Below are 121,896 nucleotides of genomic sequence, written 5' to 3'. Positions count from 1 at the left end.
TGTTTCTTCTTACATTCGAATAAGTACTTACTTATAGTGAGAATCAAAGCCACCAAAGTTAGTTAAAATCTTTATTGCGAAATTTGTAATTAATAAATAAATTAAAGTAATTTTTCTTTTATTTTTCATTTATGAGCCGGTTGGCGTGGTTGGTAAATACTTGCCTTTCACGCCGAAGGTTGTGGGTTCGGTTCCCACCCAGGACAGACATTTGTGTGCATGAACATGTCTGTTTGTCTTGAGTCTGGGTGTAATTATCTATATAAGAATTTATTTACAAAAGAAAAGTAGTATATAGTATATCAGTTGTCTGGTTGCCATAGTACAAGCTCTGTACAAACTTAATTTGGGATCAGATGGCCGTGTGTGAAAAATTTCCCAGGATATTATAATTTTTCTTTTAAGAAGATATCTATAGAATTAATTAATTAAGAATGTTACAAGACACAAATAATAGCTTTATATGGTTCGCGCTTACTTTTTATACACGAATTAAACTATATATATATATATATATATATATATATATATATATATATATATATATATATATAAAGATTATAAACAGATATTCTCATTTTCTTTTTAATATAGAATAGAATATAATATAGAATATGCTTTATTGTACACCAAAAGAGTTACAGAATCATACAGTTATAAACTCAAACATGAAAAAGAAAACTATTAATGTACAAAAGGCGGTCTTATCGCTAAAAGAGCAATCTCTTCCAGACAATTTAGTATATATATTTAGATGTATATATTTATATAGTATATTTTGTTATTAGTTATTAAATTAAATGATATTTGATTGTTATGTTTATAATGAACAAATAATAAATAAATGTGCTGTCGAATTGGAGGGCGATAGTAGCTACGACACAGTTTTATACTAATGTAGTTCCTATCGTATTTATTGTTTAAGATATGTATAATTTGTTCAAAAAAATAAATAAATAAATAAAAAAAAAAACTTTGGGTGAAGGAGATGCGATATACAATATTATTCAAATATAAACCACCGCTTAAATGGACTACCATGGATGAATGAATGAATTCCATGGATGAATAGGAAGATTTAATTAAGTTATTCCTATATGTATGTGTCAGTTTTTGCCTAACTAGAATAAATCAGTTATTTAAAAAAAACCTAAATTACATATGAATCACACTTGAAAAAAACATCAATAAACACTTAATTAAAACAAGAAAATGATACCTACTATTTAGATAGGGGACACTTATCTAGTTAGGGGACGGAAGATAACGAGTTACCCCAGTATATACGGTGTGCAAGGAAAGACATAATAAAAAATAAATGGAAATCTACCAAGCTACTATCTCTTATTGACATATCAGATTTCTAGGTTTTTATATAGTTTCATACAATTGCTTATCTTCCACTATTAGTGCACAATCTGGGGGCCACAGAATATAGACAGGTCAGAATATAGAAAAAGCAAAATTACCAGCTTCATGAGAAGCCCCGGTCACAGCTGGGTGATGAGCCGTGGCTTCTATTTTACCAATGTTCTATATCTTAGATGCGTTAAATTTATATTTTAAAAAAGATACGTATTATGCATGTTACACAGACAGCTTCCTATAAAGACTTATTTCAATATAAAGCAATCCAAAATAAATGTTAACACACTTAAAAATGTTTGTTTGTTGATGCTATTTTCACTTTTAAGCTCTAGTATATAGCTACTAGAATAGGCTGCAATTCTGACTCGCTTTATGAAAAGATACAATTTTTTTCTAAATCTAAAGCTGTACCTAACCTTCGGACTTTATATTTCCCGCTCTGACTTTTTTTAATACTTTCTCATTCTAGAGGGGAAGAAATGACATTTTTATTTTTTTATAAAATGTATATACATAATTATTAATAAAAATATGTAACTCTGTGAAGCTCTCGAAGAAGAACATGTTTCAAGTTCTGAGAAAAACGGAAATTTTGTTCTATCTATTAAATTTTTTGACTTACAGATCAAAACTGTTACACAATTTCAATTTTGAAAATTGAATAAAATAGAGAGAGAATTTTAAATTAGTTTATTATACTAACAAAAACTACAAATAAGACAGTAAAACTATACCTACGTTACGTGCCTAAAAAGAAGTGCTTATGTCCTATCCACTCATCAGATATTCTACCGCTAAATAGTAAAATTTGTATTGTTGTGCTTCGGTTTAAAGGGTGAGCCAGTCTAACTAAATGTACAAGGAACATAACGAAATAGTTCCCAAGGTTGAGGGCGCATTGGCGATGCAAGGAACGGTTAATATTTCTTACAGCGCCAATGTCTATGGGCGGTGGTGACCACTTATCATCAGGTATATAATAAAAAAACTATCACAGCCTACATGGCTCTGTCATGACGTTCACTATGGCGACATGATAGGGCGATAAATAAAAAGTAGATAAAAAAAACGTAAATAAAATTTTAGTTCCCAGTCAAAGTCCATTAGCTACTTACCTCTTAAACAACCTCTAGCTCGCTTACGAATTGTCGGAATATAAAAATACTTGTATATGTATATAAATGAGCGCTTGCAGTTCAATATCTACACGAGACATTGTCTCGATACGAATTTTCTTCCCTTTTATCAAAAAAATACATTTTGAAACGCTAAACTCAAATTCAAGATTGGAATATTACTGTTACCTTTCCCAAAGAAATATTAGTGAGAATTTACCTTTCAGTTATTGTATGTGTGTGCGCGCTCTCTCAAAGTTATATGAGTGTGTGTATCGTATAATAAATATATAAATAATAAATATGTGATTTTTTTGTTTAAGCTATGAATGTATTCTATATAATTCAGCTAAATACGATATGTCAATGTTTCTTTAAGATAATTGAAGAGATTTATACTATCAGAAATAGGTATATTTAATAGTATTTTATCCGGTATAAGGGGCTTGACTAGGCCTGTCATCGCCAATTATTATTATTATTACGTCATCAACAATTTGTTTTTTTTTACACATATGCAAATGTTATAAGTGGTTTACGTATAATTTTATAGAGCCTTTGTTTATGGATGACTTTTTTTCCATATTCTTTTTATTTTAATAATTAAAAAAATATACTTACACTATACATTTGGTACGTAAGATTATTATGTAAAACATACTACAGTAATTCAAAAATAATAATTTGAATATGATTCCATAAAAAAAAACTATAGCATCTTACGTTATTCTTCTACTTCCATTCTTATTCTTAGTTTAAATTTTATATAAAAAGCTGTTCTTACTTGAAATGAAATTTTAAGCTGCTTGATGGAATAGAACATTGTTCTACCGAGAAGAATTGGCAATAAATAGTATAGTTATACTATTTTTTTACAAATAAGTCCATATTAACAATAGGTAAGTCCAGGACGACAATAGGTAGACAGGTAAGTACTAAAATATTTCCTAAATATAGATGTTTCTACCAAGATGATGGTTTTGGATTTGTAAAAAATTTTCCTAGCCATCTCGATCGAAGCTTTTTTTTACCTAATTTTTTTTATTTTTTATATCTATTTAAATTTCTAAGCACATTATATGCTTATGTTTATCTATCTACCGATAAATATGGACTGTATAAAAATGTATGTAAAAATATTTTTTTAAAGCATTTCGGACCTTATTTTTCGCTCTACCCTTGCCGGCGCTGACACCTAGGTATAGCAAAAGCAAGAAACGGGCTTACCTATAAAACCTAAAAAACTACTTTTTATAGGTAAGCCCGTTTCTTACTTTTGCTATAATATAAATTATGTAAAAATAAAATCTTTATAATAAATAGATATCTAGGTATTTTTTTTTTTTTGTGATTACGATAGACACATGAAATGGGAATAGGTAAAGCAATCGCTACAAAAACATATATCCTTTTTATTTTATTTTAAATTTTTATAAAATCTTGGTAATCACTTTGACAAAAATGTGTATATTTACTAATATTATCTCTTGTAAATTCTAGTTTCACAAACAAAAGAAAAACGCAGTTGTTTCAGTTCAACATAGAGTTTAGACAACACCCAACACCATTATTTGCAGCGGGGGCAAAGTGAAATCGTCAAAATAAAGAATAAAACACAGAGCCCGAGAAGGCGGGCGTGAGGCATGTCTACGCAAACATGCATCACGCCCCCAGTCAAAACATCGAAACCAGAAATCATAAAAGAAGACGGACCTAGACGAGCAACCGAAAAATTCAGACTATAATTATACAGCTACCCGATCTACAGGCAATTTAAATTTACTGCGGACGCCGCACGTGTCCCACAAAATGAAATCCCACTACCGCACGGTACACGCACGGAAAAAAAAGACTAGAAAAATATATAGGCGCCACCCCCTCGGTGCGAGTGGCCGCTCACTTGAACCACGCCCGCTTCGAACGCTACTCTACCCTTCCCTCTCTCACCTATTATTTGTTTATGTACCGTCCTTGTCGGTTGCGTGCCCTGGTGGAAAAGCTATGGGTTTGCGATCAGTACGCGTCAAGATATCGCGCGTGTTGGAGTGTCGTTGCTCCGCGCTTTGGCCGCGGTGTGTCTGTGCAGTGTCGTGTCAGGGTGTCGAAGTGGCGGGATTCCTTGCCGCAGGACGGGGGGCACATGCCCCCTTCCACCAGCACCACATTGGTAAAAGTCAGTGTCTCGTGTCGATAGGATTTTGAAAAATAGATTTTTTACGTGTTCTTCCCACTGAACTTTGAATGTGATTAGCAGCTATGCCGACGTACGGAGGTTGTTTTGTTTGATTTTTTTAAAACTATTTTACAATTTATTTATTTATAGAGATCTCTGATAGATAGGATCAGTTTTTTTTTTAATTTTTCATTATTTATTTATACATTTTCTTTAACTGAATTAAAATTCAGTTTATGAATAGATTTATTTTCTTTGAATATTTATTATTTATTAAATGCTTAAAAATCACCCACTTAGACAAGCATGCTAATAAATTTTTTCTTGTAGTTAAGTATGCCTATATACAAACAATGTATAGAGCTACCTACCTTGTTATGTAATTTTATTGATTTTGAACGAAGACTATTGATATTCTGTAGTAAATTAATTTTATTATGTACATAAAATTATAAATAATATATTATTTATTGAAGAGAGATAGCAATAGGTAGGTATTTTAGGCCTATGTTGACGGCGCTAGGTCTCTACGTGTAGGTGAAATTTGCAAAAATTTTCGCGGAAATATTTAAAGCTGTTTCTAAAGGTATTGAATAAAACTGATTTAGTACTGATCTAAAATTATAAAAGAAAATATAATTGTTACTTTCAATCAAATATCGATTTTTGTGTAACGATACTAATATCCTTCTGTAAAACAACGTTCGTAATTTGTCTTGTTTATTTTAATTTGTAATTTCCATGTTTAATTTATGTTGTCACATGTAAATATTATCGTACATATATGTTTGTTTTGTTAAAATATATGATTGATTCACTATGGTAATTTTTTTTTTTAATTAATAGGGCAATGAAAATGACTATATAAGCATAATCGCTTGTTAGTAATTATGCGTTTGTCAAAAAGTAAATAGTCCCATTCCATATGCAAATAATGAATAATATAAAATAAAACGAATTTGTATTTCTTTTTTAAATTCTTACTTTAATGATGTTCATGATCATTATTATCATATTATATTGGTAGGCCTCACTAGTAAGTGGTAAATTTATTTTAAATAATTTCACGAATGTTTGAGCATATATAATTAATATAAGTAAATAGCTAGTTATATGCAACAACTTGCAACAATGTTAAAATATGAAAAGGTAGGTAATGAGTAACAAAATAAGTAAATAAACTAGCTACATACATAACTATTAATAAATGGATTATTATATATTTAATCTTACTTTTACTTTACTTACTTAATAATGAAGACATTAGAAATACATACAAGACAAGTTATATATACTATTTGTTTATTAAACTTACAATTTCTTTATATCTTATATTTGTCTTTTCAAAACAGATCGCTACACAACATATACATATTATTTATTCAAGTGAGCTCAATATAATTATCAAGTATTGCATTAAATATAAAGCTACCGCCGGTTCTGATGTTGATTCTCCTAGAAGAACCCACAATAAACTCAGTAGTTACTCTATTCCATCAATTTACATTAATAATAATAATATCCTGAGACACGATTCACACACGGCCATCTGATCCCAAACTAAGCAGAGCTTGTACTATGGAAACCAGACAACTGATATACTACATATACTACTTTTCTTTTGTAAATACATAATTATATAGATAATTTCACCCAGACTCAGGACAAACAGACATGTTCATGCACACAAGTGGGTGGCAATCGAACCCGTAACCTTCGACGTGAAAAGCAAGTATCTACCAACCACGCCAACCGGCTCGTCAACATTGCTATAGTAATTAACTTTATTATTTATCCTGCATGAAAATCAATAATTTTTATCATATTTAGGTACTCAATACCTACTAAGTAAAGTGTTAACATACATACAAAGACAAGCAATAGAAATACAGATAATTAATTCTGGAGATATCAATCTATTCACATTACATGGTAGGTTTAAGTATACCTATAGCTGAATACATTGCAAGCTTAAAAGTTAAGAAATACAAACAATAATTCCGTAGATTTTCTTCCCGAATTTCTTGCTTTAAATGACAAAATTTTTATTTTATTAAGAATTATTTATTTATTTTTCAAGTAAGATACATCATTTTATCTCAATATAGGTATAGTAGTGTTTACTAAACATACAAGGGACAATAGGCACAAGCTAAGCTATAATAGTTAAAGTGAGTCCATTCGTGTCGAGTTTTAGTATCTTTGGTATTTTTTTTATCGTCGATTTGAAATACCTCATTAGTATAATCTGTAATATATTTTGTTTTTAGTAATTATTGAAACCGCTTAATATTTAATTTTATTTCAAGAGGTATTGAATACAAAGTTTGTGTGACTCGTTTTTAAATTTTATTATTCGTATTCTAAAGGGACAAAACACCAAAAAATTAAAAAACATAATCCTTACAAGTCTTAAATATTAAAATAAACTTTAAGATGCCAAACCTTGTTCTTTATAAAAAAATTTGAAAAGAATACACAGATTATGCGTATAGAATTCACTTCACGTAATCCTCTTTCGTTTTTATCCGTACCTACGAGTATCTACCTACTTAACTCCACGGTAGGTACCTTTTTAAAGTTAAAGCCGTTATTTTAAACTATAATTATCATGCTAAGTTTTTCTAAAAATCAATTTAGTAATTTACTGAAATTGTTTTTGGTACATTTGTACAAACTATTTTTGGTTTCTAAAGAGTTCTTAGTCAATACATTTTTTATAAATAAAAAAAAGGTGGACACCAACGCCCATAGACATTGGCAAGTATATTAACCATTCCTTACATCGTTCGATATCAATCTAGAACAAAGATATTATATCCTTTGTACCTGTAGTTACACTAGCTTACTCATCCTTCAAACCGAAACAACAATACTGACAGTTGTTGTTTGGCCTTAAAATAATAATAAGTGGATGGAACTTACCCAGACGGACTTGCACTAAGCCCTACCAAGTATTCAAATAAAAATATGCATAATATTATACTTACAATCTAACACTCAAAACCAAATAAATTACTTTATTTTTTATATAATGGTTAACGTAGAAAACTATATTCCGATATAACTATTTTACCGATAACTTTAAATTTTGTAGACATTATATATAATTTTATAAACAAGGTTAAAATAGAAAATTGAACTAAATAGTTTACCATTTTCATGAAAACCTGTTACACATAAACACTCGTAAATAATCATAATGGACTATATACAAGTTGAAATTCCGTAGATATTGATCTTGTTTCTATTTAAACATTTTGTTACGACAAAAACTGCTAATCGGTTTAGTTTGCCGTGATTCTAGATTATATTAATGGGGTTTTTACTTTATTAATCGCACAAAAAATATCTAAAATAGCTACGTACTATTTTCAGTAATGTATTTTTACATTTTACAATTTTAGAACATTAATATTTTTTCCTTAACATGAAGATGAATAATTATTTGAAAAACTTGTTTAAATTTTAAAACATTGTACAATAAAATAATTATATTATAGGTTTTAAAGTTATAAAAATGTCTTAAGTAATTGATATTATTTTTTTTCCTGTAAGCTACTTTATTTAATAACTAATACTGACAACATTGTATTCAACCACCTGTTGTGGTGGGATAATAAGTGTTTCTTACGCAGCTTATTAGTGAGCCCGGATCCTTTGCAAATTGGTTCAGCGGTTTTTCCGTAATTGGAAGACAAACATTCAATATTACATTAAATACGATTCACACGCTGTTTATATGGAAAAGCTGTAATGTCTTACAAGTTTTTTTATTTGTCTTCTATTGTATGAATTTTATAACCACTTTAAAATATATTCCTTTTATAAATTACATTTATTTTAACCCGAATGCGTCATAGCTAAAGTAGTAAATATTTTAACCTATTTATATTGGCGTTTATTTCCTCAAAATTTTCAACTATTTTTGCTAAATACTGAATTTATTGCAGTGTAATAATATAGCTTATATTATGGTGTCGTCGGAATATCTATATCGCGAATAGTGTTTTAGTATTTACAAAACGTAGAGCGTAATTTTATTTGCTATTTCAAATTATTTTCAATTATTTTTTTTTTATTTTTATTTAGGTATCTAATGACATCATTATATTATATATTACATTCAATATAATGTTTAAAACATAATTTAAATCAGATTTTAAGGGAAAAATCGTATCTTACTTAAAAAAACATGTTACAGAAGATGATATTGAGTATCTCTATTTTATTTCCAAGAATGTTTTAAGAAATACTATAATAATAATATATTATTTTGATCACATAGCTTCAAGTATTTTGAAATAATTCTTTGTCATTCTCATTAATGTATAAGCTGATCGGGATTGCATTTAATTTAGATCGCACTCTAGGCCTCTTACTTTAGTATATTTTTTTTCAAATCTGTAGTCTGATCTTTACATATTATATATTATAAGCTGATCGGGATTGCATTTAATTTAGATCGCACTCTAGGCCTCTTACTTTAGTATATTTTTTTTCAAATCTGTAGTCTGATCTTTCAGATTTTTTATATTAATATAATTATAATATTTAAAAAGATTTTAACATTATAATAACATTAAACATATTCTCAATTAGCCGCTATCAAAATTATATTATTAAATATTAATTTTAATTTTGGTACTCTAGGCTTTTACGGGTTAAAATCTCCTGAAATTGCCGTCGATAGAGTTCATGTTGTAAGAACACAAATGTACCAAAATAGTTTTTTTTTTACCGTAACAGCCTGTGAATGTCCCACTGCTGGGCTAAAGGCCTCCTCTCCTCTTTTTGAGGAGAAGGTTTGGAGCTTATTCCACCACGCTGCTCCAATGCGGGTTGGTAGAATTCACATGTGGCAGAATTTCAGTGAAATTAGACACATTCAGGTTTCCTCACGATGTTTTCCTTCACCGTAAAGCACGAGATGAATTATAATCACAAATTAAGCACATGAAAATTCAGTGGTGCTTGCCCGGGTTTGAACCCACGATCATCGGTTAAGATTCACGCGTTCTTACCACTGGGCCATCTCGGCTTTTTTTTTAATTACATTTAATGTATCTGTATGTTTTTGTGATAATTTTATATTTAACGAATCATATTTTTTAATAAATAATCCTAATTTTAACATTATTTAATGTTATTTAATTTGATTGTACCGTTGAACTTAAATATTCATATATTTTATACATACCTGCGTATAATCATAAGTACCTATTTCATATAAAGTACGTCGTGTATACATTAAAGCAACATATATAATATTTTGAAGCGTTATATTATCATTATCTCATATTACCTATACACAATAATAGTTAATAACTTTGTTTACGCATTCGTAGAACTGCTTAATCCCGGGACTCATCGCATTCTCGAAATACAACAATTCTAAAAGATTACTCGCTTAATTTTAAGCGCTTAACTGCTTCTTTAATCTATTTACATATTTTTAAACTAAAAAATAATCTTTCTGCATAATACATTATTAAGAAGGATTTAACATCTTAAATAGATTCTTGTTAAATTATAATTTTAACACTGTTTAAGAAGCGTGACAACATAAAAATTAAACGTTAAAAAAAATCACATGTAACCGCAGTGAATCGCCGTCACAGATTTCTGAACGCATCGTATGAAATGGTGCGCGACCAATCGGACATTCAGATTTGAATATGGAATATTAAACCAACGCGACCTTCATAAATTTAACCAATAAATGTCATTTTTTGAATGAAAAAGAATGCTTTGCAAGCGTTTGAAGTTTTTTGTTTTCTCTTGTTTTCGGCTTTTCAAGTGTTGACGATGTCAAAATGAAGTTAAAGTGTAATTGAAAAAAATATAAATTAAAATAATGAAGAAAAAAGGTCTCATACATAGATAGTTTCAATATATATTTTTATAGTACATATATACATTCGCAGTACATGGTTCCATTTAACAAGGTAAACATACAGCCAAATTGAAATTAAATATGTAACAGAAAGGTGTGCAGTTTGCATCATGTAGTTACATTATAATATTTACAAAAGCCTATATACGCGGTCGGTAATAACGTATGCTAATAAAAGTTTATTCAGCTAAGCTTTATCGATCGTAAAACACAATCCTATTATGGTTCAAGACTTTATAGCTGAGTTTTCGATAAAGTAAAATATTAAAGAGTTTCTATATAATTTTAAATTTATTTAAACGTTGTAATTTCTTAGTATAAAATATCCATTATTATTCTTTTACTACGAAGTACTACCTACATAATATTTACTTGCTATTTATTAAATTAATCGTTAAGTAAGATTAAGAATAATAAATAAGTATGAATAAAATATATTTTTTAACTGTTACTCCTGCGATGCCGTTGATAGTAGGAACCGAATAAATTGTTCCAAGAACATTATATTAAATTAAATTACAAGATTGATCAATGAATAACCTCAATCAATAATACTAAGTGGATAAGTATGGTTGCGGAAAATCAACCTACTTGTATCCGAGCTTTCCCAAGCTGGCATGATAAACCCTGCCAATTCCTTTCCAAGCAGTGTTATAACACACATTGACCCCGAATAGGCGAAGATCGTATAAATGCTATAGTAAATTTGTGCAAAATACTTGACGGTACTTGATTGGTACATTTAAAAAACATATTTTGGCGTTAAAAATATGTAAATACGATATATACGTACTCTGTAGGATGATGAACTTAGAAATAAAATTTGAAATAACACCTATTGATGAACTTTCATAAATAATATGGAACGACATTTATTGAGAACTTTATGTTCATAACATATTTACCTACGTACTCGCTATTCTATATATTATTTACTATGTCTCGTAAATTTCTTCTATATTCTGATTAGCTGAAATAATTCCCAAGTTTTATTAGCAATTATAATGTTATGTCTCAATATGAATATATTCTAAATTACTTTTATATATATGTGTTGTATAATATTTGATATAGTTTTATTCTTTATTTTTTAATTTAGTAATGTTCTTTGTAATAATTAATAACAAAAGCAATGTTTGTTGTTAGGACGTGGCGAGGCAGGCGGCGCGATGGCTTGCGCCGGCTGCGAAAAGCCTATCCTGGACAAGTTCCTCTTGCACGTGCTTGAGCGAGCATGGCATGCGGCGTGCGTGCGCTGCGCGGACTGCCGTGCTCCGCTTGCTGACAAATGCTACTCAAGGGACAACAAGCTGTTCTGTAGGAATGATTTCTTTAGGTAAGTCAACATAAAATTGAAACATTGATATGATTTGTGTAAAGATTCTTTCAATATGAAATGTTTGCGTAGTGTTGATATTTTTTTACGTAGGTAATACTAAAATTTATAGTTTGAGATCTAACTCCTTTAGGTAAATTATAAGTAGTATATTATGGTATTTAAAGTCTCTGTGAGAGTTAGAGGTAAAGAGGTTAATAATAATCTGTCTTATTTTTTTAGTCCTTGTGCCAATGTTGTATAAGAAGTAAAATAAAGTTCGAGAATTAAAAACGCGTGTTCGATTTTTTTTTCCTATCTCTGTGCACATTTTTAAAACAATGTCTTTCGAATCTTTGCTCCTTTTATCATAAATAATTAAAAAAATACGACAATTTTAGTTACCTTAAACGCTTAGTAAAAATTCTATTCCATATAAAGTCGACGAAAGGATAAGAAAAAAACCTCTATTGTGGTACATATTCGTCGTTATAAAAGAAGCTATTAGCAAATTGATTTATTTTTTACGTTTATTTAAAAAGATTTTCTACCTAGTCACGTCGAAGTTAATGCTTTAGTTCGTCTAGATTATTTTTGTATCACGAAGTGATTTAGTGATAGAACGTCGACTAAACAAAATAAAAGTACATTTTTATGTATCTTAATTTATACCTGGCAACTTTAGAATCACACACAGATTGAAAATTCACAGTCATTGGAATTTTATATCAATTCTTTTAGAAAAAGAAAAACTGAAAATTATATTTTACAATAATGGTAAAAAAGAAATGTTTATACATATACAAAACAAATATAATATTCCCTAAAGTGTAACAGAATATTTTTTAAGAAATGTGAACATTCGTTTGTAAAAGAACGTTTTTATATTTCGAATTATAAGTTTTTTTTTAATTGTAAATTTGATGATTTGCACACGGGTGAGATACATTCTCATCTTACTATAATTAATAATAATAATCATTCCTAATCTTGGTTTTCCTGATGAACATGTCTGACATTTTAATTATCTCTGGTATTATATATGATATCTAGAATAAAATTCTATAAATCCAGGAACCTGTTTTGTCTTATGTAAGCCATTTCAGTCAAAATCAATCAAAATCGAAATATAAGTAGCTACTTTATTCAAATAGGCATTTGCAATCACTTTATATCAATAAATACATTATAATATCACATTAGGATAGTAACGGACAAAAATATAAAAAATCACTTTCGCGTTTCTAATATTAATTAGTATATAAAGCTACCGCCGGTTGGGGATGTAGATTCTACTAAAAAGAACCGGTAAGAATGTTATGTCTATACATAGATATGATTTCGTATATAAAACTTGCGGTTAAAATAGATGCCACAGATTACAGCTTTCATTTTGCTTTACCTAAACATATTATACTTTTTTTTTTAATAACAAATAATTTGTTTTAGAAATTCCTTGTACTTCCTTTAAGAGTCAATTTGCAAATTATCCTCGTAAAGCAAGCGACACATGAACAAATCGAAGCAATCGCAACGAAAACATTCACGTACCTCTATCTATCTACATATATAATTAATTATTATTTTGCAAGGAAGTAAGCAATTTGTTATAACAACCAGCGTCAAGTGAATCGCAAGTTCTTGATAAATGACGACTTTGTTTAATGTTTGTTCTCACATTATGGACGACAAACATTTAACAATTTTACTGTGAAAAAGATTTAAAAAGATATACATTTACATTGTGAAATGAAACAGATAAAAAAATCTGCTGACGTTTCTTGCTATAGTTTTAAAATTATCTTTTATAAAATTATCATTGTTTTTAAATATATATATATATATATATATATAATTATGCATTGATATTATTAAAAAAACAAATGTATTGTCATTGTTATAAAATGTTTTGATTTGAAAATATTAAAAGAAAACAATTTCTTGGAGTCCAAAGTATAGGTATTGTTTCATTCATAAATTTATTAAAATGTTAAAAGACAATATTATTTATTAAACTGTTGTTCAGATATTAATTATAACGACGTATGTCAATCAAAGAATTTAACAAGATTGAATGATAATTATTCAGTCACTCTTTAGTTCGTACCTCATTCATTTTAAATAAACATTTATTAAGAGCCGTTTAGCAACTATCATTAAATTAAATTTTAATTGATTAATCCAAAGTATTTTGACAAATAATGTATGTTAATTACTTTATTCTTATAATCGTGTCTTTTCGCTCTTATGAGAGAGATATTTATTAATGAAACAAAACTAAGCACTAAAAAATAAATTTTTGTTTATATTTGTAGTAGTATAGTAACAGCCTGTTAATGCAGTTAATGCAGTGGGAACTGCTGGGCTAAGGCCTCCTCTCCCTTTTGAGGAGAAGGTTTGAAATTTATTCCACCACGCTGCTCCAATGCGGGTTGGTAGAATGCACATGTGGCAGAATTTCAATGAAATTAGACACATGCAGGTTTCCTCACGATGTTTTCCTTCAGCGTCAAGCACGAGATGAATTATAAACACAAAAACACAAATTAAGCACACGAAAATTCAGTGGTGCTTGTCCAGGTTTGAACCTACGATTATCGGTTAAGATTCACGTATTCTAACCAGTAGGCCAACTCGGCTTTTATATTTGTAATGACCTAACAAGTGTTGTTTTGGTATGAAATATAACCAAAGCGTTTTAATTACGGTTAAATCTTGTAAGAATTATAAGTAGTAGATAAAATTTACATTCAAATCTGAAGAGTAACAACCGGTAACTCAACAAAAAATCAACACAATTTTACAAAGTCAACTTTTTATGTTGAAACCGCAGCCACACAATACATTAATAGCTATTATAAGCAATAACGCTTCTCCACATATTATTACTAACTAAAAAACTTATAACATTAGATTGTTAAATGATATGGCGCCAAAATGTAAAAAAAAATGTAATTTTGTTGCGGGTCAGCGGAAAGCGGTTCACTCATTGCTTCCGCTCTTTAATACTTTAATTTCAAAAAGAAATGTGTTATAGTTTTTTTTTTTTAACAACATCTTTATCTCATGTTTTCTATGATTATTAAGAGCCTGTTGAGCTTTGACTTTGTTCGTTTTGGAGATTGCTATCAATTTAACAGTTTCTTATAAATAAATTCCCATAGTAATAATTTCGTATCTCGTTTTAAGGACATGGTTTGAAGGGTTGAAGTTAACCACGTTGCTCCAGTAAAGTAGCAGTTACAAATATATTTCAAATAAAGACATGTGTTCTACTTGGTGGTAGGGCTTTGCCCACTCATCAGATATTTTACCGCCGAATACTTAGTATTGTTGTGTTCCGGTTATAAGGACGAGTGAGCTAGTATAACTAGGCACAACGGACATAACATCAAAGTTCCAAAAGTTGGCGGCGCATTGGCGATGTGTTGGTTAATATTTCCTACAGCGCCGACGTCTTTGGGTGGTGGTGACCCGTGAAATTTGCCCATCCTCCCACACTTTTTGTTTACTGCTAACCACGCGATTTTCACACTATCATTACAATTTTAAGTATGTGAAAAATTAATTTATGATGAACGCTCAAGCTCATGAATATTAATTGCAGGTAATTCTCTCTAGCTAAGTATAGCAGCGTCATTCAGATTTATGGAGCCCTTATTTTATACATCGGTAGTCTTTTTCGGGTGGAAACCCATCCAAAATAATTTTCCTAACTTCCTAACTAGAGTGCAGCGGACTCTAGTCATAAAGTTTAATAAAAAAAAATGTAGTTGCCACGTTATCGTCCACAGACAAACAAGATTGTACAAATTATTTTTCATCCATATAACCAAGAAGGTTGCTTATATTTTTAATTAATATTTACTTTAACATTTTACGTAACACGGTCCAGTTACTACATGTTGTACATTGTTATTATAGGTTTAGATAAATAGGATCAAGATAAGTCGCAGTTGTGATTTAGTCAGTGTTTTATTTTTTAATAGAATAATTTGTTTGATAATCATCTTGATATTATACCTATATGCATATAATGTTTTAAAGGCAGTTTTTTATACAAATGTTAATATTAAAATTTAAATTTAAAGTTTAAATTTTTCAATTTAGAGTTTCATTATGTTAACCATGAAATGTTCCTTAAAACATATTTCTTCAAATAATTTTTTTGTTATATATTTAACTTTACTTAAAATTAACATGCTTAACTTTACTTCAAATTTAGTTATAAGCTTAATTGCTGTTGTTATATATAATTATTTGGCCTTAATAATTACTGGTTTATCTACATATCTGTTACGTTTTTCGCAGCGAAACCGCAAAAGCGATTTTTATTGACGCAGCATAGGATCATCAGACGTCGTCCCTCCGGACGATAAATGCACAAATAAAGTTGCACTCTCTATAGCATTATTGATATATTTTTTTTATCGAATATATAGGCGGACGAGTATATGGGCCACCAGATGGTAAGTGGTCACCCATAGACATTGGCATTGTAAGAAATGTTAACCATCGCTTACATCACCAATGCGCTACCAACCTTGGGAACTAAGATGTTATGTCCCTTGTGCCTGTAATTACACTGGCTCAGTCACCCTTCAAACCGGAACACAACAATACCAAGTACTGCTGTTTTGCGGTAGAATATCTGATGAGTGGGTGGTACTTACCCAGACGAGCCTCCACAAAGCTCTACCACCATTGACCATACTCTATTCACTTGTATTTGTGCATATACGTGCCTTATAATATATATATATATATATATATATATATATATATATATATAGTATAGTATATATAGTATAGTAAATTAGTCTCCGTTGCCCACTGTGCCGAAAATCAGTCAGGAAGATGTCATCCGCCTTAATTAATGGCTTACATGTTAGCAAGCCCTTAACTTTATTTTTAAAGTAAAATGAATGAATGAAATATGTTATGCGAACAAATTCAAGAGTCATAATGGGTATACGGATAAAATGAATATTGGCATCAACAAAAAAAATATGCTTAATGCTTCTTTTTATTTGAAATTATTGCAAATTTTTGAATTATTATAATAATTACATACAATAAATATATTCTTATGTAAATTTTTGAAAATTGTTTTCTATCATCAGTTTTATATCGTCTCTCATTATTTGTAGTACCATGACAGGTTGGAGTAGTAAAAAAATTACCTACCGGATAGTTTATTTGTGGTATATTTAGATTTGTTTTAATATTAAAATAATTTATAATTTTAAATAATCCCTTTCTTTAGTACGAGTATGGTATTATTCTCATAATTTCTATAATTTTAGTGTAGTATTTTACTTTAAACCGTAAATGTATAGAAAAAAAGGATATTTATACTAATCGTCAATACTAAAATAAAAGTTATTTTTTATAAAAAAGTAAATATAATTAAAGGTTAGGAACATGCGTTTTAAGTAAGTATAGGTAGTTTGACTTGATGACTTCATTCGGTGACATTTCGGCTTCCTATACTTAAGTGACGTAATTTCCGTTGTCTGACAACAATGTCACGAACATTAAATTTAAATTATTTTAGGGTAACGATTTTGTTTTAGTTTAGTTTACAAAGAGAGTTTATAATTTGTATATTTATTTATTCATATTTATTTCACTTGGTCACTTCATAATACCTAGATCTACTCGAAGCTACATTCAAAACTAGTCGAACATTCCAATTTTAAACTATTTTAAAATTGGCGGCAATATTCAAACTAACATGGCGGATTGCCAGATTCGCGCCAAGCCGAAATGTTTTATTCATGCGTCCTCCATCGTTTATGCAAATGACTCTGGTAATAATTCATCGTGATCATAAAATAATAAAAAAAAAAAACGTTGCCGCCAATGTTTCATATGGGAAACCGCAATACATGTTCCATACTTGTTCATACACCACTTATTACTATATTAAATGATGAATAAAGAAATATTTGCTTAAAGCCGTAAATTATCTGTATATTTTTGACATAACGTCATATAATTAAATGCTTGTTCGTTTTAAGCTTTGACCGCTCTGTGATTTTAATTTTATCTACAGTAACTGTATTAGAAGGATTTTGTATAAGTAGTTTTATTGTTATTTTTTGTAAACTTAACTATTTTTACATCTAAGAGGAATTAGTATGGCCAAATGTTTTATTTATAAAGTTAATTGTTAAATTATGTAAACAATAATTTATTTACAGGCTTTTATCTGTTTTACTAATTCCGTCAAAATTATTGACATTTAAATTACAGAATTAGATTCCCATATTTTTATCCGTAACAGCCTGTGAATGTCCCACTGTTGGGCTAAAGGCCTCCTCTCCTTTTTTTTGAGGAGAATTTTTGGAGCTTATTCCACCATGCTGCTCCAGTGCGGGTTGGTGGAATACACATGTGGCAGAATTTTAGTTGAAATTAGACACATGTAGGTTTTCTCGCGATTTTTTCCTTCACTGTAAAGCACGAGATTAATTGTAATCACAAATTAAGCACATGAAAATTCAATGGTGCTTGCCCGGGTTTGAACGCACGATCATCGGTTAAGATTTACGCTTTCTTACCACTGGGCCATCTATTTAGTATATTTTTAGTATTGTTTTAATTATTATATCGGTAAGGCGTTAAAATTTCTGAACGCTCACATATTAAATAAAGTTAAATATAGATAAAAGCTAAGAACTATCCGTCCGATTTTCGTCATATTATCCAATGTTAAAAACGTATATATAAACTAATATAATAATATTTATTTTGGTGTGGTAAAAATAACTGGTACTTTGGTGGATTGGATATAGATGAATTGAGAGCCACAGCCTCCTTTTAAATCGTAATTTCCAAATTTAAAGTAGCTACGTGTTATAGTTTAGATTGTATGTTAATAATAAGCGAGTTACATTGCTTTTTATATAATTATTATAGACTAAACCTAAAACGGAACCTTAATACCAAATTTTCAATTTTTTTATAAGCGTAATTAATAAAAATACGAAGCAAAATAGAATTCGAGGGATTAGTTAAGGCAAGAATCGAAATTCGATTAAAACTAGGCTTAAGGAAAACAGGTGCTCGACTCCATTATTGACCGGTTGCGTGTTAACACGATAAACGTCTGTCATCACGATCGAACCAGCCGCGGTAGAACATTTCGCTTTGAATTTGACCCAAAAATCAACCGATCATTACTCACCAATCAAATCAACACCGTTATCACATAATTTTCGAATTTTATAGCTGTCATAACTGCTTAGCGGTATGGAATTATTTTATATCGACATGAGCGGCTGTCTGCAGTTTCGTCTGCGTATCTCCATTCTTGTAAACATTAATAAGTAATTTCATATTTCATCTTATTTTTCAAATCGTCCCTTTTTGGTTTTCTACATCAAGTAGTTAATATTTTCTAGTTAGTTATTTGACCTATTTATTTATAAGACATTCTATCTGGGATAGCTTTTTATTTAATAATTTTATATTTAATATTATAAGTATTTAAATAAGTAAATGGCAAGAAAATATCGTAATCATCATACAATCTATGTGATAATAATTTTTTTGTTTTGTTTATAATATTTCAGTACATAGTATTCTTATGTGTTAAAAGAAAATTATAATATGAATTCATTCTTTATTTTAATTTTAAAATTATATAAAAACAAAATATGTTTCTGAAAAATAAATCGGAATAAGTTATGTTTTTATAAATAAATAATTAATTACCCTTGCGGAAATATTATACGCTTATAAACAAGCTGATGGCCATTTAAAAAAAAAACAGAAATATTTTTGTATATTTTAAGTTAGGAATACATTCGAAACGACAGGAAATTTTATGAACATTAGGTAAGTAGTGATGTAAACATTTTTATTTGAAATAACGTAAAATTGGATTCTTCGCTAGTTTAAGTGTCTATCTTGTCGGAGTACGCTACCGATACCGCTTCCGGGCGCTGTGCCCAACCTTTTAAAAAATAATCTCTTACATTTGCATTTTATTTTTTCCTCATCGACTTAACGAATGCGAATATGTAAAATCGATAATCTGTCGATATTACGATTTATTCGTGTAGCGTCTTGATTTATGTTTTATCATAGATTGATGTAATATATAGACGTTTGTTTCATTTTAGCTGGTCAGCTATCGCATAACAAGGAACGGGAACGGGAGGGCCGTTAACACATTTAAAGTGTTGTTGCCGAAAATTCCCAATTAAATGGGAATTTTCGGAAAAATACGACCAATTTGCGTAATTAATATTATCTATATTTTCAAATTTGGAATAAAAAAATATAATATTAAAAATCTCAAGCGGAGTTATAAATTATAATAAGCCGATTAAAATATTAAGTGATTTTAAAATCGTTTTCTCGAAAAATATCTGAAATAACGACGCCATTTTGGAATATAAAAGTGTTAGTTTTATATAATATCAAAATATTTTAGTCTGTATTATTTGCTTTTTAACTATGATTTAATAACTTGTCCTTTTTAGGTTAGTGACTCAAACGTCAGTAAGATATTCTTCTAGATGAATGATTTTCAATTGAATTAACAGTCACGCGATGTGCTAATTTGTTTAAATAATACAAACAATTACTAATAAATATGTTAAATGCTATAATGACTGTTGTATAATTGTTTTAATACTTTTTTTTAATTTAACACATTTTTGTGAATAATGTTGTTATATTTACCTTGGTGAATTCATGTCTGTACTTTATAAAATACTTTATACCTACCTACAACTTTACAAGAAATAAATATAATATGTAGGTATTATTCAAATAATCCTATCTATTTGGTTTTTTTAATTATTAAGAACCCACTCAACGTGTTCTGGTCTGTTCCATTTTACAGCGATTAAAGTGCAATATCTTCTTGATCGATACCACCCACGCATCACATATTGTATCGCGAAACGGCAACACTTTGTATTGCTGTGTTTTGTTTTGAACTGTAAGTGAGCCAGTGTAACTACAGACACGAGGGAAATGTCCGTTTAGTTGCTATCATAAGTTGCGAATTGACTAAGGAATATTTTTTTTATAGTAACAATTTTTGTTGTTTATCATTAATTTACAAGGTGCTATTTATCCACTCGCATACCACTTCTTGTTAAAAAAAGAGTGTAGAGTATTTATTAAGTCTTACTTAAATTTAATATAAATGGTTTAAATTATTCATTGTCCTCAGACGTTACGGAACAAAGTGCAGTGGCTGTGGGCACGGCATCTCGCCTTCCGACTTGGTAAGAAAAGCCCGAGAGAAGGTGTTCCACCTCAACTGTTTCACCTGCCTCGTCTGCAGGAAGCAGCTGTCTACCGGCGAAGAACTATACGTCTTAGACGACAACAAGTTTATATGCAAAGAGGATTACTTAGCTGGGAAGGCGCCAACGCATTGTAAGTACCAACTTTAAATACGAAAATTTATTGTATGTTGGTAGTTCTGTTCCGTTTAGGAATTTAAATCTTTGACACCTAAAATTTTATGAACGCTATAAAAAAGTCACGTGTGTAATTAAAAAAAAAAATCGTAGCAACCGATGTGCCCCATAAAATTATGTAAATGATTCAGAGGCCGCAGTTAGAACAATTTTACATAATTGATGATGAAATAGATGCAATAAACGAATTATTAAAGAAAATGTAATAATAGAAAGTAAGTTGACCTTACAAACCGCACAAAACGTTCATTGTCGCAAAAATAGAATATGTCAACACTTAGATTGCTTTGAAATTGCTTCTACGCCTGCTAACTGAGCTTTATTTACGTAACTTTAATCAAACATCGACACACGGTATCACGTTTGCAATAGAAGCCATTGTGGTTGTATGAAAAAATAAATTAGGTCTTTTATTGTCCTCGCCTCAAGTCAGACCCAATCGATGTAGAATAATTACTTTTCTAAAACACGACCACGTCCCCCTTCAATTTCTGAACGTGACATGTGAGAATTGCATTCTCGGTTTAAAATGCGTTTTTATTGTTTAAGAACGTATCGTGGCAACAATAAAACTCACGGAGCACCCATTTCGAAATCGGATTTTTCGATCAATACGAACCGTAACCGAATCCAAGAGTAAAAAGAAACAAAAAGATGAAGTCGCTGGACAAAAACCCAACCGCATTACACATTAGCTACGTCTCCACGCGGTAGTGCTATAGACATCTTTTTTATTTTTTATTTACCGCTTTGTCGAAGGCAACGCCTTGATTCGATATTAGAAAAAGTGACGGATTGTAGACAACGTATGAGAATTGTTAGTAAAAAGAAATATAAATAGCTGTTATACAAATATTTTGATTAGGGGCTCGATAGCAGCCCCTATTAAGAAATTCAAAAATATTTGATGAGAAGATAGGAGTTTATACGTTTTGATATTTATAATTAAAGCTGTAGTACGAATTAAGCGGCTACAATCGTAGTCCATCAATAAGACTTTAATCCGGATGGACTGGTTTTTAGAAGGTTGATTAATATGTACTCCTCTTTAATGTATTCCCTTTGCGCTACTGTATCGTGTTCGGTTTTGCATATAAAATAAAGTTTAGTATAGATCAAATTATTTTAGTTAATATATATAGGTACATATATATATATAGTACTAGTTATCACCCGTGGCTTCTGTCTCGTAAAAAGCCTAACCTATCTTTCTTCTTGGGATTCAAGCTTGCTTCATACCAAATTTCATCAAAATCTGTTTAATGGTTTAGTCGTAAAAGCGTAACATACGGGCAGTCACGTTCGCATTTATAATATAAGTATGGATAATTTTTTTTAAAAGACCAGAAGCATAATATATGTTGCGTAATAAACATAAAATAGAATATATCTAAAGGGTAACTCATGTTTACTCGCGTATACCCACAACATGTGCACGCCCGCGGCGCCGGCTGTTTGCAGAGGGTAATTGTGTTTAGACATTGTTACTGGAATAATACGAGTAAATAAACAGCAGACGATATTTAGATTTTATAATAAAATGAAGTATTCAATGAAAATGAAGAAGAAAAAATAAATACGCAAAAGTAAAAATATTATGATTTTGTTATATGAATATAAAACTTCGTTATAAGATTTAAAAAAAGATTTGCTATCGATATATTCTTTATCTGCGCTCCTGGTGACGCTCCTTCGTTATTCCATTACAGTCGTCAATGGTATGAATTAAGGGAGGGATAAGAACAGATAACATCTCCGTCTCCCTCTCGAGTGCAGCGAGCTGATACAGATAATATATGATACAGCAAACAAGGAATCGCTTCCACTGGTTGCACTAAGCCATGGAGGAGATTAGACCCCTCACTCGAGGGTTAAGGAGCTTACGCGGTTATTGATACACGTTATAGTTTTGTTTATAACGTATTTTTAATCTGCATAAATGCTATATTCGAAAATTATTATTTAGATGTTTAAATTTCGTCTGTGTTGCGATTATACTTGATCAGTTGATTTATGAATACTAAAACTCCTTTGAGTTGAAAATCGAGTTTTAGAAATAGACAAAAATGTTTTCAATTATCCATTATTAAATAGTCTCGTAACTTCTAATTCAAACTACACACACTACTAGGGCGACAACATGCAGTAAGATTTCGAAAATAATTAAAAATACATTCATATTAGCTTACTGCGATTTCCGCAGAAATATTAGTCAACTTTTTTATGGATTTTTTCAGATAGTCGCCAACAATTGTATATCGTTATGTCAAATGTATTGACACCACAAAAGTCGCCATTTTTTCGTCTGTGAAGGCTATGTTTAAAGAATTAAATGCAATTTATGAAAGTACCAGGCGAACATAAACAAAAAGCGTCAGAGCGTACCTACGCTAAACAAAAACATATCCTCTCCCTATATCGGTTGCAAGACAAACAGCCGGGAGCGTGGACTAGGTATTTGCAGGACGTTAACCCATGTTATAGGTTATACTATTAATGTTGCGTTAAAACTGATTTAGTTTTTATATCCCATGAAAGAGTGAAATAATTATAATATGAGAATAAGTATCTTGCATACGACGTAATTTTAACGTTTGTGAAGAAGTATTATGCTTCGTACAATTAATCTCGGCGTGTGTCTTTGATTGATAGGCGTTATCGAAGTTTACCAGGACAGGGTGCATTCAGTCTTATTACAGATTCATATAGGAAATTATTCATGTAATAAAAGCAATATTATATACATTATACATATAAGTTATTTATAATTAAAATGGTTTGCCTAATAACGTAATTAACTCTGTTTCTGATTCATTGATTGATATTCATGTAATAATTGCCAATTATATTTGGTGCAATTAGATTTTTGATTTAATCGATTTACAATATTTCAATATATATATATATATATATATATATTATATAAATAACTTGATATAAACTAAGTTCAGGTTGTGTTCACGTTCATTAAATTCCACGATCAAAGAAAACTACTATTTCAGTAAAAGTATTCACGAACTCAGTCTAACACGAATGTCAACTCGAGAAAAAAGTATAAAACACGAAATTACAGACGTAAACAAAACCATTGAACCGCAAAGTTTGTAACTCCGATGTAAAATAAACGTTATAACGTTTGCAATAAGAGCGAAGGAGCATATAGTTCTGAGTAGGTATGCGAAGTCACGTCGAGTCCCGAACGGCGTGGAATGGAGGAGACTGATAGAATCCTATTTCGACCCACCCCCGGTAGCAGGGGGGTTAGGTGGTCCTGCATCCGATGGATCGAGTTAATAACACTGGCACGAGCTCCGATTTAAAACTCGGTATTACTCGTTTGCACGGTAGAATTGCAAGATATGTGATAATGCTAATGAATATTTCATATCTATTATGATGCATAACTCAAAATTCAATTCAAATGTGCATTAAATTATTTTGCCCACTGTATTTGCTATAATATAAAAAAAAGTTTCATTATTGGTTACGTCTTAATACTTAAATGAATACAAAAAAGGATTTTATACAATACTTAAAATCAAATAAAATGATCCAAAGATAAAACGCGAGTATTTTTTATTGCACAGAAAATATAAAGTAAAAACTTATTTTATGGCTCGCTTTTCGAATAGCATTTTTCATTATGTTAGGCTAGAGTTGGGTTCTCACCTAACGTGGCCACTGCGATCCCGTCCTGTCCACCATTAATTTTTATTTATCGTTAAAACGATCGATAGGTAGCGTGCTCGTAAAATCGCCGTAGTAAACGTTTATGTTTGAGTTTTATGATGTTTTAATGCAGCGTTTTTGAAAGCGCGCGAGTCCCGAGTTTCTATTTTATATGGACTCGTGGAATAGAATTATAGGCAGTAAAACATGTTCGATGCTCGATGATGCGCTTACGGTATTTTGTTCGGTATTATATATCGAATCGATGGAGATGCAACATTCGCTAAAATAGAACGAGGATATCACGTACATTTACGACATTTAGCGGAAACTGTAGTCGAGTCTATTAAACCTCAGCGATCAAGTAACAATCAAATCAGTAAAAAACTAATCGATCAACGATTTACAGCGTCGGGAGCGTACCCCGAAGGCAAATTATCGATAATCGACGGACTAACCAAATAGCCGGTGTCGATACAAGTTATCGACAATAATCGTTATAATCGCTAGTGCCGCGCGATTGTTGCCGGTCGCTATTATGGGACGTGCGCAGTGTTTTAAAAAAGTACCATTATCTTTGATCCCTCGTAGTTTGACTTTAAAAGCAGATTTCATCGAAACGAACGCAACAGACGAGCTCATACTAAAATGGTGCTGCGGAGAAGTTTTTTGTATACGCTTATTATTGAAATTATTACTTATTAAATGTAATTGTCGGCGACGTTTCGAGGGCTAAAGTCCGGCGTTTAGCGTAATTTGGTCGATTTGAACTTTGGGGGCTTATAAGTAATTAGTTGTCAAACTGTAGGGTCGGGTAAAATAATCATAGTTATGGAAGCTATTAGAAAAATATTTATGACCACGAATTTGATTTTGCGAATAAAAAATTGAAATAAAAACTTTTATATGTAATTTCTTGAGATTATAAATTTGTAATCACATCTCTCGTATATTTCTCTCGCTTTCTGTGGCGTTGCGAATAATTTATTTTTTCAATTTTTTTTTCTTTTTGCGGCGGTATTGTGCTTGGGTAAATGGCGTGAAATTGACGGTTGGTCAGTGTTTGCCTGCATATGATCTGTCCACTTAAATATGAGCCATTGAGATTTATTTAACTCCCATAAATATGTTTGTGGGTAGATTTTTAAATCTTTAGAAAATAAAACATTTCACAAATTGCAATACTTTTATAATTATTAGCATCTCATTCATTCATTACTAGTGTCTTAATAATCTTTTTAAATTAAGATCTCGTATAATAATGACTTTTCCTTTGTTTTCTATTTATTTATAAATCAATTTTTAGTTTTTTTTTAAATTCACATTTCACATTCACATAAGACCCTTAGAATGATCTAGTTATCAATTAATTAAAAAAAGGCATGTTATAGAATATAATTTAATGAACAAAAACAAAGCGATTATAATTAAAAGGGCTATTGCCTACCAATACATTGATACAGTGATGTACCTATATACTCCGTAGATAGTATGTACATTATCAGAGTACCTAACAGACGAGTAAAGGAAATATTATTTCCTTATCTCCCCTAACCCCCTGAGGGTTAAAAGGTCGTTTCCGAACGCCTTCGCGTCGCTCGCTGTTCGAACTCTCTCGAGTATTTCGAAATACCAACATTGACATAGGTTGCGTTTCATTTTTACATTTCTATCGTATCTTAGTGCGTAATACTTTTATATTAATATTGACTCTTTATTTGTAGAAGCTGGTTTCATTTAAAAGTGCAAAAGTACAGTTTGTCATTTGTTTAAATATAGCTTGGATGATTTTGATTTAGTGGATTTTATTATTAGTCAATCATCTTAAAATAACCTTTACGCCAGATATAAATAATTGACAATTATTACAATACTTACATTTATACAATATTTACATTGTAAATTTAGATAAAGAGAATTTTTATTTAGTGATTCATAACACATATTGGGTAGTAAGTAAGTGCTCTGGTTGTGTTATTATTATTTTTTAATCTTTTCCATTTAGTAAAACTTATTAAATCCTGTTTTTTGTTTGAATATCTACAATCCGAGAGTACAAATATAGCAATTGATAGATATTCAAATTGACGGGATCTGCGTCCCAGTAACGAAATTGATCTGTGTGACCATTACTAAACTACATATATCTGTAAATTATAAAAAAAAATTCAATTTCATTTTCATTTAAGTCTAAAATAAAGTTATTATTGTCATATAGAGATTTCATTACAAAGAAAAATTATTAAAATGATAATTTATAAAACGAAGATGCAAGAAATAGTTTTTTTCTTTGTCAAAATCGAAGGAAAGGTTATTGACATATAAACTGAAGTTTTCATATAAAAACCAACCCCTTATCTATGATCCGACATTGAAGGGTATCTTGTTAAATAAGATTGTTATATCAATCCGTCGATTGATTTTATTAGCACACTACTATAAATGTTATACTACATAAGTGAAATAAATAGTAATTTCGGCCGTGAATATAAATAATAATCATACATAGCAAATAAGTACACATACATAGCAAAATTTTTAAAGTACACGCAGAATTATTTCACCGCAAAACAGCAGTACCTACTTGGTATTGTTGTGTTCCGGTTTGAAGGGTGAGTGAGCCAGTGTAATAACAGGCACAAGGGATATAACATTTTATTTCTCTGGGTTGGTGGCACATTGGCGATGTAAGCGATGGTTAACATTTCTTACAATGCCAATGTCTTTGGGCGTTGGTGACCACTTCGGTTCGCTCATCCGCCTACCTATATCTACTATGAAAATACATCTCATATTTAAAAATTTAACTTGAAAGTTTTGTTAAGTGGTATTCAATCAAATAAAAAATCACACGTTAAAAGTTATCATAGGTCGGTAGACGAAGGCCTATCAATTTAATTGGACCACCTTGTACCCATAAAAGGGTTACATAAAGTTTATTGAGCTAACAATTATTACAAGGCCATAAGAAATAATGATAGCATTTCTATAAACGTGTTGTGTTTATTAATGAGATAAGTTAGTAATAGACACGTGTAGGCGACCCTTTATAATTGCGACTTAATAATAATAATAATTCGGATCAGATTCAGACTTCATGAATATGACGTTGTCCACGAAACTTTTGTATTGTTACTTAAATATAACAAGAGGGTCTAATTTGTGACCTTAGAACCTTGTTAATCTAATAAACCGTGACGTCACTAGTTATTCATTTGATGGCTCAGTGTGCAGTTCAGTTAAACCTTACAAGAAGGACCTTGCAGATATTTAAAGCTGTCTGACACCGTTCCTAGTTGGCAATGCTTTCTCTGATGGGTGTGCTACTACCATGAATGTATAACCTGTATAAAAGCGTTATCATTACTATGAAATTAATATAATATAAAAAAATATTCTTAAGAATGAAGATAATCTTAATTTTATTAAATCACAGATATTATATTTAATACCAAGACCTTAAAAGTCTTTGTCAGCCATCTTTACATTTTACCTTTGGTGTTTGTGCGAGTGTTATCATAAGTTTTAGGTAGATATTGTTCAAACAGTCGATAGTTAAATCGATTAATCGATAATAAAAAAAATTCGGGTCATTGACCCTATTCCTTTACAATAAACAAACATTCTCAGAATCGCATAACTCATCTATACAACATAATGACATCCGACACTCAATTCAACGCTTGTTCAGTCAAAACGGGCCCATTCATACAAAACATATGCTAACAAACCGACCGTGGCATTATTCAAGTTAACCTTAACACTTTAATAGCCTGAATCGGGAATCGAACCCGCAACGCCTCATTTAATTTCGCTTCCTTACTAATTGTCATGAAAAATTGCACTTTATACGTTTGTATTAAAGTAGAAATTTCCTCTTTAGTTTTGTTTGAAGTTAATTGACTTTCATATGACATAAGAATCGTATGTTATAAAAGTAAACAAACAATTTTCAACCTAATCACCATAAAATAGAGTTAGAATTACATCGATAGAACGAAAGAAATGCAAAATTATTAGTTCTGCAGTAGTTTTACGCCATTCGGTAATCTTAGTCAAGAGTTACGGCAAGCAATTTCTGATAAAGCAATCATTCAAATACTCGATATTATGATCAAGTGGAAGTGACGAATGCCTTTATAAATCATAAATTAATCAATGGTTAAATATTATTAATAGTATGTATAATAGCCGAGGTGACCCAGTGGTTAGATCATATACTTCATTTCCATGTATTTATTTAATTTGTTTGTAATTTGTCTCTTGCTCGGCGGTGAAGGATATCACAGTGAGGAAACCTGCATGTGTAGGATAAAAATCTATTAAATAGCATTCGAGCAGCATGGTGGAATAATCTCCAAAATTTTCTCAAAAAGAGAGATCGCAATCAGCAGTGGGAATTTTACAGACTATTACTGTTGTAAATAGTTAAAAAATTAATATCACGGTTGAAATACTTGCAATCGAAGACCAAAAGTTCGTCAAACGACGCCTGGCTACCGACTCAGGACCTCCTCCATTTTTATTGTTTTCAAAATTTTACGGCAAGCACTAAATCATTATATTCTGCGAAAGACTTCGGCCTCGTGATTTGCGACCATGAATTCCTAAATATCTTTTGATGAGTTCAATTTTATTTCAACTTCTATTCTGAGAATGTAAATTAACCGGCACTAAACTGCTTTATCACAGTTCCCACAACGAATCCTTTGAGAGGAGAGGTCCGTGTATACGGGTATGTAAATAACAGAAAACAAAACACGACCGCCGCTCCGATATTAATAATGCGAAAAAAAGAAAACTTATTCAAAAATCGAACGGCGGGAATCATCGATAGACAATAATGGAGAGAAACAAAGAGGTAAAAAAGCGGGAAGAAACCTGTCGACGCCATGTTGTGTGGCACTCGGCCTTCACGCCTCGGCCGCCGAAGATAATCTTAGGAAAAAAGAACCGAACAGGAGGCGCTGGGCCGAGAACACAAAAGACTTATACGCGTGCTGATTTCACGGAGTTAGCGGTTCTTGTAGCTACTGAATAAGGATTACAATTGCTTACAGAACTACATATATATAGTATTGTTTGTTTCGAGACTGGCGGGTGAAAGAAAGAGCATCGTCACCGAGAGCCTGCTCCGTCACTGATGACCTGTCAATTCCGTCTTGTACGCCGTACGCCGAGTTGAAGAAAAAAGTGACATTAGAGTTGGCCATCTATTATTTTGACTTTAAGTGGGGAGATGGAGATGAGATTGATCGTGTTTGGCTCGGCCCTTTTAATTATAGCGCGTTCAGGTTTTGTATTATGAGTTTCTACTGTTTGGTGGATGCTACCTAATTCATTATATAGTCGCACTGCTATAGTAACATAAGACATTAATATTGTTTGCATTGTTTAATTAAATTTATATTTAATAACAAAGAGTGTACATTAGAATCCTAACTTTGGTTTCTGTATTTTATTTTCGAATTTTAAATTTGACGTTGGATATTACGAACAGAAATAAAAAATAATACGCATTCTTGTACGTGCTGTGTCCTACCACCGTGCATTGTCGATTTGCAACGCTGCGTGCGTGGATGCGCGTGCGTCGTTTCGCCTCATCTCATTGTATGATTTCGTATGCTCACTCGTCATTAGTGTCAAGCATGTCATTACTTGACAACTTGTTCCCCGCTGTTTTATTTATTTTGCGATTATGCTCATTTGCATTTTTTGCACTCATCTGCCTGAATTATCTTGGCACAGATTATAACATGATTTCTTAATAATACCCGTAATTATAGATTATGTAACTAGTTGTAAAGGGCCTTTTTCTGCGAATCACTATTATTGATCACAGTGTAGTAATCAAGGAGTAATTTTAATACAACCGTCCTTGTAACTACGAGTATGTAGGTAAATATCACATCTTAAGTGCGGTTACTACTTAGTATAAAAAACGTTTGTTTTTAATAATAGTAATATTTGTTTAGTTGAAGTTTAATATTTTTATTGAAACATTATCGGCCTTTTTTATTAACGTTGCTTAGCGACTGTTTAGTTAAACATATATTTATATCTTTCTGTCATTATTGATTTGGCATTCGAAAGAACACATATCATTGTTTAACTAATCACCCGCTAGACGTTTATAAGTAAGTCAGTATACCAATCTGTCATCTTCATACCCTGTTAGATTCTGAAATACGCCTCGTAGAAAATTATTCTATTAGTAAGCTAAGCGACTAGTATCATAAGTCGGTTAAATAACCTTTTTGATATCCTTTCCGACTGCAACTAAAAGTAACCGTAACAGCCTGTGAATGTCCCACTGCTGGGCTAAAGGCCTCCTCTCCTCTTTTTGAGGAGAAGGTTTAGAGCTTATTCCACCACGCTGCTCCAATGCTGGTTGGTAGAATTCACATGTGGCAGAACTTCAGTGAAATTAGACACATGCAGGTTTCCTCACGATGTTTTCCTTCACCGTAAAGCACGAGATGAATTATAATCACAAATTAAGCACATGAAAATTCAGTGGTGCTTGCCCGGATTTGAACCCACAATCATCGGTTAAGATTCACGCGTTCTTACCACTGGGCCATCTCGGCTTTTTTAACTCTTGGGGGTCCTGGTATCCTCGGTAAGTCGTATATCTGTGTTAAAACGTAGATACGACATGAGATGATTTCACTTTGACCAACTAAAAGTAACTAATCTATATTTCTATAATATTTTAAATGAGAAAGTACAAAGCTCTGTATATCCGTTCATCGTCATTACGGCTAAACCACTGATGGTAATAAAATTTAACAATAAGCTAGTTTGAGCACTTGGTTTCACGGGTAACGTTTAACATCGTTCAAATAAGTTATATAATAAAAAAAACAGTTACAAACTTCTCTACCAAAAAATAAACATTTTTTAACGAAACATAAAAGTACATAGATTTGTGTAGCTTACATAATCCTTGTTTGAACTGAATCAAGCAAGACTAGAATTGTAGAGAACAAATAGAGCCACCGCACACGCACGCGGCCAATCTCGACGGGTCACGACTTGTGGTCACGGAAATACGCCGCCCTGTAATACCTACACGTATACCTTTCTACAATTTCATATACATAGCTAGAGTTTCACAATTTACATTTGTTTACTTTCAACATAAAACAAACATAATTATTCCAAATTGAATTAATTAATTTGTATTTGAAAATTTTATGTATATCTACTTGATTTATATTTCTTTATTTATTTTTTATTTCGCTGAACAAAATTTTCTCGCAAAAAGAGAGTTATATTTTATATATTGTTAAAAGAATACAACAATACTCGCAATACAAAAACTTTATTACAATAATAAAAAAGATATTCCATAATAAAAAAAGTTTGAATTGATAATAGTAATGAGCTGCTTTTCATGGCTTTCAGTTATTGTACGAAACTTTTTTAGATTATATATAGCCATAGTTAAGTAAAACGAACAAAAATGAGAAGTTATACAGTCATAATGAAATGCATTGAATGGCCCAAAATACATTTATGACTTATACAATTAAACACACATAAGGGAATCTTTGTTCGTATAAGAATAACTGTGATAATAGGCTTCGCTTTTCAAAGAATAAATCTTGATCGCGTCGAGTAATTATAAGCATGCTATCTAGCAATCGTCGTCAATTATGTGATGTATTTTTTTACAAATTAAATCGAGTTTCAATTGCGAACGGCACATTTATTAAAAATATATATTATAAAATGATACTTTATGCAAACATAGAAATAATTGCATATGTATTTACTCATCAGATTTCATCAAATATATAAACAATATTACAACACAAATATGAATATTCATTTAGAACAACTGTTACGATTCTGTAGCAATCTGACAAGCGATATAATAATTTATACTACACAGTTAGTTAATTTGAAATCCGTAATTTAAACTAGTACTAAATTTTTAAAGCCCTCACAGACCGAAAACATTGATTGGATGCCACTCACTGCAAGCTATTTACTAAAACCATTTATCAATACGGTCCGAGAGTTTAGCATAAAGTTTCGTTTAGTACGATCTCTAATGAGACCCGAAGCAGAAGACGCGTCACGGAACACCATGATGGATGACTGACAACGAATTGTAATGAACGTTAATATTTTTTAGTTATTTCATGAAAAAATATAAAATTACACACACACACACACACACCAAACATACATGCAAAATAAAGAAAAACAGTACGGAAAGGCATAATATTTTCAAAGCTTGACCCCCCTCCCCCATTACATATATATATTTAAATATATTTAAAAACCGGTCTTATCACTAAGTAGTGATTGATACAGTTTCTGTCAAGTCCTGTCTAGTCTAGTCCTTTTTTTTTTTCGTTTCGCTGAAAAATTTACGCGTTTACAGCGTTTACGTTTACGCGTTTCCCCCACTTGAAGTGGGGGGGGGGGTATGTGGGACTCGTCGGCGCCGAGCATGCACCGGAATACCCACTAAAAAACCAACGGTACCAACACCGCCTTTTCGAGGGGCGTCACGGGATCGCTTGCGCATACTACCGTGACGCCCCGACGGTTGGCCTGCCTCTGCAGGCCTCAAATCCTAGGGGGTTCTCAGGGTACAAACACCCCCTAACCCCGGCAACACTTACGGCGGGAGGAGAAGATGCGCATAGCGCCGACGCCTTATTCGGCGAAGCGAGTCAGCGGAGGCGCTCTCCTCACGCTCCCGCTCCGCTGCCTCCTTCTGCGACATGACATTTTCGCAGAAGGAGACCGTCTCCAACCTCTTGCTACCAAGCATGGCGTTTATCACACTCGGCAGCGAGAGGTCTTCACCGACTAGTCTAGTCTAGTCCTGAGTTCACGTTTTCCGGCTTTTTTTTATGATGGACTGGTAGTTCCTGATATTACCAGTATGAACTGTTAAATTGGAAGGATTTAACAGCTTTGTGACATAAAAATGTTAATTAACGGCTCCTTGCGATTTTATCCGAATTCGTCATATGTCACATTCTTTTTATGTAAAACTAAAATTGTTTCTATTCAAAGTATCTTATAACGCATAATATACTTACGAGTATATATGGTTATTACTTTTCCTTTAATCACAAAATAAATAATTAAAATAAACTAAAAAAAAATGTTTTGTTTTGTTTACTTTAATCTAGATTTGAGAGTAACTTGTTATCAATCAAAGTAACTATCACTTTAATGAAATGTTCCATCTTATCAGTACAGTACAGTAACAGCCTGTGAATGTTCCACTGCTGAGCTAAGGCATCCTCTCCATTTTTGAGGAGAAGGTCCATCTTATATTTTAATGTAATTACATAATATTAACATATATAACTATTATTAAAGCATTCGGTAGTAGTCATAAAATAATCGGACTGAGCTGCCATATTGGCTTCCGAACACCAGACATCCCTGAATTATGCTGCATTCAATATTATAAAGTTGTAGTTGAATAGAATGATTTATTTATAAATATTTTAATATTAAATATGTTTTTATATAAAGTAGGAAATTTTAATTGACATTAATACTCAAAATAAATTGGTATTTTGGGTAGAAATACAGCAAGATAGAATAGGTATAGCAAGTTTTAATTGCAATGACAATTGCATCCGAGTATATAAATATATGTACGAATTTTATATATTTATATATATAGAATATTTAGGCGGACGAGCAAATAGGCTCACTTAATGGTAAGGTGTCACCAACGCACCTAACATTAGCATTGCAAAAAATGTTGACAATCGCTTACATCGCCAATGCGCCACCAACCTTGGGAACTAAGATGTTATGTCACTTATGCCTGTAAACACTGGCTCACTCACCCTTTAAACCGGACACAGCAATACTAAGTACTGCTGTTTTGCGGTAGAATATCTGATGCGTGGGTGGTACCTACCCAGACGAGCTTGCACAAAGTCCTTCTACCAATGTATCTACGAACGTATATATTATGATGATGGCCAAAACGAAATCGCCCACGGCGGCTAATATGAAGGGAGACTAGCCAACTGCGCAGGACATATAGTGCACAAGTGAGTGCGCAAACACAGGTGTTGTCTATATTCTCACACTCTCTACCAGGGATCTGAACTCAGGTCCTCGAAATTTGAGACCTTTTATGAACTAAACCAACGAGGCACTCAATATATACATATTCTAAATACTAGACGAACTATTGAAGTTATTGTCATAATGTTTATTTGATTGCATCAACTTCTTAGTAATGGAAGCAATTTAAAAGTTTGAATAGACAATATATTTATTATTTGACCTTTTATATTATCATTAATGGAAACGTAATAGTACCTATTGTTGTTGATTTTATTATAACTACATTTAGATATAGCTAGAGGTCCGTTGGACCTCCACTTATATCAATATTAAAAATTTAACAATAACTATTTATACGAAACTCGGTCATTACGGTGTTATAGAATTTGAAAAATAATTTAACAACAATTTTTCACGGCTGATTGATAGACTACTAATTTGTCTTACTTCGCCCCGGCTGCGTTTGCGCATGGCATTGTATTAGATTAAACATGGCGTCTCTAATGGCGGTCGGGGACGCTGACATATCGCTCTTTCGAACACTCTTACCGTTATTTATGACGTCTTTGTTTATTATGCCTTGGGAATTAGGGAGTTTTATGATAGTCAGGTTGCCTGGCTTGACCTCTTGATATATATCATTTTGAAGTTATTGAATATTGTTAACGAGGCGTTTCGTACGTGCCTTCGGATACTAAATTTTCTTTATGTTTGTGATTTAAATTAATTCACCGATTATTATTAATTATTCTAATATTTTATAAGAACATATGGATTATTTAAAAAGTAATGAATACGACATACAAAATGTAAGACAAAGTATTTGGAGGCTGGTGATTAAGAATATGTGATTAACAATTTTCACATAAAATATGTTTATACATTATATAGATTTGAATACATTGACATAATAATTATTAGATAATTTATAACTTTTAATTGATATAATAAAGACGTAAAGGTCACAAACACCCTTGAACCTTTACAATTGCGTCGTGAGATAGCAGCACTGAGCGCTTTCTATCGACTGTATCACGGCGAGTGCTCTGAGGAATTATTCTCTCTAATTCCTGCTTCCTCCTTCCTTCTTAAGTCCACGCGAGCTGGTTCTCGATGTCACCGCCTAACTGTGACATCAATTCCATCGCGCACAAAGAAATTTGGCAACTCCTTTCTGTGTCGCACTATCAAAAAATGGAATTCCTTACCAGCTCACGTGTTCCCCTGCTCTTACAACTCGGTTTCCTTCAAACGAGGCGTGAAGAGGCATCTTGCGGGCCGGCAAGGCGGGGACGGCTAGTACCGAACATTCTTCCCTACTGTACTGGCCGTCGTCGCGTTTGGACTCTACTACCACTTACCATCAGGTGGAGTAGAGTCATTTGCCATCCCGGCGCATATAAAAAAATAAATAAAAATAAAATCGAATTCTAGGGCTTTATTATGTTTATTTTATTAAATACTAATATAATTAGTATGTTTTAATTGTAATTATATGTTAGCGACATTAAATTATGTCATTACAATTAATTACAGACTTATTTTCTACTATTCAAATACTTTGATTACCGAATAAGAAGCGTTATGTATTAATATTGCGATAGTAAAACTCGCAGTGCAGTTTTATGAAAATTGAACTTTTTCATAAATCTTTGAATTTGAATAGTTTTTTTTATGTGAGACCATTGATCAAAGAAAGAATAAAAAACACAAACAGACGCATGTTTTGACCTCTATAATATGTATAATGATGTTCTCACGCTAATCATATGAATAAATTAACAGACAGACATTTTTCCGTTCCGTTGTTTGATTAAGTTTCAGTTTTCTATATTTAGAAAAGAAAATCACATATACACATACTGCCTTAACATAATTCATATAATATAATGAAAGAATATATAATATAAACATGAATATGTTTATATTATAATATATTACAATTAATATTTATATTGTACCGTATGAATTCCTATATCAAACATGTAAAAGTCTATTTGGGTATAAATATTTCTATTATAAAAATGTCGCCTTTTTAACAGACAGGAATAAGACAGGGTTTTATTGTTTTTTTTTTTATTGTTGTACAATATTTATAGTCATTGAGTTTTTAAGCGGATAATTTATATTATGATGTATTTAATAATAAAAAACACAAAGCATAGAAATTTCCAATAAAAAATATATTCATTTAAACAAGGATATTTTAATTCATCATCAAAAATCGATAGTCGATACTACATACTATTTAAAGTGTTAATAATCGAATCGATAATCAAAATGTTACAACGCCGCATGAACTAGTCATGTGTCAAAAAGTGAATAAGCAAATGGACAATTTATAAATAAAAAAATAATAAAGTAGGTCCCTAAGTCCATTTCCAGGATGTACTCAGTTCAGTTATTTTGCATGATTGAAAAACTACATTTAAGTAGGTATTAGCTTGTAAATGCCATTGCTGATTTTTCATGTGCTTAATTTGTGTTTGTAATTCATCTCGTGCTCGGCGGTGAATTAAAACGTCTTGAGGAAATCTGCATGTGTCGAAAATCTGCCACATGTGTATCCATTGCATTAGAGCCGTAGTGGAAACAGTTCCAAACCTTATTCTCACAGCCTTTGTCCAGCAGAGGGACATTTTCAGGTTATTTCTTTAGTTTTACTTTTATAAGCATTGGACTAGTAAGAACGCGTGAATCTTAACCGATGATCGTGGGTTCAAGCCCGGGCAAGCACCACTGAATTTTCATGTGCTTAATTTGTGATTATAATTCATCTCGTGCTTTACGGCAAAGGAAAACATCGTGATGAAACCTGCATGTGTCTAATTTTACTGAAATTCATCCATGTGTATTCCACCAACCCGCATTGGGAAGCGTGGTAAGCTCCAAAACCTTCTCCTCAAAAAGAGGAGAGGAAGCCTTTAGCCCAGCAGTGGGACATTCACATGCTTTTACGGTAAGCATAGGACTGCTGAGCTGGACTACTCCGATGTCCATTGAAGTATACAAGATGCAGTTCTGTGCCCCCGAGCACGAGATGTATTATAATTACAAATTAAGCACTTACATAAAAATTTAGTAATACTTGCTCGGGTTTGAACCTATCGTCGGCTTATGTTCACATGTTCCAACTACTGCGACATCTCCAAAATTAATAACATTAAATAATGTGCGCTTCTCCACAATTTCCATGCATTTCAATTAGGTGCATATGCACGAAATTATTCCCATTAAATGATACTCAGGAAGACCTACGATAATAAAATATGTTTTCATAGTTATGAAAACTAAAACTACTATTGTTCACTTACGTTTATTATATTATTAATAAAACCGGCCCGTTGTGTAACTCTCTCGATAATAAAGTTTCGTAGTCAGTAAAAAATATATATAAAGCAGAATTCATTAGTCATCACATCCACGTTCGCCGCTGAGGCGCCGCGAATCAAAAGTAAGTAAAAACTCGACTCATGCTGCCGTAAGCTCTTTCATTGTGTCTATTCTTACCCTCCCATAGCTACCTGGGGAAGTCACGCTCACGACTACCTTTGTAATGAACCATCACTTCATGACCTCTGACAACCCCTCAGCTTCATAAAGACATGCGTCAACTCAGAGTGGCTTACGTACGTATGGCTACTAATTTGTTGTGTGTATGCTGTGTCAGTTCGTTAAAGCATCTGCTATTGACAAGGTTATCAGGGATGTTAATGAGATTTACCGCTATGTACCTACCTATCTATCAATAGCTGAACTGTTTCGATGGTTCCGAAATTGCAAAATAATTGCATTTTCCCGAAAAGCTCAAAATAAATAAAAGTCTATTAAAACAATTTCCGACATACTGTTTTCGTTCGTTTTTATTTTTTAATTGAATGCCCGGTGATCATACAGAAAACAATTGAATATATAAAAACGTGAACATCTAAGTGTACAATCAGGACGAACAAAAAAGATCATTCGAAAAATCTGAGCGGAGATTTTCCGCAGACGGCGGACAGGATGCCCAATGGAAATGTCATTTTTAAAACGACCTAACCTATAGCCTATTTTACATATACGGATGTTTCGCACGCACGTTCCCGGCGCAACGTCGATAAAAGTGGGCGTGGTCGTCGCCATCATATCCACCAATCACAAACCGACGTTGAACGTTTGCGTACAGCGCCCTTTCATGTGTGCCGCATCAGTGGATGAGTGTGCGTGCCCCGCCGTATTGTATATGGGCGTACATAACTATACGCCGGCTACCGGCTTCACAAAGAGTTCCCATATCTTTTATGTTCTTAGATTCTTATCTCGCGGTTTCTTATTTTACATTTAAGATGGTGGTCTCGAATTAACGGTCGGCCCCATAAACACGCCATAACAAACTTTAATATACCTGTAATACGAAATAATCCGTGATTTTTATAGCTTTCCCTACACTAATAGGTTGTAATATCTAGATGTAGATGTAATTTTTTTGGAAATAATTATTCATGAGCCATGTTGATTGAATTGTTAATCGGTACTAATTGTTGACCAACGTTCTCGATTACCTGCTTCATGCTTGGATAATAACACTATTACGTTCTGTGCTATAACCCTTCATACATAACTTATAAAGATTGATCTTGTTCAATCAGTGTTACTATTGGTTAAAAATCGAAAATTTTAGTTTCTACTTAAATACTTTTTTGCTAATATATTATTAATTCTTCATAATCTTGACCAAATTATTTAAAAAAGAAACTCAGTGTTATCTAAATAGATACATAAATATGTAATTTTATAATAACCGTCCGTTCTAAAATCAAATCTTTTATACAGTAATGATATAAACATAAAACAATAGCATGAAAGTTAATCGTGCAAGTTGTACTTTCCGCTTCTGATCGTAAAGTCCTGGGTTCGTTCTCAGTAAGAGCTCGAAGCTTGGATGTTGTTCATTTTACCTGTGCCTTTATCTTTAAGGTATTAAATAAAAAAGAAAAGTAAAACTTAAATATATCACTTAACAATAATTAAACTTAAGAATTATCCAACTTGCAAGATATTTGCAGTTAAGATTTCTGAATTCCAAATTTTAGCAAATGACGTCTTAATGTCTCCAGTTTATATTATGATTATTTATTGTTAAAGGAATATTCGTATACGTATAGTATTTGATAAATAAAACAAATATAAATAGACTTTATTCAAATAAGTTCTGACAGGCATGTTTTAATCGTCATTTTATAATACCTAAGTATATTAAATATAAAACTATCAACGGTTTCGAATGTATGTTAAACTTATTTTTTATAGTATAGGTAGGCGGACGAGCATATGGGCCACCTGATGGTAAGTGGTCACCAACGTCCATAGACATCAGCATTGTAAGAAATTTTAACTATCGCTTACATCGCCAACCTTGGGTACTAAGACGTTGTCCCTCGTGCCTGTAATTACACTGGCTCACTCACACACAAACCGGAACACAACAATACTAAGTACTGCTGTTTTGCGGTAGAATATCAGATGAGTGGGTGGTAACTACCCAGACGAGCTCGCACAAATCCCTACCTCCAGTACATATACCGGGAAGAACCAGCAAGAAAATGAGTAGTACCTCTTTTCTATTAATTAAATAACAATACGTAAATAAGTAAATACGTTTCAATCACATAGGTATGTTCATTCAATGTGAACTTGAATAAATATCTATTGGATATTTTTGTTAACTTTGATAATACAGTTTTTATTCTTCTCAAATTGCTATGAAATATGAGTAGAACCATATACAATCAGATAATTTTTTAACATATGTTATATGACGTGTATCCGTTGTATGTTATATATTCAAATAATACAATTTCTTCCTTGTCAATTTAAGTTTAATTTATTGTTATTAACTGTTAAATTACAAGTAGAGACAAACCGTAAAAGCCGAGCGACGTCAGAAGTGTGATGGCATCGAATTTATATAAAAAGAAAACGGAATTTTTACAGATAAATAAAATTTAAATGATCCTCTGGTTGCGTTCGAATATATAAACCTAACCAAAAGCTACTGCTATATCTATTCACTGGGAAATATTGTTAATTGACTATCAAAGACAGCCTTAAACTATAATACTTGACACTTAGAAACCTGCGTTGCTGTGCAATAAGATATTTAATCATCAACTTCGTCCAATAAACCAGTACAGTACGGTTTTTTCAGTGCACCATTAAAAACTAATACATAGAACCCATGTACATTTTGAGATTGCATAAGCATGTCGTGAACGAAATATACGACGTGTATCTACTGCTAGTTAGATATGACATATCTATGGTATTTACTCGTATTATATTATAAAGTTAAGGAGTTTGTTTGTTAAACAAAAAATACTTTGACTTGATAGATTTTTAATTGAGTATATGGTCTCGCCACGACTCATAGTTAGTCGAATATAAATAGCATGGATGTCAATGAAATAATATTAGGTATACTACGTAACTAAATAACTATGTTTAGAAGCCAATAAACATTTAAAATATTAAAGGGAAGCGATCGAAATTTCAAGAACAATAAAAAGCAGTTTTGCCGCTAAAATTCGATTAAGGGCGAGGAGGGGACAAAAGAAGTCGTTTATTTTGGGCGGTTTAAAATTGATTTCAGAGCTAGGGTGAGCTTGACGCTTGCTAAAATTGGAGGCAGTACATTTTTATGTTTTCTCATTTTCTTGGCGTTATCGTTGTATACCTACAGCTGTAATAAGTCGCCCGCGGTTCAAATGTTTGGATGTTAATTAAAAGATTCGAGTTCATATTCGTGCTTGGATATATTTAAGTGATAGATAGTTATTTATTAACTTGAAGATATGTTTTTTTTTTAAATTTTTGCTTGAATATACTTATTTTTATTAAATTTCTTTAATTACATTTTCGCATTAGATATAAATAAATTAAAATGTGTGGGCTACAGACACGTAAAAACATAAATGTAGTAAAATATATATAAATAATGTATTTTAACTAATAATAATATAGATTTCATTTAAAATTTTAAAATTGAATTTGAAAATAATAATTTTGAGTGCATTGAAGAAATTTAAATTTTTAGTTTCTTAAGTGTTTGTAGTAGGTTCACATCACGATGAACTATTTTTTTTTCTAATTACGATACGTCACTAGATTTATTCTAGGGTCGACATACAATTTGTCAATCCTTTTCCGATCCCTCACCATGTTTTCCTTGAGCAAGATAAGTTATAAGAACAAATTGAACTCGTAACCAATTGTTCTTGCTTGATTTTGCATCCGCATTTTTCTTTTAACTTCCACGTGTTCTAGCGCCTGGCCCATGGCAGTTACATAGGTATCTAATGTATATCTTGTCATGAAATAAATAACTATAATATATCATCGAATTCATAAAAACGAAACTCACATGGATTTTCGTTTTGAGAAATAAAAAAATAATAATATACTTGAAAAACTAAAAACATATTTACCTATAAATTCTCAGGCAAACATGAAACTATGTGGCCATACATTAGAACAATCAAACTTCATAGGTTACTTTCGCTTTCATTGATATAATTCTAAAACAAACCTCTTCAATTTTTCCTACAGGTCCTCCAACGTTGAGTGTTTGTTTTGAGGAGGGTGCGCGAGAGTCCTCTATGCCCGGACATTTTACTTTCAAGTGTTTGCTTACATTAAGTGCGATCTGATCTTAAAACGATTGTACCTTCACACGGGCTTATTAATTTTTTTAATAGCTTGTTGGTTTTGTAGGTTTGCTTATCATGCTCCAAGATACTAGGTTCAAAACCCAATATATAAAAAGGATGTGTTCGTTAAGATATCTGGAAGGAAGTTAATATTGTTTACACTCCCGTGCCTCGGTGAGCACGTAAAGCTGTTGCTCCTGCGATTGATTTATCCTGTCTGATTGCCATTTCATCGGATTATGAGTGACCTGTGTTTGAGCAAAAGAATTTACCTCGTAAGATGATAGGGCTGACATCCCCATACACCTATAATGCAAATGCAAATGCCCTAACAAAATATAAGACAAAATAAAAAATTAAATATTATTATTCGACGCATTTCCTTTCAATTTGTCACATAAGCTTAAATAAAATATGAATATTGTAAGTAGAGGTAGTATTAAAATATTTCCTACAAATTTTACCCTACACGTCTATACGGGCCACAACAATGATTTGCACTATTTCAAAGAAGGGCCGCCGGTCAGAACCGGAAAAAGTTATAAGATTAATAGAAGTCATGTTTTCTGGAGCATGACTTAGTCGTGTATACTATGTAATAAATAGTTTGTATTTTCTATGAAAAGCAACTTCAAACCCGTTAGTAACTCTAATTGTAATAATATATTTTTTCATACATTTTTTTTATTTTGTACACCAACATAGTCTTGTTCTACAATTCTCCCGTAAACCGCATAGCTTTATTATGTACTCGTATTATAAGTAAGATATAGATAATAATAACCAGTCGTTAAATATTATTAAAATATAGCCAAACTTTATCTACATACGATAGTTCATCTGACGACAGATGTTCTACAGCGCCTCGAGCGCTCGTTAATCGATCGCTCTGCCGCGAGAGGTTACGCTACCAAAGTTTTTCTAATGGTACCTTTAAACTAAATAAACGTATCATTTACAATAAATACCTAACTATAAGTTGTATTATAGTTAAATAAAGGTTTATATGCGTATTATAAATTGTATGTATGTAATTACAAACGATGTTGATAACGATGTAAATATAAAAAATAAATTAAGAGAAATATATTAAATAATTTTAATTGTATTGAATGCTTATTTTATTTATACTCGGGCACATTTTGTTTGATAAAGGTCTAAATATTAATTTCGCGACTGTATAATCGTACATTATATCCTCAACTTTAATAATTTAGAAGCAATATCGCTTCTTTAATATCTTCCAAATGCAAGTATATGTGCTTTTAATTAGTCTAAGACATATGTAGTCGTGTTGGTACCGATTCGATGAAATCGATTCCACAATTACATAAATTCGATTTTACTTATATTTTTAAGTAAAATAAATATTTCTGTCATTATTTTCTGTAATCGCATATATTCTATTTTTATCCATTCCTACCCTGAGTAATTGTTTTTGCGGTTAATTCTCCTCCCAGTAGGGGAGACGGGGATCGAAATTACATTTTTATTTAGTTAAACTGGCGAAGGGTCGAGCGATTGCTTTTTGATAAGTCAATTTTCGATCGAATAAGCTATAAAGTGTTGTGATGGTTCATTGTATGTAAATATTGTCATGATAAAAATAAAAAATAAAAAACAAGTACTAAAAGGTTCAAAATATTCAGCCAAATATTGTTTTATATTTTTAACAAGCTTTTAACTGTAAATCTCTTGGCAGTAGAACACATTACATTATATTTATGAACTTAAGAGCCAAGACAGCACAGTGAAGAGATGTGGAATGTAGGTTAGATGAGGTTTTTGACTGTAAGACATTTATATCATATTTAACTTTTTTATTTTTGAAACCGTTTTAGATTGTTGCATTGTGTCACTATGTTTTTTTTTATTGATTATGTACTGTGAGATAAAATTATATTATCAATAACCTGACCGGAACATATAAAAACTCATTTGTGAAAGAATAAGGGTGAAAGTTAAATTTGATGACGAGCCATTAACCAACGACTTATTCTTCAACAGCTGATTCACTACTCGGTTCTGGTTCAGACGAAGAAGAAGAGGAAGAGTCGAGAGCAGCGAACAACTCAAGTAGTCCCGCGCATGCGCCTCATCCAGCGCTACACTCGGACCTATCACATAATGGCGATACGAAACCGCACGAGGATTCAGAGGACCAGGTTTGTGTGGCTTCGATTACTTCTGAATATACAAGCAAACCTTTCCAAATACAATTTTATTTCATATTTTCTTGTAGCTGTATAAAATGGCTTTATGTTGTAAGCTATATAGAAAAATACAAAGCCTATACAAAGGAGATACTATAAGAAATTTAATAGAAATAATTGAACATTGCACTAAGCAAATCTTCGCAAGTGCCGGGAAGTTTATACTTTCTTGATTGGTGCTTATAATTCACTAAATTCTATGTGTCAATTGAAAGCATTGTGAGGAAACCTGCATGTATTAGATGATTTTCTGCCACGTGTATATCCATCGTGCCATATTGTATTAGCGAGATGGAATACACTACGCCTTCTCGTTACGAGAAGACGAGACATTTTTTCCAGAAATGGGATATTTTCAGACTGCTACTTTAGTTTACTCCATTGTTAATTAAATCGTTCAGGAGACATCATTATAACAATGTCAGTCCATTTGAAGTTCTTTTGAAATTGTTTTACCTGTTAGCATGACAACCCCATATAACATGGATGGGACTGGACCACATAGTCGCATTCAGTTGTTCCTCTTCCATTCTCAGGGATCCTTGGATGGAGATCCTGAAACTCGGGACTCCCAGGCCGAGAACAAATCTCCAGATGACGGCAACGGTGGCTCCAAAAGAAGGGGACCCAGAACTACGATAAAGGCGAAGCAGTTGGAAATACTGAAGTCTGCTTTCTCACAAACACCGAAACCAACACGACATATACGGGAACAGCTGGCGAAAGAAACGGGACTACCTATGAGGGTTATACAAGTAAGTTTAATAAATTAATAAATTATACTTGCCATATATTTATACAGTGTGACATATTGTCTGACGTTTATTTCTATATGGCTCATAACATTAGTAAACGAGTCATCTACATATTAATGATAATTAAAATCGTACTGGAGATTAATTTCGAGTTAAAACTTATACACGTTTAACTTTAATATGGACAATACAGATATATATATATTGTTCCAACCTTAACGAACGACATTGAATTTTTTGGCTTATAGTTTCATGATAATGATTGTTAGATATAATATTTTATAATATATCTTCTGGCATACGCTAGCGAAAACTTCAAAATCATTACTTTGTATGGGTAATTCCGGGAAATATGCATTGCGTTCCGGTTTAAAGGGCGAATGAGCCAGTGTAATTACAAGTGCAAGGGATGTTATGTTAGTTCATATGTTACCTTCGTTCAAAAGGTTGGTGGCGCATTGGTGATGAACGGATTGGTTAATATTTCTCATATCGCCAATGTCTATGAGCGGGGGTGACCAACATCAGGTAGCTCATTTGCCCGTCTGTCAACCTATAGCATAAAAAAGCTTTCTATATATAGTATTAAAAAAAATGAATAGTCATTTAATTATCAATTTAACCAGTATTACTTTTCATCCCAGTTTAAATCGTAAACATTAATATTTCTTTAATGAAGCATCTTAGAACCACATTTATATTGTGTGAATATGAGGACGATAAAGATATTTCTCTTTTAAGAACTACAATATATTAGAATTCAACAGTTTCAATATCTGGTAATGGAAAACAGTTTTCCGAGGTTAAAATAGACGTCAGTTGAATTATCACTTTCGATGTTCATCTCAAACAAATTGAAATAGCAGATTCGATTTGATGAAGTAACTTTTTTCTAGCTCGCTAACTTTTGAAACAACCTTGATGAAACTGTACCTACTTAGGAAATAATAGTTTGGGACTTACGAATAGTTGACTTGCGTAAATTATTAGCAATTTTTGAATGTACATCACAATAACTTATTAGTTATAAAATAAAATATTAAACATATATAATTATGGGGTTTATTATTATTATTTTGCATAAAAATATATTTATCAAATTATTTCAGCCAGTGGCAAATATTTCGTCAGTAAGATTTCAAACAGCCGATACTCCATCAAAGTGTCTGAAACGTGCTTAAATTGAATATCGCGCACAAAATCGTTCAGGAACCGTAATTTTAACTTGACAAATAACCTTATTACAGTTCAGAAATGCATACTATATTATATATTTAATTTAAATGATATGTCTTATTTTCGTACCTTTAAAATAGTGATTTGTTTCCTGAAGTTATAATCTAACACATTGAGCTCAGCGATTTTCCACGCCATAGCAACAGATGTCTGTTGAAAGATCGACCGCTCGGTCACGCTTTTTGCCCTTCTTCCTCTTTGTTTGTGTTTTTGTGGCACTCGATTTCTGAACTAAAAACTAATGTTTACGTCCCTCTTGCAATGTTTGACGACTATTCATTACAAATAAATGTTGCAAGAAACAACATTGAACAATGCGTGATTATATCCTTATTTATTGTTAATAATCATTGTATCAATTTTTATATATTTTTTTAAAAATACAAATAACAGATCGCTATGTACGATAAGGTCGCCATAATTTTACTTTTATTTAGGCTGTATTCATGTTTTGTATTTTTCTCATTGTGGTATACAATAAAGTATAAAGTAAAGTAAAATGAACATATACTTAATATAGAGTAAAAGCAACTACCCGTGAACTGTTCACACTTTCGAAAGGACAAATATTTGTATACACGTATGTTATGTATCAATATTAGTTTAGTAACAATGTCGAGTATGTTAAGTGGGTTCGTAAACAACATTTTTTGCTACCATTCGTCAAGTCGCGCCAGATCGCGCGTGTCAAATGCTCATACCGTACCACATGTGGTTTCTAACTGTAGTAACTTTTTGTCCAAATAGTCCGGATTTAACTAGTTAGCACCGGTTCGTGTGAACGGGTATTTGAAGAAGCCGATTATCGGCTACTTTGAAGTTACATATAGAAATTTATGATCACAATTTAAAGATTTTTGGAATTATTAAAAGTAGAAGTTTAAATAACAGTGTCTCTTTATTATTAAAATATATAATACGTTAATTTAAGGTAAGATTTATAAGCCCCTCTTTAGTTTATTACATATTTACATATGACCTATTATAAATTGTATATAGTTTTGATAGTATAATGGATTTTGAAATACTAAAACTGTAACAAAATTACAGAAGAACTTTAAAATAAAAATAAACCACGACACCTCAACTTAACGCGTTGTCATCCGACCGCGAAACGAGAAAAAAAAACGTAGATATTTTAATAAGTTCATATATCGTAATTTCTTCAGCGTGACGGCCCTGTCGTCGAGCGACGCGCCCTTATTGGCTCATATTTTATTTTGACAGCTCGTGTAGTTAACGTCAAGCCAGGGCTGTCGATGAGTTTATACATGCTGAATGAATATTTATTTTGTAAATATTGAGTCGTATCATGACGTATTACAATTGTCTTTGATTTTAATAGTGCCTATAAAATACTATGGCGAATATTTTCATTAAATTAACTTTTAGTAAGGTAGTAGTAACTATAGACGTAAGGGTGGTATTAACCTAAGAATAATAATTTAGAAGCTTGACAATAACTTATATTACCAAAGGAACGACAATAACTAATGATATTTTTTCTGCAATCTGTTATATTTTAATGTTTATTTTCATATATGTGATGTATGTGTAGCAATTGAAAACTTAATTGTTTTTTTAAACATTATTTATTAACCTTGCACTTTCGAATGGTCATATTACAAGAAAAATTTAATGCACAGCGTCAGAATCGGAATTTAGAATATATATCTTATAGGTAAGTAGATGAACTTTATTAAGCAATAATCATATATAATCTAATTGCCCGTCTCATTCCGCGCGGGTACAATAATTCTTAACTCATGTCATTTGTAAATCTTACTAATATAGATAAATAATATATATGTATAATAATTGATGAGTGACAAAAAATTGCTTGTATTTTTATATATATTTTTTAGAACATTAATACTTTCATGTTATGTATGTATGTGACTGCCCTATTTAGTCACATCCAAACATATATAAAGAATATAGATTATATGTGCTGCTGCAGACTTTCAATAGACATTTTATAGATCTATATATATTACATACAAAATTATCTTATATCTTATTATAGTTTCGCATTCGCATAGAAATACAACACCGAAAATGTTCTCTTCAACAATGTTGAGTAAAACTGCGTCTTAAAAATCCATATAGCCCTATGAAATCCTGTCCATATAGCCCTATGAAAGTCCTGTAATTATAATCTAGTTTTTGCTGTAATTTTCGAAAAAAAACATAAACAATTTATCAACATTAGTATCTATGATTAATTCTATAGCATTGCAAATAAAAGTAAGAGTAATTAATTAAATCTAATTGGCATAAAAAGTTATGACTTAGCAAAAAAAAAATACTTTGTCGATGGTTCCACCCATAAAGACGTGACGGATAAATGCATATAACCCCTTATAAATTAATTCACACCTATTCATTTAGTTACGATGTGAAATGTCATCGGTGTGTAGTTACGTATTACAAATTACCTTATTACTCAAAAGAATATTCACCGCGAGTCCGCTAGAATTACAATTTACAATTTAAAACATGACCATTAATCATTATTAATTAGTCGCTAAACAATTCCTTACTTGCACAGAAAAATAATGAAGATTATTCATAATTATCTGTCATTTATTATACGTGCAAGAAAATGAATTAAAAAAATTAAAACCTGCAATTAAAACTATCTCCAATTAGATACGTTAACTGGCCGCTTGTTAGCACATAAACACGTTCGTTTTAAAACATGACCTTAAAATTTATTTTTTTAACCTGTGAGTATTATTTGTGAAGTAATATCTATACGGAAGCTTGTGTCATCTTTTGATTGATAACTTTTCTATAAAAAACTGTTGACGATGTCGCTCGGAAGGTGTTATTATGTCATTTCTTCTAGCTAGTGATGTGACGCCATCTGATAAATGTATCAAGTCTAATGCACTTTTGTCTTATATTATCTGTGGTCAGTTACCTCAGGTGGTAGCGTGATTAAAATTTATTAATTAAAGGTGTAAATAAATGTTTGTGTTCGAGTTAACAAACAAAAAATACTTCCTGTCATAAAATACGAAAATTGTTATCGCTGTTTGTATTGATAAATTTATAATAATTATCGAGAGTTAATAAGAAAATAATTTATAAAATTGTTCGTTTATGGCGCGAATTTTTATTTTTGTTGATTGAATTTGCGTCTCGAAACATCAATGAAGTTTTAATAATTATTGCCTAACGGTTATTTTACTCACAGCGTTGTACATTTTTACAAAATCGGAATTTGTTGTTTATTACAAACTTTCTCACAACATGGGCACCAAAAGAAGTCGGACAACAAGAAACACGCCGACGCTTATTATTATTGGTTAAAATACAAATTAACTTCAGCAACCGGTCAATCAAGCTCCAATCTATGGAAACGTCGGGATCCGAGTTGAATGAGCCGTACGTTTGGTCGCACGACCATATCTCTTCTTTTAATATCCGTCGGCGGCTTTGAACTGCCCTAAATACTATAACTTTCACGAGTTACGAGGTAAACGGGTAAGACTATGTGACCGCGGGTTTACGGCCAGCGTCGATCTCGAACGAAGGTTTACGACAAATTGTTCCATCTTTTAATTCGTTGTCTGCTTAATAGTTCATTTTCTCTCTCCCTCTTCGTCAAATAAGTTGTATTCTATTTTATTTTTCAACATTTTTGTGCTGGATTTCTCGTTTTTATTTTCTTAACTAAATGCTTTCTTAAATTTGTCACAGACCGATTGACCCGTTTTGTTGTCATTTCGGTCTTTAGTTAAGACACTTATAATCGTCGAAAATACGTAAATAATATTATCACAAGAACCGTAAAACGAGTGTAGTAACGGGGTAACAGTCTCAGAATTCTTATTTTTTCTTTCCTTTTAAACTTTCATAAAGATAAAAAATATAAGTTTACAACCGCAAAATATTAAAGTATGTTGTTAAAATAATATCAAAATATAAAATGTATTTTTTTTTATCAAAGCGCGATCAACGCGACGATGTCATCGTACGTGAAATGTTTTCGATAACGATTATCGTCGGCAGTTTAACAAATCCCTGCTGTCGAATACGCACTTCTAAAAACATCGATATTATCACAATAAATTTGTAATTTTAATCGTTATTATTAAAACAACGGGGAATTTGCATGAGTTAACAATAAAATAGGATTTTTACACCGCGTTCAAGGCAGGACTCGTAAAGAGCTCGATGTATGTTCGATGCGGGATTTGCATCAACAGTTGACGTTAAATGCGAACGTTATGTTTATAATCTATATGAAAATAAACGTCTCTATAGACCTACGTTTCGACAGTTTTTTTTTAAATTCTGATAGACATTGTATTTAATACTGAGGTGGATTTTAAAATTTTAAATTAAATTAATTTTTCTGATAAATCGTATTCATTTGATTTGGACCTATTTTTGATTACTTTTTGTACGTGTATTTATTATTTGATGTTAGGCGTCAAACGATTATATATGACTACATGGTTTCTCGCGCAAAATAACAAAGTTTTATGATTTATCACCTACAAGACAGAAGCACCTTGCGATAGTCCGCAGGTGCGGCGTTACAAAAGCGCTTGGCGAAAGCAATAAATTATTAATTATGATAAAAAGCCTCGTCATACGAATAGAATATTTCTTTGCGAAATATAAAGAAAAACTGGAGAGCGGCGCCTAAAATCCTTTGTCTATGGACGTCCTGCGGATCGGGTTCACTCGTCCAAAGTTAGTGATGTGCCGACGCGGCCCGAGGACAAAAGATCACCCCGTGCGGACAAAAAATGACATCATTTATTTTATTGCCGTGGGTGAGAATGCGCTACATTAATATTGCGTAGGGCCTTAATGTCCGATCGCCCTAGGCCTGCCATCCGTCAGCTTCGTTGTTCTTTTATGTTCAGTGTTTTCGATCTTTAATTATAAATTGATCGTACATACTAAATATTCGTTTCTATCTCAAATATTTATTTATAAGTGTATTAAGTATGAATGTTGAAAGAGCTTGTATAGAAGTTACGGTTATTTCGACTATCTACAACATACAATCGAAATCCTTACTGTTACATAGCTCATGTTCGGATGAACATAGGCCATCGTTTTAAGTCTAATTTTTCTGGACACGGTCGGTATATTCAAACTAAAGAACTCATTAATATAAAAACGTCAGCTACCAGTAATGACTCGTATCATTATTAAGTAAAAAATCTATTGCTACAAGGTTTAAAATCTAGAAATAGATTAATGACGGTAGCACCATGCCTTATAAATACGATGTGCGCGTACGCAACCATCCATCAGAGGGTCCAAGTTGATTTATTACAGCGCCGGTCTAGATGGCCCTAGTCAATATTATAGTCAATTGATTGCCTAGCTGTGACCCGACTAGCGTAATTTTAATGCACAGACATGATGTTAAGAAAATGGCAAGATTCATCAGATATGTATAGATATATATTACATAAGTACGGTAGGTATTAATATATGTTTATATGATTACATAACTATATGTCAAATAGTAAAAGTGACATTAATTTGGGATGCAGAGATCGTAATAAGAGAAGCGTTCCTTACAGAAAACGGTTAATATGTACTCTTAATTAAAATGAGAGGCAAATTTATGCAAGGAAAAACTTTAATTATTGACCGTAATTGCTGTTGAACAAAGACGATAATCGTTTAAATGAATATCACAACTATTTATCGTAGAGTTATATATTTGTCACGATTCGGATAACGAGTGAGGCTGTTAATTAATTCAATAAAAAATATATATGTTAAAAAAAGTTCGTTGACCGATTTCAAGAGTTTTTGGCGTTTCGCAGAGATGAGCACGTAACTGTCACGCTTCACGCCGCTAGTGACGTGATAATATCGATGTCAACGGAGCGTTTTATTGTCGATGATTGATTCCTGTGGTTTTTCAACATCGGTTAATAGTGGACGTTGATTTATACGTTTGGTACGTGATTCGATCTGACCGTTTTCTTTTTTCTCATTTTCCAATATCTCGCATTTTACTTTCCCTAATATTATTTAATAATTTATAAAATAACTATTTATTATTCTGTGGCTAAATTGTTTAATATTTACCTAATTTTATTTTATTGTTAAATAACTATAATCCTTAGGTTACCAAAAGTTAATTGAACTATATATATATATATTTATTGTATCTGATGATATTTCTATAAGAAAAAATAATTATGTTATATAAAAACAAAAGTGCCAGTTGAGATTAAGCTAAAGTAAGAGGTAAGAAAAATGTAAATTGAGTTTTTGTATCGACGTAAAAAAACTATTAAATGGAATAAATTTATTTATAAATTATGCGAATATTTGCAATAAATTAGCGTGTATTTACTATTTAGCTACATCACTATTAACGCACAGCGACGACACGCTTGATCGCTTGGTCGTATTCCGCATCATGACGTCTGCTTCCACGCTTCCTACATTTTTTTATTTTTTTTTTTAAAACAAAACACAATACTACGAATAGCATTCACGGAGGAAATAACAGGAGCCAGCAAAAACATGGAACTATTATACAAATTCGCGAAAAACGAATGTTGCCAGTTTATTTTGGAAGATGTTTAAAATTTTAATAAACAAGACATAAAGAAAAATATTAATACATCATAATGTACAGTGCTGATCTGTAATTTCTCTTTGTCGTTACTCTATATGTTTTTCTTGAATAAAGCGAAAGAGAAAATAGTTACAAATTCTTTTTTCAAACGATCAAATTATTATTTCTTCTCTGGATACGAAGTCAATTACAAATAACCACAGACTATTGCATTATCATTTTAATGTTTTTTTTTTTTTAGTTTTATGTGAATATGTTCTTCCGTTTCATATTAGATTAATAATAATCGTTTGAAAGCTAAGTTGAATTGGATATGAGAACACAAAAACAAAAAAGCATACATTCTGTTTACGATTGACCGAAACGTGGTATCATAAAGTTAAGAGAAATATAATTAGTAGCTTAGCTCAGCAACGACCAACTTTTTCATTTAATTATGGTTTATTAATAATATATATATTTTATAAATAAGAAAAATTAAATGATGTATAAATACATTAGGTATAGAAATATTTATATATAGCAAAAATCTATATTCGGTAAAATATAAATATTTTTGGAAAATTAAAGCTTTTAACTAGTTGGTACTCGCCAGTTTATATTACTTTTTAAATACATTAGGTATAGAAATATTTATATATAGCAAAAATCTATAATCGGTAAAATATAAATTTTTTTGGAAAATTAAAGCTTTTAACGAGTTGGTACTCGCCAGTTTATATTACTTTTTAAGCATTATATTTATAAAACATAAAACAAAGGTGACTCGACTATAGTGTCTTTGAAAGAAAATTAAAAGTACAACATTGTTTAAACATTTAAAACTACACAGTAGCGCATTTCATTTCCACGATAACTTATCTCGGTCGTTAAACTACGCAAAGCCACGCTTAAAATGGATTCAGATAAAGACCGCCATATTGAAAACCGTGACCAATAGTTGTGTTGTATGTTATCAAGAAATGATAACAATTCCATTTACGAATACTGTACAGCGATTGGCTGAAATGTTATTACACTTTAAGTGACATTTAAAACTAAGAATTATTTTTCACCTATTATGTAAGCTGAAACTTAAAAATTATATTTAGTTTCAATTTAAGAAATGGGTTTGATACGTTTCAATATATATTTTTACTGTTAGTAGAGCTTTGTGAAAGCTCGTCTTGGTAGACCCACACATCAGATATTCTACCGCAAAACAGCAGTACTTGGTATTGTTGTGTTCCGGTTTGAAGGGTGAATGAGCCAGTGTAATTACAGGCACAAGGGACATAACATCTAAGTTCCCAAGGTTGGTGTCGCATTGGTGATGTAAGCGATGGTTAACATTTCATACAATGCCAATGTCTATGGGCGTTGGTTACCATTTACCATCAGGAGGACGAGCATATGGGCCATATGCTCGTCCGCCTTCCTATTCTATATATTTAAAAAAAAGTAGTACTTAATTTTAGGTAGTAAGCAGTAAGGTTATATTATAAAATGTTATAATATAACGCCGATATTTAAAATGTTTTGTATTACTAGTAGTTGATCTATCGCTTGTTGAGTTTTATTTCAATTAACCAATGGTTATTAACTTATCATATCGCATTCCAAGACAGGAATATATTCAAATTTTAAAGTCTCACAATAGAAACGTTCAAAAATCCAATACTAAATATACCTATTCAATTACTTTCAGTGAAATTTCACACTAGCGATAAAAAAATAGTTCATTATAGTCGATCAGAATTAACAAGAAATAATCTTATTTTATGAATCGATATTGCATTTATTACTTTATTTTTTATCCAGTTTAAAATGTTAATTATAATGAAATTGATGTTATCATAATTTGTACAACAAGAAACGACGTGTTCAACGTAGAAAAAACAACAAATATATTAATTAAAATTATAAAACAAATAATACAAGATATGAGAAAGTTACATTTAAATAGAAAGCGTATAAGAATAACGAAACACACGACGGTTTCTAATTAACTAAAATAAGACTAATCTTGGCTCGTACACGACTAAAACGCATGGTAAATTTAGCGGAGAGCATCCGAATATTTTTAACATCTTTTTAATTATGACGCATATTACGTATTAAAATTGTAACATGATTTGCCTTAAAACCTCATTGGATAAATTAACAAAAATGTTGCTAATGACATTGACAGTTTTGTAGTTTTTTTTTAATCTGTTTAGGTTATATTTTTTTTTATATGAATTACATATCATGTAGGTATTCCACAGTATAATAGAATAATGGAGTTATAAATATTCAATCGGTATTACCTATTTAATTTATTAGTGATGGTATTTAAATCTTTAACTGTCTGTCAGCGGCGTACACTCGTAAAAATATTGGACGATCTTGATCACGATTTCGTAATAATGGAATACGAATGTGATTTTGCGCTTTTATTGACCGTGAAAACGACTGAAGTGATTTTTTTATACCTTGCGAAGTAAAACTGCGTTGTCGTAGGACTTTACATTTTATATGTAAATTTAAATTATAATTTTCAATATTACTTTCATTATGACAAAAGACAAACTTCCATATCATTAAAGGCTCCAAATATAATTTACAATATTAAAAAGGTAAGGTCTTAGTTCTATTTCTCGTCTGCTGTTAATTATAAATGAACATGCAAGTAAGATGTATAGAGGTGCGCGGAAATAATTTACTTTTTACCTTTTGCTACGCCAATTGACTGTAGATGGCGCATGCAGGGCTTGCAGTGTGGTCGCGTCTTCAGTGACGCCATAGTCCTTTGTGTTCTTTTTTTAAATGTACATGTGTGCGTATTTGTTCCCGGTGGATTTAAATTTAGAATTTTATAATTACTTTGTTAATTGGTAAATATTTTTAAATTTATCAAAATATAATCAAAGGTTTTACTCGTAAGTCCAGTATGCATTTGTACATGCTTATAAGATGAATGTTTTAAATAAAATTGTAAATATGTTTGAATATGATTTATTATGTAAATGAAAGCTTTGTCGACTGAATCAATGGCCCAATAATTATAAAAATTTTTATTATGGCCGTTACAATCTAGTACACCTTAAAACACTAGGGCGTCCAAATTTGCGATCGACGTTCCCATATGGCGCATGACGTTGTTTATGGAAAGAAAAATGAAAACGAAATGCACGCCTCGAACAACTGTTCGGTGTTTAAGTATTATAGTTACGTTAGTTATTGTGTCGCTCGCGGTAGGGAGTCGACCGCCCGCTGGGTCGCTCTCAAATCTCTAAGCCCAAATTACTAGTTCACCTCAGTCACCTTATCCGCCAGATTACACGTAGACTTAACTCTTAATACTGGGAAGAGCTGTACGAATAGTCGCCGTTCCTAATACTACATAGTTATTTTATATAATTAAAAATTGCGTGTACTTATGTACGCACGTTTGATATAATAAACTGATATTTAATTTATATATATATATATATAAACATATGTGTATAAATGTACATTAAGCTCGATTCGTAGTGTAAATTTTTGACGTCATTGCCTTTCCACCGTAAAATTATACTCTCAACGCGTATAAATATGTACAATTTCAAAAAGTATTATGTATAAAGTATTTATCGTGTATCGTCGATTTGTCTGTATCATAATACCCGCGGTTAATGTATGAAACCTCATAAAATTCGCCAAATTATGTCGATGGTACATTTTATAGACAGCATTCGCTCGTAGTTTATTCGTACGGTAATGTCGACTCATTAGCGCTGGGGGGCGCCTGTGCGCAGGTAGGGGCTTTGTCGTTATTTATATTGAGGCCAAAGAGAACAATGTCCGTGCCGATCTCTTATTAATCGAATCTACATCGCACCGGGTCATTCTCCATCTCACAATATGGCGCAACATATATCATATCATGGAATAAATTCCTTCAACCGTGAGCACATTTTTGAGACGTAAATATAATGCAAATATATTTAAATCGAAAAGCCGTTCTATAAACATGAACAACATAATAACAAATTAATTCTAGCAATTCATAGTAGTATATAGGATAATGCAATAATTTGAAACGTTTCGATTGAACGTTTAGTGTTACATTAAAATCATGAAGTTATACGAAACATAAGCGTTCTAAGCTTGTATTGCGTTATAAAAGTGCTTAATACTAAGATTTTACGAGGTTTATAAGGCGTCAGAGTTGTGGTAAAAGAATGGACCCTCTCAGCGGTGGATGTATGAAATATAGTGTTTAACACCACGCGGCTTGTTCGGACGGGTGTCCCGCGGCGCCGCACTGTCCGGAATCTCTAAAAGGTATCGTCACTCAGCCCAACCTCTGAGCTAGCGAAGCCTATATTCATAATTCAATCCAATTTTAGTTTTATCTAGTATTTAGTTTAAGCGTGCAGCACGTTGCACTTATAAATCTGCTTGAGGCATAAGCATTTCATCGAAACGCTATACTCAAATTCGACTTTCTTTCATAGTTCCGGAAGAGTTTAATCTTTAATTTTATAATTAATGACAAATTTAATAAATATAGTACTAGAATCATGATATTTTTTATTCAAGAAGGTTCAGGTAAAACTAACATCGGTCAGAAATGTATTCTACAGAGAAGAACCGGCAAGAAACCTAGTAGTTATTCGTATTCACCAATTTTCATAGGTAGGTTTATTAAATTAATTAATGAAAGTACCAATTGTTTTGTAAAAAATGTAAATTTAATTTAGAAATGTATGCCTTGTAATTATGCTCTAGAATAGAAACCTTAATGCCTTCCAAACATTCGCGGCGCGAAAGCCCGCGAAAGTCTTGAAGTGCTTCGCAGCGTTCCCCATTCGGTTTCAAAGGAAGTGAAACAGCGTTCAAAAAGCGGCTGAAGTACGCGGCCACGATTCACGCGCGAGTGTAGAGCCGACTTTATAAATATACATTTGATTAAATGCATTATCGTTAAATATAATCGGTAATAATTTACTGTTTACATGCTCACGTTGGTAATATTTCGGAATTAATCCACGAGACCGGCGATTAAGTAATTACTGTAATAAGTCCGAACATAATACGTGTATAACGGAAGATGACGATTTCAACCGGTATTATTTTTATCAGAATAGGCGTATAGAAAATCAGATCGTTCAAGGCCCCACAGCTACTGTCGGCCGTTTTCTAACATGTTACAAATTTTATTACCTATTAAAATTCAATGATATTTTATTAAACGCACGATGTTATGAAATAGGTATAGACTATGTTACATTTAAACGTGGCCATGAAACTTAACCGCAATTATATTATTTGCAACACTTCAAATATAAAAGCTTAATTGAATATTTATTTATCATCATCATTCGTTTTTCTGTTTTAATTATCCCATTTTTTTAGGATAATCGCGGTTATTTCTTCTCCTTTCATCTCTATCTCTGGTATACTCTGTTCCTGTCAAACTGCTTTCCAGTTTGACAGAATTATTAGTGTTGCACGATATATAATATAAAAACCCGCAGGCATATGTCATCTCTCACACAGCCCAACCTATCTACATTTATAAAATCAAAATTTTCTTTTTCAAGTAGGCCCTTATAAGTACAAATGAATGGACATGCTTTTGAGATACATTTTATTTAAAGTTACGATCAGTATAGACTGTGAATGTAGACTCTACCGAGAACCGGACACAAACTTGTACCTGAAAACATAAAACTCTTGTAATGTGACATTTATCCCATTTCTATAAGTGTAAAATCTAAACAATTAATCATTGAGATTTCAAAACACATAACTACTTACACATCAAGATATTAATATTATCAATATAGTTGCAAACAACTTCCGGCAAATAATTAAACGTCTTAAAAACTTCACAAGAGTATAAATTTTATTTGTTATTACTCAAATCGAATTTAATATCTCATTGGATGTTTTAATCAATATGCAGCGAGAAATAGAGTAGGTCGTGAGTAACAGGTTGTAAATGTGTTCTCTGTGCAAATGGCTGCGTAGGCGCAGCCGAGGCGGCGAGATCAAACGCTCAGCAGGATCGACAATGACGCTTTGTTTCCTGTATGTTTTATATCTATTATATTTCATTGTTGCTGTTTCGCCTTGACCTAACATGATCAATATATTTTTAAATATTTCAGTTCAGTATTGTACATGTCGTGACAGTATAAATTAAATTGTAAAACTGCTTCGTTATAAGTTGAAACGTTCGAAATATTTCAGTTGTAATGTTTGTAAAATAACTTCTTGAAAATTCTTATTCTTTTGTCGTCGAGCAATCGAAATATTAGAAAAAGAATATCTGGTTGGGGCGTTTTTACCTTTAAATAGAAATTTCTTACAAAATCAAGTAAAATATACAAACAGTAAGAGATGAGGCATATTTGGATATTTACGGGATTTAATTAATCACTGTGGAGGTCGATTCATAAATGTATTTTTTTCCTGGAGAAGGTTTTTTAATATATTCGGCTTCAAAACTTTCATTTCTATATGTCTTTATAGACATACATACAGGCATGAAAATGTCTGCTAGGTTTTGATAGTATTACGATTACATACCTAACTGCTTTCATGTCACTTTAAACCCAATAAATAACAAAATTAAAATGGCTTACTAAGATCTTGACTGATGACAGACTTGCAGACATAGAAACTGAAAAATACCTACCTAAATGAGTCTCATTTCACATTAAGATACGGAACCTCAAAGAATACCTATTTATAATAACAAAGCCGCTTAGAAACTTTAACTATTAAATGTTTTTATTTATCAATACCATCTAATTTAAATTGTATAGTAAAACAAATTGTCTTTTAATGTGTGTGAAATGGCATACTGATTAATTATTTGCAGCTGATTTGTTTTGTTATTTCACACTTGTTAATTGATCTAGTTATAGAATTTAATGAGGATGCGCCAGTGTCCTTGATATATATTTTGTCTGCCTTATTAGTTTAGTGGTTAGCTCATTACGCTGCCGATGATGAAGTACTAGATTGAAAACCCCGCTACTTAAAAGGTATTTTTGTTAAGAAGTGTTCAATAGTAGTCCGAATTTTGACAGTCGGCTATTCTTCTTTGAAAATTCTTCATTGAGAATGGCTGCTATGACTTTAATCGACAAGGGGTCTTCATCATCATATTTTATTTAAATTCTAGTTTACTTGTGTAAGTAATAACGATAATAATATGTATAATCAAAGTTTCATATAAGTCAACGGTCTATATAATGGATCGAAATCTTTAATACATAATTGTAAAATAATACATACAAAGTATACTTGCGATCAGAACTGAAGAAATTTTAATTCGATACCCACCTACAGTGTGGTGGATGAAACTGCGTACTATTTAATTTTAATAAGAATCGTTTGCTTTTTGTTAGTTGTAGGAAATTTACTGTCCACCTTACTTTAATACATAAACATATAATTTAATTTTCATTGATGTCTCAAGGATATGTTATTTTAGCAATTTAGCTTATTTTCATATTTAAATTTTCATGCCTATACTACGTTTTCTGAAAAATATCAATGCCATTGTCATGTTCTTAAACTATGTCATTCTAGAGCGTTACTAATGTAATGGCGGTCTCACACGTGAGGCGATATCGCGCGCGTTATAGATTAGACGCGCGCCGGCACGCGGCAAATATACCATGACTTCTGAACGACCGTCTGAGCATGATTTTATCATTCTGTTGTAAATTATTCGGAAAATATTCGTCTGTGTTTTAACTAACCACGGCTTGGTTCAGTCGGATAATTACTGATGAGTATACCTCAAAAGGTTGCTCGGAGTTTTTCTAAAGTTCGATTTTAAAAAACGACCCACGACGACGACATTTTAATAACTAGTAGAAGAATTGACAATTAGTGTCAATAACAAAAGTCAACTTTCAAAAGTATTTAACATATTATCATAGCTTAAAATTATATTATATACGTGACATTGGCAGAATATTTTGCGCTCAAATAGCGTAGATACACGCCAGAAAAGGGAAAAAAATAGTTTAAAATAAAATAAAAACGTTTCTTTTTTAAATTTAAAGATAATAATTATCTCACAAGGAGGACGCTTATCATAAGTGAAGCTATTGAAACGATCCGATATATTTTAGTATGCACTGATGTAGACAATCACAAAACGATGGCTTTCTAGACATTATTTGAAGCAAGGTCGTAAGTCAAGACATACCAAACAACCTAAAATTATTATTTGCGTGTGTAATCGATATTATATTTAGTCGAGTTTGTCTTGTTCGTTTCAGTATATGTAGGGCTATTCTGTTATAACAAACTCGAAACTCACCGCAGAAAGAGATCGTGAAATGTCAGAAAGTGTTATGCGACATTGAGAATAATAATTATAACATATCAAGAACAAACGCATCAAAATAGTTTGTACACCATAAGTCGGTTGTCAACATTTCACGAGTGAGTAATGGAAATGAGCTCTTACAGAATCGCACTACTCAAGAGCTATTCCGTTAGAGCAAATTCTAAGCCGCAGAAACATCCGAAAACAATAAACGTCATTCACTATATTAATTAAAACATTTAAAATATAAAGGCATCAATATATCGTATCACCGTAAGACGGTTTTCAATATTTCATCAATGAGATTCAAAGTGAGTTTTTACAAAAGAGCAATATACATACATATACAGCAAACAGGGTTGAACCAGAATAAAAATACATTTATGCAATACAATACACGCATACTACATGTATGCATGTATTATTATAAGAAAATCATCACTGAGTATATAGTTCTTTTGTATTATAATTCTTGTTGCTCCATCGGCTAGAACCTTAACCATAAAACCCAAGATCCCGGTTTCAAATCAATCAATAAAAAGATATTAAAAACTCTTAGTAGCTTAAAATTGTCATTTCAAACATGAATTTATTCTTTATTGCCTAAGCTTTCTAAACGAAGATAATTTGATGCTACTCGTCAGTTATCATTATGTATTCGTATGTCGTAAATATAAAATATATTCATTATTATATTAATACAATAGCATGTTTCGTTTGCTTATGAATAGTCAATTTAAAAATTTAAACTGTCCTTCAATTTAAAACTAAGCAGGCAATTTCTGCCACAGGTCTGGTTCCAGAACAAGCGGTCAAAAGAACGCCGTCTGAAACAGCTCACATCAATGGGCAGAGGGCCATTCTTCGGATCATCCCGCAAGATGCGAGGGTTCCCAATGAACCTGTCGCCTGGAGGCCTGGAGGAGGGGCCGCCGGGGTTCCCATACTTCGCGACAGCCGATGGAAAGTTCGAGTTTGGCTATGGCCCGCCGTTTCACCATGATGCGCCTTTCTTCCATCCACCGCCGTCGATGCCGTTCAATCAGCCAGGTTGGTTCCAGTGGCAGAGACCACTTAATACAAAGCATTTTTAAAATTTAACTTCACTACTTTAAAAATATTATAAATTCGAAAGTGAGTTTATTTGTTACGCTTTCACCCTACCAACTACTACAGTAGTAACTATTTAACCGATTATCATAAAATTTTGCATAAACATTCTCAAGGGAACAGAAAAGGACATAAGGCGCCTATAATAGGTGCGTCCCGCTCATCAGATTTAAATATATATAACCAATATGTGCCAGAGTTTAACGAGAGCAGGTCGTTTCGCAGGTGGCATGGAGACGCTGCAGGGCGGCGAGTTCCCCGAGCAATTCCCTCCACCGGATCACCTCGTTCTCCCGCGGCCTTCATCCCCTGAGTTCACCTTTGGAGACGCCCCGCCACCCCTTCATCCCGAGGGTCTGGTGTGGTAGCTGAAGCCGGAGCCGCGAGACTACCACGACTGATGCGGCTCGACGGGTTTTTAAGTGGACAGAGTGATTTTATAACGAAGTGACGTTTAAATGGCAAAAACGTATGCGACATACGGCCAAAAGTGTTTTATAATAAATTTATTTAATTATTTTTTTTCATAATCAAGAATGGAACAATTTTATAAGAAATGCTAAGGCTTACAAATCATACAGCCAACATTATTTAATTATTCTTTTATTCGTGTATAATACGTTACACAGATAATGAATTAAGAAAACCGGGCATAACAATGTGTCCGTTGTCCGGTTTTTTTTTTATAAATCGCTTGATTATGCTTTGTAACTTAGCTTGAAATATTTTTTTAATTTTTCAAATATTATGTATTTTGAAGTTATTTACGTTCAGTAGCCGATCCTTAGCCACTAATTATATTCCGATATTTAAACCATTTTATATGAAATTAACTTGTTATTGTATACTATACATAAATGTGAATATTGTACAGAAAAGATTTTATAATATGAATATTACCTATATTAAGTTAAATAAAAAAATTAATTTATTTACAATTAGCGTTCGAGTATTAGACATACTTTTTGGTTCCTATTTTAAGAGTAGATACACGTTTTAATTTTTTTTTTTTTTTGTATTTATTAATTAATTTCTAAAAAAATCGTTTTTATAGCTATGTACATGAATAGATAAATAAATATTAAATGGGTATGTATAGACGGATACAGTGGTTAAATTGTCTATGTAAATATAATATTTGTATATAATAATATATAGCTGGGATTTCGTGTATTATAATTTACATTACATACTTATAGACTAATATGTGTAATAAATAGTAATATGCACTAATTACATTGATTGTTTTACATGATAAATTAATAATCATAAATAAAAATATCCTATTAATTTTATTTTTTATCGCATCGGTTGCAACGTTTTTTTTTTTTAATAATTTAATTAGTTTGCAAATCTACAAATGCTTAATGTAAAATTTGTAATATACCTATCATTGTCTATTATCGTAAAATATTTTTCGAATGCATTTCTGTAATTAAGGGAACATTGTGTGTAAATGACGAACGACTCCATATTGTTTTTTGGTTCACGACTTTTTTATCTGTAATTGAAATGTAGATAACGAAATGTACTTAAATAAAAAGTCTAATGAAAATATGACATTTTCAATTGTCATAAAATTGGATACAAATAGAAGAATAGATTTAGAAAAATGTTAACACTACATTGTTAACAGTAAACAATTTTGAAATGTAAGACATAAAATCATGACCTATTATTATTGTTTAGGTGTTAGTATTATTAGTTAACGATATTGCGTCTTTATCTTTCGAATGTCAAATCAATGATGAGTGAAAGAGATTGATTAGGTGTTGAACTAAACTGTCGCTAAACAATATCTATGACGCCGTAAGTGTTATGTAATGATTTAACAATAAAGACATTTAGTTTGGTACTAATTTCATAACTAATGTCGTTAAGGTTGAGAATCGAATCTGTATATCCTTATTCGATTCTCTTACAACTTGTAGCAAATGAACTGTCAAAAACACTATTTAAATAGTTACGTACTTTAGTGTTTTTCTTAAAACCAATTACGAACCACTAAATAAATAGCGACGCGATCTCCGACGCTCTAATACCCGTGCCATCAAGGCTACGATTGAGCAAAATCGGGGATCGAAAGTGTTCGCTCGCAAGTTTGGGAGGACGCGTCTGACAAAACTTAAAACTGAAAATGGTGGGGTCGTTACCTCTAGGCCTGAGATTGTCGGAGAAGTAGAGAGGTTTTATGGGCAGTTGTTCTCTTCAAGATCGGATAAACCCGTGGGAATCAGTATTGATGACCAGCGCGCCCCTCTTATGCGCCATTACTCCGAGGAGCTCCCGGTCGTTGACCAAGGCGAGATTAGGGCGGCTCTAGAACAGCTTAAAAACAACAAAGCTCCGGGAGATGACGGAATCACAACAGAGTTGCTTAAGGCAGGCGGGACTCCGGTCCTGAAAGAGCTAGCAAGCCTCTTTAATTCCGTCATCCAACATGGCAAGACCCCGGAAACGTGGAGCGGGAGTGAGGTGGTACTGTTTTTCAAGAAAGGTGATAAAACCCTCTTGAAAAACAACAGACCAATCTCCCTCCTGAGTCACGTGTATAAGCTGTTCTCAAGAGTCGTCACGAACCATCTCTCCAGACGACTTGACGAGTTCCAGCCCCCAGAGCAAGCCTGCTTTCGATCAGGCTACAGCACCGTGGACCACATCCATACTGTTCGGCAGATTGTGCAGAAGACCGAAGAGTACAATCAGCCGCTGTGTATGGCATTTGTGGACTACGAGAAAGCCTTCGACTCCATCGAAACCTGGGCAGTGCTCGACTCATTGCAGAGATGTCATATCGATTGGAGATATATCGAGGTACTGAGATGTCTGTACAACGCCGCTACAATGACTGTCCACATCCAGGACTGTAAGACGAAGGCGATCCAACTGCGCAGAGGGGTGAGACAGGGGGATGTAATATCCCCGAAACTGTTCACCAACGCGTTGGAAGACGTTTTCAAAACGCTGGATTGGACTAGGTATGGAGTCAATGTAAACGGCGAGTACATCTCACACCTTCGATTTGCCGACGATATCGTCATCATAGCAGAGTCGCTGGAACAACTCACCGAAATGCTGCGTAGCCTAGGCGAGTCTTCCCGGTGTGTCGGTGTCGGTATGAACTTGGACAAGACCAAGGTCATGTTCAATAGGCATGTCGTGCCGGGACCGATATACGTCGAGGGGAAACCTCTCGAAGTTGTTAGTGAATATACCTACCTAGGACAGATAATACAAGTCGGTAGGAACAACTTCGAGAAGGAAGCCGATCGAAGAATTCGCTTGGGATGGGCAGCATTTGGCAACCTTCGTCAAGTCCTCAAGTCGTCTATACCGCAATGTTTGAAGACGAAAGTCTTCAACCAATGCGTCTTACCTGCCATGACATACGGTGCCGAAACGTGGACACTAACTGCGGGACTAGTCCAAAAATTCAAAGTCGCTCAGCGTGCTATGGAGCGAGCTATGCTCGGAGTATCTTTGAAGGATAAGATCAGAAATGAGATTATCCGGAAAAGAACCGGAGTCACCGACATAGCTTGCAAAATTAGCAGGCTGAAGTGGCAGTGGGCTGGTCACGTATGTCGTAGGACCGATGGCCGTTGGAGCAGACGAGTCCTAGAGTGGAGAACGCGAATCGGCAAGCGCAGCGTAGGGCGCCCTCCAGCCAGGTGGACCGACGACCTTAAGAAGGTGGCGGGCATCAACTGGATGCGGAAGGCGGAGGACAGGGAGCTTTGGCGCACCTTGGGAGAGGCCTATGTTCAGCAGTGGACAACGATTGGCTGTTGATTGATTGATTGATTTGATTGAAATAAATACTAAATAGATTTGCTCAAATAGAGCGATTAATTCCTGGATTTTAACACTATTCATAAATTACTTAGAAATACTATTCATTGACTTAGAAGTATTTATAAAGTGAGCCGATCTGATATCAAGTGGCTAGACATATAAATTTAAACCGAAAACTGACATAATTGAATGGATACGGTAGTGCTGAAAAATATCGTGAGGAAACCTCCATATTTCCACGCAGCAGCGTGGTGGAATTATCTCCAAACATGATCCTCAAGAGCAGAAGCTTTTGCCCGGCAATGGGACATTTTTTATTAATAAAAAGTATTTTTATCATAGTATTCAGGATTCGCGTATACGCGAAAATAAAATCACCTTAATAAATCCATTGATATTATATAAAACGGTGACTCAAATTGTGAATGTTATGCAATATATCGGCATATATTTATTTGTAATGAAATTAATATGTATAAAATTGTGTTCAAAATTTATATAGTATACCAAGGCAACAGTGTAACTGGTGACAATTGTTTATTTAATAATTATAAGAACAATTTATACAGTAAAAAATATTGAATTGTGAACCAAAAATCAATACAAAAGCATGTAAAACAGGATCATTAAATGTGTATGTACTTTAATATAAGTGTTAATATTCAGTACATACTACTATCTATATGTGCTTAGTGAATAAATAAAAATATAATGGAATTGTCTGTAAGAATAAATCTATTCGATAAAAAATAGTTTTTTTTTATTGTCTTCTATCAACCACGTAGAACCTATTAATTTTACTTACAAAGTTCCGATAACAATTTAACCAACATTCAAAATGATATTTTACTACGAATTCTGATGATAAAAAACTTAGTATTGCTATTCTTTGAGTCGTAAGTATGTTATATAAATCAATTTCTATAGGATTGTGTAGTATATAATATATTTTTTATATGCGAAAGTATATTTTAATAATCAAACAACCAAACCTTATATTACTGTATTGGCTTATTCTAACGTAAATTATTGTACCTTTATTAATAAACTACGTTGAATTCGTGACGTTAAATTCATTTGTTTAGCAAAATAGCGAAACAGTGCATTATTAGAAAGTTTTTTTTTTCGAAGTTAGAATAGTTTCTTATGGAGGTTTTAATCTAGAATTTGATTTTTATTTAAATAATTAAAACATATTGGTAGTTGTTATTTAGTATATCAACAATAAATAAACATATTCGAATAAAGTTCTAAGCCAAAAGTGGATATATTACTAAGGGAAAGTAAGTAAATTTTTTCACGCAAACATATAAAAAAAGTTACCAAACTGAATTTCTTGAAATGTGCCAGTGATTGACACAAAAGCTTAACAAAAAATTTACAATTGTAAAAACCTTGCCCAACATTTAACTATATCAACTACAAAATCAGATTCCTATAAATTTTGGAATACTATTCGAAATGTTTCCTCAAACAATAGATCTCCGACTGGGATCTGCCTGAGTAAAAAGGAGGTCTTTTTGTCCAATAATTAAGGTAGGCCTTTCTGCCAACCATCTTGTTCTTTTTGTCAACAGTAACAGCCTGTGAATGTCCAACTACTGGGCTAAGGCATCCTCTCCTTCTTTGAGGAGAAGGTTTGGAGCTTATTCCACAACGCCGCTCCAATGCGGGTTGGTGGAATACACATGTGGCAGAATTTCAGTGAAATTAGACACATGCAGGTTTCCTTACGATATTTTCCTTCATCGACAAGCTCGAGATGAATTATAAACACAAATTAAGCACATGAAAATTCAGTGGTGCCTGCCCGGGTTTAAGCCCACAATCATCCTATATTTTCCATGAGTTATATAAAGTGTTTATCAGTTAAATAGTTCACGACATCATGTTGCCTTTGTTAATAGACACCAATTAACACGAAACATTCACAAAAGTAAATTATTTTTTTAAGTATCGAAATACCAAGTAATTTTCAGCAAAAACTCATCATCATTAAACAAATAGACGCACCTTATCTCCCTTGCGATAGCAATAATATTCTTCGTTCTGTAACCACGAGGTAACTACCCTCGGTCGGGACATAAAGGGAAATTGGAATTCGGTGGGGCACGACTCCATGTGACGGTTCGCACGCTCGAATTAACTGCGGTGTGCGATCGCTGCCTTGTAATTGGAATTGGTGTTTGCTTATGATGAGAGACATGTATTACTATTAAATCGGTTACAATATTATTTCTCGCAAATGTTCTCAAATATTAATTTTACGACGCCATATTTAATTTAAATAATTTTTCCAAAGTATACTCCTATTGTTAAATTCTTTTTGCTTTTAAGTTTTTACAACGTTGTTATATGTAATGTTTATATTTGAATTTTTAACGTTTAATACTAGACATAATTGGGTCAAAAAATTCAATAAATATACAATAATCAAAACTATAAAATGCATACGTTAGACAATTTGTTTAAAATAAAGTAATTTCATTTATAAATTGTGATTATATTCAATTGTTAAAATATCGAAGCGAAACGAGGCGAATATTCGTCACTAAGTTTTAAATATATATATTTGTGCCTTTTGTATTTCAAACGTGGACCTTGTAATGCAATCTTACTACCACACGGCCAAATTTTGTACAGTAGCTATATTTTATTTTAATAGATAACACCTCAATGGAAAAATATCTTCTCTAAATAAAGGCAATTTTTAAAAATCTAAAAAAAGCTAAGCCTTACATCGCCTTCAATAAAGAAAATTAATATTAAGTGAGACTAATAGGTTAAATAAATACAAATTCAAGCTAATTAACGTTTATATTGAACTTGACTGTCTCGTTGGTGTAGTGGCTAGATATAAAGCCTCAGATTCTGAGGATCAAACCCCGGGTTGGGCCAATAAAAAAAGTTATTGGGATTTGCCGTCGAGGATTCTTACTAGTAGCCTGGAGTCTGGAAGTTGCAAGTTTGTACACTCAGGCCCCGGAAAGCACGTTCTGTCACTTGTCCTACACTATAATCTGTCCTGCGCTGTTGGCTAATCTCTTTTGAGATTGATCGCCGTGACCGAAATCGGCCATTAGGAACTGCGGCCTTACAAGGCCTTAGATACATCTAGCCACTAGACCAACGTCTAGACCAACCTAGACCAACGTCTAGGCAGTATAAATCTATGTAATCTATATAATCGGTATTATAAAGATTGAATTGTTTTTATACACATTTTATTACTTCAATTAACCTTTGGAATATTTTGATTACTAGGTGTTAATAAAAAACTACCCAAATTATTCAAGATCTATATAATGATTAGGTTTTAAGCCATAGTATATTTTAAGATATATGTAATATGGTATGGCTCAGTGGTTAGAGCACGTTCTTGACCGAAGAGTGCGGGCTCCAACCCGCTAAAGTACGAAGCATGAATATGCACGTGTTTTTAATTTAGTTTTAAAATTCATTTCGTACTCGGCGTTCCATGTGTCACGTGAAAATCTACCACGTGCATATCTATCAGCACGAATTGAAGCAGCGTTATGGAATAAACTTTAAAATTACTTTGTTAATTTTATGTAAAAAAATACAACTCATATTTAAAATACTCGATCGGCAATCATTTAAATGTATCAGGATGTTGTTCGTGTACTAAATTCTGTAGTACGGCAGCCCGCTGACCGTGACGAATGCTGATTGATTGGATATCGCTCCCACACTATATAACGCTAAACTTATTTGTAACTCCTATACCTATACTTAAGTGCCTCAGTGCTCAGTCGTGACGATTTTAGACTTTAAATGGTCTTATTTTATACATAACAGGAAGACTCGCAGACAGACACCACAATTATAGGTAGGTGACCTCTGATTGGTAATTTTAAGGCGCGATAGGTGTTGCAAAAAGGCGCGGACGGTATTAAGAATATGAAAAAAATCTATTCTAATGACAGTTCAGTGGATAGTGTGGCTGCAGCATGAAACCTAAGCTTAATAAATTGTCTCGTATATTAAACATCGTGAGGTAACCTGAGTGTGAATAAAATTATTCTGAATTATTTATACGGATTGTTTATATATATATCACAATTCTTTTATTTGTACAGACGTACAGACAGACGGTTTACATCTCATACAACCGTATTAAGTCATAATATCGTAACTTATCTGTGATTAATATACAACTCGATCAACGGAATTATACTTTATTCAAGCACTATTGTTTTTACATACATAGTATTATATTTAAATATATAGGCGATCCGAAATGTAGATTATATCTAACACAGCCGCCACAGCAAGAAACTTATTTTAAGTTTGCTTTGTAAAATAAAAAATATACTTTATTCAAGTTGACTTTTAAAAGCACTTTTGAATAATTTTACAGGATTATATTAAGTTTAAATCATTCGACATTCGAAATTTAGATTCTAGAAGAACCGACAAGAAACTCTTACTCTATTCCACAATTTCCACAATTTCAATTGTTCTGTCAATTAAATATAATTTTTATATCTATTATCTTACCTGAATGTCAAACAATACAATTCCACGCTTTTTAATTATAATGTAGGTTGAATAAAACTAATACAAAAGTATAAGTTAATAATTCTTAATTATGAGTTATGTTATGTTTTGTGTAACAACTAAAAAATACTTGTATGACTTTTCTTGTTGAATTTTAAATATTTTTTATTATTAATATCATAATATTAATATTGAACGAAAAAAATATAAATCGAAAAAGCATTATCCCACTTAGTTGTTTTCCTAACGCCAAAGATCAATTCCTCTGTATTGCTGTGATTCTGTTTGAAAGCCAGTGTAATTATAGAAACAAGGGATAAAGCCTGTAACATGTTAGATCCCATGTTTGGCGCGCCGTAATTGACGATGTAAAAAGTGGCTTACGTATATTTCATCACACATAACCTCCTGTTCATTTTGTAGTACTCCTTATTTGTTGGATAAGTGTTTATTGTTATTGGCTTAAGGTAAGATGCTTGTTTTATTAGCACTTTTTTATAAATATTATAATATGATTGCGTTACTAGTTTCTAATTAACATTCAATATACTGACCGTATACATTACAATATTTCTATTGCAAAAAAATAATTTCCAGGTTGTGAACAGAACACTTTTTTTATAGGTTACAAGATTGTATTTTACCTTCGAATAAACGTTTATTAAAAAAAATACATATTTCAAAGTTTTAATATTATTTATATTTATAATGTCAGACGTGTGTAAGTCATTGCGGCTATAAAAATATGCTTAATTTCAACATAAAATTTATTGACAAACATTTTTATTTGCCTCTGGACATTAAATTATTAATATTTATAAAATATAATTTTATTATCTTCCCCGCAGCCTCGTCATTAAAAGAATGAAAATAGTAAAACTCATAAAATTACAAAAATATATCAAAATATTATTACTTATTTGGTATTTTTTTACATAAACAAATAAATTAAATAACAGTATCAGTAACATTCACAATGACAAATAAATACGAAAATTCCACAAATAACTGAACATTAATTAGCACAATTGTTGTTAGGAGGGGAAGACACCTACGTTCAAGTACTGTATTTACTATGTATCGACATAGAGCAGTAATTACCTCCTATTACTTTTTAATGTTTATTGAATAATGATAAAATGCTTGAAATATCATAAACACGTTTTTACGGTCAAAACTTATTGAATAATGCTTGTGCATTATAAAATAAAAATAAAATAAAGCATATACGATATTTATAAGAGGCTTAATGTAAAAAAAAATTACAAGCTTATTAACTATGTATGTAAAAAAATAAATTATCTCGTTTGAGCTGTCATTTTTACTTGTCAATTTAATAAATGGTTAATAAATATAAGTGAACCGTATTTTCTGACCAAAATTCAACAACGGCAACAAACTATTAGCAAGCAGCGGTTAAGAAAATCACGATTATTATTTTGTATTTTAATTTATAAATTACCGGGTAGCTTTATTGCATTTGTCTTTTTTTTTGGTTTTTGTTTTTTGTTCTTTTCCTTACACTGGTTTATTTTTTGTACATCTTTAAGTGAAAACTCTGTTGGTGTATATTTTAGAAATTATTGCTTAATTCCAAGTTATACGAAATAAACAGTTGCTAACAAGCAGCTGCGAAAGATATTATACAGTAGAAGTGGCTCTTACTTTCATATTTCGATGGTACACAATCCAATACTGAAGAGATCAGATACAGGACATGACTTTACGTGCTGTGTAATACTGGCCCAGCATTTGAAGTCAAGGTTTAAAATAAATTTAAGCATTGTAAGCTAGCACAGCAAGGTTGCCAATAACAAGCATAAAGTACATTTAGATATATACATTTTATATATATGCTTGGGCGCTATCTGAATAGGTATCATCCACTTATTACAAATTCTATCACGAACATCAATTAGTATTGGTATGTTCCAGTTTTAAAGGCGAGTGAGCCGGTGTAAATACAGGCGCAAGGGTCATAACATCTTAGTTCCCAAGGTTCAAGTCGTTTGGTGGTTCTTACCGTTCCAATGTCTATGTGGTGGTGATCACTTCATATCAGCTTACTTGTAATTAATAATAAAATAATATATGCGTCTGTTATCGAAAACAAATTAGATAATATTTACGTGATCATTTCAAAAACCATAAAACATGTATGCAAATCAAATAAAAACCCGAAACATGGTAAATTATTAAAATATAATGTCATCCCCATGTCTAACAACCTCAATGAGAAATAATCAAACGACCAATATAACTAACATTTACGATTAAACTGACTATAATTTACGATCTACTTAATAACAATATACAAAACGTAATTTATATTTGAATTTAATTTACTGTTTCTTTTTTATCCTTTTACAAATGGTTAATAAAAAATACACAGTAAAATATTATAAAAACTATCAAAATAATGATTGATCATTTATTCCTAACAAGAGCATGATATCCACACTTATCACGTCAATTGTCTAAATTCAAAGCGAGTGAAATTGTAAAGCGAATTATTCTTATATTATAATATTTATACTGAAACGTTCTCTAAGACGCGCTGTATCTTCTGGTATAAGTTTAGTAGTTTTTCAGTTAAAAGTTACACAAAAACATTTAAAAATATATATGTTTATACAAATTACACATTATTAAATACAACTTTGAACTGGAATAATTTTGATAATAATACGAATACACTAGTTCTTATGACGCCAATTATGACAATTGGTAATCCTCTCTATGTAAGTGCCCATCGCACGTGTTCCATTTGACATTTGCGTGCGCGCACCCCATTGGTCAATAGCGTGTGATCTTTGCCGACCGCGCGTGATCACGATACGTTCGATGTATTTAATTTATTTATCGTCTTTGGAAAGGTTAGCCTGTAGAGTATACAGCCAACTGTGTGGTATAATACGGCTTAAGCTAACATCTGCTTAGTACTAAGTTTCATATTTCCAATAATTACATTTTACATTTATTAGATGAAAGTAATATTGGAGGTGTTATTTACTTGAATCAATAATGTGTTAATAATTATAATCGAGTAATCTTCTTTACTTTTATATTAATAATATTATGTCGTTATGAGCTACGTACTTCGAGCTATACCAAGATTTGTATGAGATATCGAAAAAGTTTTTATCAACCAACAGTGCTAATAAAATTCAAATTAATTTTTCAGTTTTGTATGTATCTTGACTTAAAATGGTATGTATGATATTTGTATGTAATCTCCTCGAAAGAAAAAACAAATATTCAATTCAATTTATATTTATACATATATATTATTTTTGTTTTTAATTGCAAGAACTTCTTTCTTTTTATAGTAACTAAAGTAACAGCATAAATATCCTCTACCCGAGCTAATCCTCTCCTTATTCTGGAGAAGGTGTGGAGCTAACTCCCCACGCTGCTCCGATGCAGGTTGATGTATCCACTTGACAGATTTCCATGCGCCATATACAGTTTCTCCTCACATCAATAAACATGGAAATTCAGTGTAAAGTATTTGCCCGGATTTGAAGTTAGAATGCTCATCATCAATCATCAATTATGATCGGCTATAAATAAGCTCTCACAGACTAGATGATATCATCAAAACCTTAAATGGTATGTAGCTGTAGTTAAGTAAAAATTGTTGAGGCGTTTTTTTGTTATAATTTTTTAAGTATTGCAGCAAGACTAAAGTCCATAAAATCCATTAAATATCTCGTTTTCTCACCCAATGGCTAGCTTTAATAATGACTGCAGATTTTCGAGGTCACCGGAATTCTAATCGGGATAGATGCAATAGGCTTCGGAAGTGAGAATAGAGAAAACAGTCAGTGCATTTGTATACACACACACTTTTCCTATAATATCTATTCTCCGTCAGCAACAACGAATATAACTGATACAAAATGTGATTAAGTCAAAAATCCAAAATATTTGATTGTCATGCTGCCTGGTAATAAAAAACGTGTAGGCACAACAAACTACCAAAGTCTAAATTGTTGAAAGATACACAAAAGTTACGGACAACACGTCTGTGGAAGCTACAAGAATACATAAAAAATTTATCTAATCTCAATTAAGTTTTATTGAAGTAAACGAGTAATTAATTACTGTATTTCGGTTAGAAAGGTGAGTCAGTTCAGTCAAAACTACACGCACAAGGAACATCTTAGCTCCCTATATTAGTGGTGCATTGGCGATGTTAGAGGTGATTAGTATCTGTTACCGCGTCAATGTTTATGGGCGCTGGTGACTTTAAGACTACTTACCACCGCGTAGTGCATTTGCTTATCCCGACAACCCATGATATAAAATAAAAAATTACATTGATTCATTGTCTCTCAATTTATATAAAACTTGAAATACCTTTTTATGTGTAAATGAACCATGCCTGTTTTTGTCACCTTCATTATCTTCATTCGTTCTATTTCCAAATCATCATCATTTGTTAGTGTTATTTCTTCGTGAAAAGAAATGGCCAGAAATGCCAACAGATACGCCAACTGCCTGCTTAACGCCATGATGATACGCCTTTGGAAATCAACGTTTGCTGTTGGCAAAAATTATCTTAGTCTCATGATGCTTCCCTTATTCTACTATGCCAAAACTTCACAGTTTATCGTTGCGTATATATATTCATTTTTAAATTGAATTATAGCGTGAATGTTCTCACTCGCATAACTCCAAACTCACTAAAGTCGGATAAGTGAGAACTCGAGAAGTTTGTTTATAAAAAAAAAACCGATACAAATAAAGACGCGCTTAAAAATATTCTTCTGTTATCAAACATTATTAATCGCAATATTTCATAACCTAGCTTCACCTGTCCGGATAGAAGTTTTTAAGCCCGTCCGCCCCGAAAATGCCACAGAGTAAAATTAATTATTGTTTTTTTTCGCCCTTCGAGAATGTTATAGCAGAAATTATTTGGTGTTTAGCCGCCAGAGGGCGGGGCGAGACGTGATTAATATATTTCTATGGAAAAACATTAATGAGTCGACCGACGGATTCCTCTTTTGGGTTCTGTGTCATTACCGAATGAAATCGGCGCGAACTAGCCTAATGAACTTGAGTTATGTTTTGTTAAAGAACTGCCTATTATCTTGGAATACACACTATTTGTTTTATTATTATTTATTGATATGAAATATTTTAAAGTTGTGTATTTGTAATTGAGCCTTGAATTGAGCCGAGATGGCTCAGTGGTTAGAACACGTGAATCTTAAACGAGGATTGAAGGTTCAAAACCATGCAAGTGCTACTGAGTTTTCTTGTACTCATGTCGTGTGAGAACATCGTCAGCAAACATGCATGTCGGAATAGGAACAGAAAGTTTGAGCTTACTCCCGCGGTGTAATAAGCTCCTTCTTCTCAAGAGAAGGAGGCCTTTGCCCAGCTGTGGGTCATTAACAGGCATTTTAATATGGAATGTATGTAATTTACTATTGTTTATTTATTCATAAGAAATAAAAAGACTTTAGTGCACGAATCGCAGTGACCTTTTTAATATATAAAATTGAACATTTTATACCATTGATTGATTTATACCGACAACATAATTCATTGAGTGTATTCAATCAATTATTTATTTATTAAGTCGCACCCACGATCACTTTATCTGGAAAACTTTGTCACAAACAATAAATGTCGAAATGTAATATTATACATATATAATGCACAAAGCCGAGTCTCGCTGCTAGTTGTATAATAATTATGGTGCTCAGACGAAACAGTGTCCTTTTTTGAGTCAAGCGCAAGAACGAGACACGCCCACGCTCTCTGGGAATTTGCATTTTCTTTTATCCGTCGTTCGACAATAAAAAGAATATAAATCTCTATCTAGAGTTGTAACCATGTTCAAATAATATATATATATTGTGTGCTTGTTTATATTATTAATAGCTGTTCCCTGCAGCTGAGTTCGCGTAATTTATATACCTTTTACGAGTATGTGATACCGTAAGTTTAATTTTTTGTACAAAACGGACGCGAGATGTACCTATCAATAATAATATTATAAATTAAACCGTATAAGTAACCGTCTGTCTGTATTTCTGCTATGTTATCGGAAAGGTTGAACTCCGAGGAAAGACAATTATTTTTATACTTAATACCTATCACGCGGGCGAAACCGTGAACAAAAGCTAGTGTCGGTATAAACTGTATCCCACGAATATCATAATCGGCGAAACGTAAGCTTAATCTCGCCGCTTCTGTTTTATGAACCAGTCCTATTACTTTGTACAATTACTATTAATTCGTTTATTGGAGGCCATAAATTGCATACACTTGTCAGTCAAGTGGGACCGGTGGCCGGATAGACAGTGTTGCCATCATATAAATAAAAATATATATTGAAACTTGATGGGGGCCGTGTGTCTGTATAAGTTTTTAATTAGTAAAAAAATGAGTTGTAGAACGGAACGGATGACTAGGTTTATTTGTCTAGCTATCGACTTTCCGTTATATTAAAAAGAAGAAAAAAATATTAAAAAATAATTGAAATAAAAGCGTTTTAACTGATAGATCCGTATCGATTTACGTTTTAAAATAATTAATTTCGCATGTTTCCTAATCTTTAATTATTCCTTGATATAACCACATTATATCTCTTGAAGTAAATATAAATTTGGGGTTGCTGTGGCAAAATTGTAAATATTGGCATGACTTCTAGTAGTCTAGTTGCTAGATATAGGTTATGGAGGTTATTGGTCGAAAATACTCAGTAGCTACCTGGATCCTGAAGGTTAGAGTGTATTCAGGCATAGTCCCGTGCCTCGAAACTACGTCTGAACTCTATACAGTCGTATCAGATTGCCGTTCCAAAACAGTGCATCTGTGTTGGCGCACATATTTGTTCACTATAATATGTCCTGCGCAGTTGGTTAATCTCTCCTGAGATTTGCTGCTGTGTTCCACATCGGTCAGGAGTATATCATCAATTCATTGTTGTACAAAAGGCTTTCCCAAGGAGCACCAAGCTCTCCATCTTCCATATCGGATTGCAAATATAATATTAGTCTCATTCAAAAATATATTTAACTAGCTGTGAGAAATGATAATAATTACTAGTTAATAAACACACATCCGATTAGATGAGTACTTTTAAAAACATTATCATTATTAATTTCTCATGGATTTTTTACTATAATTGTGCGTAATCAATGAAAATAACTAATAAGTTATTAATTTTTTGCATTTCTAATAATTATTAATATACAGCAACTTCTTTATTACAGTTAAAACTATCAAATTATACAATTCCTTGACTCGTGAAATTCGTCAAGCTAAATCTATACACATCTTTAAAGGCGTTTGCATATTTTTTTTTTTAATATAACTATTTCATATTATTGATAATTTTAAAAACACTGTTGTACATTACTAAATATACATAGAAAAAGAAAACAATCGTTTTGTTTGGTAAAACAATTGTATTGTTTATTGGTGGTACGGTTTTGTGTAAGCTCGTCTGGGTAGGTACCACCCACTCATCAGATATTCTACCGCAAAACAGCAGTATTTGGTATGGTTGTGTTCCTGTTTGAAGGGTGAGTGAGCCAGTGTAATTACAGGCACAAGGGACATAACATCTTAGTTCCCAAGGTTGGTGGTGCCATCGCATAGATGGTTAACATTTCTTACATTGTCAATGTATATGGGCGTTGGTGATCACTTACCATCAGGTGGTACATTTACTCGTCCGCCTACCTATAATATAAAAAAAATGTTTATTCAAAAAATATACATATACTAGAAAAGTTCTTCGTGGCAAAATATAAAATATTTAAGGATATTTATAACAATAATGTATTGAGTCATTTTTATAAAGACAATACAATAACGAAATGAAACGGTGATATTGTTAAACAGTTAAGGTATATTTTTCTGCGTCTTAAAATTTGTACCGTTATACATAATTATAAATGTTCAAAAGAGGCCTTGCCGGCTCTTTATGGTAGAATCCAAGTTCCGAACCGGTAGTAGCTTCATGTAGAAATACCATAACAGATTTATAATGTGTCTGATGATTCTGATTTTCTCGCAATCCTAAAAGCATATTTTAATAGTTATTTTTTAATTAACCTCCAATTTGTAATTAGAAGGTTCATTTTATTATATTTTATTTAGTCATTACAATGACCATATTCATTAACGTTCTCCTGTCCGATTTCGATCTCGGTGGCCATTCGTGAAGAAGAGCTAGTCTCCCTGCACAGGACATAATGTGCACAAGTGTGTGCGCAAACAAGTTCACTCTCTATTCCCATTAAAACGGAAAATCAGACTTGATCGGTGTTCAGTTGCAGGACCAATGACTTTATGTGGTTTCCAGACTCCGAACAGAACTTTCGATAGAAAACCTAATAACTTTTTACTGCCCGTCCCGAGGCTTAAACCCTGCGATCTATGCAGCTACAAGAAACGATTAGAATATTTCAAACAATACAATAATAAAATAATTAATTAATATATTGTAAAATAGTTATCAAATTAAAAAAATAATTGTTATTCAAGTACTCTTTTGAATCGTTCTTTATGTTTACATAATTTTCATTTTTTTACTTTATTTTTTTAATTTTTAAACTTTAGCCAAATTGACGTTTGGAAATTAGAATATACGAAAATGATTACATGTAAAATGAAAATTCTTTGATATTATTGCTGCTAAAATTACAACAAAATCCGATAAAATTTATTGCTTTGATTATATGCAGAGTGAATATCAATTTAATAGTTATTTTAATGTTGCATATTTTATAATAGTATAAGTATGTAAATTATAATAAATAGGCTTAATATCTGTGTTCGAAGGGTGTTATATTAAAAAAAAAACTTAAAATGAACTGGATAGGTATAGATTCGGAATACTCAAAATTAGAATGATATTGAAAAAAAATAATGGAAACAGTTACCTTGCATGAAACAAAAAAAAATCTTAATATTCATATTGCTGTGTTGCCCGCGGCATCTTCGCGAAATTATAACAAAATAAAAACCTAACCCAACCGAGATTTATAATGTAAAAAACTAAGCCACGAGACCATTTTGCTGAGACCCCCAAATGTCATATAAAAGTGAACATTCGAAGTTTCTTTTATAAATTGGTCATGTATCGCAAAACAATGCGATGAACTTGGTGAGGCGTCCGAGGCGAATATATTTGTTCGTATGTCATTAACATATGCAGACAGACAGCCCGTAAACAAGATATGTAAATGATACGGTTATGCCTTCAGGATAAGCCATGATTATTATACGTTTGACATTTTATGATGCGTTGCTATTACAAAGAGTCTTATTTTTCGTAAACATTAAAAATTTCAGTTGCATTAAATTGTCGACCAAGATTTCTTATGAGCTTTCACCGCCATCTTGAAATAAGGGATGACTATAGTTTTTTTTTTTTGCGATAACTCTGCTCTTCCTCCTGATAAGATTGGTAGAAAATTATATGATAGCCTAATCCACGTGATAGAAAATCAACCTTACATGTTCTTTTTACCTCTTTTTAACCTTAAACAGCTGTTTTTCCAAACTTATATATAATATATAATAATAATAATGTCCTCCAGACCGATTTCGGCCACGGCGGCCAATCTTAAGAGAGATTAGCCAACTACGCAGGAGATATTATAGTGCACAAGTGTGTGCGCAAACACAGGTGCACTCTCTATTCCCTAATTCTCATAATCCGATGGGACGACAATCCGACACGACCGCAAAGAGTTCAGGCACAGGACCAACGGCTTTACGTGCTTTTCGAGGCACGGGGGTGTACACACTTCCAACTTCCAGACTCCGGGCTGCTGCTGAGAATTTATCTGACAAAAAACCCCAATAAATTTAATATATAATATGACAGAAAGCTTTTTAATTATTGAATTTAAAATAGACTAAGTACAATTTGAGCTGTCACTAATAGGATTATTTCGTATATTTTTTCGTAGCTTCTTCGTCCCGGATCTTCGTATTTCTAATTTGTATTTATGTTATTTATTGAAAGATGTAAAGAATATTGAAAGACAATAATAAATTTTTCATCATACAAATTTAAAACTTAGACTTGACGGCTGTTTAGACGATATTGTTTTTTTTTTGTGAATTATTATTTGTATAAATAAAAAAATAAAACGTGCGTCACCTAAAACTCCTATTTTTATTGTTCAACAATATAAAACCAGTATTAAATTTTTGATTCTGTTTGATTGTCACACATGTCAAAAAAACAATACCTTGTATTGCCAGTATTATTTTTTAAGAAAACTACAAATTATTATAAATAAAATAATTATAATGAAATTAATAGTTACTTTATTCAGAGTTAATATTTATAAATACATATTTACCGAACACAAAAGTATATATTATCTCGTAGTCCAGTGAGAGGTAGCAATCGCCAGCGGTGGTGGGTGGACCGCTTCTTTATAATACCAGTCTGGTTTCACCCCTAGGCATCGTGCACGCCTTCGATACTAATCTCTTTCATTCGATATAACAACCGAAACACAAACAGTTTTTTACAAATATGTATATTTTAAGATACATACATTGATTTCAGGGATTTTCTTTACACTCATCGGTAAGGTGGGGTCGGGTATAACCGTCGAAAACGTCTTTTTAAAATCCTAATAAATGTTATATGTAATTTTACGTCCCCATACAATCACAAAGCTTCGTCATACTGTTGTATTGTCTTTAGTAGGTACTATAAATTACTCAGTTACTTACCTCTTATATATAGTTTATTTAGAGGCAAACTGTTGACCAAAGGCCTCCTCTTCTCTTAATCAGAGGTTGAGTTTATTCCACCATGCTTCTTCAATGCTGGTCTGATGTGTATCCAATACATGGCAGGATTTCATTAGACAGGTGTCATTTTTGTATATAATAAATAATAATAAACGCAAGTTATATTTATTTTAAATAACGTAATAGTAGTTGAAAATTAAATATTTGTGGCAACGAGGAAATATTTAATATATTTTTTATATTTCAAATAAATTCGATATCCATTCAACCGTACTAATTGCATGCACTTTTATTACAGAACATAATTACCATATTTCTTTTTAGTTCTACTTGTATATAAATTTATTATTTACATTGTATGAATGAAAATTATAAAATTAATTTATATGTATGCTATCTTTATTATTTATCAAAAAATTACAACCTTTACAGAAAAGTCGTTATCACGCAAAACTGTATTCAGTTTGTTAGCGAATACGATCCCAATTTTTTTAATTGACGTTCGTTATTTAGCCCGAAATATATCACATTCACATAATCAAAATATACTTAATATGCCTCTATAACTACTTTCTTGTCTATTATTATTATTATTTATTTATATAGTCTCTTCAAACCACAAGAGGGGAAGACAAATAAACAACATTGACATTGAATTAACGCATTTTCATTCATTGTTCGAGTTTTGGATGTTTTGGCGTCTTGAATGTCGGTAAAGTCACTCTCGAAACTTTGGAAGTTAAATTCAAGCGGATATAAGTAGTTCAGTAGAATAGTAAAGTATTTTAGGTAAATATATATTAAATGGAATTGCTTGTAATGTAGAATTGTTAACAAATCGCAAGGAATACGTAAATCTGTTTGTTTATATTTTCTCCTTTTGCGAATGGAATAGGTTTGTGTTTGTAGAAATTGGATCGTTTATATAAAAATATATATTTTTAATCTGTGTTACTGTTTATAACTGTCATGTGCCAAACAGCCTAAGGAGACTTCGTGTACGCCATTTGAAGGCGCGTGGGAGAATTAAATTATTATGTTAAAAGAGATTCGCGTACTTTTAATCATTATGTCAATATATTTTTTCTAATCTCAAATTATTTATCATATATTCTAAAATAGTCTTTATTCTACGTGAATAAAGTATGCTTTTTTAATTTGTTGATCAGATTTTATTTAAAGATATAATTGTGTTACTTTCTTGTTTAACACTTAATTACTTCAATTATAATAAGATTTTTTTAAAGGATAACTTTTTAGAATCTAAAAATAATAAACTCTATATCGTAATAATATTGTTATTTTCGCTTTTAATTATGATTTATTTCGTTATGTTAAAGGTTTTTACGATAGTATTCTTGTCTTCACGCATGGAGTTCGTACTAGGCAAACCTAGTTGCTACTAACTCAACATCCAAAAATATCCGTAAACTTAATTTCACGTCAATCATTTGGATTGTTGAAGCGTGGAAGCGGAACAAACAAACATACTCACTATAATCGTAAACATTTTTAAATTGAGCTTGAAATTAAAGATTACATAACTTCATATTAAGCTTAAAGCGGAGGAGTGTTTCGCTACATTTCAATATCATCTCTATTAACAGAATATCATAATATTCGCAATGAGACACTTATATTGTAGTTCAATCTATGATGATGTTCTCTTTACCAATTTCAGTCATGGCGGCCAATCTAAAGAGAGATCTGCGCAGGACATACTATGGTGCACAAGAATGAGCGCAAAAACAAATGTACTCTATTCCTTCATTCTCATAAGCCGATGGGACGGCAATCCCACACGACTGAAAAGAGATCAAACGCAGGTCTAACGGCTTTTTATGCTTCGGTTTTGGATACTTCCAACTTTCAGACTCCGGGCCTGCTATTGAGAATCTTCGAAAGAAAAACCCAATAAATTTTTATTGGTCCGAGCTGTGATTTGACCTCGGTATCTGCGGCCTTATATTTAACATCTAGACCAACGAGGCAGTCAAAGTTTTAGTTTAATAAAACATTCTATCACTATTCACCTAAATATCTTCAACTAATATTATCTGTGTGTTTGACAACTAATTATCCGATTACGGCAAAAAGGAGTGTCATGATTTCATTAATCCATGCATGTTTGTTCGTCTACAAATAGCTCGCGTAGCTCTTAATTACGTTTTCTTGTTTGTTATAAGCGGATAGACTTGAATAATAAGCCGAAAACACAAAAAAAATCGGATTTAGTAATAAAAATAATAGTTTTATTTAATTTAAAACCAAAAAAAAATACAATTGTCGTTTCCTTATAGCTTTTTAAATGTATAAAATTACTTAGGTATTATAATTTAGTAGAATTAAGTGTGTGCGTGATTTACTACCTGTTTAGAAGTCTCAAGCATATGATTCGGACATTGATACACCCTTACTGGTCAGTATTAGTAAAATTATTTAATGGCTCCCATAATCCATTAATTTTCATCATATCATTTACATATATATTATCTATATTACGTTCAAAATGTAATACCGCAAAAGTATAATTTTGTGGAGCCCTTAGGCGCAGTGTAGGCGTGCTTCGCTACTTGTTAACGGGTAGTTTTATCTGCTGCGGGCACTGATCACACCCTTTTATAATTTTCAAGACGGTAACATTATGCTTCCCCTACCGCTTATAATACTGCATATTTTTGTTTTCGTAAAAAAAAATAACAAAACCTTATAAGACATAATATTATTAACGCGAAAGTTTCAGACGGCTCTTAGTTAATCTCACACAAAAACTACTAAATTAACACTGACTTAACACATAAGCTAATATCCATCATCATCATCATCCCCCATCCCCTCACTTGCGAGCGTAGCCTTGGGTGGAAGCTAGTTTCAAATAAAGTTATATGTATGTATATACTAGTAACAGCTAATGAATTTCCTACTGGAAGATGTGTGGCAGAGTTTCAGTGAAATTTGACACATGCAAGTTTCATCATGATGTTTGCCTCACCGTCAATCACGAGACGAATTATAAACACAAATTAGGCACATGGAAATTCAGTTTTTCACGGGTTTGAACCTACGATCATCGATTAAGATTCAGTAAAAATAATATGTTATACATGTATATACATATAAACTAAATTATCGATGAGGAAAAATATATAAATACAATTCTACTAAGTTTCTTAGGTGAGATGTTTCATTCCGAACCACTTGTAATATCATTAATTAACCGTTAATAAGCAAGTGTAATGTAAGATTGAGATACTTGTATATTATATATGTTATTCAAAACATACACATATAGTATATTATGTATCATTTCTTTTAATTTATCTCATTTTAGTTATCAAATACGTGTGTTTAAGTAAAATGTAAATTAATAAGTTTAAAAACGGTTCAGAATAAAAAAAAAATAATAGAGAAAGAAGACTTTTTGTATCTGTTCCATGATCCTAATATGTAGCGAACTTTCATCAACTGCGATACAAAACGAATAACTCGACAACAACCAAATAATATATAGCCTATTGATAAGATTCAACCTACATGGAGTTTTTTTATTTATCGGAGCCTTTCCCACAGTCCCGCCCAGTAGAAACTGTTAAGTCACCGGCCTTTCAACTTTTTATATGAAATAAAATTTAATCATAGTTTAATCTACTGTTTCTTTAGATACTCGTTTTTGTGATGAGTTTCTATTGGTCGGCGGGACCATGTGACTTCTGTCTGTCGAACGAAATTAATTTACAAGGTTTATTTTAACCTTTTTTAGTTTCGAATGTCGAGAAAGTGATTTGAGATTAAATCGAATTGCTATTGATTATTAGCATTGCGAAATTTTTCTTTGTCTGCATTTTGGTTTGAGTAATTTTAAAACTCAATTTTAACTAGTAGTTAATGATTCAGTAAAAATCACTAAAGTTCAATTCAGGTCGGTATTATCATTATAATATTACAAAATCCTATTTTCGTATCCATTTTACTAACGCTTGTCCGCATTATCTTAGCAAAAGATTTTGTATTAATGATAACCACGGTGAATGTAGTTAAGCAAAGTCTACATGACTTTAAATGTTATTTATATCTACCTAAATTAAAATATACGTTGTTTTTCACACCATCGTTACGTGAAATGTCAAATATTCAATTTGTTATTAGTACTACACTAAACCTTAATTACTGTAAACAAACAAGAAATCATATTTTTCATATAAATTGACCAATTTGTTTAACTTTTTTCTTTTGAGCAAGGTATTTGTATAAGTACCTAACGTTGAATATGCTATATTTACATGTAATAATAAAAAATACTACTATATAACTATTTATATGCTATTTTAACATGTAATATAAAAAAAAAACGAATTAGTAAATCTCATATAACTAACATAAGGATTTACCTTGATCAAAATAAAAAATAAAACACTATATTTAAATAATAAATAATTTGCGTCATAAAAAAATGCGTCGAGTTTAAAGGGCGAGGATTTTTAGAAAGCTTGAAATTGTATATGGTTTGTAAATATTGTAATATAATTTAATTTTGTTATAAATTATTGCGATATTTATATGGTATCATGTGTAGGCTGCCTTATAGAGGTTGTATTATCTGTGTCCAGGTTCTACGAGGCAAGAAGCCGGCCAGGCGCGCTACCCCGTAATTAAGGCTGCTGTGTGCGCGCCGCCCACAAGTTTCCATAGATATTTTTTATTTTTATTTGAATGTACACAGGTTTTATGTAGGCAGCCATGTACTGATTCTTTTGGAAATAATGATATGTTTTGCGTTGTATATCGCGGAGTTATTTATTCGTTCATCCTAATGCTATTTTTTCGTCGAATTTTTATTTATTTTTTGTCCTTTATTTTTAAAAGTATTATTATTTTATGGCTACATAATATTAAGTCTTGTTTTTAAGCGAATATATTAATTTGATTACTACCGCATTATACCGATTTATTAATATATCTCTTCGAAGTTGTTAATGATTTGATACATTTCCGGGTTCCTTCAAACGAGGCGTGAAGAGGCATCTTGCGGACCGGCAAGGATGGGGACGGCTAGTACAGAACATTCTTCCGACTGTACTGGCCGTCGTCGCGTTTGGACTCTACTACCACTTACCATCAGGTGGAGTAGAGTCATTTGCCATCCCGGGGCATATAAAAAAAAAAAAGTAAACGTTCAACCACATACTAAACGTGTATACGAAATTTACAGTTTTTTGCAACAACACACTTATCGCCTATGTATGGTAGCAGTTCAAATAAGTATATAGGAATAAATACAATCGAAACATAGAGGGTTAGCCTTTTTAAACATCTATAGATAATTCAAACTAAATCATTACTAAAGTGGCCCAGTCCCTTCACACGGGTCCGTAATTAAAATAACAAAAAAAAAAAAAAATACCCATGAATGAATATCGAGATAGCCTCATGTTTATTAAAATCTTGCTTAAGATAGCACGTTCGGTTCCCCGGCATGATTTATGTTCCAGGGAGCCTGTACCGCCTCCATTCATTTGTTTTTTAGTTCTACTCTCGATGCATTTTGTTTTTCGATTTTCACTTGTTCTTGATTAGTTTTAACGTTGGATTAATCGACCTTTTATACATGGGATCTTGTTCGTTGGGTGGATAATATTATAATTGTTACTCGTGTCATATATAGTGTTTAGCGATTGTTTCAGTTTGGGAGTACTTCGAGAACAACTTGAAAATCAATAAAATCAAAATTTAAATATATTTTTTTCAAGTATATTTTTGAAAATTCATTTTACCGTATATTGTTAGTTTACCACCGCTTGGGAATGTAGATTCTAGCTAGAATAACTGTCAAGAAACAGTAGTTTCTATATTCCACTAATTTATATTTACATAAGTATGTAAATTAAATAAAATAAAATTATTATTCAAGCTAAATAAAGATAAACGAATACCAACTGCACGCTTTTATATATTTTTTTAATAAGCCACTTTTCGTTATTGAATTTCAATATCTAACTTTAATATATAATACAAAATGTATACATAACTGGTATCCGATAACGGTACGGATTTTTTTAGACTTATTATTCGTTGATTTTTGTATAGAATACATAAATTGTATATGTGTATAACATGTATGTAATATAATGGATGACAGATAGTACCTCCCCGATAGAATCCACATTCTTTACCATGTATAGTATTATATAATCAGAATAGCATATAATATAATCCTCTAAAATGATTATATAAAAGTGCTTTTATGAATGACACTATTTGAAAAATACGTTTTGAATAAAGAACGATTTGACGAATGCAATGACTGAAGCAATAATCTTCTTTAATTAGTTTTGTATCTTTCGTTTTCTTTAAAAGGTTATATTTAATAACAAAGTATTATAAAATAATAAATAACAAGATCCAGAACCGATAGGTGGCGTTGTAACACGTGAGAAAATGCTATTACTATAATAAAATCTGATAAATTTTTACCATAACATTTTATAGGGCTTATAAAGTAACTAAGCTTGCGGTGTAGACACATAACTGTGTTTTACTGTCAACTTATGGTTATTTTTCTCATAATATTTGCGTCGGCGTTCACAAAGGTGTACATAGTGTCTGCGGTTAACCGCGCCAATCGTGTCCGTACGGACTCGAGCGCATTACGAACTCACACTGTAGCGGTTACGAAAAAGTATCGTTTACGAAGAGAAACTTTTTAGCTGAAACATTTCAAGGTCGAATTAGAATTTCTAAATACATATATATATATATATAATTTTTTATTATTACTATAGAACGATACTACAGATTAACTTTTGTTTTTTTTTTTATTATTTTTGATTGTTCAAGCTAGGCACAGATCATCATTAAAATTTATCTTATGATAGAGACTACATTTTTTTCTTTTATTACCCTACAAAAGTTGATGAAAAAACAATTATTTTTTAAGATTAGGAAGTTATCATTACGAATGATGAAACATAAAAAAATAAAAGTGCACAATGTATACAATTCGATTTGTCTTTAAACCAAAAACTGTTGAAATTAAATGATAACGGTGTTCACCGTGACACTGGAATAAAATTCTGATTTGAAATGTGATTGATCTAGGTTAGGCAAAATAAATAAACCTACTCCACGATAGGCTTCAACAATGCATGGCATTATAAGTCTTTTAATAGCAATGTTTATTAGTATTTTGGGTCAGAAGTGGATATTGCAACTCAACGTTGTTGGTATGTTGGTACCTGAAGTAATGTAAAATACGTTTTGAAAGGATATACCGGAGTGATTAGTGTCACATCTATGATGTGCGATTTCAGACTATTTGGACAGGGCAGTTTTTTTTTTATAGAATAGCAACGCGGACGAGCATATGGACCACCTAATGGTAAGTGGTCACCAAACGCCCTTAGACATTGGCATTGTAAGAAATGTTAACCATCGCTTACATAGCCAATGCGCCACCAACCTTGGGAACTAAGATTTTATGTCTCTTGTGCCTATAATTACAATGGCTCACTCATCCTTCAAACTGGAACACAACAATATCAAGTACTGCTGTTTTGCGGTAGAATATCTGATGATGAGTGGGTGGTACCTACCCAGAAGAGCTTGCACAAAGCCCTTCCACCAGTAGTCATTATCATGGAAGAATAGGCAACCATGCAGAATATATTGTTATTTCTCACACTTATAGGTAAATGTCTTGAGGAAGACCAAAATGTTTGAGCTATAAATGGAAGGATTATCTATCCTCGCACATTGAGACTAAGTGAATACATGACTAGAAGTAGGAATTAATAGAAAGAAGCAGGACGTAGCTATCATAATAAAAACAAAAAAAAATCCTACAACTCTTAATGACATCAGCTTTACCAACCAAAGCACCGCACCGAGCCATATACACGTCAATTGAAAGAAGAATATGTTTTCTTATCTCCATTAGCGACTGATGATTGTGATTCGTGATATTTAATATGTTTGCTTTATTATTTTTCTTGGTATGATAGTATTTTATTTTTCTTTTTTTATAGCTCTGGGTACTGCGGTTTTAGCCCATAATAATTTCAGCAATGTTAGCAATAATAGTAGGAACAAAGGTTTATGTAAAGTAAAAAAAGTCATCTGTCATATCGCATGACGTCACAGGTGCGCTGGCGCCCGAAGAACGTTTGTTGCCAATTTCGAATTTAGAACGGAAACTAGTTATTGAATCTGATTCTCATATAAATTTCAACTTTATCATAACTCAATAGGTTTTAAGTTTGTTTGATTTATGTTGCATTTTACATTTATAAGTGAGATGACCTAATTGAAAAAGGTAGTAATATGATTATATCCTTTATTGGTCTGGAATAAGGACGTATTTGTCTTGAATGTTTTTTTTGTAATGTTGCGGTCGATCGACCATAATGGTATAATGGGTCGCGGGTTCGATTCCATGCAATTACGCGGCACACGATCGATTATTGTGATCAATACAGGGGTTAGACGGTTCGCTGCCAATTTTACATCTTTTTTTTAAATAATTTTAGTAACAAATAATGTGGTTGATTCACGTCATCGATAACAGTATCAGACAGCTGCTAGATAAGAATCATTTAAAGATATAAAAATTAAATAATTATTGGCAAGTCATTACCTTACCTATTAACAACAAGAAGTTAGTAGATAAATAAAAACAATTTGATAATCACGTATATTTTTTCAATAACCGCCTTTACAAGTGTATTCGGGTATGGTATTTGACTAAATGCCATAAAAATTCATGTATTTTTTTAAGCCTTAAATATGTACATCGATTTAAGTACACATTTTATAACTCAAGAGCGTAAGACGAAAAACATCGATAAAATTCGAGCGCCGCACTAACGTATCGATCATCGAGTCGGTCGTGGACATGGATCGACAATTTGGTAAATTGTCCGCCGATTAGCGGACGATTACCACTATTACCGACAGACGGACACCCGGGCCGATTAAAATAATCGGTAACCGATAAAAACCGATAAAATACTCCGTTTTACGCTTGGTAGTCGATTTTTTGTACACACGCCTCGGGTTAGGAACCTAAGTAATCTAATCAGAGGTGAAATAAAAAAAATATAATGTCGGAGATTTCATAAATTGTCAATTATTTTGCAGTGAATTATTAAAACAAAGAATAGAAGCTTGATATGTTTATGATAAAATAAAAGGTTAAAGCGTGAAGTGACCCACTGCTGAGCTAAGCCATCATCTAACTGAGAAGGCTCGGAGCTTGTTCCAACAAGCTGCTACGATTTGGGTTAGTATTTACCTATATGTGGCAAATTTGACACATGCAGATATTCCCAAATTTCCTTACGATAGTTTAATTCCCCACCGAGCATGAGATGCTTCTTGCCCGGATTTAAGCTCACAATCAAACGTATCAACCACGGGACCACAACGACACATAACAAGAGTGAAAACTCATATAAAAAGTAAAGTAAATCTGCAGAGGAGAAGGTTTCGAGCTTATTTCGCCACGTTTTTTCAATACGGCTTGGTGGCTTGGTATATATGTTGGTAGAATTTTAGCACATGCAGATTTTGAATTATTACTACCCTGAATTGTATGACTTGTCAAATTAGTGATATTTCTCCATTAAATTGTTAAGTGGGGTTTGAACCAGCAATATTCGGTTAAGATTCACGTATTCTTGCCACTGGTTTATTTCGGCTTTCCTCATATTCATATATGTAGATATTATCGTCATATTTCAGCCAATTTACACAAAACTTTAATAAATGACACACCTAAACCTGTCTCATGAATCACTCAGTCCATTGGTGAAAATCGTATGAAAATCCGTTTTATAGTTTTCGAGTTTATGGCGTTCAGACAGGCAGACATGGCGTGGGACTTTGTCTTATAATATGTAGTGGTACTATTTTGTAATTATTAGTATTAAGTAACGACGAGTTTTTACTCATATATATAATTATCTTAAGTATATTTACGTCATACGATAAAAAAACATGTTCGTGCCATAAACACAATATATCTTGATGCTAGCACAAGTTCATGGTTTTTACTTCGTATGACGTTAATGACTTACGTCATTACTGGTGGTGGTACATACTGGTGGCAGGGCTTTGTGCAAGCTCGTCTGGGTAGGTACCACCCACTCATCAGATATTCTACCGCAAAATAACAATACTTGACATTGTTGTGCTCCGGTTTGAAGGATGAGTGAGCCAGGTGTAATTATAGGCACAAGAGACATAAAATCTTAGTACCCAAAGTTGGTGGCGCATTGGCTATGTAAGCGATGGTTGACATTTCTTACAATGTTAATGTCTAAGGGCGTTGGTGACCACTTACCATATGCTCCATGTGGTCCATATGCTCCTCCGCCTTCCTATTCTATAAAACAAATCATTAAAAATAAATCACACAAGTCTTATTATTATTACTATATAATGTGTTACTTTTCTTTTTGACGTCATTCCTGATATTTGAGCGAAGTTCACAAAGTCCTGTAAGAACAAACTCGAAACACCGCAGAAATCGGTCGTTAAATGTCAGAAAGTTATATGCGACATTGACAATAATAATTATAACATTTCAAGTATACACGCATCAAAATAGCATTTCAAAATACGCTGATTTTCTATTGAAGATATTTCTCACGGTGAGAGTTGAAGTGAGTTCTTACAGAATAGGTACAGCACTTTTCACTACAGTACAATCTCACTCGTGAAATATTGAAAACCGACTTACATAGTATTTTGATGAGTGTATCCTATAAACATTAAATTTATTAAAGTCATTGTCGCATATCACTTTTTAACATATTACGATCGTTTTCGGTGGTAATGAGTTTCGGAGTTTGTGCTTACAGCATATCTCTATTTAAAGTTGGTATAAATTAAAAAAAAACAACGGTTCTATTTAAAAAATAATATTTAAAAATTAAAATTGTATGACATTTTCGATTTTTGTTGTCATACTTTTCTATTTATAAAAATTATTATTATATACATAATTTGCAATTGCAGAATGATTTAACTATCATACTATGTATATTGTATTTATGCATTAACTGCAAACCAATGAGATTAACGAGCTTATACCGGTTGTTGTATAAGGACTAAAGATATGTCAAAGCCTATCCTAATTTAAACAGGGTTTTGACTGAGGGCGGGCGACACAGTTACTGGTTGTGGTGTCACTATAAGAGACTTATTTTTTTTTAAATCTGGAAAATAGTTTAGATGCCACACCTATTCATCCTTAAGTGTGTAGATCGTAACAAAGGTTACGGGCTCAAATCTGAGCAAACACTACGGAATTTTCATACGCTTGATTTGTGTTATTATTCATCTTGTGCTTGGCGGTGAAGGAAAGCGTCGGGAGGACCTGTTTATTTGGAATAAATTTTTGACACATGTATCCAGCATCCAGCTACAATGGAGCAGCGTCGTGTAATAAACTCTAAAACCTTCAGCGGAGATGATGATATTGATAGATTTAATTCATTGTATACGCAAAACTTCATATTAATATACATATAATAACATTTTCATATTAAACAATTGGTCAAAATTAATTAAAAATACGTATGCCGTATATGTATATATGTATATATATGTATATGTATGCACTGGAGCAGCGTGGTGGAATAAGCTCCAAACCTTCTCCTCAAAAAGGGAGAGGAGGCCTTAGCCCAGCAGTTTGACATTTACAGGCTGTTACTGTTACTGTATACGTATACGGAGTTCTGAGGTTCACAGTGACAGACAAGATGCCTCTATTAACAGCCAAGATTGTAGAGGAAATTTAAAAATAATTTGACACTATTTTAACACACAATAGTTTTCTCACGAATATCGAATAATCTGTTTATGTTAGTACCTGTGGCTACGGTCTGACCCTCTCGTAGTTTTTATTACTGTGTTCTACCGCTGGAACTCGGCCCACAACTCACGCCGAACTCATTTCAGGCTTGAGAGAGCACCCGCCCTGACGCCCCTACAGCGGTTTGTCGATCAAACTTTAAGCATTTTGTTACTGATTGTCAGTTAAGCATACATATTGTATTTTTCTCATTATTATAATTGTATGTAAATTGTTATAACATATTTCTATTATCATAATTTCTCGTCCATGGTTTTACTTTATTCTTGTACTAGGCAAGCATTTTTAATCGATATTTTACGAGATTAAATAAAATTAATAATACCACTAGATTTGGAACATTTGGAATGTAAATCTACCGAGATTGAAATACTCAGTAATTACTGTTTACAATCAATCATGTACATTTCATAATTATAAACATATAATCTTTATGAATCAACGAATATATATTTTTTATCTACTAGTTTCCGCTCGCGGTTTTACCTACGATTCTGAGGGATTGTTTTCTAAAATCCTGACAAAGTATTTGCCAGGGTTGTAAAGTATTTGAAAACGTAAACCAATTAAATAAACACATTTTCGCACTTATAATAATAGTTACGATATAATCATTTACAGAATAATATAGTTATAAATTGTTAATGGATAACTGTTAAATTAACTTTGGTATCATAAAGCTTATTAAAGACTAATAAGCTCCTTTAAGAAGTTTACAGATATTAAAGGGTAACAATCAAAATTATTTATACTAAAATAAGGTTAATCAGCCAGAGAGGTTAGAGTACACGTGGCAGTAGTTTACTTGGAGTTTCAATACACGAGGGACTCATGGAAGCCCGCTAAAAACTAGTACTTAGTATTTATGTATTGCTGTTTGAAGGGTAAGTAAACCAGTGTATCTACAAGCACAAGGGACTTGACATCTTATATCCCAAAGTCAGTGGCGCATTGGCGATGTAAGTTATAATTACTATTTCTTACAGCGCTAATGTCAATAAGCTATGATGACCACTTCTAATTCCCACAGGTGGTCTATTTGCCAGTCCGTCCTTTTGAAAAAAAAGTTTTTAATATATATTTATACCAATTTAAATGTCTTTAAATAATTCAACAACAATGATTATCAAATAAGCGTATGACTTTATATTGAATTATATATTCGAGAACAATAAGTTATAAGGATAATGTAAAGCGTGTTTCACACAAATATACACGATAGAAACTTTGGGTGTCGATGCGAACACATATTGGAGAAGTTACCAAAACCGCAGAAAGATTTTGTTCAGCGTACCTCCTCAATGATCTTATACAATCTTATCTTCGATTATAATAAAACTTGCTTTAATTGAGTCACCTTGACTTTATATTATTAAAAAAATGTATTGGCGTTGGAAGATGCCAAACATATACTTATATAAATAACAACGTATGAGTGCAAGTTTCTTACAAAACACACGTAACATTGGACTAATGGGACGGCTTGTAATGTATGTAACAGCCAGCCAGCCACCTCAGGCCTCAGCCTCTGCGTTGGTGGATTCAAATGTAGATTAATCATCTGACAGAGGCAGGTTTGCTCAGGATGCTTAACACATGAAAATTTTGTGGTACTTGCTTGGACTTGAAAGAGCAATCTTCGGTTAAGATTCACGTGTTCTAACCACGGTGCCATCTCGGATGGCTCATATAAAGAATAATTTATCTAGGTTTAATAGTTATATACGCTGAGTTTAAATGGTACTAATATATAATAAGGGTATATATGTATAGCTTGATATAACTCGACTTTTATTGGTGGTTGGGCTTTGTTCAAGCTCGTCTTGGTAGGTACCATCCACTCATCAGATACTCTACCGCAAAACAGCAGCATTTGGTATTGTTGTGTTCTGGTTGGCCAGTGTAATTACAGGCACAAGGGATATAACATCTTAGTTCCCAAGGTTGGTGGCACATTGGCGATGTAAATAATGGTTAATGTTTCTTATTATACCAATGGCTATGGGCGTTGGTGACCACTTACCATTAGGTGGCCCATTTGCTCGTCCGCCTACCTATAATAAAAAAAGAATAATTTAATTCTAACAGCGCCAATGCAACACAAGCGGTGGTGACCACTTACCATCATGTGATCCATTTGCTTGTCTTGTAATAAATTTATAAACAATGCCACAGGACAATCTTTTAGACGTCGTGTTTTTTCTATAAATTTGTAATGTATACTTTGTTTTTATTTTATTTTACTCTTATAATATTATTTATTAATTTAATTATGTTATACAAAATATACTAATACAAACATAGTATATAAACAATGAATTAACACGCATGATTGAACCTAACAATCAAACGAAATTCAATGACGACGTCATGTCGAAACTTCAAATTCGCTACAAATTTTGGAACTTTTAAAACCACGGGATACAATTATTTTCGAATCGAAAAGCGAAGAGTAAAAGAATATTATCAAAAAAGTCACGTAAATACAGCCTTTATTTTCAACGCTATAAACACTAAAATTGTTTCTCGTAATTTTTATTTCGCGATTGTGAATATTTACGTAAGGCGCCCCGCTGTGAGTCTGACGTGCGCATATGGCGGGTCTACTTGTTTGAAAACGAAATTTTAATCGTTTTACAATTGTTAGGGTTGTAAGAGCTTTACTTGTTTTCACAAATCTCTTTTGTATGTCAAAGCCAAAGCTTTGAAGATAGGAATTCTTATGACAAGTTTTAATTATCTTCAAAAAATCCTACAGGTTTTAGGTATTAGCGGCCTCACTGATTTCTCTCTTTCTTTCATCAGTAATTTGTCATTCGAATGAAGAAGATAAACAATTGTCTAACTATACGACCGATATACAATAATTTATTAGTGATGGTGGACCTGACAACTGATTTCAGCCAATGCAGCCGTTCAAGGGAGACGAGATATCGGGCGGGATACAAGTGTGTGCGCATCCCAAGTACATCCTTTACTTTAGCACACTTATAATCCAATATGGACATTAGACATATATGGGACGCCAAATCCGACACGACTGGAAAGAATACAGGCGTAGGACCAACAGCTTTAAGTGTTTTATGAGGCACGGGGATGTAAACACTATCAACATACCGCCCTAATGATAATCTAGACATTCAAATTTAAATCAAGGTTGATTTTGGGTTTCTGTAGATGTTGATATGTTATTACTTATTGTTATGACACCAGAGAAGACGCGGGGCGGGTAAAGCGCTAGTTTTATTATATTTACGTATATTCGGCTTAATAATATATTCTATGATTTTATTATATTTTATAAAAACATTACTAAACGGATAATCCAAGAAAAAAACTGATGAGGCCTGACCACAGGTCGTAATAACATAATACGAGCAATTTGAACGATTAGCATCTACCGGAAGTTGTTCCAGACTATTCGCAGGAAGCGAGCGTGGTGGGCGGCGCGGGCGCATCATAAAAACGATCCTTTTTTTTCAAATAGACAGTTTTACACAATTTAAACCGTAATATCGTGTAATATTATCTAGGATCTTTAAATAGCTAATTCAGTTAATAATTGCGTTTGTACATTTATACAAATATGTACTTTGTTTAAAAATTAAATAAGGCCAATTTTTACATATAAATTACCCATGAATACTTTAATAATTATAAAATTTACATAATTATAGGTATAGAATTGTTTATTTGTATTTTCTTGTAATCAAAAATAAAAAATCATCTTATGTAAACAAGAGAAATAACGCAAATTGCTAATTTACTGCACATTAAGTGAAACTATAATGAAAAATACAGACTAAAAATAATAAATAACTTATATAAAGTGCTTGAATTTACATAAATAAAATAAATTAAATATACACACACATACGCACGCACGTGTACATGATTTTTAATTAAATAAAGTTTAATTATTATTATAATACGTATATAATTTAAGTATTTGGGTATTCCTATTTTATCTTTAGTTACGAGTAAAATAACATGTAATGTAATCATTTTTATACTAGTTCTTGGATTACGTTATAAATAAATAAACTAATAGCCGGCCATTGATCTACTGATGCTAAGGTCTCCTCTTAAGGAGATTTGGAACCTGTTTCACTATACATGTCCCATTTCGTTTAGTGTATATACTTATTTGTGGAAGAATTTCAACTTAAACCTCTAACTAGAGGATAACTATCGTCACGACGTTTTCAGTGTTGTTTTTTTATCATAAGTAGGCGGACGGGAAAATGGTTCCTGATGGTAAGTGGTCACAACCACAAACAGGCATTGGCGCAGTAAGAAATGCTGGATGAGTGGGCGGTATATACCCAGGAGTTAGTAAGTTATCATTCTTTATACATTTGTAGTATTAACTTTAAGATATAATATACATTATTTTTACCTAAAGCCGTCATCGACTATTGTATAATTACTTCCACACTTGCAGTTCAGTGTAGCCTAAAGAGTCCGTGTAATATTCAATTACGCTCGCACACGCCCAACGATTAACAAGGCAAGTGTACAAGTGACGCTTAGATACGCCACTGCTAAACATTAACGGCCTTCCTTATAAACGTTGTTTAACGGATGTTTTTTTAAATACTGATTTCACTCTTTCTGTCATTATTGATTTGACATTCGAAAGAAGAAGACAGAGCATTGTTTATTAATCATCCGCTAAACATAAATGTCGTTTTTTTTTGTTTTAATACTTTTAACAAAAAGAAGTCCTTCATTGTTGCATTTGCAATTCAGTTATATTTGTTGTATCACTTGGTGGTAGGGGTTTGTGCAAGTTCACCTGCGTAGGTACCACCTATTCCTATTATTCCTCCAAATAGCAATAACATCTTAGTTCCCGAGGTTGGTGCAATGTAAGAGATGGTTAATGTTCTTACAAGCCAATGTCTATGGGCGGTGGTTATCACTACTGGTAAGTGATTCTTGTTTATTTAACCAGTCTGCCTACCAATTTAATAAAAGACCATGTGAGAGGGACCAATTTGTAACTTTTTATGTTTAATGGCGAAAATTATCATTAGCTGGCTCATTTGCTCATGTACAAAAATAAATACAAAAAATACACACACATAAGTGCAAATGTAAAATAAACATAAATATATTCATATACATCAGTAGTCATACATCAGTACCGACAACGGAATTGAAAGCAATTTACAAAAGGCGAGTAATAGCACACAGTTATCATCTTCCATTTCTACCATTCAACGGAAAATAAGCTAAATCTTCCCACAGTATAACAGAAAGTATATATCCATAAGCAATTTTATCCAATTTTTAATCAAGCTACCGAGGAGGCTTCGGGCAATATCTTAAATTACAGTGTAGCCAGATTGCCGGCTAACTACGTGACGGACGGAGATCCTATAGAACATACGTACATTTACAACTATATATAAGTGTGTACATAGAACTTGAGAACGACTAAGATCTATGAAAGATACACGGAGATAAAAATTCGAGATTAAATTCATAAAATTTGTTATATGTTGTATGTTGTTATATGTTGCTTAATGATAAAATATTTATCTAATTGATTTAAATTATTTATTCCAATATTATTATATATATACTAGTTCATAGTACAATACTATACATATACAATACTATGATTTTTTGGTTATGTAATTGCTTCACGATAATTAGCTTTTGACAATTTTATTCATAAACTATACTCTATTCATAATAAAAATCTAAAATCATTGCTAAGCTTTTATTTAATACATAACTATAACAAACAATAATTATAATCATAATTTAAATAATATGTAAGCATTAACTAAATTTGAAATTATATAAACGTAATAATTTGTTTTAGAAGCTTTCAATACATTTTTGTATTCATGTAACTTAAAAGAATATTAAGCTTTTTAGTGTTTTTATGGATTTCTTTTATAAAGTTAGTGAGCTTATTTTAAGACTTTATTTGGTAGGATCCCCTTTTAAGCGTGACATTAGATACAAATCGCGTTAGAGTCGCACTATCGGACCAGTGGCTTCATCCCATTATATTAAACACGTGTTTTGTTGTATAAAACTTATTGCTCTATGTTACTTAAGCAAGAACAGATCTTTTGTCCTTAAATAATATTTTTTATTAACTTTTATGTATTAATTCAATAATTTCCTAAGATAAAATATAATCTTTATATAAATAATAGATATGTACATATCTCACTGCTGATCTAAGCTAATCTGGTACTGCAATATAAGCAGGTTGCCTTATGAGGGCGGTAATATTGCCAAATATGAATAGTTAACATAAATTATTAAGACATAATTAGCACTAAAAAAACAGTCGTGTTTGCTCAGATTTGGTGTCGTCGTGTTTCATAAGTATATATCACCATGACACGTAACGTCGTAATGGCTTCTAAAACATGTAACACCCCATTTTATTGTCTCCACCACTCCACTGGTAACAAATTCATTTTTGTCCAGAGAAACGGAATTGCAATTCAACAGTGTAAGGTTGCAAGCGTTCTTGCCACCGATAAACGTTCATTATTTTGTTGTTTTGTCAGTACCTATTTTTAATATTGATTTGTTTATACTAATAATAATATCCTGGGACATTATTCACACACGGCTATTTGATCCCAAACTAAGCAGGGCTTGTACTATGGAAACCAGACAACTAATATTTTTCTTCGGTAAATACATAATTATATAGATAATTACACCCAGACTCAGGACAAACAGCCATGTTCATGCACACAAATGTCTAGCCTGGGTGGGAATCGAACCTTTGGCGTGAAAGGCAAGTATCTACCAACCACGCCAACCAGCCCGTCACTTTCGTCTTGTTTACTTATTTAGATCAATCATATTATTAAAATAAATTAAAAAATTAATAAATATCTCAGCTAATTCTAAAAATATAATCAACACAAATCGTAAATTTACTTTAGATTGCAAACTGAATAACACCAGAACAGTAAACCTAATGATTAATCATTAAATTATGTCTTTTAAGATTTATACAATAATTATGTAATCATATATTATCATGAAAGCGAATGAAAAAAAAGGTATTACACTAATATTATAAATCAGAATGTTTGTTTGTCTGTATGCGATGTATTGAAACACTTTGCCAAACTTGTTTTTCAATGGCTACCATGCAGTTCTTGAGGTCCCGATTTCGAATCTAGGACAAATAAAATGTATTGAATTTCTCTCTTTTATGAATTTAGCAGCAGCAGAACATTGGTCGTATAGTCAATCGGACTATGAGAGTGATGGAATCACACAGTCCAGAGACTGGACCTCAGTTTGCACACACATTTGTTAACTATATCCCATGAACAATTTGTTTTTTTTTGCCATGTTAAACGGTCGCTGTGATCAGAAGCTGTCAGGAACACATATTAGCATTTAATAACGTCACAACAACTGTACAAATTTTCAGATACTTTAACATAGGAATCTTGTTTAACAAACAGCATATGCTAATTATTTAAAAAAAAAAAAAAAACTAAAAATTTTTGAACAAAGTTAGTGGATATCAGCTAGTTCGGAAATTAGTAATAAACAAAAAAAAAAACGTTATTCAGAGGTCACGCTCTGATCCGAACCTGCAACCTCCGATCCTCTAAAACAAAAAGCAAAACTTCACCGGCCATTTGATAGGAATTGAATTGAAAAAGTCTGCCCAACACAAAAATGATATGGGATGACACGCACGTAATCCGTGGGTTATTCGAGAAACAAAGCGTCCTGGGATTCTTATTAATAATAACTAATACTTATAAATAAAGCTAAATGAATTTAATATATGATTAAAAGAATTTTGTACAGTTATGAAATAATATAGACATACAATCATGGTACAATTGTATTTTTATGAATTATACTACGCTATAAAAATATTATAACGGCTTTTTTAAAAATTTGTACAAAAAAAAATAATATATGACACCGATACCTATATAAAATTATTGTTATAAAAATAAATATAAAAAAAAAATTGTTCAATTCAGTCGACGCAAGAAAAACGAGACGTACCCTACATATATGATGTAGGTATTTCTGCATGTCACGAATAGAATTCTGCCACATAAAATTCCCCTAACCTCCCTGGAGAGAAAACCTTTGCCCGATAGTAGAACATTTCCCGTCTGTCACTTTAATATAAAATAAGTATAAAATATATCGATGTCTATAAAACGTCAACCAAACATTAAACTAGAAACGTACAGTGTTGGTTTTCTCACATTAAAATCAACTTATCTGTATTAATATCAAAATTTACTCCCCCCGCCTGCTAGACATCGTACAATCTGTCACGGCGACATTCATACATTATAATCTTTTTTATGTCAAAGAATATCGATACGTGCATTGTGCCTAGCATGGGAAATGCTCTAAGAGACAAACTAGTAAATATTGTTACATTTTATTTTTCAATTTGTATAATAAAAAAAAGTAAATTATTGTTGGTGCCAGACAAATATAGAATTTGAAATTACAATAAAATGCAAGGTCACACATAAAATTTTATGGACATAATAATTATAATTATTAAATAATAGTTAAATAAATTTAATTATTATTAAAAGTTATCTTGCTCATGTTAAGATAATGTTTGAAAAAAAGTTATCTTTTGAATTTGTTAGTTTTCCCGCCAATCGTATTTATTTTGTTTGTCAGCCTTGATTCAGGCAAAGGTAAGTCGACAGTGCAGCCTAGTTCGGGACGGTCTTTAAAAAATACGAGACTCAAAAGCAAGTCTATGGTAACAATATATATAAAAATGAAAAAGGATTTTCCTTGATATTTTATTTCATACTTTATGTTCGAGTTGCTTAACAACTTGACAAAAAGTTTTCATAGTAATTTTGCTGAGGTGTTTTTTTGTCATTTATATTCCGTAAAAGCTATTTATTTATAACCGTGTAACCTGAAAAAGTTCATGATTAATTTAAATAAGATCTTAGAAGATGAATTAATTTTAGGACACAAACTTTAGTCCCATTTTATAAAATTAAAAAATTGCAAAAACATTTACGTTATTTATTTAATATAATATTATTTATACGAAAAGAAAAGCCGGATTATGAAGCTATTATGAACTTGTAAAATAATTTGCCCTTATTTATTGTTTTTAATTTACATACATATAATAATATAGAACTAACTTACCTGAAAGCTTTTAAACATTGATATACTAAAATTTTGATGCATTATATTGTTAAGGACGTCGTGTTTAATATTAACAATTTATATACTCTATGTCCATAACTGATCGATTCGGCGGCTGCGTCCGCGCAGGTCACGTGATGCGCGCGTGTCGCTCACTTCACGCAACGCCGTGACATAAGAAGATTAATCTCAATTTGAGTACTTAATAATACGATTTTTTTATTCGTCAATTTGCTGCTGATTTTTATTTTAAAACCCACACAGGGTAGGTATCATTATTAAGACTATAACATGTACATATAATATTTACATAAATGAAGTATTGTTTAACCCATTATTATGTCACTTCTACCTAACGTGACGATAGATGAAGATCAGTGTAACTCTAATAACCTCTACAACTCCGGACGGCTGCTGAGAGTATCAAAATTAATAACCCAAAAATATTCTCTTGAAAAAAACTTAACGCTAACCTAAATTTCTGGTAAGGAATAACATGGTTACATCCGTTCGTTCTAGAAGGAAATAATATTTGACGCGACTTTCGTTATAGGCTTTACTATTTATCCTACGTACTCTTCGTTTATTCTTTCTTATAACGTTTAAAAATGATTCATGTTGCTCGAAGAAGGTCGATATCTTTACTTAGCGTTAGCTGTACAATTTCTAAGTGTAGCGGGGAAACATTTTCCAATTTTTTAACTATATCGTTTAAACTTTGGTTGCAAACTTTGGTTGGGACCATCGAAACTGGATCATATTATGTAGTGTTATTACTATTTCTAGTTCTTATAATCTGATACTGAACTTACATTAATAGTAATAGTTATAACTGCTAGTACAAAACGAGCCGAGATTGTCCAGTGGTTAGAATATCTGGATCTGAACCGAGGACCGAAGATGTTTTCGAACTCAAACAACCACAGCTGAATTATCATGTTCCTAATTAGTGTTTATAATTTATATCGTGCTCGGCGGTGAAGGGTAAGATCGCCAGGAATCCAGCATGCGTGGGGTGATAATCATTGATATGTTGAGCGCTTGACTGTTATCACAACTGATGGAAAGTGAAGATACAGTCTAAGGTGGTGCGCCCTTGCTTAGAAGATGACTATTCACTCTTGACTTGAAGGTACCCATATTGTAGATGGTGGGGAAAACGGAGGTTAGGTCCAGACTTTAGCGGTGCTTATCAGAAACATGTGTATCCATTAATCCGTATTGCAGCGCAGCAGAATAAGCTCCTAACATTCACACATGGAGAGAAGGCCATAGCCCAGCAGTGAGACATTTACAGGCTGTAACTATTACTAAAGACTATACAGACTATACATTAATAGTAAGGCTATAGACACTTTTGAAATAGTTAAAATCAAAGCTAGTTTATTTAAAGCGAACAAAGTTATAGCAATCAAATCATAAGAAGTTCAAAATATTAGCTACATTACAAATATACTAATAAAAATACAAGAGTGTGACGTAACCCACCTACAGCTAACCAAAACACGGGCTTAGACCCTTGCAATCATTAAGTTGTACCAGCTCAATGCATAAAGTTATTCTTCAATTAACAGTCCAATGTGTAAGCGATAGCGTTTGATAGTAGCAATCATAAAGTTTATTTGGTGGAAGGGCTTTGTGCAATCCAATGGGTTAGGTACCAGGTAGGACTCATTACTTATTCTACCAGTAACCAGTACTTCTTAGTATTGTTATGTTATGGTTTGATGAGTTATAAGAAGTTATGACGTAATAGGAACTGAGGATGGCGGCGCATTGGTGTAAGGAATAATTAAAATTGCTACGACGCAAATTTCTAATGGTATACTTACCATGTCTACTGGTGGTAGGGCTTTACTGGTGGTAGGGCTTTGTGCAAGCTCGTCTGGGTAGGTACCACCCACTCATCAGATATTCTACCGCAAAACAGCAATACTTGATATTGTTGTGTTCCGGTTTGAAGGGTGAGTGAGCCAGTGTAATTACAGACACAAGGGACATAAAATCTTAGTTCCCAAGGTTGGTGACGCATTGGCTATAAGCGATGGTTGACATTTCTTACAATGCCAATGTCTAAGGGCGTTTGGTGACCACTTACCATCAGGTGGCCCATATGCTCGTCCACCTTCCTATTCTATAAAAAAAAAAAAAAATGGTGAATACTTACCATATTTTGGCTTGTTTGTCTGCATCATCCATCTACGCATTAGATATAAATATACATATAATATAATATATATGTACAAATATCGTCAGCTCAGTGATGTGAAAATCTCAAGTTAGATTTTGATCCCTTGTCCTAAACGGTACCCACTATTAACACAAGCTAACATATTATTTTAATTACAAAAAGTTACATAAATGTACTTAATTATACTGAAAGGAATGATACGATTCTCAGATTAAAAAAAATCAATTTGTATTAATTTCATGTTTTGATGATTTTAACTATTAAATACTAATTTTAATTGTAAACGTTAGAACTCCAGTGCTATTCTGTATGTATACACTTCACATGGAAATGTCTACTATTACCCAAGGTTTTTTTTACACATAATAGGCAAGCGCTTGACCGTTTACTTGCCTGATCTTAAGCAAAGTCACGGTCTAGGATGTAGCGCGCCTGTCCAGAAGATGAGTTGATACGCCTTTTTGATGCGTATTCTTTAAATGTTATATTTATTATAGACAATTTCGCATATCACTTTTCGACATTTCACAATTGTGTTCTACAGTTATTTACGAGTCTGTAAAGAATAACTAATAAAATATATCTATATATCTATTTTACCAAACCCTAGTCATCCCGTGCGATGTATAGTTGCGTGAAATTTGCATTTTTGCTATTCATTGCGGCCGCGAGCCGTTTTTCTGACGCGCCTTCCACGTGGGGCTCGGCCCTTTGCTAGGGTTGAGGTACAGACATGCACAAAAGTACACCATGTGCATTAATGTTCTAGAGGCTTATAACTATTATGCTTACTAATATGATATTTTACGATATTTATAAGTCTTAAATATAAGATATTGTTAAGCATAGATAAAAGTGGAAATACTAAAATATATTAGAATGTGATTTATTACATTAAATTTTAATTTTATTTATTATTAGCAACTTTTAATAAATAATATGATATGAAATTGCAGCATTTTAATAATGATAACATTTGTACAATTATTTAAAAAAAGCATATTGATAAGTATTTTGTATTTTCATTTATAAAGAAGCAATTATTAAAGATTATTAATTAGATATCAAAAATAACATAAGTCAATAGAATATTATAAGAAAGGAAATTTATACCTTCAATAATCTTATATATAAAATTTAGGATATATACATATATACAGTAACAGCCTGTTAATGTCCCACTGCTGGGCTAAGGCCTCCTCTCCCTTTTGAGGAGAAGGTTTGGAGCTTATTCCACCACGCTGCTCCATTGCGGGTTGGTAGAATACACATGTGGCAGAATTTCAATAAAATTAGACACATGCAGGTTTCCTCACGATGTTTTCCTTCACCGTCAAGCACGAGATGAATTATAAACACAAATTAAGCACATGAAAATTCAGTGGTGCTTGCCCGGATTTGAACCCACGATCATCGGTTAAGATTCACGCGTTCTAACCACTAGGCCATCTCGACTTGTACGTATAGCGCACGGTACTTATACATATATGTAGGTATGTAAATAGGCAAAGTACCACTCATCACGAGATCGAGATCGAATATATATTATATTTTTGACAGTAAACATCTTTCCCTTTACAAGTACTCCACACAACGCTCACAAGCAGTGCGGATTCTCTGCATTCCGGACGAGTTTTAGTAAATTGAGTTCAGAGAAAATGCCCGAGGTCTTACGGACCCTCGGTTATGATGATCGTAATAATAATTAATTTTGCGTAACGAATGAAGAAAAAAAATAAAGCTTTATTGTTACAAAAAACAGATCTTCAAATGACTATATGTTGTTATTATTATAATCAAATATATCGATTTATTATGAAGCTTAAATGTTGGCCAAGGGCAATTAGAAATGCTATTTTATCATAATGAAACTCCTTTTATAAATACTCTTTCTAAATATAAAACTAAACTAACAGCTCGTAAAGACAGAGTAAAGGCATTCTCTACCCTTAAGAATACGGTTTCTAATTTACTCCCTCAAGGTGATCCCTCAAGGTGGTGAGGTGTATGTATATACATGAAGCAAAAATTCAGTCTACATTGTTACTTTTACAAGTAAATATGAATCGTCAAACGCTTCGACCGGTTCGGATTGGGGATTCTATCGAAAAGAACCGGCAAGAATCTCAGTAGTTACTCTTTTTTTAAATACAAATTTATAAATTACATACACTTAGTTCCTACACGAGAACCAGCAATCATTCGGTCCATACATTTTGTCAGATATGTATTCAGAAACAGGTTTTACTAAAAAGGTTATTTTTAATAATCAATTAAAATCTGTTCAGTGACAACTGAATTTTTTTACTGTGTTTTGAAAATTATTCTCTTAATATAAAGCAATATATTAAAACGTATTTAATGCTTATTAATAAAATATTTAACTACATTATATTACATATTTAAATCATAGACCGTCCAGCGATACCAGCTTCCCATAGCATCGCCACGCGCCATCTTTTGCTACGCTATGGAAGTTATCAAAAATTAATACCGTATCATTGATGATAAATTCAAATAAAATCCTACTTAATTGTCAAGTCAATAAAGTTCAGAATGCTATTTCGTTATTAAATAAGGGCGCCGGTATAAATTTATAAGCATGAAATAAATAAATAGAATTGTCTACGGTAGAGAATTGCGTAGATATATTTCAGGGGCGGGAGAGCCGCGTGGCTGTAGTTAGCGAAGCTTTCCCGTGACTGCACCAATTATAGCCATTTGATTATAAGTTGTATCCGTTAGCCACCCACAAAACTACTAATATGAATCAGATTTAAAAGCATTAACTTTTTCATTTTTATAAATTGTACTAGCTGGCTCGCGGTTTCATCCGCGTATAACTTAAAAAAATCACTAAGAGCAGACTTATAATATTTCAGTATTTACAACATTTTTAATTTTATTTTCGCGGGATTTTAGTATTCATTAGGTTTTTGCCGCACCCGGATCTACATAGGGCAAAATACAATTTGAATCTTACATGAAAAAACATCATTCACTCAAATCTATTCCGACATACTTGAATGTCTTTCCCTGAGCTTTATTTATTGTGACTGCAAACGTCACCTTCATAAGAAATTGTATTCTTTTAAACTAAAACGTAAATCTGTTTTCTTTTAAATAAATACTTATTTTGGCTTTACTTCATTTGTCAAACTGACTAAGTTTAAATGTAAGAAAACCATGAAAAAAAATATGCGACAACGAAACGAAATACCTACCTAACCTATAAACTTTAAGTTACAAAGTTATTTACAAACCAAAAATAAATACGTACGTACGTATGAGTATTTAGAAACAACCTACTCAACTACCCTTTGTAATAATATGTCAAAACAATAAAAAGTACTAAAAACTCTATGGTCTCGTAATCTTTCATAAAAATTAATATTTTTACAAAAACGACTGCAAATAATGCATTACTTTAGAACAAATTTGATTACCATATAAAAGGTTAAAGTCAACCTTAAAGATATAAAATATTTACGCATAGGAGAGTTAACCGACATAGACCAGCATAAGCTGAACCCTATTTAATATAATTGATCATATAGATCTGAGTTCAATTTACATTGGAAGATTAGTTATTTTGTAGCAATTTAAACGAATAAATGTTCGACTTGATTCTTTAAATTGACATAACTTTTATATTTGTAAATCGATTGAAATAAAACAAACATTAAATTTTAAGTGAAGTTAGGCACAATACCTTAGTAAAAAACTGCGCTCAAATCCGTTAAGCCGTTTTTAAGATTAGCGTGCACAAACGCACAGACAAACAGAGATAAATTCTAACAATCATTGTTTTAGGTTCTGTTGATAAAGGCCCTCGGTAATAGTTTTATTCATATATTTTCCATGTATAGACAGCGATCAGTTACAGATTTATTACATAATTATTTAATAAGTTATTTTATAAGTATTAGTAATTGTATTGTGGTACCTAATATAAAAGTTGTTTTCAATTATTAAATTGTTCCTGAGCTAGCAATGTCAAAACGACAATGATAAATCGAACGAAAATACTAAATTTGCAACATTTTTTTAATAAAATGAAAACCTGACGGGCAAAAGGGCCTACTTATGGCAAATGGTCACCATCGCTCATAGACATTGGCGCTGTAAGAAATATTAACCATTCATCGTCAATGCGTCACCAAATTTGAGAACTAAGATGTGATGTCCCTTATGCCTCCAGTTACACTGGCTCACTCACCCTTCAAACCGGAAAACAACAATGTTATAAGTGGGTGATTCTAAACCAGACAGGCTTGCACAAGTCCTACCACCAAGTTATCGTTGACTAAGTTACGTTACTGTAAAATAACAAACTCAAAACTCAACGCAAAATTCGATCGTGAAAATAATGTCAATAAGTGATATGCGACTTTTCCTATAATGAATAATTATAACATTTAATTCTAAAATAGATACTAAGTGAGTTCTTACAAAATTGTTTTCCTAACTTACATTGTCTATTAGACATTTCTTAATACGTATGAAATATACTTTGTATATATATGTATGTGTATGCGTATATAATGTACCTTTTATACGTTCATTCGATACTCGATAGCAACTGTGTATAAGAAAAAACGTTGTAAATGATTAGGAGGAAAAAAAAACATAAAGCTTTTCGAAATTAGTTCCCGATGACAGTTCAGAAAACGTTTACAAACTAGACACGGCCAACAAGAAAGGGAAACCTTTCTTGTTAATTTCAAAACACAATATAATGTAAAAAAAAAGTGTTAATGCAATTTTAATTACATCTTTGTTTATTTCGAATTTATACGCACTATTTTTCATGTTAGACCTCACAGAAAGTTCCGTATTTATGTTAACTAGTTTCCGTTCACGGCTTGCCCGCGCGCGTGTGTGTGTGGGGGGGGGGGGGAATGTGTTTGGTACCTTATATCATTGACAACGTGTATGCAAAATTTCAGTATCATCGGTTTAGTAGTTAAAACGTGAAGAAGTGACAAGCAAACAAAAAAACAAACTCACTTTCCCATAACATAAAAAAGTAAAATTTTCGGTTTTCAGTTATTATGATTTTACATATTACCTGTTGTTATATATTATTTTTGCATTTAGAGAAATTGCCGCAACCTTTAAATTACCACATTTATTAATTAGACTCAAAATTATATCAAGTTTTTTAAGCTATCGATATAAATCCATAGCTTTCAAACATTGTATGTTTAACTGAACATATCAAACGAAACATTATTTTATAGTTTAAGCGTTTTGCAACGAAACTTTAACGTTAAAAATGTGTATTGATTAATGAAACTGCATAAGTCTCTCGTTGAAGATAATTTCTTAAGGATAATTCGAGTCAATTCGAAATAATATGTTAAAGAATATACTTATCTTTCATATTTTTTCCTATAAAACACATTAGTACGCACAGACAGCGGCCGACTTTGGTTTATTAGGCGACTTTTTTCTTTAAAAAAAAAAAAAAAGATTGTAGCGCCACGCAATACCCGCGGGTCCTTTAGTCACAGCAGGGATTCCCAAGATTCGGTACTAAATTCCCTCGTGGCATATTTATTCATTTCTGTCCGTACCAAGATTATTTTCTACTAGAATTTTATGATAATCGTGGTTGTATAACGGCTAATGAATAACCTGTAGACGCCGTTAATGTGACAATTGTGGACGGTTCAACAACTAACACGTTTTGTGTGAATGGTGACATGTTTTTTTATCCAGTTTTTAGACGTAATGTGTTGTCGATGCTTAGATTACCATCTATTTCTGCACCTTGTTTTTTCATTTGCTACAGCTTTACTGGGAATCATTTATTTCATATTTAGTAACTTGTATTGTCATTTTTATCTAGTGGCTGCAGATCTACAATTATCGGGTTTCCTTGTGGAGTCATTTTCAGTAGCTTTTTTTACAGTTAGTATTCTTTTATTATTTATCAGCCTTAGTAATGATGATTTCCAATCATAACACAAACGTTTAAAAATAATATATATTTTTTTACACATGGTTAGATGTTCCTAAGGTAGAAAACTTAATGTTTGTGTTATAGGTTACCAAGCAAACTAATAAAACCAAATAATAAACATACTTCCATATTCCATATAATACTTAGTTTCTTACACAATACACAGACTCGGGGTGAGAATCGAACCCGCTGGAGGGGAAGGCAGGGTCACTGCCTACTGCTCTATCGAGCCAGTCAATAATATAATATGAGTAACAAAAGATTTATAGTGAACAAAAAAAAAATAATTTTCAGTAAAAAAAACACTTCAAACCATTCAGTCTAATATATTTTAATAAATTTTGAACCATAGTAATATCTGATGTAGCTGCAATTCCTTTTTTAAAACTTCAAAAGGTTTAATTCAAAAAACTGGGACGTCTTTACAAGCGTTTATGTAACTTCACCTGTTAATATGTGGGTCAATTCTTGCAACTGAATTTTAAGCAATTTTCATTGAAGCTTTGCAATTGATCGATTGGCAATCCAATAGCAGTAATATTAAACACCTGCACATATCAAATTTCAATGAAATTCTGCCACTTGTGTATTCCACCAACCGGAATTGGAGCAGCGTGGCAGAATAAGCTCGAAACCTTCTCCCTAAAATAGGAGAGGAGACCTTAAGCAAATGTCTCTTTGGGACATTTGATACTAAATATATTAAATTAAAATAGTTTTAGTTTTTTCGTCATGGAATACTAAAAAATTTGGTTTTATCAAGTTTATTTTCTATTATAACCATAGTAAAGTATAAGAATTGTTAAGCCTATATTGAATTATTGCTACTTAAATTTATAAGTAACGAAATATGTATGTGAACATACAATCCGCTAAAAATAAACAAAAAAAAATCGATAAATTTGCCGTGATTTAGATAGAGTTGAAAATTGGTACATCCTCACTGATCTTACGTTTGCTAAAAAATATATTCAAGGTTAACGGTCAAAAGTATCGGTTTTTTGTCATTTTTCTTATAAGCCGTGAGTGTTATCATAAAAATAGATCGAAAAAATTTGTGCAATTATTTACAAAAAAAATGTATATACTCTTTTTTGCTTAAGAACCGTTATTCCTTAGATAAAACCATTAGAAACATCAAAAATATTAATATCACGCTTACATCCGATAACGATTATAGGTGGCCGCATATGTAGGATGTCAGTTAATAATAATAATAATAGATAACCTAGCATACACTTGTACCTTAAAGGGGGTTTAGCCACCCCGAAAAAGAAATAAAAAATGTTTACTAACTAGTCTGGAAAATACGCCCCTTTAATAAAATACAAAATTTGCTTCTCATGATCGCATTATTGGGTAATTGTATAAGACAACCAATTCCCAGCTATGTACCAATTATAATAAATTGGAAAGTGTATTTTAACCGGACTACGCCTAATATAATGAAAAAAAAACAATTACTCTATTCTTGGTGACTATTTTAAGATAAACTTATAAACAGATAATATAAAAAAAAGTTAATTTCAAATTTCGAATGATAATTATGAACTTAAATCCGTTAACAGATATTTTATTTATTTCAAAACGAAAGACATATTTTATGACTCAATGCAGTGATGTTTTAGATATATAGTGATGGGATTGCTGACTAAAAAAGTCAATTAAAAAGATGCTTAGTGTGCGTATAACGTTAAGACTAATAAGAACTCGCTTAGTGTGCGATATCTCGTTGTATTTCAAACGACAAGTCGAAATCATTAATCATCCACGCACGTCAATGGTTCCAGAAGATGGATGAACGAATGGATGGATGGTCGAAACTGCTCCCTACCTTCAAAACGATAATTACCGATACAAACCTGGATAAGGGCTTTGTTACGATCAGGTGATAATTCGTTCCTTATTAATTTCAAATGCAAGGTGCTTTCATTGTGTTTTTGTTGAAAGAACAAATAAATGATTCGAAATTATATTAAGCATTATTACTTTAATTTATTTCTCATTTTATTCGTTTTTTTTTTAATAATAAATTTCCTTCCATGGCTATTTAAGTATAGTACGTTAAATTAAATGAAAATGTTTGTGTAGTAAAATTCACTTGAAATATATGTTGAAGTATTTCTATTCGTCATATTTTAATACGTTTTTTAAAAAGTAAAAAATAACAACTAAATCATTTAATTAAATATGATTTTAAGACGAATAATTATTATAAATGACATATAGGAATATATAATCTTCGGAAAGGTATTAATGTCTACAATATAGTAAAGTCCCTACTATTGTTTTATATTTATACATTATCTTATTTATTATTTACTGCTATAATTTAATATATATATATATAAGTGATATCGGGTTTCTATAAACAATTTAATGACGAATTTAAAAACGTCTTTATTATATTTTTCAAATTTATTGAAATAAATATTTATAATACTGATTTTACGTAATTTTTAAAAAAATAGCAGCATATAAAATCATTAAAAATATATTGATTATAAATGTCTTACTTTTAAAATGTAACGTCGTTTTACTTTTCTGATTAAAGCAATTATTTGGAAAATAATATAATAAAATTATAGCTCTCCTACAAGATCGCCTTAACTAATAAACTAATCTTTCGAGAACCACTGGTACAATCGGTGAGAGCGAAGGTTGCCATTACAAAAAAAATCTCCCATAAATTATAAAATTTATTCCCCGAGCAGACGGGCTAACGTTAACATAATGTATAATCGTCCGCTTTACGTACGCCGCTTCCTAGCCATTAAAGCAGTCTAGATAGTAAACGTCGTTGTAAACTAAACTAAATAACCCCGTTTTGAATGCTTAATCGTTTTCCGAAGGCCCAAAGAGGTTTTATATTATAAGTTCTGTACACAGTGCATCCATCGACGTATGTTTTGATTTGCATTTTACGAGAGCTCGTAATATAAGTTTTGCTATTATAATAAAAATGTACTTTAAAGTAACAGTGTTGTTCAATAGTATCATGTAATTATGTTGTACGACATTAAGCTGAACTTATATAATAAGCAAACGCAAATTATATACACAAATTATACCTACTTAAATAGTAAAACAAATCGAAAGTAGGTACTATTTTTATCATACGAATGTCATCATACCATGGACATTGAAACTTGGAATCAGACATTTATCCACACCCTTTAGAAACAGTCTTATAGAAACTGGAATAAATATCGACTAAACATAAGCAAATAAATGTTGTATGATAAACATAGGAAGTGAAGATTACAAAACCAAATTTCCGACTGCAAAGTGAATGCAAAAAGGAGTCGAAATTGTCCAGTGCACAACTATAACAGAAGATCGCGAACACATAACCAAGCAAGCCTCACTGAATTTTCATATGTAAAATTTATTTATACAGATATTATGTACAACTCTAGTTCATTATTATCAATTGTATCAACATCAGGTTGTACGCACATTTTGATTGGTCTACCGTTGACGTCTGCCTAATATGTTCTGTTCAATTAATTTAGTCCAACTTTATTTTTGAAATAAACTATTTTAACGAAATCTATTTAATTTAACAATTTACACGCCAATGTGTGGTGCCAAGGTGGTGGTGACGATTTACCATCAGGTTGCTCATTTGCCCAACCGATCTATAACATAAAAAACACAAATTGTGTACATTATATCGATAACATAAACAAGTATGTCAATAATAGACACAGAAAATACAAATAAGTTATTACACTATTTTTACATGAAATGGCAGATATTGGCACGATATTTTAACGACGTTTAATATTTGTCTTAAGCATTAAGAACATTTTTCATCAATTTAAAGAAATATACCTCAACCGAGTTCAACTCAGAATTGTATGATTAAAACGCAGTAATTGTTAAGGGCGCCGGAGGCCCGTAACAATAGCGTTAAATATTTACACGCTTAATAGGAACCTATTTGAACAAATTAGTAGAATAAACTTTCTCTTAACAGGAAAATTGTTTAATTATGTTTAGTCTCTGTGTATAATGATCTAGTACGCGGAAATGTGCTATAACATATCTTTAAGAGTATTTTTCCCCCCGCCGCCCCTTGTCGCCGCCGTACATTAGCAGCTATCTCACTTGCACCCATGAGAGCAACTATTTTGAATATTTACAGATGGCCGGTACGACAATTCATAAGTTTATTATATCAATAAACAGTCACTTTTCATCTAATTCAATGTAAATTTAACACTTATTATACGTAATATGTATAAATATGCATTTGAGTTAAATTTAATTAGCTAAAGATCATTTTGTCTAAAAAGTACCAGCTTTAGTTATAAAAGTTTGTTAAGCAGGTGTTTCGTTTAACACTGATTTATCATTTTCTGTCATCATTGATTTCATATTCATAAGAAGAAGACAGTATTGGCTTACTTATCACCCCGTGAACAACATTTTCAGATAAACCATTAATAACAAGACAAAAATATAACGTGAAATATTTAGAGCGTAATTTAGCTCGAACGAAATCTATGATTAGAAATAATGGGAGTCAAAATATGGATTCCAAATAAAATTCAGTACGTAAAAATATAAAGTCCGTTTAAAGTACGTTATTGTCTATTGTAGGTATTGCATCATTATATTTCATAGCCTCTTCAAAATGCCAGTCATCATCTTCTGGTATTGGCATCCATTGATGGCCCTGGTACAGGTAGGATTTGCCGCCTCGTCCCCGATAGCCCAGCCTGCCTGCCACTTCCTGCAACTGATCTTTCTTCGGCACTTTATTTACTCTAGCGAATATAAACACAGTATCCTCCTAAAATAAATACATAAGATTATAGCTAATTTAATTAAAATTACGTAAAGCTATTGAAAAAGTTTGCTTAACATTTCAAAATAATTTTGGGTTTAATTCATCACAGACATTATCATCACCATAATCACCATTCCGTGTTTGTCCACTGTTGGTGATGTGACAAATTTTTCTTCGACCGATGTTGTAGGTTTTTTATCGTTGAGCAATAAATGTTTAAAAATAAATTTAACACATAAAGTTCGGCATGCAATTCGCCAACTCAGCTAAATAATATTCACATTTTATATACAAATAATTTTTTTCTTGCTCATTGTATAATAATAATAAATTGATAAATTTATTAATTGAATTGCTTACTTTACATGCCATAATAGCAAAATATAAATTGTCACCCGTCTGCTTGATGCGAATATCTACTCGTTCAACAATGTCCCGTTCCTTTAGACCTACAATTAAGAAATATTATCGGTGTAACTGTTGTAGTAGCTACCATCTGTTTGTAGTGGAAGTAAACATTGAAACGCTACATTAATGTACCATCCAATGATTCTGTTTTACTTTTTAATGTTTACGTACTACTGACTGCCGTTGATCTAGTGTCATCGGATCGGTGATTGCATCGGTCTCATCGGTTTATGATAGTGAGGGAATAGCGAGTGCTTTTGTGTTTGCCACACACTAGTGCACTACAATATTTCCTTCTTCTATCTTGGTCAAACAATGACGCGGCGAAATAGGTCAGGAGGTTATCATCACTATGACTACTATCACTAACAAACTCACTATTTATACAGGTACAGGAAATTTTGGCGGTAAAATACTTAATGACTCAATATCGCTACTCAGATAACCCATAATGAACTTTTATCTATAGATTTAAACCTCAATGTCGATTAGCAAATTGCCAATGCCAAATTTTGTTCTGCACGCTGTGACAATAAATTTAATCTCTCTTAAAATATATCAGTGCATCGGTTAAGATGCACTCTGGTCATCACACACATTTATGGAAATGATGAACATTAAAAATAAGAATGTGCTTCTTATTTTAGCTCTAAACGAGCAAAGAGACTGTAAGAAATATAGAAATAAAATAATCCTTACACGGTCAATGCACTGATAACTACGGGACCTAGAAGACCTAGAAGTTATGTCTTCTATTACTTATATTGACTTACCATTCTGACTAGAGTACAGCAATATATACTTGCTTGTACATATTAGAACTTCGCAGGCCCATTTGTGTAGGCTAAGCAGTCTAGGTACCGCCAAATCACCAATCACCGAATTAGATGTTACGTAAAAAATGGTATCCAAAACTTAGTGTCACCTGCTCATTTACTTGTCAAGTATTTATAAATAATTATATTATTATTATTTTAATTGCTTTAAGTTTATTATAAGAGATCATTAACGGCTATTTAAATATATATTTACTAACAAAGTTTGCTCCCTTGCTTGGAGTGCATCATGCGACGTGGGTACAAAAGTCTAGAGAATTTCTTTATGACAGGCAATACCAAGGGTACAAGACCGCGGTCTAGCACGTGCTGAGGGAATTCCAAGGAAAACAAAGGAAGCAAGAAGAGAAAGCTACACAACCACACTACGATTTTCAGAGATGAAGGAATGGCTAAAGATAGTGAGAGATGATTAATAACGTTAAATTTTTACAAAATATTGTAATGACTAACCTTTATATGGCTCATATAAGTAATAGTGACCTCTGTCATTTCTTTCCACGAGAAAAAATGTACTGTTGTCTCGTTCAATCATAAGTAAGCTCTTGGCTGTCCAATCAATTGGTTCCAATATATGACCATCGAGTATATACTTGAGGTAGGCTTTTTGCTAATAAATATTGTTGAAAAATTAAAAATGAGCCACGTATCATGAGTTTCTTAATTTTTTTATGATATTGCTTGAAAAAGCCGATAAATAAAAAAAAAATATTATTTTAATCGCCACTTCTACAAATTTTAAAGCCAACATACTTAATTTACAACATAATTAATTTTACCATACCTTATCTGTTGGTACAATTAGTTTCACAAACATTGGAGATTGCGGCGGTCCCCAGTAGTAAAAAACCATCCACTCTGAATCCAATACCGAATACGGGTTGAATCTCGCAAAGCGACTGAACTCATCACAAGTTGTCGTCTCATTTTCATGTAAGCCACTTGGATTTATGCCACAAGAAACACTTGCTACATAAAACATTAAAACTATAATAACCTTAATTTTTTCAATTAATTTTATCATCACAAATATTTCTAAATTATTTTATCCAAATATTACGAAAAAAGTACACAAATGATAAAAATATATCACTATGGATAGACACTCAATTAAAAGAGACGACCATTTTATACAACTTTTGAAGGATGTTTATCATTTTTCGTGACAAGCTTACACAGGATGTTGATCAATACATAAAAAGGAATGCTTTGTAATTAAGATGCGATTTAATGATAATCATTTTAATCATAACAAACTAGTGTCTCGTTTGAATATCAACATCACCTCTAGGTATAGGTATTTGTATATTTTTTTTAGACTCTGCTTCTAGTTTCTTCATACTCTCAATTCTTTCCAGCTGCGCCTCTCCCTCTAAATCGCGATAAACTGTGTTCCCTATGCCTCTGAACTTTAATGTGCTAGCTTCAAATCTTTTGTTATGATCAGTTTGAGGTTCAGTTCCCAATTCTGCCATTATAACTGCATAATTCTCTTCACAAAACATCATCGCAAGATATGGATCATGTATCTTCATTCTTAACTTTATAAGGGGTAACGTTATATTCATGCCTAAAAATGATATATTGCTATATTATACAATAGTTATATATTCTTTATTATTTCTTGTGGTCAATTCCACAATTTGGTGAGTGGTGGATTCCACGTCAATCAAGTATTCGTTATTAATAAATAATCAACATATGTATGTTCTAGAACAATCATTGAGTCTTTATGTATAGCGAAAAACCTTCTATACAAATAAATATTAATAATACATTATATTGCTCAGATCACGTCACGTAATTTAGACAGTTTTAAATAATTCTATATTACTTTGAAAATAAATGGTATTTACCTCTAATTCCCGATGGTATCTCTTGTTTGGGTATTCCGTAAAATAATCCTCTTCTATCACCAGCAATTAAGAGTATATCTCTTGCTTCCTTTAAAAGTAGCTTCGGTTCCTTCCAATTTAATTTCCTTACATAAGGAGCGTAAGTATTTTGAAAAAATTGTACGATCTAAAAGCAACATGGATAAATACAGTGAAATAAAGAAGACAAAAATTAATTACAACGATATTCATTGGTATCCTAATTAAATCTAATCTAATTAAATTTAAAATTACCTTTTTCGTTGGATATGAAAAAGTATGAATCAATGCAGGAGGTCTATCTGATCTTGTAGACCATATGTAAAACGGCAGCCATTTAGTGTTGACTACATCATCGGGATGAAAAACTGCTCGATTTGCAAATTCATTGCATGTCGTCCAAATCAATTTATTTTTGTTTGGTTTCAAAAAGAATGTTTGACCTTTGAAATAATCAGATGAGTTTCGTTGGACATTTGGTTCCGTTGCTTTATTTTCAACTTTACCTAACTTTTTATTGTACTTTTCTTTATAAGCTGGATACCTTCTATAAGCAAGAGGATTTGCAAGATTTCTTTCTAAAAGGTTGACAAAATCGTACCCTATTGGCCGGCTGATACTTTTCACATCCTTTTTGCTAATTATTTCTTTATCATAGTTCGATTGTGTACGGGATTTATTATTTTTATAATACAGAATTTCATCGCGAGGACTCAGGAATACTAACGGCTGATTTTCTAGATTAAATTCCTTACTTTGTTTAGATTTTTCAAGTATTTCTTTTATTTTTCCGCTGTATTTTGGTTCGGTCTCTTCATTTTCTAGATCAAATTGTCGATTATTGCTCGAGTCTCGATAGCCATTTCTGTAAACATGTCCAAAGTCAACGCCTTGTTGAACTGTTTCAGCTTGTTCATTATTTACGTAATTATTAAAAACTTTATAGTCAGGTTGTGTCAATGGTAAGTCATACGATGCTCTTTTTGCTTCAGTAGTCGTAATTAAAATCAAAATGAACAATGCGTGCATTCTTCCGTGGAATACGTACTTATGTTTTTTAATCGTATCGATGTCTTTATACTGAAAATGTATAAAAGGACAGGGTTTGTGTGAAGTTTGGTACTGCACATAGAAAATATTTTAAATAAATAATATTTTTTATTATTTATTAAATTATCAAATTATCGGAATGTTTTTAAGTAAAAATTTGGACTTGTAGATATATAAGCTAGTTTTCACTTCAAATTCTTATACAATAAAGTATGTTTTTTTTGTTTAAGAATATAAATATGAATGAAACAATTATCACTGTTGGTAGTTGGAATTATGATTCTACAATAATGTTATAACTGCATTTCATTAGCAGTACAAACCAATAATTGTATTAACAAATTAAATATTCGGGACTACAAAACTATGTTTATATATAAATTCGTGAGTGTGATCGTAATTCTTCTCTTGGTAAGCGGCTTGAACGATTTTGATAAAATATCTATTTGTACTAATGGTGTCACTTGCATAGTTATAGTTAAGCCCGGTAAGATGCCAACAGTTTTTTTTTAATTTTCGGACACTTTTTCCTCACATGAAAAAAAAAACACTTAATCAATCCGTAAATCTTGATTTATTAATGTCTCACAGGTTAATAAATTACTCGAGATAAAATATTTATATTAATCTTTAGTAACAGTGTGGACGAATATCTGGTAGTATGTAAACAATATATACGTACGTAATATATATTACAGATATATAAAACTAGTAATGGTTCGTAACTCCTGGCTCAATTGCGGATACATAACAAACCCGCTCAATACACACTTCCTGGTGTCGTTTACTTTTCATAACATTAAAATCTAAATAATCTTGAATTTATGTTATTTTCAACAAATTATGCAAGTATGTATTCCATATTCATAAAACAATGTGTGTTTGTCTAATTGTTTGTTTATTACGTCTTCACGCCATAATTACTCAACCGATCATGAATAAATTGTGTACACACGTTGTCAGAGGTACAGAGAAGGACTTCTAGGGTTGGAGGAGGTGCTGCGAATCAGGACTCTCGCCCAGCAAGCCCTGATTCGCAGGTGGGAGGAGGATCTGAGGTCCCCATCAGCAGGCCTGGCGACAGTGGAGGCGATCCGTTTCCACTTGAGTCGCTGGGTACCGAGAAAAGGCGGCACACTGACCTTCAGACTGACTCAGGTGCTTACTGGACATGGGTGCTTCGGTAAGTACCTGCACGGAATAGTCAGGCGGGAGGTAACGCCCTCCTGCCACGAGTGTGGTGCGCCTACGAACACGTCATGCCACACTCTGATGGAGTGTGCCGCTTGGGGCCCTCAGCGCCTTTCCCTGGCGACTTTAATCGGCGGAGACCTTTCGCTGCCGAGCGTGATAAATGCCATGCTTAGTAACGAAAGGTGCTGGATGGAGATGGTCTCCTTCTGCGAAAAGTCATGTCGCAGAAGGAGGCCGCGGAGCGGGAGCGCGAGGAGAGTGCTTCCGCTGACCCGCTTCGCCGAAGAAGACCGGGGAGAAGACGTCGGCGCTATGCGCATCTTCTCCTCCCGCCGTGAGTGTCGCCGGGGCCAGGGGGTCTCTGTACCCCGAGTACCCCCTAGGATTTGGAGGCCCGCGGAAGCCGGCCAACCGTCGGGACGGCACGGTAGTATGCGCAAGCGATCCCGTGACGTCCCCCGACAAGACGGAGTGGGTACCGCTTGTTTTTTAGTGGATATTCCGGCGCCTTCAGCGCCGGCAAATCCCACATGCCCCCACACCTCATGTG

General features: G+C 32.2%; 1 protein-coding gene across 4 annotated transcripts; it reads left to right on the top strand.

Annotated features, from left to right (window-relative positions):
- Positions 1–4,515: 4,515 nt before the first annotated feature.
- On the top strand, positions 4,516–64,946 carry LOC126775322 (LIM/homeobox protein Lhx5). Of its 4 annotated transcripts, none has more exons than XM_050497169.1 (7): positions 4,516–4,747; positions 11,699–11,888; positions 21,064–21,272; positions 44,746–44,903; positions 45,467–45,706; positions 62,610–62,868; positions 63,142–64,946. In XM_050497169.1, the coding sequence occupies exons 2-7, from the start codon at positions 11,722–11,724 to the stop codon at positions 63,294–63,296; spliced, it is 1,188 nt and encodes a 395-aa protein (XP_050353126.1). In that variant the 5' UTR covers positions 4,516–4,747; positions 11,699–11,721; the 3' UTR covers positions 63,297–64,946. The 4 variants fall into 4 exon arrangements, with proteins under 4 accessions (XP_050353126.1, XP_050353125.1, XP_050353123.1 ...); XM_050497168.1 differs by having other exon boundaries at positions 4,516–4,755; positions 45,488–45,706; XM_050497166.1 differs by having other exon boundaries at positions 4,516–4,755; positions 63,154–64,946.
- Positions 64,947–121,896: the final 56,950 nt, after the last annotated feature.

The sequence above is a fragment of the Nymphalis io genome, chromosome 18, assembly GCF_905147045.1.
Source record: "Nymphalis io chromosome 18, ilAglIoxx1.1, whole genome shotgun sequence".
NCBI classification, from domain to species: domain Eukaryota; kingdom Metazoa; phylum Arthropoda; class Insecta; order Lepidoptera; family Nymphalidae; genus Nymphalis; species Nymphalis io.
The sequence above is the reverse complement of the archived record's forward strand: the minus strand, read 5'-3'. Positions and strand labels throughout refer to the sequence as shown.

Excerpts from the sequence above, each read along its gene's own strand:
- LOC126775322 (XM_050497165.1), top strand. Across the intron at positions 21,273-44,745 it reads TGGGAAGGCGCCAACGCATT|CTGATTCACTACTCGGTTCT; the intron begins GTAAGTACCAAC and ends ATTCTTCAACAG. Across the intron at positions 45,707-62,609 it reads TACCTATGAGGGTTATACAA|GTCTGGTTCCAGAACAAGCG; the intron begins GTAAGTTTAATA and ends TTTCTGCCACAG.